Genomic DNA, 134,113 nt, shown 5'->3' with positions numbered 1-134,113 from the left:
CGCATTTTAGGATATTTGCATGGCCTGGCCTCTACTCACTAGATGCCAATAGTAATACCCCTACCCTCAGCTGAGGGTCAGAGGATAACTAAGATGTCTCCAGACACTGCAAAATGTGCCCTGAAGGTGGAGACAGAATCACCCCTTTGAGGATTATTGATTAAGGTTATAGAAGTTTATCAAAGTGAACATTCACAAAGGGCTTTCTACACTCAGTTAGGTAGAAAATGCCAGGTGTTCACTTAGCAGCTTCTCTGGCAGCTGGGGCAACAGATGGGATGAAAAGAGGCTGAGAGGAAAGGGTGAGCATGGACCCAGTGTGGCCAATGGGACATCAGGGCAAGGCCCCTGGGAGTTACCAGGCAGTCCACTCCTGCATGAGACACACCCTCTAGAGATCGCCACTGCACCCTTCTTCTGTTTCTGAGCATGCCTGTGTGAGAACACAGGGCCTGAATTGGTGACCTCCACCTTGCAGCCCAAGGCAGCAAGAACAGAAGAAACGTCCTGAGGACGGTAGGTAGAAAGACAGAAAGAGCCACCTCCTCCCCTTGTCCTTCTAACTCAGGAGTGGAAACAGCCTCCTCTTGCTGCTGAAACTCAGGGAGCCACACCACTGAGAGCAATCGTAGCGCCTGTGTGCGGCCCATTGACTACATTGCTCTCCTGTAAACACAAAAGGTATTTGGAGGCTATGATATTAGACACTGACATATGATAACCATCCAGTATCTTATTTGTTTTGTATTTAATTCTGCGGGTAGCTAATCTGGAAGTATTTTTCAAAATAGTTTGAAGAATGCTAGCAGTGGGTGTTCAGAACAGTGTTACTTCAGGGAATTAATGTGTACATTGTACTGTTCCAAATAAAAAGCGTTGTGTAAACACAGAAAGGTCATTCAACTACTGAGCTTTCTGATTCTTGATTCACAAGAAATAAGTACATATAAAATACCTGTAACCACGTATGCATGTGGATTATCTTCCTCTTTCTGAAAGAAGCAGGGAAATCAGCTAACATTTACTGACCAAGGACAACCTTCAGTAGTTATGGGATTTAGAGACAGCTAAAACAGTTGATGCAAAAGATAACGCAAAACAAGCAAAAACATCAAAACCAAACAATCTTTATCATCCTGTAACCAGTTTCTTTAAATCCTTTCGGAGCTCATTTTTAAGCTGAACCAAGAAATACATTAAAACACACCAGCAGCCGGCGTGGCCAGCTTCTTCAGACTGTAATTAAGGCCGCCAGCTATTGTAGGTCCTGACAAGACACTTTCCTAGGTCCTCATTGGCCTGATTTTGTTGGAGGAGATTCTGATAGACGCAGAGGCATAGAAGCTTTAAATGGGTGGATTGTACGGTATGTGACTTACATCTCAATAAATCTGTTTCTTTTACGGCTTAGGACTTTTCATCACATCCACATCTTCAACCTTGGGGCAAGTCAGCTTCATCTCTGACCCAGGCTGTTGCTAAATCTCCCGCAACAGTCTCCCTGCATCTACTTTTGCCCCATATCTACCCCATCATCTTCTCTCCAGGCAGCAGTCTCATGACACTGTTAAAACATAAGTCCCAGCTGGGTGCAGTGGCTCACACTTGTAATCCCAGCACTTTGGGAGCCCGAGGTGGGTGGATCAGCTGAGGTCTGGAGTTCGAGACCAGCCTGACCAACATGGAGAAACACCCTCTCTACTAAAAATACAAAAAATTAGCCGGGCTTGGTGGTGCATAGCTGTAATCCCAGCTATTCGGGAGGCTGAGGCAGGAGAATCACTTGAACCTGGGAGGCAGAGGTTGCAGTGAGCCGAGATCGCACCATTGCACTCCAGCCTGGCAACAAGAGTGAAACTCCATCTCAAAAAAAAAAAGGTCCCATAGTGTTAATCTGTATTCAAAATTCTTGATGCACTCATCTTACTCACATGAAACTGAAAGTCCTTATAGAATATGTAAAGTCTTGGCAATCTGAGTACCCTTGCCTGCATTGCCCCATTGTTCACAATCACCTGCTGACATTGCCTGGTTCACCTCTCCAGGTGCTCGGCCCCTCTTGCTGTGCCTGCAGCACCAGGCAGTATTTTGCTTCGGATCTTTGCACTGGCACAACCCCTGCCAGGACCACTCCTCCCCCACGATACTGTCTTCATCTGTTTCTGTTGCTGCAGAAGAATACCTGAGGCTAGGTCATTTCTGAAGAAGAGAGGTTGATTTGGGTCACAGTTCTGCAGGCTGTATGAGAAGCATGGTGCCAGCATCTGCCACTGTGAGGACCTCAGTCTGCTTCCACTTGTTGTAGAAGGTAAGGGGAGCCAGTGTATGCAGACCACATGGCAAGAGAGAGAAGCAAGAGAGAGAGAAGGAGGTGCCAGGGGCTTTTCAACAAGCTCCTACAGGAACTAAAAGTGCAAACCCACTCACTCCTGCAAGAATGGCACCAAGCCATTCAGGGATCTGTCCCCAGGATCTCGACACTTCCCACCAGCCTCCACTTCCAACACTGAGGATCAAATGTCAGCAAACAAACCATATCCAAACCACAGCAGATACCCACCCTTCAATGCTCCCTCCCCTCCTTCAGGTCTTCACTCACATGGCCCCTCCTAAGTGAGGTCTTGATTGGCAGCTTCTCCTGAAACCCCCTCATCCAGGCTAGCACTCCTTACTCTTTCTCCTTGCTTTGTTTTTTCCCAGAGAATTTAGCAACATCTCTCATACTAAATATCTAACTTACTTTTATTTTGCGCCTCCCCACTGTGAGAAAACTTTTTTTGACCTCAGGGATTTTGCTTGTTTGCTGCTGTTTCTCCAAGAGTAACTGGCAAATAGTAGAAACTCCACATATATAGTATGAATGAATGAATGAATGAATGAATGAATGAATGAATGAATGGATGGCTTGGCTATGAGCAACAGCATAAAGTCTCTACCACATGTGATTCGTTCATCTTCCTGGCAGCCCTAAATTCCAGTCCTTTCCTATGAACTTCTTCTGCCTACTTTTCTGCTCATGTCTTGGTCCTCTTGCCCATCAGTCACCATCCCACATTTCCCACTTGAATTTTGGATCTTGGGAGCCAAGTTCATCTCTACCAATCCCACTGCTCTTTAACAAAACAGAGATTTCCTTTGTTCAGGAGAATTGTACAACAGCAAAACCAGGCTACACTGGAATCTCAAATGGCCAAGTGTGAGGTTTGGCTGCTGCATGGAATTGCTATATGCATCTGATGCAAAAGTCTTCTCCTGGGCATTTATTAAGCACCCACAGAGTGCTGAACACCAACATATGGGAAAGATACAAAACCCAGTCATCCTTGAGTCAACTTAGCCTAGTGTGTAAAGTTTGGTCTACAGTGAGATCTGAGACTCTATTGAGACTGTTCAACTTGTTGGAAGCAAAGGCTGGATCTGATTTATTGGGGAACCCTTCACAATATTGTGAGGCAATTAATGCTCAAAAAATATTTGTTAATATCAAAACCAGAAGCAATCCATTTGAGATAACTATATTTTTAAAAAGCAACACAGCTGAGACAGAATGACTTAGAATTAATGTCTACCACAAGGCAAGCCTTAAAATGCTAATGTTTCAAAAGCAGTTCTTGTTACAACTGACTCAGTTCTGATAAAAAGAGGGAAGATGACCTTTTTCTTATGGTACCACAAGTGACAAGGGTCACCGACTTTGTCCAGGAAAACCAGAGCATATAGCACCTTAGAAGCACTAGTAATTATCAAGGATTATTTAAACGCCACTAGAGCAAAGAAATAAATTAAATGGCCATCTGAAAGAAAATGTATACACATACACACACACACACACACACACACACACACACCCTAGAAACATTCACACAAACATACATACTTATGCCTTATGTTCAGAAGAGAAAACACAAGTGAGATATTTAAAAAATGAAACCCCGTCTCTACTAGAAATACAAAAAATTGGCTGGGCATGGTGGCGCCTGCCTGTAATCCCAGTACTCAGGAGGCTGAGGCAGGAGAATTGCCTGAACCCAGGAGGCGGAGGTTACGGTGAACCGAGATCACGCCATTGCACTCCAGCCTGGGTAATGAGAGTGAAACTCCATCTCAAAAAAAAAAAAAAAAGAAACTGCAGTTCAAAGTACATGTCCTGAACATCGTCTAAGTGCAAAGACACTGGGTTACAAAGACAAATTTAAATGGTGCCTGCAGCCCCAGAAAGCTTGAGAATTTATTGAGGGAATTATGATTAGCACCAAGTGGAACGGCAGACTGAATTAAATTCAAATTCTTGTAATGCTGGGGTCCCTCTAATACTTTTCAGCTGGGTAGAAATTCAATAGAAAGGATTTTCTGGCTCTTGTAAACATGAAATGTATAAAATACATCCTTAAGTGGAAAGCTCTTCTCCGGAAGAAATGAAACACTCTGCCTCTAGCCAATGAAAATTATTTGGTTGGTTACAGCTCCTACTTGGTTCATTTCATTAATTACAAAAGCCTCAAACTCTTTCTTCTAGGACAGTGTTTCCCAATGTGGGCACTAGTCACATTTTAGACCAGATAATTATTTTTGGTAAGGGAAGCTGTCTTATGCATTGTAAGATGCTTAGTCTCTCTCCTGGCCTCTGCTCATGACATACCAGTCATGCCCCAGGGTGACAACCAAAAATGTTTTCAGACATTTCTCCCTGTTCCCTTGAGGACAAAACGTCCCCAGTTAGAGTCCACTGGTCTAGCATAATTATTCTAAAGTAATTAGATCTAACCATACAGTAGAAATAATTACGTGGATGTAACTTCCTTAACTTCTCTTTCATGCCTCATATTCATTCAAGCAATCCTGAAATATTATGTGTGCAAGTGCCCACCTGCAAGAATTTGATTAGAAACGATTAATTTGCTCGGGGTAATTATGAGTGAGGTGCATGTAGAAAGTGATGGCAAATTATGATTAAAAAGTGGTACGTTTCGTGTTTTCCCCTTAAGACCTGCTCGTAGGTCCAGTTACGAGACCATAAATAAAGAGAAAACACGCGAGATAAGGAGCAACTGAAGGTAAGGGAAGACCTCCATGCCCATTACCTGAGGAGTTCCAGGAGGGGTGGAGCGAGTTCGCACAGTGCTGGGGACACATCGGCGGGGCTGGTAAAGATGGAGAGCACTGTGTTCAATGCAGTTCCAGACGTAACCAGGATTCCAGGTAACAACAAGAGCAGGTGCCTGGAGGATGAAAACCACTCATCGGCCCCAGAACAAAAGGTGACATCCCTTCTGACGGGTGAGCTGGCCTGACTCTGCCCACATGGCACCAGTGAGGGGACGAGGGGCATCTGATGGCAACTGGGGAGTGGACTTTTGCCATCATGAAACTTCCCCCACATTCCTGCCCCTTGCTGGCACAGGGGAGGGTCAGGAGTGCCCTGGGAGCAAACACAGCCTGCTGGGCTCTCCGTCTAACATTTCAACCAAGAGTCAATTTCTACTCCAGCTCTGAACATTCAAGGTCAGAGACTTGGAGCCAGTGACTGAAAACTCCGTTGAATCCCAGAGCAAAAACATGTCCTCTCTCCGATCTAGGTTGACTGGTTCACCCTAATGAGGGTGATTAGAGTGTGGAGAACACACTGTTTGAATACAGAATCAGGATATGTGCTCTATTAGGTGTCACCTCATTAAGGAAACAAAAGCATTTGAAGTTAGGAAGGTCTCAGAATGTCCAGGCCCCACACCCATGAGGAAACAACACAATAAAGACTCACAGTGACCCATGCCAGTCCGCATATGCATGCACCTTGGGCAGTTACACACAGTGCTGAGTTCCGAGCTACTGCTGTGTACCAGTTTTCGTTTTCAGCACTGGGTGAGCAGCAGTGAGCCAGGTGACAGTGACATGGGAATATCGTGTGATGCCAAGCTTTGGAGGACGGTAGTCCGCCACTCTCTCTCCACCCTCTAGTAGTCTACAGTGTCTTTCTCATATTTATGTCCATGTGTGCTCAACATTTAGCTGTCAGCCAGGAGCAGTGGCTGTAATCCCAATACTTTGGGAGGGCGAAGGAGGCAGATTGCTTGAGGCCAGGAGTTCAAGACCCACCTAGCCAACACGTGAAACCCTGTCTCTACTGAAATTACAAAAAACTGCCGATCAGTCCATATATGTGTGTGTGTGTGTGTATTTATCTATATATACACACATATACATACACACATATATGTGTGTGTGTGAATCTATATATATATACATATATGTATATATATGTATATATATATAGAGAGAGAGAGAGAGTGAGAGAGACAATCAGCCTGGGTGCTCTGTCATCCAGGCTGGAGTGCAGTGGCACAATCTCAGCTCACTGCAACATCTGCCTCCCAGGTTCAAGCAATTCTCATGCCTCAGTCTCCCAAACAGCTGGGATCACAGGTGTGCAACACCATGCCTGGCAACTTTTTGTAATTGAAATATATATATACATATACATATATATACGTATATGTATATACATACATATATATATACATATACATACACACATATATATATACATACATATATATACATACACACATATATATACATATACATATATACATATACATATATATATACATATATATATATATACATACATATATATACATATACATATATATATACGTATATATATATATACATACATATATATATATTTCCAGCTCCCACTTATAAGTGAGAACATGGGATATCTGGTTTTCTGTTTCTTCCTTAAATTGCTTGGACTTATGGCTTTCAGCTCCATCCATGCTGCTGCAAAAGATCTGATCCCGTTCTTTTTGATGGCTGTGTAGTATTCTACGGTTTATATGTACCCCATTTTCTTTACCCAATGTACCATTGATGAGCACAAGGGTTGATTTCATGTCTCTGCTGTTATGAACGGTGCACCGATGAACACACAAGCACATGTGTCATTTTGGTAGAAGGTTTTTTTCTTTTTTTTTTTTTTTTTTGAGATGGAGTTTCGCTCTTGTTACCCAGGCTGGAGTGCAATGGCGCGATCTCGGCTCACCGCAACCTCCACCTCCTGGGTTCAGGCAATTCTCCTGCCTCAGCCTCCTGAGTAGCTGGGATTACAGGCACGCACCACCGTGCCCAGCTAATTTTTTGTATCTTTAGTAGAGACGGGGTTTCACCATGTTGACCAAGATGGTCTCGATCTCTTGACCTTGTGATCCACCCGCCTCGGCCTCCCAAAGTGCTGGGACTACAGGTGTGAGCCACCGCGCCCGGCCAGAAGGTTTATTTCTTATAGCACAAACCCCTCAAGGACCGTTGGCCTTCAAAACGGTGGCTGCTTTTGCTTACTGTCCCCCTCACTTATAGTCACTGAGGTTACAAGGCTGTTTGACACCTCAGCATAACGTAGTGTTTAGAACGTTGCAGAGATCATGCAAAGATAAAGGCCAAGAAGGATGGTGTGAAATGAGAGGATGCTGTAGATATGGGTATAAAACAGAGCTTCTCAGAAGGTGGAAAAATTGAGGTGTGACCTCAGGGTTTGAAAAAATGAAAAAAAATAGACTGGGCATGGTGGCTCATGCCTGTAATCCCAGCACTTTGCGGGGCAGAGACAGGTGGATCACTTGAGGCCAGGAGTTCAAGGCCAGCGTGGCCAACATGGTGAAACTTAATCTCTACTAAAAATGCAAAATTAGCCGGGTGTGGTGGTGCACGTCTGTAATCCCAGCTACTCAGGATGCTGAAGCACAAGAATTGCTTGAACCTGGGAGGCAGAGGTTGCCACTGCCAAGATCATGCCACTGCACTCCAGCCTGGGTGACAGAGTGAGACTCTGTCTGAAAAGAAAAATAAAGAAGGAAAGAAAACATAAAGGAAACCGCAAAAGCAAAGACCCTGAGGTAGCAATAGCTTCTCACGTCCAAGCATTCTCCACACACATGCACACATGCAATCACACACATACACATGCACATCCACACACAAAGACACAGATGGAGAGAGACAGGCAGAAGGTGGGATGAGGAAGGGCTGCCCTGTGGACCCCCGTGCACATGCATCCAGGAGATCCAGACCATCAGTGGTACAGGTCCTTTTAGGAAAACATCTCCCAATCAAAACTGTGCATTTTCCACAGAACAGTATCAGCTTTAGTTCTGTTCTGGCTGTGGAGACTTCACACCATGTAATTGACCATTAGCATATATTAAAAGCACGATACACGCAAGTATTTAAGTAGTTAGAGAACTGAGCAGTGCAGGCTTCCGCAGCCAGGTGTGGGTTACTACTCCGACCACGGTTCTAAGACTTAGTGCTTTAAATTGCATCCATCTGAGTTACCTCCCAAGTCCCTGGGCCACATACCTTTTTCATTTACATCTCAAAATTACCCTCTGAGGAAGCTCTGTGACTGTCAAATGACACATGATGAAATAGGCTTAGAAAAGGTAAGTGAGCTGTCCAAAATAATCACAATTAATAAGAAACTGAACAAGGATTCAAGGTAATTCTGACTTCCAAACTTTGTTACTTGCCTCTGTGCTAGAACCATAATCAATTTGCGGCTTGCTTTTCCGACACCGCCAAAAGACTAGAGAGTCTGCACACTTGTAGTTGATTAGCTAGTAAATTTACCTCACCCCCAAAACCACAGTGGACATAACCTCCATCTGTACACAGTCACTTACACTGCTATGTGATTCGCGTTCTTTCCCTCCGATGGAATCCTCAGGTGTTCAGGCTCCTAACAATCAACGGTAGCTGAAAACTATTGTGTCTTTGCTCTAAAATTTCAAAAGTACCATTGTCCTCTTTTGGCAGAGTGATACTCAGGTATCACCAAACTAATCTATGTTTTCTGGGTTCAAACTAAACGGGAGAAAAATAAATTAATCTCCCTAAGGCAACCCAGAAAACCCTGACCTGAAATTTCATCCTAGACCATTCTGTTCATCTGTTCAATTGGTCTGAGTCACAGAGATCATTAAAGACATTTTCCTACTCAGGAAGCTGAGGTAGGTGGATTGCTTCAGCCCAGGAGTTCAAGGCTGCAGTGAGCTAAACAAGGTCTGACTGTGCTGTTGGACTCCAGCTTGGGAGACAGAGCAAGACCCCATCTCTAAATAAAGAAAGAGAAACATTTCCCAACTGCAGGATGAGGTACGTGTGACTTCCCATCTGTTTGGGTAGCCAGTCATTCTGCTCCCGCCTCACTCTCTTGCCATTGTTGGTCCTCATGAGGGTGGACAAATAAAAATAAAACATACAGGAGCTAAACGACCTAATTCAAGCCTTGATAGATTTATTTGCTTTTGCTCACACAGACTACAAGGAATCGTAACCCAAAGTAGACAGAAAGGGAAGAGGTACTTGTGAAAGCCTCCAAATATTAACAATATATTTTGGGGAGCTTAAAGCCAACGGCAGCATTCACCTTTCCAGGACCTTGAGCAACAAGCTCATGGTGCTCTAATGTCTTCTCAGCAAGAATGGACTCCAGGCATCGGGACTGCGCCTCCAAGTCCAGTAGCTCTTCCAAGCCTTGATCTTCAGCAATGATGAGACACCCCCCAGGACTCCTCTCTGTCCTAAGGAAATTAAGTCCTAGCAACTAGAATCCATTTCAGTCCTCATCTGAACACTTACAGGTGCCCTCTGAGCTCCTCTACCCCGGGATCAGCCAGGGTGGTCTTCTAATCACAGGATAAAAAGATACTGCATGCAGATGGCCTCATCTCAGTCATTTCTCTGACCAGGACACTTTCCTATGCCATGGTGAAATGGCTATCTCCCTACCATGGGTTAACTAAAATACCCTGGTTCTTGGGAATTCAAAATGACGTGGTAGAGAACCTGGCAATAGAATTCAAAAAGTCATGCCGTCTATTTCTAATACATGCAGAGAGCCACATTCAAATGTGATTAAACACCACCAGCCAAGAATGGCCGTCATGCTTAACAGACTGATTAGCACGGGAGGAAAGTCGCAGAGTACACACAGAGTAAATGGGATGCTTTAAATTACACTGGCTGGTGTAGCTTCATTTTTTTTTTAGTGTACTGGTTTGTTACATGTATACCTAATAATGCTAAACAGTAAAATGTCAAGTCTCAGCTCTTAATAGCATCATTTAAATTAAATTTATATTTATTGTCATTCTAATTATTTTCCCAGCCATCTGACCAGGACACTTTCCTATGCCATGGTGAAATGGCTATCTCCCTATCATGGATTAACTAAAATACCCTGGTTCTTGGGAATTCAAAATGATGTGGTAGAGAACCTGGCAACAGACTTTCCATTACAGCCATTTTTTTTTTCTTTCCAAGATTGCATTTAAGAAATTGCTTAAAAATTGCAAATGAGTCATTTAGACCGTATTTTTAATTGCAAGCACAACCTTCAATGGACAGCATCATTGAGATACCCTCCTTCCAAGGCATCTGTCCAGATTCCTATAAAATATCACCCCTGTCATCATCACACAGAACTCTCAAGAGCCTCTCTGTTTAGACCCATTCATATTCCGCAAACAGTCCCTGAGCGCCCAGAGACTAATGTTTTCAGCCTGGAGCCAGGTACTAGGAATTAAACCACTCTACACTTGAAGTACATGCATTGTTAAACCATGGACCAGGCACATCAGTTACTGCAGGGTGCATGTGTCAGTTCCCACATACTTCTAAGGACAGCTTTCCTCTCAGTCCGCATGGAGTCGGTGGGGCTGACCTCCCCCTCCAGGTGCAGAAGAGAGGCTATTGCTTCCACTCAGCCAACCAGAGCATTGCATCTTCCTGGGCAGAGATGAGCATGAGACCCCATGGCAGAAGAGCTTCATGTGTAGAATGTTAAAAGAATATTTTAGGAATTGTGGAAAAGCCCCTCTCTCTTCTGAGATTTAAAGCTGTAGAGTTGAGAGCCTGGAACTTCCAGGAGTTGATCCATGAATGGGGTCTGCTTGAACATAAACCCAGCCCAGAAGGAGGCAGAGTCAAGAGATGGGGGAAGAGATGGCTTAGATGTAAACATTTAAGACCTTGGATCTGGTTATGTTTGGTTTTTGTTTGTTTATTTAATATAGACTTTATCTTTTAGGACAGTGTTAGGTTCACAGCAAAATTGAGAAGATACAGAGATTTGCCATATACATCTTACGCTCCCCAATTCACTCCACCTCCCCAACAGTCGACAACCCATGCCATAGTGGTGCACTTGTTGTAGTCAATAAACACACATGGCCACATCGTTTCCACCCAAAGCCCCCACTTTATCTTCAGGTTTTTTTCCCATTGTTCATCCTGCAGGTTTTGTCAAATGTACCAGGACATGTGTATCACACAGAATAGTTTCACTAACCCCTGGCAACCACGGATTTTCTTCCTGTCTCCATAGCTTTGTCTTTTCCAGAATATCCTAGAGTTGGAATCGTATAGTATGGCAGCCTTTTCAGACTTGCTTCTCTCCCTTAGAAATACGCGCTTAAGGATCTTCCATGCTTTTTTTTCATAACCTTATAACTCATTTATTTTTAGCACTCAGTACTATTGCACTGTCTGGGTAGATCACAGTTTAATTGTCATTCATTTATCAAAGGGCGTCTTGGTTCCATCCAAGTTTTGGCAATTGTGAGTAAAGTCATTGTAAACATCCATGTGCAGGGCGTGGGGTGGACATACATTTTCAACTCCTTTGGTTGCTTGGAGTGTTTAGTCTTTGACCTATCATTATCTTTTTTTATAAGCCACTAAGAGTCAGGTTTTCTGTTATTTGTAATCACAGGAGTACTGACATGCACAGTTACATTCCAGGTTAATGCAGTTGAGCCAGAAAGTGTCTGTGTGGCCTCAGATAAGACACCAAACCTCATTCAGCATCAGTTTTATCATCTTTAAGAAAGGATAGGGATATTCCTACTCACCATATCACAGAATTGTTACAAAGACCACGTAGGACAGCCTGCAATGCTCTTTGAAGGTGCATCGCACGGGCCTTGAGTATTGGGAGCATTAAACACACCCACACTTCTGCATAAATGAGCTCATCTCAGATTACATAGGGGCAGGGACTCCCTCCCACCTCATAGCTCCAGAAATCATGTGAAGGGTCTGGGCATTTCAAATGAGCACTTTCATGATGCTTAATGATACTTAATGACGGCAAGACATCATCAGGAAACAGAGATGACCATACCAGGACAGTTTCAAAAGAGGACTTAATTCAGAATCATCTGGCCCAGTGCCTCCACGCCATTTCAGAATTATCTGAATCACCCTCAGTAGGTGGGGGCACTGGGACAGATGACTCTGAGTTAAGTCCTCTTTTGCTAAAAGATATAAGCTGGGCTTAGAACCGTAATCCCAGCACTTTGAGAGGCTGAGGTAGGCGGATCACTTGAAGTCAGGAGTTTGAGGCCATCCTGGCCAGCATGGTGAAACCCTGTCTCTACTAAAAATACAAAAATTAGCCAGGTGTGGCAGTGCATGCCTATAATCCATCTGTTTGGGAGCCTGAGACAAGAGAGTCACTTGAACCTAGTAGGCATAGGTTCCAGTGAGCTGAGACTGCTATTGTACTCAAGCCTGGGCAACAGAGTGAGACTCCATCTCAAATAAATAAATAGATAGAAAGATGATAGATAGATAGATAGATAGATAGATAGATAGATAGATAGATAGAGACAGACAGATAGATAGATAGATGATAGTTGGTAGATAGATAGATAGATGATAGATAAATAGAAAGATGATAGATAGATGATAGATAGATAGATAGATAGATAGATAGATAGATAAAATGTATGTGCCACCATTTCCTTCAAAGAGGAAACATTTCTGGTGTTTGTACATGTATCAGCCACCATTATAGACACTGTAAATAAAGAATTGACTAAAACAGAAAAAAATTTAAAACCTACTATTTCAAAACTTATATTCTAGTCAGAAGCAGAGAGTAAATAATAAATAATAGAAATAAATAAACATTGCTTTGCTGATTTTAATAATTTTGGGGGCACAGTTGTATTTTGGTTACATAGATACATTTTTTAGTGGTGATTTCTGATATTTTAGTATGCCCAGCACCAGAGTAGGGTACATGTACCCAGTACATAGTCTTTCATCCCTCACCTCCCTCCCAACTTCCTTCGTGAGTCCCCAAAGTCCAATGTGTCATTCTTATGTCTTTGTGTCCTCATAGCTTAGCTCTAATTTATGAGTGAGAACATATGATGTTTGGTTTTCCATTCTTGAGTTACTTCACTTAGAAAAATGGCCTCCAGCTCCATCCAAGTTGCTGCAAAGGATATTATTTTATTTCTATTTTATGGCTGAGTAGTATTCTATGGTGTATACATATCACATTTTTTTATCCACTTGTTGGTTGATGAGTGCTTAGGTTGATTTCATGTCTTTGCAATTGTGAATTTGCTGCTTGCTATAAACATGCATGTGCACGTGTCTTTTTCAGATAATGACTTATTTTCCTTTGGGAAGATACTAAGTGCTGGGATTACTGGAATAAATGGAACAGAAAACAAGCAAAACTTGGAGAGGAAAATAGGAAGTGTTGGGGTGGGGTTGCAATTGTAAATAGGGCATGGTGTGGTCTCATCTAGAAGGCAACTCCCGAGTGAGTGTGAGGGAGGGAGCCATGCAGATATCAGAGGAAGGGCATCCCAGGCAAAAAGAGTGGAATTGCAAAGGCCCTGAGGTATGTGGCAGGAATACATAAGAAAGAGAAAGTAGATCCGGATGTCTGTGGTGGAGTTGGCTTCAGCATGTGGGGAGGTGGTAACTGATGTGATCAGAGAAACTGAGGAATAAAGGGCGAGGACAGATAAGCCTTTTAGGACTTTAAGAACCATTCACGAAACTTAGATATTTTAGGGAAGATGGACAAGAAGAAAATAAACATATGTTCAAACATCTAGTTTTAGATAATAGTAAATACATGGAAGCAATCAAGCAAAATAAATGGATATATTAGACCAGAGTCCAATTCAGATTCACAAATTGAATTTAGTTGCCCTGTGTCCTTAGTTTTTTAGTTTTGTAGGACTTGTTTTACAGGACTCCCTACTTTTATAGGACTTTCGATCTTTCCCTGAGTGAGAAGACAGGCACTAGAGAATTTAACAGAATCAATCTGGTTGGGATGTTGTCCACAGGCTATTGGAGGTAAGGGCAGAAATAAACCAGTGATGAGGATACAGCAGGGGTTGAGGTTAGAGATTGTGGGGTTAGAGACTGTGTTCCAGCTACTCACTTGGACCAGGAGTAGCAGTAGAGGGGAGGAGGTAATTGGATCTTGGATTAGCACTGGTGGGATTTACTGATGGAGTGAATGTGGAATGAGAAAGAGTTCTAAGATGATCCCAAGGCCTTCATCTGTGCCACCAGGTGACAAAGAGAAGATATGTCTGATGGTATTTTCAAATTTACTACTGTCAAAAAAAATCTACCAGAATTTAAGATTTAAGATTCAGTTCTGATAGACCATGTTGCAAAAAGCTTTTTTTTCCTCCATCATTAGAACCACAGTACATGGTTCATCAACTCATCATATGCTCTCTATCTTTTCGTTGGTGGGTTAAGATCATATATATTTTATGTAAGTGTTGATAAGATTGCTTTTAGGTTTACCAATTTATTATTTGTTTTGTTTGCCCCTTCTTGTGTTTGTTTTATAATAAAAGTGACCTAAGAAAATCAGCAAAAGTATTATCACTCAAGTGTCTGGAAAGGTGGAAGCTGACTGATTTTTGTTGGCTTTGACTGGACCACTCTGCTTCATTTGTCTTTTATACTCTTCCTGGGACATCAGACCATTCTTCCCTTGTTCTTCTCATAGAGAAGGCAGAAGCTCAAAAAGCAGGTGAAAACACACAAGGCTTCCTAAAGCCTAGGCTTTGAATGGGCAAAGCAACACTACCACTTCATTCTCTTGGGCAATGCAAGGAGCAAAACTGAACCCAAATTCAAGGGGCCTATATACATACTTTCCCTTTAGGGGAAGGAGATGGTACATCGAATGGCAAAGGAACTAACAAATCAGTCTACCATAGTTCTGTAACCAGAGAATCAGATACTGTTAGATAGACCAGATAGTGGGTTGATGTCCCACAACACCTGCAATAGGCATAGAGAGGAAAGTTTGATTATAAACAGTAAGTTATATTGAGCACCCAGATCAAACTCTGGGCCACAATAATCAATTAATACATGATTGTTGTTATTTTTATCATTACAATGAGTAACTAAAGTCACCAAAGACAGCATGTTCCCTCTAACAGTTTTATACTAAGAGAAAAGACAGAAGGCATGCTACTTATACCTTTCTTTGTAATGGTAAGAATTATTATTTTTTTCTTCTATATCAGGCAGTTAGATGTAAATGCCTCTAGAGCTGCGCTATTTCATGTGTTAGCTTCAACATCCATATGGCCATCTAAATTGAAATTAATTTTAAAAATTAAATAAAAATTTAGTTCCTTGGTTACACCAGTCACAATTCAGTGGCGGGTTGCTACAAGCAACTATTGGATACCACATTAGATGGCGTGGGTATGGAACATTTACATTGTGGCACAAAGTTCTGTTGGATAGCACCCCTCTGGAGCATTACAGTATCATAGGAGGTATTCATGAAGACTCTTTTGATGTTACCACTGTAGACCCTGGGGAAGGTAACCAGGCATCGTTAGATGGACCAGATAGTGGGTTGATGTCCGACGACACCTGCAATAGGCATAGAGATATGGGAATAAAGTGGTCACAGAATTCCGTCCTGGTTTTTAAGTTGACTAGTCAGCTCGCTTGCTCATGTAATATTGTCATCTACTCTACATCCTGGAGTTACACCAAAATGCATTGTGGTTAATATTTGGGGAGAAAAGAAAGATAACAAAAAGTGTAAAAAATAAGGAAATAATATGATGTGTAGTGTAAAAGAATGAGAAAATGACTTTTTCAAATAATAATGAAATAATTTAATATAGAAAGCTGAATACAAGTTGGAACATCTAATCCAGGAACCACTGTCATTTAAAACTTGACTTTCCCATGCATATAGCTCTGTAGAAAGAAATCTGAAAATTTATACTAATTCTATGTATCATGTTGAGACTCAATCAAAAGGGAAAGAAAGAATTTGTGTAGGATAACATAAAACTAACATTCCTAATCACACACGTTTTTATTTGTGGGAGGATGGGAACTTATGAAATATTGAGAGTATTTGAGAATAAGATGCCTGGGTACTTATAATCAAACCCAGGAAACTTTAATCTGATTTAGTACCACCTCTATTAGAACCAAGCTCTCCAATAGTGGGAGACTTTAACACTCCACTGTCAATATTAGACAGATCAATGAGACAGAAAATCAACAAGGAAATCCAGAACTTGAACTCAGATCTGGACCAAGAGAACTTAATAGACATTTACAGAACTCTTAACCCCAAATCCATAGAATATACATTCTTCTCAGCACTACATTGTACTTACTCTGAAATCGACCACATAATTGGAAGTAAATCACTCCTCATCAAATGCAGAAGAACGGAAATCATAACAGTTTCTCAGACCACACTGTAATCAAATTGGCACTCAGGATTAAGAAACTAACTCAAAACCACACAACTTTATGTAAAATGAACAACTGTCTCCTGAATGTAGGCTGGATAAACAATGAAATGAAGGCAGAAATAAAGATGTTCTTCAAAACCAGCAGAAACAAAGACGCAACATACCGGAATCTCTGGGACACATTTAAAGCAGTGTCTAGAGGGAAATGCATAGCAATAAATGCCCATATGAGGAGCAAGAAAAGGTCTAAAACCAACACCCTCTCATCAAAAATTGAAAGAGTTAGAGAAGCAAGATAAAAAATACTCAAAAGCTAGCAGGAGACAAGAAATAACTAAGATCAGAGCAGAACTGAAGGAGATAGAGACACAAAAAAACAAAAATCAACAAATACAGGAGCTGGTGTATTGAAAAGATAAACAAAATAGACTACTAGCCAGACTAATAAAAAAGAGAGAAGAATCAAATAGATGCAATAAAAAAGCCAAGGTCCAGACAGGTTTACAGCTGGATTCTACCAGACATACAAAGAAGAGCTGGTACCATTCCTTCTGAATCTATTCCAAACAATACAAAAAGAGGGAATTCTCCCCAACTCATTTTAGGAGACCAATATCATCCTAATACCAAAACCTGGCAGAGACACAACTAAAAAAGAAAACTTTAGGCCAATATCTATGATGAACATTGATGCAAAAATCTTCAATAAAATACTGGCAAACAGAATGCAACAGCAAATCAAAAAGCTTATTAATCATGATCAAATAGGCTTCATCCCAGGGATGCAAGGCTGGTTCAACATATGCAAGTCTATAAATGTAATCCGTTACATAAACAGAACCAAAGACAAAAATCCCATGATCATAGATGCAGAGAAGGCCTTCGACAACATTCAACAGCCCTTTATGCTAAAAACCCTCAATAAACTCGGTATAAATGGTATGTATCACAAAATAATAAAAGCTATTTATGAAAAAGTCACAGCCAATGTCGTACTGAACAAGCAAAAACCGGAAGCATTCCCTTTGAAATCTGGCACAAGACAAGGATGCCCTCTCTCACCATTCCTGTTCAATATAGTATTGGAAGCTCTAGCCAGAGCAATCAGGCAAGAAAAAGAAATACAGCATATTCAATTAGGAAAAGAGGAAGTCAAATTGTCTCTATTTGCAGATGACATGGTTACATATTTAGAAGACCCCATCATGTCAGCCCAAAATCTCCTGAAACTGATAAGCAACTTCAGCAAAGTCTCAGCATACAAAATCAAAGTACAGAAATCACGAGCATTTCTAGACACCAATAACAGACTTAAAGAGAGCCAAACCAAGAATGAACTGCCATTCACAATTGATACAAAGAGAATAAAATACCTAGGAATACAACTAACAAGGAACATAACGGACATCTTCAAGGAGAAATACAAACCACTGCTCAGTGAAATAAAAGGGAACACAAAGAGATGGAAAAACATCCCATGCTTATGGTTGGGAAGAATCAACATCGTGAAATAATTTATACATTCAATGCTATCCTCATCAAGCTACCAATGACCATCTTCACAGAACTGGGAAAAAAGACTTCAAACTTCATATGGATCCAAAAGAGAGCCCACATAGCCAAAAAAATTCTAAGCAAAAATAATAAAACTGGAGGCATCATGCTGCCTGACTTCAAACTATACTACAAGGCCACAGTAATCAAAACAGCATGGTACTGGTATTACACAGTAATCAAAACAGTCAAAATAGAGACATAGTCCAATGGAACAGAACAGAGGCCTCAGAAGCAACACCACACATCTACAATCATCTGATCTTTGAAAAAGCTGAGAAAAACAAGCAATGGGGAAAGAATTTCCTGTTTAGTAAGCAGTGTTGGGAAAACTGAATAGCAATGTGCAGAAAGCGGAAACTGGACCCCTTCCTGACACCTTAAACTAAAATTAATTCCAGATGGATTAAAGATCTAAATGTAAGACCTAATGCCATAAAAACCCTAGAAGAAAACCTAGGCAAAACCATTCAGGACATAGGCATAGGCAAGGACTTCCTGCCTAAAACACCAAAAGCAATGGCAACAAAAGCCAAAATAGACAAATGGGATCTAATTAAACTCCAGATCTTCTGTACAGCAAAGGAAACAATCATTAGAGTCAACCAGAAACCAACAGAATGGGAAAAAATTTTTACAATCTACCCATCTGACAAAGGGCTAATCTCCTGAATCTACAAAGAACTAAAGCAGATTTATAAGAAAAAACAAAGGAACAAACAAACCCATTCAAAAGTGGGTAAAGGATATGAACAGACACTTTACGAAAGAAGACATCCATGAAGCCGAAAAACATATGAAAAAATGCTCGTCACCACTGGTCATTAGAGAGATGCAAATGAAAACCACATTGAGATACCATCTCATGCCAGTTAGAATGGTGACCATTAAAAAATCTGGAGAACACAGATGCTGGACAGGATGTGGAGAAATAGGAACACTCTTACACTGTTGGTGGGAGTGTAAATTAGTTCAAACATTGTGGAAGACAGTGTGGCTATTCCTCAAGGACCTAGAAATAGAAATACCATTTGCCCCAGCAATCCCATTCTTGGGTATATATGCAAAGAATTATAAATTGTTCTTTTATAAAGACACATGCACACATATGTTCATTGTGTCACTGTTTAAAATAGCAAAGACCTGGAACCAACCCAAATGCCCATCAACGATAGACTGGATAAAGAAAATGTGGCACATATACACCATGGACTACTATGCAACCATAAAAAATGAGTTCATATCTTTCATAGGGACATAGATGAAACTGGAAACCATCATTCTCAGCAAACTGACACAAGAACAGAAAACCAAACACCACATGTTATCACTCACAGGCGGGTGTTGAACAATTAGAACATGCGGACACGGGGAGGGAAGCATCACACACTATGGTCAGTTGGGGAGGGTAAGGGAGGGACAGTGGAGGGTGAGGAGGGATAACAAGGGGAGAAACACCAAATATAGGTGATGGGGAGATGGAGGCAGCAAACCACCTTGCCATGTATGTACCCATGCAACAATCCTGCATGATCTGCACATGTACCCCGGAACCTAAAGCACAATAAAAATATATATATTTAAAAAACAAAACAAAACAAAGAACCAAGCTCTCATCTATTTCATGCAGATGATCGTTTATGTCTTAATGGCCTAAACACTTCGCCTCCCACTGTGCTTTACATCAAACTCCAATTTATATCCGTCTTTTTTAGAATACTATATGTTTCACTTTCACATTCAGATGGTTGAATGAATCATGAAAAGTTTCAAACTCAAAAGCAAGAAAAAGATTCAACTGAGGAGATAGCGGAGTGGGATCATTATTCTGATTTATGGTACATATTTTCTCTGTCTCACTTAACCACTCTCATCCCTTACAAAAGAGAATTCAGCAGAATTATGTAGCCAAGGGAGATAACACTTTCTCCAGCTTCTTTTTGTTTCTCAGTCAAATACCTTTATGTTCCGAAGGTTGGTGCCCCCCACCCCATATTTGTATATTGAAACTTAATCCAGTTAGGTTTCTAACTATAAAGTGAGATTACTTTATAATCTCAGTAAAATACTGTTAAGTTCTGAATGTTGGTGCCTGTCCCAACCCTAATTTATGCATTGAAACCTCATCGTCAATGCAATAGTATTAAAACATGGAGCTTTGAGGAGGTGATTAGGTCACGAAGGCAAGTCCTTATGAATGGAATTAGTGCCCCGGTAAAAGAGGCCCCAGAGAGCTCATTAGTCCCTTCCACCACGTAAGGACACAGCAAGAAGCCATATCTCAGCTTTTGTTTTCTTCTTTGGTCTTTTGATAAAACATATGTAAAGATAGGTCATTATCTCACTTTTTCATAGATTCTTGGTAAATAAAAATAATGTCCTTAACATTATAATTACACTGTTGGGGATTTAAGAAACTGCCAAGCTGTTTTCACAAAGCAGTTGTGCCATTTTGCAGTCCCATCAGCAGAGTCTAAGAGTTTGAGAGCCTCCACGTACCAGCTAACACTTGGGAAGGTCAGTTTTCATTCTAGGCACTCTAATAGATGTGCAGTGCTATCTCACTGTGAATGTAATTTGCATGTTCTTAATAGCTCATGATGTTAAATCATGTGGTTAATTTGCCATCTGTACATCTTCTTTTGTAAAATGCTTTCTCAAATAACTTGCTCATATTTAATTGGGTTGTTTGTTTTCCTATTAACTTTTGAGGGTTCTTTATAGTTCTGAATACAAGTCATTTATTAGATTTTTGTGATTTTTCAATTATTTTTCACAGTCTGAGATTTATCTTTTTTCCCTTTAGTTTTAGCAGTCTTCCCTATTAGAAACCACTCTTGCAGATGAAAGATGGGAAAAGGTGCATTTTCAAACTGCATCGAGGATCTTTTGTCAGTAATGGGTTTTGGAGTAAAGTTAAAATTAATAATAGCTCTTGCTTTAGATAATGTATTTTTTCTGGAATAATTGACACTGGCTATAATTTAAAATGGAAAGCCATTTACATCTAGTTTTTAATGAAGCTGCAATGGCAATTAAATTAAAAAACAATATTTTTATTTAAAAAGTAGTAAAACAATGTAAGAGCCATATGCAAAAAATAAATTTTGATCCTCATTTCATGCTATATATGAAGATTAACTCAAAATGGATCCCAAATATAAAGATAAAATCTAAAACTACTGAACTTCTTGGGGAAAAAAAATGTAAGAAAAACTTTTGCATCCTTGACTTAGGCTAAGTTTTCTTGGGTACAATACAGAGTATGATTCATTTTTTTAAAAAAGGGGATCCCTTCCTTACACCCTATATGAAAATTAACTCAAGATGTATTAAAAATTTAAACATAAGACCTAAAACCATTAAAACCTTAGAAGAAAACCTTGGCAATATCATTCAGGACCACGCATGGGAAAGGGCTTCATGACTAAAACACCAAAAGCAACAGCAACAAAAACCAAAATTGACAAAGGGGATCTAATTAAACTAAAGAGCTTCTGCACTGCAAAAGATACTATCATCAGAGTGAACAGGCAACCTACAGAATGAGAGAAAATTTTGGCAATGTACCCATCTAACAAAGAGCTCGTAACCAGAATCTACAAAGAACTTAGACAAATTTACAAGAAAAAATTTAAAAACCCATCAAAAAGTAGGCAAAGTATATGAACAGACACTTCTTAAAGGGATGCATTTATGCAGCCAATAAACATATGAAAAAAAGCTCATCAGCACTGGTCATTAGATAAATGCAAATCACTATCACAGAGAGATACCATCTCATGCCAGTTAGAATGGCGATATTAAAAAGTCAGGAAACAACAGATGCTGGAGCGAATGTGGAGAAATAGGAACGCTTTCAGACTGCTGGTGAGAGTGTATTTACACCACTAGTTCAACCGCTGTGGAAGACAGTGGATCTAGATCTAGAAATACCATTTGACCCAGCAATCCCATTACTGGAAATATACCCAAAGGATTATAAATCATTCTATTATAAAACACATGCACTTATATGTTTACTGCAACACTGTTCACAATAGCAAAGACTTGGAACCAATCCAAATGCCCATCAGTGATAGACTGGATAAAGAAAATGTGGCACATATACACCATGGAATACTATGCAGCCATAAAAAAACGATGAGTTTATGTCCTTTGCAGGGATATGGATGAAACTGGAAACCATCATTCTAAGCAAACTAACACAAGAACAGAAAACCAAACACTGCATGTTCTCATTCATAAGTGGGAGCTAAACAATGAGAACTCATGAACACAGGAAGGGGAACATCACACACTGGGGTCTGTCGGGGAGTGGGGGGCTATGGGAGGAATAACATTAGGACAAATACTTAAGGTAGATGACGAGGTGATGGATGCAGCAAACCACCATGGCACGTGTATAACTATGTAACAAACCTGCTCATTTTGCACATGTACCCCAGAACTTGGAGTACAATAATAAAACAAAACCTTGGGGAAGGTTTATTATAATAATAACCTGGATTATTATGTAAATATGCCCTCTATAGTTGTGCAGTACCCAATCTACACATCTGTTTTTGGTGGCCCTGCATCTGTGCCTTTGTTAGGATGAAAAGAAGAGAAGTAACTATTCTAAAGCCTTTATGCCGAGTTGGAGTCAAAATTCAACTTTGGGCTCACCAGCATAAAAGTAAGTACAGTTTAGGATTGCATCTGCTGTCATGGAGATGGCACTGGACTAAGAATTCCGAGACTTTTAATCTTTTTCCCTTTTTGCCACCATCTTGTGAAGACTGAGTAACTCACTTCCATTCTCTGGACCTCAGTTTTACCATATACAAAAATAAGGAGAATGGACTAGATGTACTCTAAGGGCCCTCTGAGACCATATTTTCCTCAGAGGCAGAAGAAGAGTGAAAGCTCTGACGTGAGACCTGGGCTGACCCACCAGCACTGTCATGACCTGCTGAGCGGCTGCTGCCATGCCCAGCTAGTCCTCACCAACAGACGTTGGGTACCAACACTGACTGTTACAGATGCACGAAGTGCTCAATGAGAGATGGAGGATGTTTCCTGGAGTCACTAAGCTAATAAGGCATAGGGTTGTGTTTTCAATCCAAGAATTTAAATTCCAAAGCAGATGGTCATGGGCCCTATGTTGCTTCCTGCAGCTCCATCACCTGACACTTAAATAGTTCAGCCTCCCCAGACTGGTCTCTGTCTCCCTGCCTCAGAAACCATCATGTCCGATAAACTTGGAATCCCCTCTCTGCATCGTACACTGGCCAGAACCTCAGAGAGAAAGTTGGAACAATTGCAAGACTCACCAAAGAATTTCTCTTTTTACAGGTATCACAGAATTCCACTGCTTAATGTCCTATCTCTAAAAACATTTACATATACATAATATATATAATCACATCAATATAATATTATTAATACATGAAAATAAATATTTTATGTGTATATGTATATAGTGATGCATGATTTAATGATGGGGACACATTGTGAGAAATGTGTCAATAGGAGATTTTGTCATTGTGTGAACATGGTACCGTATACTAATGAAATCTAGATGGACTAGCTTAATACACACCAGGCTATATGGAATAGTCTGCCACGCCTAGGCTACAGGTCTGTTCAGCATGTTACTGCACCAAATACTGTAGGTATTGCAGCATAATGGTAAATATTTGTGCAGCTAAACATAGAAAAAATACCGTAATAATATGTAATAAAAGAAAAAAATTGGTATATATGTGTGGGGCACTTACCATGAATGAAGCTTATGTAGGATTGGAAGCTTCTCTGGGTATCAGTGAGTGAGGAGTGAGTGAATATGAAGGCCCAGAACATTACCATATACTACTATAGACTTTGCAAACACAGTACACCTAGGCAACATCACATTTATTTATATTTTTCCTTCAACAATAAACGAACCACGACTTGCTACACAGTCATTTACTTCATAAACTTTTACTTTCTTAAAACATTTTTACTCTTTTTAATCAAACTTAGCTTAAAACACATATTGTACAGCTGTAAAAAGTATTTTTCTTTGTGTCCTTATTCTATAAGCACTTTTATTTAATTTTATCAAATTTTAAACTTTCCGTTGAAAACTAAGACACAAACATGCATATGAACCTAGGCTACATTTTCCTTATGGGAGATGTTTCATTTGAAAGAGTTTCCAGAGTTCAAAAGAACCAGAGGAGGGAAGAAATGACAAAGAACTTACTGTCACACTCAGATATTGTGAGATCATTCAACCTCACCTCCAAGGAGAGAAAATGACCAAAATATTGAACATTGGCAGAGCCACACTGAGGTTTACTAGCTACAAATGGTAGCATTTTCTTTCCAATCTGACCTGCAGGAAAAATATTCAGGTTGACACCTGACTGGAGTAAGAGGAGGGATTTCCCTTCAATTATATCTTCAATTACATCTACGTGGGACAAGAATTTGTCTTTCGCCCTTAATTTATTCTTCATGAGATGGCGCATTTAGGGAAATTAACTGTAATCATAAGGGAAGACCGACTTACAAAAGCAAAACTAAAAACAATCTCAGAGGAAAACATGTACTTAAAAGTTGCCAAAGGATACACATTATGTTGTTTATCTGTCCTTTGGACAATGACTACATTCAAAGAAGGAGCTAATCTCCCAAATAAGACCTACATTCATAGCTCGTTTTCAAAGTGACATTAACTAGAATCTCTTATTTACAACATCTCTGTGCTCTTTCTTGCTTCCAAACTTTCATAAGAAAAGAAACAACTCATAAAGAGATTTGGTGCAGTAGCTCGTGTCCAGAGCATGAAGGAGAAAAGGGCATCTGCATTGCATATCCCACTTATACAATACAATGCATAGGAGTTTAACTCTGCTGTAGGGTGTCCACAGTTCTAACCAGAAAATGGGGATTTCTAGCTTGTGCATGCCTTCTGGAAATTGTCATTGAAAGATAAAATAAATTGTATTTTAATGTGGGGACTTACAAAGCCATCCTCATCTTGGCTGCTAACTACGGTCGGAAAATGTTTCCCAGAGCAAATTTGGCTTCACCAATTGCACAGAAAATCTTAGGGGAAACATGGATAAAAACTCACAGCTGTAGTGCATCGTAAATGATACTGAATTGCTGATATCATCACACCAATACACAATTCCTAAATAGAAATATAAGAGAGTAATGTACCTTTTACTTCTGTATAAATTCCTCACCTTCCAGACAGCTATTTCATCAGCCGTTGTAGTTAGAGGACTTCTACTGAAAAATGGCATGGGCATGGAATGAAAGCAAAAACGTTCATCCTTCTGAAGGGGAAATACAGTGGAGAGAAAAACAAGGATGGATGTACTAGTAAGACTCTATACCCAACTCATGTGACGTTGTACAAGGCATCATGTGTCTCTGTGGTTTCATACGTAAAGTTCCTGCCACACTCTGGTTGGCAGAATGAAGGACTCCCGAAGTGGTCCCCACCATACTCCCTGGAACCTGTGGATATGTTAGGTTACACGGCAGAGGAGAACTAAGACTGCCAATAAAATTAATATTGTTAGTCAGCTGACATTGAGATGGGAGATTATTGTGGATGATCTTGGTGGACCCAGTGTAACACAAGCGTCCTTAAAAGTGGAAAAAGGAGGCAGAAGAGGAGGTTAAAGTGATATGATGTGAGAAGGACCTGAGCCACTGGGGCTGGCTTTGAAGATGGAAGAAGGCACTACAAGCCAAAGAATGTAGGCAGCCTCTATAAGGTGAAAAGATATGGAAAATGGACTCCCTGAAGAGCCTCCAAAGAAAAGATGACTCTGCCAACACTCAGACTTTAGTCCAGTAGAACCCATATTGAACTTCTGTCCCATAGACCATAAATAATAAATTTGCATTGTTATAAATCACTAGGTTAGTGGTAATGTCTTACAGCCAGATAGGAAATTAACACCCTCATCTACATAAATCAAACCATGTACATGAACATGCTCTGAAGAGCAGTAAGTATTGAGTAAGTGAAGTTTTCCTAATATTGCTGCAAATCAATATGCACTACCGACCGACACATTAAACAACACATACATACCTTTTGGCTTAAGGTATGATGATGGTGAGGTAGTTTATGGTAGAAAAGAGGACATCATTTGCAATTATGAACGATGACAAATGATTTGAATTTGTTAGTATTCCTACAGTTTCAAGTGACAGACCCCAAATTAGAGTTTAAATCAAAAATACCAAAAGAAAAAGCTCTGGCTCATGTGTTATTAAAATCTACCAGAACAAGTATACCTGAACCCTAAAGTGAAATAGATTTTAAAATGTCATTTCATCTCCACTTCTCTGTTAGTAGTGTCTTCATCTTTAAAAGGCTCTTTTCCCATGGTGACTCTCAGCAGCTCCAGACCCCTATCATTTTTGTTCCCAGCAATCACAAAACAAAGAAAACATCTTTGACCCCAAATTCCACTGAGCTATCCAGGCTTAATGTGATCTATGTGTCCAGGGTATTAGCAAAGCTGAGTGTGCAGGCCTGAGTCCTGGGGCCAGGCCACCTTGGGGCCATGGAGCCCATCAATCCCAACTTAATAAGCAGAGGGCTGTGATGGGAAGTAGGGATGGATAACTGGTTCCTCAGGAGGAAGTGGCGAGGTTACTCTCAGTTTCTTAAGAGAGACACAGACAGCAGGAAAAAGCATTGTTCTTGCTTTACCGTGTTCAGACCAAACACCAAGTGGCCAACTTTTCTCAAACCCGTCAGAGGGCTAGGTTCACGAAGCAAGCAACAGGACCTCAGATCTAAGGAGAGGCAGACAACGTATGAACCTGGGCTTAACTGAGGCAAACGCCCATGGACACCGGTAACGAGAGCTTAGCTGGGAAGGTTGGCAAATGGTAAAGGCCAAGAGCACATTGGCGAGACAGTGTGAAGTCACCAACCACCACAGAAATCCAGAGTCTGAACTGCCTTCAGGGTTTCTCTCCGAAAACCCTTAACAGGAACTCACAGAAAACATTAGAGAGAGTTCTAAAGTAATCTCATTTAACAGGCCTGAGGACGTGTATTGAAATCACTTGTAAAAGTAACAAATATGGAAACATAGCATAGAGAATTATAGGAAATAATTGGGAATATATGGTTATAAGGAATTTACCTTACATGTGAAAGGTGTAATAGTATTTGGAAGTACACTCTGGTTATTCTAGACGTATATTATAAGACTTAAGGAAACCATTAGAATATTTAAAGAAGTTAAATAATAAATTAATAAAAGAGACAAAATGAAATCATAAAAATTGTCTCGGTGAATCGCAAAAAAATGAATAAAAACAACCTAACGAGATGGTATATTTTAATCAAATAATGTATATACTTTTTATATATACACATTATATAAAATGTGCATGGCCTAAACATACCAGTTAAAAGGCAAAGATTGTCAACTTGGATTTAAAATCCACCTAGTTATATATTGTTTATAATAAAGCCATTAAAAAAACGAAGACATAGATAGGTTAAAAGTAACCTGTATGTGGTGGTGAAAAGATATGTAATGAAAACATTAGCCAAAAGAAAGTTGGAGTAGATGCGTTAATATTAACATCGGCCAATGTAACTATATTGCAGAGGATAAAAAGCATTACATAATGATAAAGGAGTCAATAATCCAAGAGATGACCATTCCTAATGTGCGTGATCTTAAAAATGCGTGAAACAAAAACTAGTAAGAACAAAAAAAACTGACAAAAAATAGTAACTTGATATTTTAGCACTCCTGTCTCCAGAATTAATAGGACAAATATACAGACAATCAGTAAGGACAAAGGAAATTTGAACAAAATGATAAACTAGCAATGACCGAATTGACATTTACAGAACGCCCCATCTAACAAATAATAAATACACATTCTGACCAATAACTCATGGGACATATACCAAGACGGACCATTTTTCTAGGCCACAAAAAAATCTTAGCAAGTTTAAAACAATGTAAGTAATAACACTAACTATGTACATAAATTATACAGAATTAGACCAGAAATAGATCTGAACACTCACCAAATAATTGGAAATTAAACATCTCACTTCTAAATAACTCATGGGCCAAACGTCATAGAAGTTTTTAAGTATTTTTTAACTGAATCTAAATGAGAAAAAAGTTTTCAAAATATTTTTTAACTGAATCTAAATGAAAATGCTTTTGGAAAAAAACATATAAAAACTTGTAGGATGCAACTAAATTAGAGTTTAAAGGAAATTTTGTAGTATTAAATGTTTGTATTACATTTTTAAAAATCTAAGCTTCCACCTTAGAAAATGACAAATAGAAAAGCAAATTAAGCCCAGAAGAAAGATCAAAGAGAAATGATATTCAATAATATTGAAAAAATACATTAAAAACCATTGAATCAAGTCTGATTCTTGAATAGATATTTTTCATTTCATGAGTGAATACATTTCCTCTTCTGATCAAAAACTCCTAATTTGTATTACTGTCACTTGAAACTGAATAAAGCTGAAAACTTAAAATTGTTTATAATTCTTTAAAGTTGCAAAGTATGTTCTCTTTTCTACAGCCAAGAAGAAATGGAGAAAGTCAGGGAAGGTGGGAGAGAGGAGAGAGGTAGAAATATCTATTGATGAACTCATAGCTGGATAGATGCAGAAAAAAGGAAAAAGAATACATAAGCTACCAAAATTGGCAATGAAAGAGGAGACATCATTAGCAATATTACAAACATTAAAGGGATAATAAGAAATACTAAAAACTATTTTATGCCAATAAATTCAATAATTTGAATGAAATTTATTATTATGATTATTATGATTATTATTAATATTTTGAGACGGAGTTTTGCTCTTGTTACCCAGGCTGGAGTGCAATGGCGCGATCTCGGCTCACCGCAACCTCTGCCTCCTGGGTTCAGGCAATTCTCCTGCCTCAGCCTCCTGAGTAGCCAGGATTACAGGCACGTGCCACCGTGCCCAGCTAATTTTTTGTATTCTTAGTAGAGATGGGGTTTCACCATGTTGACCAGGAAGGTGTGATCTCTTGACCTCATGATCCACCCTCCTCGGCCTCCCAAAGTGCTGAGATTACAGGTTTGAGCCACCGTGCCCAGGCCGAAATTAATTATTTTGAGAAACACAAACTATCAAAATACGTTGAAGAAGAAACAGATGACCTGAATACATACATACCTGCATACATACATACATGTGGGTGTGCATTTGTTTATAAAACTACATTTGTGGTTAAAAACCTTCCAACAAAGAAAACTTCAGGGCCAGATAATTTCATTGATATATTTTGCCAAATATTTCAGAAATAAACAAGACTGATTCTAGATAAGTATTTCAAAAAATAGAAGAAAGGGGCAGTTTTCTTTTCTTTTCTTTTCTTTTTCTTTTTCTTTTTTTTTTTTTTTTTTAGGTGGAGTTTCACCCATTGCCCAGGCTGAATTGCAAAGGCACGATCTCATCTTACTGCAAGTTCCACCTACTGGATTCAAGCAATTCTCCTGCCTCAGCCTCCCAAGTAGCTGGGATTACAGGCATGAACCACCACGCCTAATTTTTTTTATTTTGTATTTTTAATAAAGGTGGGGTTTCACCATACTGGCCAGGCTAGTCTCAAACTTCTGACCTCATGATCTGCCCTCCTTGGCCTCCCAAAGTGCTGGGATTGCAGGTGTGAACCACAGCCCCTGGCCTTCAGTTCTTCTTATGAAGCCAGAACATGAATTAAAACTCCAAGGCTATTAGTAATATTAATTTTTAGTGTCTCGTTTTTACTGTCTGTAAAATGGGAGTAATAATTACTAGCTACCTCAGTGAAGACCAAAAACCGACTTGGCAGTAGGCACTGCGTTCAGCACATGTTGAGTCCTGAATGCATACGTGCCTCTGTATCTCCCAAAAACACAGTGGGAGGAAAGAAAACAAAACAAAACAAAACAAAACAAAACGAAAAACAGAAGCCAGGCCACTAAATATTTAGTTTTGTACTTCAACTTAACAAAATGACTAAATTAGATAGTTTTTAAACCAAAAGGCTAATTTGAAATTTTAATTATTTTCAATAAAAGGCCCCTGTGGTTTACATATAATATGTGAAGGAGTGTGAGAAAAAGGTAGTAGCTTTGTAATTATATCAACTTTCCATTGAAAAAATATGGTTCTCTGCCCGGCGCTGTGGCTCAAGCCTGTAATCCCAGCACTTTGGGAGGCCGAGGCAGGTGGATCACTAGGTCAACAGATCGAGACCATCCTGGTCAACATGGTGAAACCCCGTCTCTACTAAAAATACAAGAAGTTAGCTGGGCATGGTGGCCCATGCCTATAATCCCAGCTACTCAGGAGGCTGAGGCAGGAGAATTGCCTGAACCCAGGAGGCGGAGGTTGGGGTGAGCCGAGATCCCACCATTGCACTCCAGCAAGAAAAAATATAGTTCTCATTTATCGTGTTGTCAAGGGATTATCAAGCTAGTTGCTTTGTGCCCTTAATTCACAGATCACAGATAAATGAGTGTGAATGTGTTGTAGAGCATTAACTTAAATTACCCGCTTTTACGTTGAAGCAATTAAACTAATTTACTTTTAATGAAAGTTGTTAATAAACCCATTTGTCAGAAATTTGACTTTATTAATTTTAAATAGTAGATTTTCTGAATAACCTAAGTACGATTTCACCTCATATATGCACATCAGGTTTTTCCTCTTCAGCAACATACACAATAAGAAAGAGAAACAACAACAGTGATATCCGAATTTATGGTCAGATTGTCTTTAATTTAGCAAATTCATGTTTTAAAATAGTAAGAAGGTTGACTAAGCACACGATGAGCAAATCTCATAACATCCTTCATTCCTCTTTCAGGTCACGTGTTTTTTTCTTTTTCTCTCAGGTTTCCAACCATCGACTGAAATGTTGTTATGCAATGCATGACTAATTATGTCCCACTAAATGCAAATTAAACAGCTTTTTGACCTAACTTCCCCTTGGTCAATTTCCCTAAATTATCACAGCCAGTTGAATGCCGCTCCATGTGAGGTCAAATGTGACAGAGGAGAAAGTGGAAGTGGAAAGAAACAGAGATCTCAAACAGCTGACATTAAAATATGTTACTTTTGCTACTTGTACAAAAATATGACCATGTGCACGTGTTGTTAGGGCCCTTCCCAGTGCATTTCTTCATAGAAAGTATTTGAGGACAGGTGTGAATAAGGTAAGCCAGACATATAAGGTTCTGAATATAGAGCATGGATGTAATTATGTTATCAGCGTATTATGTGTGATGAAGGTTGATCTTACGCCCACTTTTTGGTATGAGGGGAAAAGGCACAGTAGTTGACCCTCAGGCAATAGAAACTAAAAATAAAAATATGTATGGATATGTCAATGAATGAATTAATCAATCAGCCAACCAACAAAGTACCCAAGGTTAGAAGGCTGGGCACTTTGTTGATTGATAGATTAGATTCGGTTAGATCGATGCTCAACCAAGATGAGAAGGAACAGCCCTTCCTAACGTGTACACACATGTTCCACACATTTTTCTGATGTCTTCCAAAGACCAGGAGGGCACTGGCCTGCATGAATCAATGGGGGAAGCTACTTGTTGCTCCCCTGGTGCTAGTCCAGTTTTATGGAACATGGACTGGCAAGCAGAAAAAGCGCTTCAATGAGCAACAAAGTCTGAAATGATGGAGACAAGATTTGGTCTCCACATTTCATATTCATGTCTCACTAAAACTAACAAATAATTTAACTCCTTAAATTCCATCCATTTTCTTAGTCATTACTGGTCATTAGTAGGAAGACCAGTAATGACTAGAAAGAAACAAGAAACAAGAATCTACAAGAAGATTCCTTTGGTTGGAAGGATTTTTTTTAATTTTACTATTGTCAACAAACTGGTCACGCTAAGTAGCTGAGAGTGGTGGGGTATTGTCAGAGCAGGAATGATTAATCAAGAAGGAAGCATTTGGGAGGAAAGCTCAGCCTAGATTGAGACAAGAAAATAAAACCCATGAGAACTGGATAACCTAGGATATTATTCCTGGCCTTCTGGGGGAACAAGATAACTGAAATTCCTCATGTCGAAATCACTGAGTTTTATTGCTGGTCAGCACTTTACGACATCAATAGGCTCCCAACCCAGAATTCTGCCTTAGTGGTTCCTTTTACCTGGAATGGTCTTCCCAAATTTCTGAAGCTGACTCTTTCTTATTATTCAAATTTCTCCTAATAGGTCACTATCCTTGAGAAGCTTTCCCTGGCCATCCTCCTTGCAGTAGGCATTCTCAAGAATTTCTTAATTAAATTATCCAATTTGTAGTAGGCATCCTCCTTGTAGCAGGCATTCTCAAGGATTTAATTAAATTATCCAGTTTCCTTTTGCTGAACATACATATATATATACACACACACTTAGCTTGGACTATCTCAGGCACATAGTTACAAGCATCTTGTCTGTCTTTTCTGCTAGAGGATAAGCTGCTGGAAATCAGGAGCTCTGTCTAGTCCCGTTTGCAGCTCTATTCTTCCTGCCTAGGAAACAGCCTGAAACTCTTACACAAATATTTGTTGAATCCACAAATGAACCTAGATATGTTTTCCATGAGGAGACGGGGGCCCAGCAAAGCATCTTGACCAGGGTCATGTAGATGACTTGGGGCAGAGCTTGGATACAAAATGGGACACTCAACTATTTGCATATTCAGGTTTGTAGGCTCTTGGTGAAAAATCTAATGTTTGTATTCTCAATGCTTGGTAATAACTTGAATGCTGATGATGCGGAGATACAGTGAGATGTCAAAAGTGCAGTTTGTATGCACTCTCAAGTCTTGCCACCTGGGAAGAAGTTAACAGTGAGTATTTTCTGAAGCACTAACATTTCACCTCCACAAGAGAGTTTGAGAAATTTTCTCTCCCACAAATGACATTAGCAATTTAGAAAATGATTTAAAACAAAAGGGCATTTCACAATATTGCCAATAACACTTAGCAAATCTCATTAATGAGATACTCTGATGTGGAAATCACTACGATTCTATTTCACAGCAAAATACTGTAATTAAGCCATTGTGTGTCTGTGTTATTTAGCAAATGAATAATTAGACGATGCCCTGGAGACTCTGTGCTACTTTGGAGCATCAGGCTAATGCCCTTGCAGTCTTGTCTGGAGCTCACTTTAATGAGCAATATATTCTGAGCCATGCTCAGGGCAATTGACTGCTCTATATAAAGAGATATTGGAACAACAGCCAGAGTATTCAGTGTGCTGCAGGGCAGAAAGCACCAAGGATGACTGATAGGTACTGATATGTCTGCAATAGGACAGAGCCTAGACTGCATTTCATTGTGAAAAACAGAGGTCTTAATTCACCAGTGGTAACTGAGTGTCTTGTAAGGATATACCAGGCTCTGCACTAGACACTAGAAATATGAGGTTGACACAGCTCCTGATGCCCATAGACCCATTGTCTGTTTGAAGGCATTGACAAAGAAATAACACAACCTAATTAGAACAATGATAATATCACCATCTGCGCCATGTCTAGCTTCTGCACTTGTCCCAATCCCAAATGACTTTACCAAGGAGACATTTAACATTCAGGACCCAGAATTCTGTCCAAGAAAGAGGTGGGTTGTACCAGAGAAACAATGATGTATGTGATTTAATTTTAAAAATATGTTTCCAGTAGATCAGCACTTGGTCAGCGAGATACTGGAAGAACAAACATGCTGAAAAGTGGCATGTTACAGAGTACACGTGCTCCTACAACCTCTGATGCTTTGAGCGAAGATAGAGTTGATACTTTACCAAGTGGAAAAGGAGGTCTAGCTCTGTTTGAGCTGCGGTCAGCAATGCGTTACCCAAGCTTGAAACACCATCCTTCCCTGAATGCTGCTACATGACATGTTCATGTCTAAAGTAGTAATTAGATGGGGATCCCTGTGAGGTCCAGCTAGCTTCACATATGCCCTCAGCGGGCCCCCAGGGATCCCAGCCTTCTGGTAGACACACCCAAGTATAGATCCTCTTATATTAGACCGTAGTTAGTCTGTGATCAATATCATACAGCACAAGTGCTTGTCTGTCACCTCTGAGATTGTCATAAAAGACTGACTGAAAGAGTCCTGGAGCGCCTCCCCACCTCTCATATCTCCCTCAAGAAAAAATCTGCATTGTGAGCAGCCTGATGGAGAGGTCCAGTGGTGAGAAATGGAGACTTCCTCCACTTCTTCACATGAGTGAACGGGCAAATGGATCCCACAGTTGAAGTTGAAGTTGAGCCTTTGGATGCCACTCCCCTGAAAACATTGTGAATGCAACATGATGAGAGACCGTGAGCCACAGCCATCCAGCTCATCCCCTGCTAGACCGCACACCCACAAACTGTCTAAGATAATGAAGGTTTGCTGTTTAAACTTCTAAGTTTTAGGGTAAGATACTATACCAAATACAGAACTCATGCAGGCCGGGCGCGGTGGCTCACGCCTGTAATCCCAGCACTTTGGGAGGCAGAGGCAGGTGGATCACGAGGTCAAGAGATCGAGACCATCCTGGTCAACATGGTGAAACCCCGTCTCTACTAAAAATACAAAAAATTAGCTGGGCATGGTGGCGCGTGCCTGTAATCCCAGCTACTCAGGAAGCTGAGGCAGGAGAATTGCCTGAGGCAGAGGTTGTGGTGAGCCGAGATCGCGCCATTGCACTCCAGCCTGGGTAACAAGAGCAAAACTCGGTCTCAAAAAAAAAAAAGAACTCATGCAATGTCCTTCTTCAAAAGGGAGTTGTATAAAACATCCTGCGTCCAAATTTATTTAAACATGAGCCCACTGAATACAGAACATTTCATGGACTAGTATTCCGCAAAAACCACTATGCTTCAAGCATTTACTAATTCCGAAAACTCAGCTAAAATTGAGGAATGACTAGTTCTCACTTGCCTCCAATTCTAGAGAAAAAACAAAATAGGTTAGTTAAAAAGAAGAAGAAAAGAAGATGGCTTTGGCTGTCAGGTGAGAGTCCAAGTGTCAAAACTCATGTTGGTGGCTTATTCATTACTACAGGACCCTTCCATCTCAAGCGACAGGAACTATTTTACAGACAGAGGCTCTTAAATCTCAACTAAAGGAATAATGTCTGCAGTTTCCTCATTCCTCCAGTGTCTGAGAAGATACCCCACAAAAATGTAGCTGCAGGTTGAAGCACGGGTCACCCTCTAGGAAGATGGCCTTGCCTGTGACACATCAACACCTAAGGATAGGGAGGCTGAATTAAGTCATGTGCTCAGGGACTCTCTGGTTTCATAAAAGAAATTGCTTCTGCTTATGAGGATTGTTTTGTACCCTTAGCCTCAAGTTGAACTTCTCTTTCAGATTCCACAGAAAAAAATGGGCCAAAATAAAGAAAACAGAGCTTGGGCATTTCTTATTTCACTCTTCCATGTTGGAGTGGTGCTGACAGGTCACGGATGTTGCACCAGGATGATGCTTCTCGGGTGGCTATTCCTGGAACCCATGATCCAGTTCCTGGCCTGAAAGTTCTACTTTGTGCACAGCTAGACACAGAGGATTTTAAATAACATGAATGAATCTCATGAGATAGAAGTAAATGCCTTTCCAGGGACACAGCACACCGAGATGACTTTAAATTCCACCTACAAGCTGCTGACTTCCACACTGACCTTTGCCTTGAACTCTGGACTTTTACATGTCCAACTGCCTATTAACATTTCTGATTGGATCTCTGATAGATGTCTCACACAAAGATTATCCGGAAGTGAAGTCCTCACGCTGTCCCCTAAACCAGTTACTCCCCACTCCCTTTTCATTAAATGAAACCCTGCTTCTTCAAGTCACTCTGATCACACCTACAGGGTCATTGTCAAAGCCCTCTCCCTCCACATCCCACACACAGTCCGTCAGCAGCCCCTGTCAGTTCTGTGTCCGCCTGCATCTTCAATCTGACCATGCCTCCTTACCTGTGCTACCAGCACGCCCATCCCGGTGGGCAAGAGTCTCCCTGATGCTGCCTCCCCCTCCTCCTCCTGTTCTTCGCACAATAGCCAAGTGCTTCGCACAAACGGAAACAGAACGTCAAATGGCTCAAAACTTGGCAGTAGCTTCCAAGATTACTTGGAATAAAATCCAAAGTACTTTCAAAGCCTGCAAAGTCATGCAAATTGCAGGCCTCAGCTACCTCAACAACCTAGCCCCACATTGCTCCTTCACTCACTCCACGCCAACCCCAGCCCCAGTGCAAAACCCTGGCCACACCGGGGGTCTGGGGAGACTCCTCCTACATCTCTCCACGGGTCCTCCCCACTCTCCCTTTGGGGCTCTGCTCCTCAGGGAAGCCCTCCCTGACCACCGCATTTGAACGACCCCTGTTTACCATGTCCCTTTAACTGCTTTTTTTTTTCTTATAACTTTTTAGCATTTATCTCAACCTGATACGGAATTATACAATTTTCAATAGTTACATTATTGTTTCGAGGATGCCATAGAATGTATTACAAACTGGATATCTTAAAACAAAATGAAATTATTCTGTCACCATCCTGAAGGCCAGAAGTTGGAAACCAAGGTGTTGGCAGGGTTGGTCCCATCTGGCAGTTGTGAAGTGGAATTTATCTCATGCTTCTTTCCTCGCCTCTGGTCATGGCTGGTCATTCTGGGGGCTCGTTGGCTTGTAAATGCGTCACTCCACTCTGCCTCCATATTTAACAGCATTCTCTGTGCACGTCTGTGTCTCTTTGTGGTTGTCTTCTTAGAAGAACACCAGTCGGATTAGATCAGGGGCCCCTGTTACACCACCTATATTATTAATTTAACTAATTAATGACAGCTTCAATGACTGTACTTCCAAATAAGTCCCTATTTCCCAATAAGGTCATAGAGATATATTAGGACTTTATTTCTTTGGGGGAATACAATTCAACTGTTAACAGTAGATGTTGATTTCCTCCCATCCAAATATAAGCTCTGGAAGACCAACGAAGGACTCATTGGCTTTTTTCTCAGCTGACTTTCCAGACCCTAAAATAGCACCCAGGAGGTGGGTGGCACTTAATAAATACTTGCTGAACTGAAGCGCAGGGTGCCTAAATCAGGGACAACCTTACCAAAGACCCGGCTCAAGCTCAGCTGGTTTCTCTCTTTTCCAGTCCTTCAACCTACCAAACTGACACCATCTTCCCTGTGCACCTGCAACCTTGCACCTGCTCTTCCCTCTGTTTAGAAACTCTTCCCTAGGTCACTGTGTGGCTGGCTTGTCCTCATTCCTCTCACCTCAGAGTCAACACCACTTCCCCAAACAAGGCTTCTCTGCCCATCCAATCTCTTGTAGCCCTTGCCCCAGCTTCCATCATATAATCTATTTTAAACCCTCTGCATACCACATCTGAGCTATACCTTTATGCTTATCAATGGCTGGAAATTCAAAATCACCAGCATATGGTGGTTATAGCTATGATCTGACATGCAAACGGGTGTAACAGAAGAAAACAGGAAGTCAGCTGCCAACTAGATCATTCTCGATTATACATTACATACCCATTTATTAATTTCTTTAGTTAATAATTACTTAGTGAATACCGTCTACATCCAGACTTTGGTCCAGACACTGGCCTTCATGTTAAAATAAACTGGTGCTGCCTCTGTCCTCCAGATACTCATCAGGCAGAAGAGATTAGCATGAAAAGTGAAGGTGGGATGACAGATAAGACGGAAAGCCATCTTTGGTCAGGGAAGGCTGTGCAGCTCTCCTGACATAAGCTGGAAGTTGCACAAATTGCCTTTGTTCACATGCAACTTGCAAAGTCACAAACAATCTATGTGAGTGGCACTGTGTGTATATCTATGAATGTGGCACAACAGGTTAGCCATGTAATTACATAAAATAAAATGAAGCATTCTTTCCAAAAGACACAGAATATTTCTTCCTAAAGCGATGATACTTGGTTAAGGCCAGTTAACTTAAATATTTTCTTTTCAAATCATGAAGAGTTTCTTGCATGAAGTTATGGAGAAGCGAGAAAGAGGGAGAGGTAGCACTCAAAGTCTCAATCCTTTTCTTTTTCAAAGATGTACACTTTATCTGAGACACATCTATAATGTCTTTTATAAATAGTTTATCAGTGACTTGGTAGTAGATACGTAGCCATAACAAGAAAAATTTAATAGAGAGGCAGGTTGTTAGGGGACAGTTAGGAAAAACAAATAGTGACATAAAAGTCTCATGGTCATTTCCATTAGCTCCAACTGTTAATGAGGAGGCTTTTTAAAATATATATATATATTATCGCACTTTAGGTTCTGGGATACATGTGCAAAACATGCAGGATTGTTGCATAGGTACATACATGGAAATGTGGTTTGCTGCCTCCATCCCCCTGTCACCTGTATCTGGCATTTCTCCCCGTGTTATCCCTCCCCAACTCCCTTAACCCTATGTCCCTTCCCTATTGCCCCCCCAACAGACCTCAGGGTGTGATGCTCCCCTCCATCTGTCCATGTGTTCTTATTGTTCAACACCCATCTATGAGTGAGAACATGTGGTGTTTGATTTTTGTTCTTGTGTCAGTTTGCTGATAATGATGGTTTCCAGGTTCATCCATGTCCCTACAAAGGACATGAACCCATCATTTTTGATGGTTGCATAACATTCCATGGTGTATATGTGCTACATTTTCCCTGTCCAATCTATCATCGATGGGCATTTGGGTTGGTTCCTAGTGTAAATAATGCCACAATGAACATGCGTGTGTATGTGTCTTTATAATAGAATGATTTATAATCCTTTGTATATATATACCCAGTAATGGGATTGCTGGGTCAAATGGAATTTCTATTTCTAGGCCTTTGAGGAATTGCCACACTGTCTTCCACAATGGTTGAACTAACTTACACTCCCACCAACAGTGTAAAAGTGTTCCTATTTCTCCACCTCCTCTCCAGTATCTGTTGTCTCCAGATTTTTTAATGATCACCATTCTAACTGGCATGAGATGGTATCTCAATGTGGTTTTGATTTGCATCTCTCTAATGACCAGTGATGATGAGCATTTTTTCATATGTTTGCAAATTTCCTTGGGTTAGTTTGATCAACTACCTTTTAAAAATCAGGTGTAAAAATCTGAGTTTAAAATCACTATGCTGGCAAATCTTCAGGCAGAAAGCCTCTAACTTGCGCTGGCTCAAGTTCTATCACTCAGAGGAGCTAGATCCTCAATTAGAGATAAGAATCTGTACTCAACAAGAAAAGCCATATCTGTATGGAAAGTACACTCGAAGTTTGCAGAAGGAAACAGATCATCCACATTTTAATTAAACAAAAATCAGTGGCAACACGTAAAACCAAATGTGGTGTTTTGATGGTAAGGCTGGGTTCCCACAGGCCTCACCCTGCAGAGTTTAAACTGGGAAGCTTGGGGACTGCCAGAAACCTACCCAAGGCCTGGGCTTTCGCAGAGCTTCTATTTGATGCCATCCATTGGTCTGTTTGAAGAACTGAAGATGCTATGAAAAGAGTATGAGGTTTAAATAAATATTGAATGTTGAATATGTATCAAGTTCCTTCTTGATACGTATCCAAGGCTCCAAGTGCTGTTCTGGAACTATGAGATTAGGTTCAGATCCAGCTTGGCTTTTATACCTTTCATAATTCCCAGCCTCACCATCTAATAGAGCTGATACTGTTATTGTCTTCACTGTGGCTTTGGTTTTGGTTCAGTTTTTTCTCTTTCCTTCCTTCCTTCCTTCCTTCCTTCCTTCCTTCCTTCCTTCCTTCCTTCCTTCCTTTCTTTCTTTCTTTCTTTCTTTCTTTCTCTCTCTCTTTCTTTCTGTCTTTCTTTCTTCTTTCTTTCCAAGAACAAAAGGGAATCGTACATAGTAGCAGTTGGCAAACTATGGTCCATGGCCAACTCCAGCAGGCTACCTGTTTTGATAAGCAAAGTTGGAACACGGCCATGCCTATTTGTGTACCTGGTTGACTGTCTCCTTTCACACCACAGCACCCAAGCTGATTAGTCACAACAGACACTCTCACCAGCTCATTTTAAAATACCTACTTTCTGGCCCTTTCTAGAAAACCTTTACCAACCCCTGATACATTACGTAGGGCCACCAGCAATTGATGTAAAGAGCACATGTCACTCTGCTAAAAATGGTACCATTATCTCATGCCCCTGGATGGGAGAGAATGCAGCACTAAAGACTTCTGCATGTCTTCCTGACAACTTGTTCAAATTTGACTCGGCAGTCACACAGAAAACTAAGCCCAAAATGTAGCCCACCCTCAACCATCCACAACCTTCATAAGATCTGCCTTTGTGATGCTTCCCTTAATCTCTTACTGCTATAAACTGAACGCTTATTTCTGCAAAACATTTATATGTTCAAACCTAATCACCAATACACTAGGTGGTACTAGGAAGTGGGGCCTTTGCAATACCATTCAGGATATAGGCATGGGCAAAGATTCCATAACTAAGGCACCAAAAGGAATCGCCACAAAAGCAAAAATTGACAAAGAGGATTAAATTAAACTAAAGAGCTTCTGAACAGCAAAATAAACTATCAACAGACTAAATAGACAACCACAGAATGGGAGAAAAATTTTGCAAACCATACAATCTGACAAAAATCTAACATCCAGCATCTATAAGGAACTTAAACATATTTAGAAGAGAAAGAAATGAAACAGCCCCATAAAAGAGTGGGCAAAGGACATGAAGAGATACTTTTCTAAAGAAGACATACATGCAACCAACAATCATATGAATAAAAAGCTCAACATCACTGATCATTAGAGAAATGCAAATCAAAACCACAATAAGACACCATTTCACATGAGTCAGAAGGGCTACTATTAAAAGTCAAAAAATAACAATTACTGGCAATGTCATAAAGAAAAAGGAACACTTACAAACTGTTGATGGGAGTATAAATTAGTTCAGCCATTGTAGAAGACAAGGTGACAATTCCTCAAAGACCTAAAGAGAGAAATACCATTCAACCCAGCAGTACATATGGAATAAACCTAAATGTACATCAATGATAGACTGGATGAAAAAAAATGTGGTACACATACACCATAGAATACTATGCAGCCATAAAAAAGAACAAGATCATGTCCTTTGCAGGGAAATCGATGGAGCTAGAGACCCTTATCCTTAGCAAACTAACACAGAAACATAAAACCAAATACTGCATGTTCTCACTTACAAGTGGGAGCTAAATGATGAGAACACATGGACACAGAGAGGGGAACAACATACACAGGGCCTTTCAGAGGGCAGAGGGTGAAAGGAGGGATAGGATCAGGAAAAACAATGAATGGGCACAAGGCTTAATACCTGGGTGATGAAATAATCTATACAACAACTCCCCATGACACAAGTATACATATGTAACAAACCTGCACTTGTACCTCTGAACATAAAAGTTAAAAAAAAAATAAAAGACAGAAAGTGGGAATTGATTGGGTTGTATGGGCAAAGCCCTCATGAATATCCTTTCTGCCCTTGTATAAGAGACCACAGAAAGTTCCCTCATTCCTTCCAACGTGGAAGGACACACACACTGGGGTCTTCACTTCATCTTTTTTCAGAAAGATGGCCATCTAAGGACAAGGGAGTAAACACTCAACAGATGCTGAATTAGCCCACACCTTGACCTTGGACTTCCCAACCTCCAGAACCATGAGAAATGTATTTCTGTTGCTTATAAGCCACCCAGTTTATGAGATTCTGTTATAGGATCCCAAATAGACTAAGACACACACCACTACCATTAAAAATGGAAATGAGAGAGGCTCACCATTCACTAAGGATGGGTCAAATTGGCACCAAAGATAGGATCCGGGATAATGACATAGAAGATAATACTCACTGGGATACTCAAAAATCAACATCTAAAAAGTTTACATTGATAAAATTTTTCTGTGAAGATAAGAGAGAGAAAAAGTCATAAATCAGTGCTTTATTTTCTTTGGGCTCAACTCTACTACAGGTATGCAATTAACAATGACTTGGCAGAAATTGCCAAAGGGAGTTGGGGGCAAGAGTGGGGCAAGCAGAGCAGAGTTCTCAGTAGCAAATCAGAAAGTTCACTGGAAGGGGAACAAAAGCAAACATGGAATAAACCAACCAAGAAAGTTCATACTGTCCCATTCCATTGCCTCTTTCTCCATAGTTAAAAAGGGATTCCTAACTTACAGAAAACTGTAGCTAGTTTGATCACAAAAAAAAAAAAAAAAAAAAAAAAAAGGCACCAGCACTTTGGGAGGCCAAGGTGGGTGGATCACAAGGTCAAGAGATTGAGACCATCCTGGTCAACATGGTGAAACCCCGTCTCTACTAAAAATACAAAAAATTAGCTGGGCATGGTGGCGCGTGCCTGTAATCCCAGCTACTCGGGAGGCTGAGGCAGGAGAATTGCCTGAACCCAGGAGGCGGAGGTTGCGGTGAGCCGAGATTGTGCCATTGCACTCCAGCCTGGGTAACAAGAGCAAAACTCCGTCTCAAAAACAAAACAAAAAAAAAAGGCAGTAATCTTCTAAGGCAATAATAATAATAAAACTAAAGATAAGAACATATTTTTAAAAACCTTAGCAATTTTAATAAAATAAGATAAAGGTTAAAATCCAATGCTGTTAAAATCTCATCAGAAAGTAAACAAATGAAAACAATAAAAGATTCTATTTGCTTGAGTTTTATTTGCTTAGGTTATGTAATTATGCTTGTCTCTGTATCTTAGTTTTAGTAACACTGCTTTTTTTTGGTATATTGTTAAATGTTTAATTGCACAAAAAGCAATGGATCTCAAACTAACCAACAACATGAGTCTATCCGCCTTGAAATTGCTTAGAATATTTTCTTAATCAATTAATGTATGCAAATTAATGTGTGCAAATAGGCACTTTGGAAAGATTTGTTTCAGACATCCAAACATGGAAACACCCCTCGTGAGAATTCGACTCTGTTCTTAAATTTATCTTGAGTTGGGATTATAACAGAAAGAAATGTGCTGTCTTTTTAAGAAATCTGGGCCAAGTGTGGTGGCTCATGCCTGTAATCCCAGTGCTTTGCGAGGCCAGTACAGGAGGACCCCTTGAGGCCAGGAGTTCGAGACCTGCCTAGGCAAGAGAGTGAGACCTCATCTCTAAAAAAATTAAATAATTTGCAACACAGGGTGGCAAACACCTATAATCCCAGATACTCAGGAGGCTGAAGCAACAGAATTCCTTGCACCCAGGAGTTCAAGGCTGCAGTGAGCTATGAGCATGCCATTGTACTCCAGCCAAGCAAGACACATCTCTCAAAAGTTAAAAAAACAAATTGGGAGGCCGAGGCGGGTGGACCACAAGGTCAAGAGATCGAGATCATACTGGTCAACATGGTGGAACCCCGTCTCTACTAAAAATACAAAAAATTACCTGGGCACGGTGGCACGTGCCTGTAATCCTAGCTACTCAGGAGGCTGAGGAGAATTGCCTGAACCCAGGAGGCGGAGGTTGCGGTGAGCCGAGATCACGCCATTGCACTCCAGCCTGGGTAACAAGAGCAAAACACTGTCTCAAAAAAATAATAATAATAAAATAAAAAATTAAATTAAATTAAAATCTGCACTAGGGTTTTGCTACTCCTCCATACTCTAAAGAAGCATAAACTTTTCTTTCTATGGTGGGCCACTGAGCCTTTCATTCAGTTTCTATTTCAATTTTTAGTTGAAGGCATGCTCTACAGAATAGTTTCTAGCCACATAAGAAGATATAGTTTATTTTCTCTGGAAATTGGGTCACAAGGACACAGATAGAAATCATTCAAGGAACAAGGCCCTGTCCATGTTATCTGGTGACATGAGATTGCCAGATGACAAATCCATTACACGTCTTGCATTTCCTTTGGTCTGGTATTATCTGTCAAAACACTGTCAACCTTGCTCGATTTTTCCTAATCTTCTCCTTTGGCAGCATCATTAGTCTTTATTGAATGGCTTCTAACTTCGTCATTCACAATTCTTCACGGTGAGAGTTCATCAGAATATGTTTTTTCTATATTTTTAACGAAATTCAAGTTTTTACTTACAAAATTTTTTTAATTGGTGAGCTTTTCCCTTAGAACTATTTTAGATTTCCAGAAAAAGAAAGGGGGGGCGAAGTGCAGAGCGTTCCCATATACTATAGCCCTTACAATACTTTTAAACAGACCAGGCACACCTCGGAAATATTGTGGGTTCAGTTCCAGCCCACCACTGTAAAGTGAAAAGCCCAATAACGTGAGTCACACAAACATTCTAGCTTCCCAGTTCATATGAAAGTCATATTTACACTATATTGCAGCCTACCAGTGCAATAGCATTATGTCTGATTAAACAATGTACATATCTTAGTTTTAAAATACCTTACCGCTTTAAAACTGCTCACAATTATCTAAGTCTTCAGTGAGTTGTAGTGTTTTTGCTGGTGGTGAGTCTTGCCTCCATGATGCTGCCTTCTGACTGATCATGATGCTAATTACTGAAGGTTGGGTGGTTAAGTCATTTCTTAAAAATAAGACAATGAAGTTTGCTTCGGAGATTGACTTTTTTTCAATTTATTATGAGTTTGCAGCAATGCAGCCACATATTTGGACACCACTTTTAATTCTAATTGTCTTGCTGTTTCCACCATATCTAGAGTTATTTCCTCCACTTAAACCCCTCGAAGTCATCTATGAGGGTTGGAATCAGCTTCTCCCAAAGTCCTGTAGATGTTGATGTTTTGTCTTCTTTCCATGAGTCATGAATCTCCTTAATGACATCTAGAATGGTGAATCTTTTCTAGAGGGCTTTTAATTTACTTTGCCCAGATACATCAGTAGCAATAGCCTTATGAAATGCATTCTTTAAAGTCTTACTATTGGTCTGTGGGCTTCAGAACGGGTGTTGTGTTAGCAAGAGTGAAAACCACATTATGTTGTTTATATTTAAAACATAAATAACATATTTAACATATATATTACAATTATGTTCAAATATGTATTTTAAGTGTCATTTTGAATATATGAACATATTAACAATGCTACCACTCACTCAAGAGCTCTGATGAAGATATACAAGAAGACTAATGTTGTTTTCAACATTATAAACATAAACAACATAAAGTTTTAAATATATATAGTTATATATAAATCTATATAAATTATTTTTTGTGATCAAAGCTAATCATGATTTTCCATAAGTTAGGAACCCCTTTCGAACTATGGCAAGAGAAACAATGTAATGAAACATTATAAATCTTCCTTGTGGGTATACATATATATATATATAAAATTTTTATATATTTATATAATTTATATATATAAATTATATATAATTTTGTGATACTTTTTGTGATATATAATATTGTGATAATTATATATATGATCATATATATAATGACATATAATTATATATAAATACATAATATAAATATATTATCACAAAAATAATTTCAATATATTTATATATAATTATATATATTTAAAACATTATGTTGTTTATATTTATAATGTTGAAAACAACTTTAGTCTTCTTGTACATCTCCATCAGAGCTCTTACGTGAGCAGTAGCATTGTCAATATATTCATATATTCAATAATTAATATATAAAAATTATATATTAATTAAATACACAAATATATACTATATATTAATATAACATGTAATTTATACTAATTATAATATTAATTATATTAATTATAACATATATTAATTATAATTTATATAAATCATATAAATATATTTAAAGTATATATACTTAATAATTTATATAATAATTATATAAATATATAAAAAGTATATAAATTATATATATTCTCCACATGTTCTGACTCATAAGTGGATATTGAGCAATGAGAGCACATGGACACAGGAGGGGGAACATCACACACCGGGGCCTGGGGGCTAGGGGGCTAGGGGAGGAATAGCAGGGGGTGGAGGGACTGGGGAGGGATAGCATTAGGAGAAATACCTAAGGTAGATTACAGGGCAATGGATGCAGCAAACCACCACCATGGCATGTTCACACCTATGCAACAACCCTGCGTGATCTGCACGTGTACCCCAGAATTTAAAGTATAATAAAGAACATTTTCTCAGCTTTTGTAGAATTAAAGTTAATATTATATATCTGTTTAACACTATATTATCTATGTTTTATATATGATATACATATTAAATATGTTTAAAACATATTCAGATACATATTATGTTTATGATATAATACATATTTTAAATATGGCATTTTGAATATTTTAATATGTATATTTAAAATATATTTAAAATATATTTGTTTACGTTATAAGGTATATTTTAAATATATTTAATATGTATATTATATATTAAAAATATAATATATGTTAAACATATATAATATTAACTATTTAAGTCTATGAAGGCTGAGAGAATATATATAATTTACATATATAAGTTATATATATTAATTATATAAATACATAAACGTTTATATAAATATTTATATATATTCATATAATTATATATAGTTTGCATTTATAATGTTGAAAACATTAGTCTTCTTATGCATCTCCATCAGAGCTCTTGGGTGAGCAGTGGCATTGTCAATGAGCAGTAATATTTTGAAAAGAACCTTTACTTCCCGAGCAATGGGTATCCACAGTGGGCCTGAAATATTCAGTAAGCCATGCCATGAGCAGATGAGCTATCATCCAGGCTTTGTTGTTCCATTTATAAAGGACAGACTAGGTTTAGCAAAATTCCTAAGGGCTCGAGAATTTTCAGAGCAGTAAATGAGCATTGGCTTCAATTTAAACAATAGCCCCTAACAAGAGAGTCAGACTAACCTTTGAAGTTTTAAAAGCAGCCATTAACTTCTTTCTCGCCATGAAAGTCCTAGATGGCATCCTTTTCCAGTGGAAGGATGTCTCATCTAAACAGAAAATCTGTTGTGTGGTGTAGTCACCTTCATCAGTTATCTTAGCGAGATCTTCTGAATAATTTGTTGTAGCTTTTCTAGCAGCACTGGCTGCTTCACCTGGCACTTTGTTACCAAGACGGCTTCTTTCCTTAAACGTCATGAACCAACCTCTACTAGCTTCCGGCTTTTCTTTTGCAACTTCCTCAATTCTCTGAGCCTTCATCGAATTAAAGGGAGTTGGGGCCTTGCTCTGGATTAGGCTTTGGCTTAAGGGGATGTTCTGATGGCTGGCTGGGTCTTCTATCCAGGCCACTCCAACTTCTCCGTATAAGCAATAAGGTTGTTTTGCTTTCTTATGGTTCATGTGTTCAGTGGAGACACTTTTAATTTCCTTCGATGAGTTTTTCTTTGCATTCACTACTTGGCTCCTCAGTGCAAGAGATGTAGCTTTCAGCCTGTCTCGGCTCCTGACACGCCTTCCTTAGTAAACTAATCATTTACAGCTTTTGATTTAAAGTGAGAGACATGTGACTCTTTCTTTTACTTGAACCCTTAGAGGCCGCTGTAAGCTTATTATTGGGACTAATTTTATTATTGTTTGGTCTCAGGGAATAGAGAGATCTTAGAAGAGGGAGACAGATGAGGAAATGGCCAGTAAGGAGAATAGTCAGAACACATAAAATATTTATTGATTAAGTCCATTGTTTTATATGAGTGCAGTTTGTGATGGCCTGAAACATTTCATACTAGTAACACCGACAATCACTGGTCATGGATTATCATAACAGATATAATAAAAATAACAAGGTTTGAAATATTATGAGAACTACCAAACTGTGACACAGAGACAGGAAGTGAGCACATGCTGTTGGAAAAATGGCACCAGTGACTATATCAATGTAGACTTGCCACAAACCTTCAATTTGTTTAAAAAAGAAACCAGAAAAACAAAACACAACACGGTATCTGAGAAGTGCAATAAAGCAAAGTACACCAAAATGAGTTACGCCTGTACTTTAACACACTTACCACGGTATAATGTATTAAAACTCTACCCAAGGTTGACAGACTGCAGAGACTACCACTTTTGGTATAATGTTTTCTTAGGGTTACATTCATTTTCACATGGTTTGCAGGCAAACACACTCATCCTGTGAGCCTGCAATTCACATCTCACTTGGTAACACAATCTTATGACAGCCAATGAAAATAAGCATTCATTAATATTTTAGAATGGATTTTACGGGAATATTAGCAAGGAATAAAATGCAATTCAAAAGAAAAAATGTACTTCTTATAGAACAAGTGGTTCCAAATTAGAAATACGAAAAAGGATAAGAAAAGATAAAGGATATTGAAATTTAAGGGTTTTTTATATTTATGTAACTCTAGTTACAGACCTTTTTCCTCGTGTAAACTTTTATCCCTTCTAAAGAGAATGAAGGGCTTATCCTTACAAATCTAAGTGATGACTGTGATATAAATTCTTCCTTCATTTAAAAAACATTACAACTTGATTAGTCCAACAAAATACATTTCTTATACAGAGACCAGAAATATCAACACTATGGACCCAACTGTGACTCCTGAGTTTGCAGAGCTAGAGAATCCCACTTGGGCTCCTGTAGCACCATTCCAGGACCCGTGAGACTATGGTAACTGGAGTAGCACCCACTCCAGCTCCTGTCCTCATCAGTGTCCACAGCCCACCTAGAACCCCTCCCCTACTCTTTGCCCAAGTCCTTCGACTGGGGGCTGATCCCTACTTCTGGTTCAGGGCTGGCTACAGTGATTGGCTCAGGATGGGTACATGACGATCCCTGCTTCTGGTTCAGGGCTGGCTGCAGTGATTGGCTCAGAATGGGTACATGACGATCCCTGCTTCTGGTTCAGGGCTGGCTGCAGTGATTGGCTCAGGATGGGTACATGACGATCCCTGCTTCTGGTTCAGGGCTGGCTGCAGTGATTGGCTCAGGATGGGTACATGACGATCCCTGCTTCTGGTTCAGGGCTGGCTGCAGTGATTGGCTCAGGATGGGTACATGATCCCAGTTATGCCAAACAGCGTGTGATGAGCAACCCAGGATTGTGCTGAACCTGTCTGGGGACAGCAACTTTCTCCCAGGAGTGACCAAGTCAGCAGATGTTTGCTGGGAGCCATTGGCAATCTTCCTGCCTCCAGAAGAAAAGAGGCTTCCTGGGAAAAATCAAGACAGGGAGACAAGTTGCTAAGGATTCTGCTTGAGGACATGGACCCCACATTCCTGGTATCAGTCCACCTTGGAGCTTTTCCTTTCGCATGAGGAATGTAAGCCATCTTTTATGTTGGATTTTATTAGTATAATATCAGATAAGCACCCCAGCAAACAAGAGGAAGTATTCCACCTTAAAACACAAATTCCCCTTTACAAAGTTAGGAAGAAAACCAGTCAAACTCCACTCCTCTTAGAATCAACTGTGCAGAGTGTGACAGGTGACGCTGGCTGCCCATTCTCTCACCTGTGTGCCTGGGAAGCAAAGCTGGCCACCAACGCAGAGCCAGATGAGGCCAGGTACCATTCTCCAGAGAGAGGTATGAGATTTGTTGCTCACCAGTGGGATCTGAGGGAAGCCTGCTGGGAGTACTGTGGGAAAGATTTTATTTCATGGCTAAAGTGAATGTATGAGAACAATGTCCTCTGTTGCTGATAGACCTGGGCAAAACTGGCGATGCCTGGAGGAACTGCACCCATCTTGAAAACGTGATACGGTATGCCTCTGAATGTGGTTGAGTGGAAAAAGAGAGCCTCTGGGTGACATTGTTGTGCTGCTGAATTTACCAACCATGGAATTACCTGCCTCTGCACTTCGTATGAAAGGTAACAATTCCCTATTGTTTCAGCCACTGTTAAAGAGGTGTTCTATCAACAGGAGAGCTGTCCCTGAGTAGTTGTGACTCCAGCTCTGAAAGTTTTCAGCAGCAGATAGAGATTTCCAGAAGTACCACAGGCTAAATTAGGTTTCAGACTTAAAGGCATAGGGGTAACGGTCACAGACCTGGATACGGAATTCGGGATAGGAGGCATGGGAGTGCTTCATCACTTTCCCCTCTGAAATGAAACTTCAAAGGGATACAAAATTACAGACAGATAGGAGGAAAGCGTTCTAGTGCTCTATGCCACAGTAGGTTGACTACAGATAAGAAAACCCTACATCGTTTCAAATAGCTAGAAGGAGCACAAAAGATAAGTGTTTGAGAGGATGATATGCTGATTACCCCCATTTGATTACCGTACATTATGTCTATTAAAACATCACTATGGGGCCGGGCACGGTGGCTCAAGCCTGTAATCCCAGCACTTTGGGAGGCCGAGGCGGGTGGATCACGAGGTCAAGAGATCAAGACCATCCTGGTCAACATGGTGAAACCCCGTCTCTACTAAAAATACAAAAAATTAGCTGGGCATGGTGGCGCGTGTCTGTAATCCCAGCTACTCAGTGAGCCGAGATCGTGCCATTGCACTCCAGCCTGGGTAACAAGAGCAAAACTCCGTCTCAAAAAAATAAATAAATAAATAAATAAAAATAAAACATCACTATGTAACCATAAGTACAATTATTGTTTGTCAGTTAAAATACATAGCTTTTTTTTAACTTCAAACAGTGGCAGAAGTTCTAAATGAGGTTTTCTCCAACCTTCCAAAAATGTAGCAACCCTATAGAACACCACTGAAAAAGGAGAGCTCTGGCCATTGTGCAACTCTTTATCCTTCCTCTCAATCACTCATTCCGTCATTCATTCACACAATGCACATTTATTAAGCATCTATGTTATTTTTGACACTGTGAACTTAAAAAAGAATTTATGGTTTAGAGAAGAAGAAAAGACGACAGATTGTAATAAAATATATGGTCATAGGTACCAGACCCCACACGGCATGCACTGTGAGTTGACAGCGATTTTAAAGGGGGCCAGGACCATGTCCAGAGCAGCACCTTGGCCAAACCACCTGGCCAATCCCCAGAAGAGGTGTGCTTAATGAAAGGTATGAAGTGTGAAGACAAAACAACTCTAAAGATGGCTTTTGCGGTAAGAGTGACCAGTTGTTCTCCCCGTTAAATGACTTGATGCAAAGTTCCTGTCAATTTGATTTTTTTTTCTATTTCCCAATGGGATCAACCCCATAAATTCCAAGAATAGCTTTCAAGACAGCCAAGAAAATATGCCAGCCAGCAATGCGAACCTTGCCTCACTAAATATTCTGAAGTCCTAAGATACATTTCGTCTCAGTAAAGAGCTGGTACCCAGGTGTTATATCTGCAAAATGATTTAAGCACAAAGGTCCAATTACCAGCCAGTGCTACCCCAGCTTTGCGCATAAAAACGTACATCTTATGCTTGCCTCTTAAACCATTTCTGTTTTATTCCTTTTCAATCCTAAACTGCAAAACAAAGTATAATAAAAACCGTAATAATTTTTGTAAAAGACCATATTGTTATCCAAACTCTCTTGGTGATGAATGTGAACTGGGCTAACTTTTGCCACCTCAACTCTAATTAGGTCATTTGTATACAAAAACACAAAGAACAAAAGCCTCAAAGAGTGGCAGATCCCTGTGATGCAGCCGCTGGGAAACTGTATGGCTGGAGCTATACCCATAAGTTGAAAGAAACACCTCACCCAAAAAACTCAGCAGCATCATTTCACAAAAGCACACTGACTCATTATTTTGCTATCAGGCCTTGCAGGCATCCTCTGTGGCCTTGAGGATTTGGGCGCTTTCCTGATGTGTGTGCCTAGGTGACAGCCCACGCAGGCGAGGCTGGCAATTGTCTGAACATTGCTACCTCATTCCCTCCAGCACGTCCCTCTGGTCTTTGTTGCTGATTTTCACTGCCATTGTCTGTATACCTGTGACTGTCTTCATTAGGCTGACTGGAAAATGTATCCCTGGAATCGTGTTGGTTCTAAACAGGTGGTGGGATTTGATATGTGTTATAAGAGTGGTCCCTTGTGAAAGGCAGACTTAATGTGGCCCCTAGTGAAAGGCCGTCTCCTCTGGGGGATGTGGGACAGTGGCTCTGCTTGTGAAAAGTAAACAGCCCTTTATTTTGCAAGCACCCTGATGTAGGAGCCGCAGAAGTTTCCCACATGCGTTAATTTTGTGTTTAATCAGTGTTTTGGGAATCAGATCCCTTCCTGCTTCAGGGTCCCTACCGTGATGTTAATGAGACACACGCCTCTGGGGGAAGTGAAGGAATCTGCAGGGCATGTGCTTCACCTGGAGAGGTGGAAGCGTCATCAAGCTAAGGGGGGCATGACAGATCTGGGGGCTGTGGAAGCTCAGCACATTGAACAATTGAGGATACAGAGTAGGAAGCTGCTGTGCTGAGCATACTGTGCGCAGGAAAGGACAGGCACACCTCATCCTTGGAGCACTGGAAAAAGGCACCAGAAGAGCTCGGAGCCCTGATTTTTTCCTGTGCTCCTAAAATATACCTCATTTTGCTTGTTGCTAAAACCCAGAGTACATCTCCACAATGGCAGACACTTCAGAGGTAGCATCCAGAAAGCCCCAGAGCAGCCTCAGGACCTGCTGCGATGCTGTGGACAGGCTGGAGAACAACCAGGGTGATGGCAGGGCTGTGGAGCACCCACCCACTGCTTGCTGTGCCTCAGTGAAATGGAATCAATGCCCTACAGATGTGCGTGGACTTTTCAGGACATGAATGCTCAAGAGGTCAGTGGTGCTGGCTGTGAAGATGACCTCTCCCCTTTGCTTCCCAGAGGCCTATGGACCAGTGAGAAATGCCCAGAGAGGCCCTGGGAACCATTTTCCATAGTATATATCCAAAGGAATTCCACGCTGCAGGAATATAGTGCATCCGTGAAGAAACTAACGTGGCTGCCAGAACAGAAAGAATACCACACAGCAGACACCTCCACCCTGCACCCCAGCGTGGAAAGTAAACACCACAGCAGACACCTGCACCCTGCACCCCAGCGTGGAAAGTAAACACCACAGCAGACACCTGCACCCCAGCACCCCAGCGTGGAAAGTAAACACCACAGCAGACACCTGCACCCTGCACCCCAGCGTGGAAAGTAAACACCACAGCACACACCTGCACCCTGCACCCCAGCGTGGAAAGTAAACACCACACCACACACCTGCACCCTGCACCCCAGCGTGGAAAGTAAACACCACACCACACACCTGCACCCTGCACCCCAGCGTGGAAAGTAAACACCACAGCAGACACCTCCCCCCTGCACCCCAGCGTGGAAAGTAAACACCACACCACACACCTGCACCCCAGCGTGGAAAGTAAACACCACAGCAGACACCTGCACCCTGCACCTCAGCGTGGAAAGTAAACACCACACCACACACCTGCACCCCAGCGTGGAAAGTAAACACCACAGCAGACACCTGCACCCTGCACCCCAGCGTGGAAAGTAAACACCACAGCAGACACCTGCACCCTGCACCCCAGCGTGGAAAGTAAACACCACACCACACACCTGCACCCTGCACCCCAGCGTGGAAAGTAAACACCACACCACACACCTGCACCCTGCACCCCAGCGTGGAAAGTAAACACCACACCACACACCTGCACCCTGCACCCCAGCGTGGAAAGTAAACACCACAGCAGACACCTCCCCCCTGCACCCCAGCGTGGAAAGTAAACACCACACCACACACCTGCACCCTGCACCCCAGCGTGGAAAGTAAACACCACACCACACACCTGCACCCTGCACCCCAGCGTGGAAAGTAAACACCACACCACACACCTGCACCCTGCAACCCAGCGTGGAAAGTAAACACCACAGCAGACACCTCCCCCCTGCACCCCAGCGTGGAAAGTAAACACCACACCACACACCTGCACCCCAGCGTGGAAAGTAAACACCACACCACACACCTGCACCCCAGCGTGGAAAGTAAACACCACAGCACACACCTGCACCCCAGCGTGGAAAGTAAACACCACACCACACACCTGCACCCCAGCGTGGAAAGTAAACACCACAGCAGACACCTGCACCCTGCACCCCAGCGTGGAAAGTAAACACCACACCACACACCTGCACCCTGCACCCCAGCGTGGAAAGTAAACACCACACCACACACCTGCACCCCAGCGTGGAAAGTAAACACCACACCACACACCTGCACCCCAGCGTGGAAAGTAAACACCACAGCAGACACCTGCACCCCAGCGTGGAAAGTAAACACCACACCACACACCTGCACCCCAGCGTGGAAAGTAAACACCACACCACACACCTGCACCCTGCACCCCAGCGTGGAAAGTAAACACCACACCACACACCTGCACCCTGCACCCCAGCGTGGAAAGTAAACACCACACCACACACCTGCACCCCAGCGTGGAAAGTAAACACCACACCACACACCTGCACCCCAGCGTGGAAAGTAAACACCACACCACACACCTGCACCCTGCACCCCAGCGTGGAAAGTAAACACAACAGCAGACACCTGCACCCTGCACCCCAGCGTGGAAAGTAAACACCACACCACACACCTGCACCCCAGCGTGGAAAGTAAACACCACAGCAGACACCTGCACCCCAGCGTGGAAAGTAAACACCACACCACACACCTGCACCCCAGCGTGGAAAGTAAACACCACAGCACACACCTGCACCCCAGCGTGGAAAGTAAACACCACACCACACACCTGCACCCCAGCGTGGAAAGTAAACACCACAGCAGACACCTCCCCCCTGCACCCCAGCGTGGAAAGTAAACACCACACCACACACCTGCACCCCAGCGTGGAAAGTAAACACCACACCACACACCTGCACCCTGCACCCCAGCGTGGAAAGTAAACACCACAGCAGACACCTCCCCCCTGCACCCCAGCGTGGAAAGTAAACACCACACCACACACCTGCACCCCAGCGTGGAAAGTAAACACCACACCACACACCTGCACCCCAGCGTGGAAAGTAAACACCACAGCAGACACCTGCACCCTGCACCCCAGCGTGGAAAGTAAACACCACACCACACACCTGCACCCTGCACCCCAGCGTGGAAAGTAAACACCACACCACACACCTGCACCCTGCACCCCAGCGTGGAAAGTAAACACCACAGCAGACACCTCCCCCCTGCACCCCAGCGTGGAAAGTAAACACCACACCACACACCTGCACCCTGCACCCCAGCGTGGAAAGTAAACACCACACCACACACCTGCACCCCAGCGTGGAAAGTAAACACCACAGCACACACCTGCACCCCAGCGTGGAAAGTAAACACCACAGCAGACACCTGCACCCTGCACCCCAGCGTGGAAAGTAAACACCACACCACACACCTGCACCCTGCACCCCAGCGTGGAAAGTAAACACCACACCACACACCTGCACCCCAGCGTGGAAAGTAAACACCACACCACACACCTGCACCCCAGCGTGGAAAGTAAACACCACAGCACACACCTGCACCCCAGCGTGGAAAGTAAACACCACACCACACACCTGCACCCCAGCGTGGAAAGTAAACACCACAGCAGACACCTGCACCCTGCACCCCAGCGTGGAAAGTAAACACCACACCACACACCTGCACCCTGCACCCCAGCGTGGAAAGTAAACACCACAGCACACACCTGCACCCTGCACCCCAGCGTGGAAAGTAAACACCACAGCAGACACCTCCCCCCTGCACCCCAGCGTGGAAAGTAAACACCACACCACACACCTGCACCCTGCACCCCAGCGTGGAAAGTAAACACCACACCACACACCTGCACCCCAGCGTGGAAAGTAAACACCACAGCACACACCTGCACCACAGCGTGGAAAGTAAACACCACAGCAGACACCTGCACCCTGCACCCCAGCGTGGAAAGTAAACACCACACCACACACCTGCACCCTGCACCCCAGCGTGGAAAGTAAACACCACACCACACACCTGCACCCTGCACCCCAGCGTGGAAAGTAAACACCACACCACACACCTGCACCCCAGCGTGGAAAGTAAACACCACAGCAGACACCTGCACCCTGCACCCCAGCGTGGAAAGTAAACACCACACCACACACCTGCACCCCAGCGTGGAAAGTAAACACCACAGCAGACACCTGCACCCTGCACCCCAGCGTAGAAAGTAAACACCACACCACACACCTGCACCCCAGCGTGGAAAGTAAACACCACAGCAGACACCTGCACCCTGCACCCCAGCGTGGAAAGTAAACACCACACCACACACCTGCACCCCAGCGTGGAAAGTAAACACCACAGCAGACACCTGCACCCTGCACCCCAGCGTGGAAAGTAAACACCACACCACACACCTGCACCCCAGCGTGGAAAGTAAACACCACACCACACACCTGCACCCTGCACCCCAGCGTGGAAAGTAAACACCACAGCACACACCTGCACCCCAGCGTGAAAAGTAAACACCACAGCAGACACTTGCACCCCAGCGTGGAAAGTAAACACCACACCACACACCTGCACCCCAGCGTGGAAAGTAAACACCACAGCAGACACCTGCACCCCAGCGTGGAAAGTAAACACCACACCACACACCTGCACCCCAGCGTGGAAAGTAAACACCACAGCAGACACCTGCACCCCAGCGTGGAAAGTAAACACCACAGCACACACCTGCACCCCAGCGTGGAAAGTAAACACCACAGCAGACACCTGCACCCTGCACCCCAGCGTGGAAAGTAAACACAACAGCACACACCTGCACCCTGCACCCCAGCGTGGAAAGTAAACACCACAGCACACACCTGCACCCTGCACCCCAGCGTGGAAAGTAAACACCACACCACACACCTGCACCCTGCACCCCAGCGTGGAAAGTAAACACCACAGCAGACACCTCCCCCCTGCACCCCAGCGTGGAAAGTAAACACCACACCACACACCTGCACCCCAGCGTGGAAAGTAAACACCACACCACACACCTGCACCCTGCACCCCAGCGTGGAAAGTAAACACCACAGCAGACACCTCCCCCCTGCACCCCAGCGTGGAAAGTAAACACCACACCACACACCTGCACCCCAGCGTGGAAAGTAAACACCACACCACACACCTGCACCCTGCACCCCAGCGTGGAAAGTAAACACCACAGCAGACACCTCCCCCCTGCACCCCAGCGTGGAAAGTAAACACCACACCACACACCTGCACCCCAGCGTGGAAAGTAAACACCACAGCACACACCTGCACCCTGCACCCCAGCGTGGAAAGTAAACACCACACCACACACCTGCACCCCAGCGTGGAAAGTAAACACCACAGCAGACACCTGCACCCTGCACCCCAGCGTGGAAAGTAAACACCACACCACACACCTGCACCCTGCACCCCAGCGTGGAAAGTAAACACCACAGCACACACCTGCACCCTGCACCCCAGCGTGGAAAGTAAACACCACAGCACACACCTGCACCCTGCACCCCAGCGTGGAAAGTAAACACCACACCACACACCTGCACCCCAGCGTGGAAAGTAAACACCACAGCACACACCTGCACCCTGCACCCCAGCGTGGAAAGTAAACACCACACCACACACCTGCACCCCAGCGTGGAAAGTAAACACCACAGCAGACACCTGCACCCTGCACCCCAGCGTGGAAAGTAAACACCACACCACACACCTGCACCCTGCACCCCAGCGTGGAAAGTAAACACCACAGCACACACCTGCACCCCAGCGTGGAAAGTAAACACCACAGCACACACCTGCACCCTGCACCCCAGCGTGGAAAGTAAACACCACACCACACACCTGCACCCCAGCGTGGAAAGTAAACACCACAGCACACACCTGCACCCTGCACCCCAGCGTGGAAAGTAAACACCACAGCAGACACCTCCCCCCTGCACCCCAGCGTGGAAAGTAAACACCACACCACACACCTGCACCCCAGCGTGGAAAGTAAACACCACACCACACACCTGCACCCTGCACCCCAGCGTGGAAAGTAAACACCACAGCACACACCTGCACCCTGCACCCCAGCGTGGAAAGTAAACACCACAGCACACACCTGCACCCTGCACCCCAGCGTGGAAAGTAAACACCACAGCACACACCTGCACCCTGCACCCCAGCGTGGAAAGTAAACACCACAGCACACACCTCCCCCCTGCACCCCAGCGTGGAAAGTAAACACCACAGCACACACCTGCACCCTGCACCCCAGCGTGGAAAGTAAACACCACAGCACACACCTGCACCCCAGCGTCAAAGTAAACACCACAGCACACACCTGCACCCTGCACCCCAGCGTGGAAAGTAAACACCACACCACACACCTGCACCCCAGCGTGGAAAGTAAACACCACAGCAGACACCTGCACCCTGCACCCCAGCGTGGAAAGTAAACACCACACCACACACCTGCACCCTGCACCCCAGCGTGGAAAGTAAACACCACAGCAGACACCTCCCCCCTGCACCCCAGCGTGGAAAGTAAACACCACAGCACACACCTGCACCCCAGCGTGGAAAGTAAACACCACACCACACACCTGCACCCTGCACCCCAGCGTGGAAAGTAAACACCACAGCACACACCTGCACCCCAGCGTGGAAAGTAAACACCACACCACACACCTGCACCCTGCACCCCAGCGTGGAAAGTAAACACCACAGCACACACCTGCACCCTGCACCCCAGCGTGGAAAGTAAACACCACACCACACACCTGCACCCTGCACCCCAGCGTGGAAAGTAAACACCACAGCAGACACCTCCCCCCTGCACCCCAGCGTGGAAAGTAAACACCACACCACACACCTGCACCCCAGCGTGGAAAGTAAACACCACACCACACACCTGCACCCTGCACCCCAGCGTGGAAATTAAACACCACAGCACACACCTGCACCCTGCACCCCAGCGTGGAAAGTAAACACCACACCACACACCTGCACCCTGCACCCCAGCGTGGAAAGTAAACACCACAGCACACACCTGCACCCTGCACCCCAGCGTGGAAAGTAAACACCACACCACACACCTGCACCCTGCACCCCAGCGTGGAAAGTAAACACCACAGCAGACACCTCCCCCCTGCACCCCAGCGTGGAAAGTAAACACCACAGCAGACACCTGCACCCCAGCGTGGAAAGTAAACACCACACCACACACCTGCACCCTGCACCCCAGCGTGGAAAGTAAACACCACAGCAGACACCTGCACCCTGCACCCCAGCGTGGAAAGTAAACACCACAGCAGACACCTGCACCCCAGCATGGAAAGTAAACACCACACCACACACCTGCACCCTGCACCCCAGCGTGGAAAGTAAACACCACAGCAGACACCTGTACCCCAGCGTGGAAAGTAAACACCACAGCAGACACCTGCACCCTGCACCCCAGCGTGGAAAGTAAACACCACACCACACACCTGCACCCTGCACCCCAGCGTGGAAAGTAAACACCACACCACACACCTGCACCCTGCACCCCAGCGTGGAAAGTAAACACCACACCACACACCTGCACCCCAGCGTGGAAAGTAAACACCACAGCAGACACCTCCCCCCTGCACCCCAGCGTGGAAAGTAAACACCACAGCAGACACCTGCACCCTGCACCCCAGCGTGGAAAGTAAACACCACACCACACACCTGCACCCTGCACCCCAGCGTGGAAAGTAAACACCACACCACACACCTGCACCCTGCACCCCAGCGTGGAAAGTAAACACCACACCACACACCTGCACCCCAGCGTGGAAAGTAAACACCACAGCAGACACCTCCCCCCTGCACCCCAGCGTGGAAAGTAAACACCACAGCAGACACCTGCACCCCAGCGTGGAAAGTAAACACCACAGCAGACACCTGCACCCCAGCGTGGAAAGTAAACACCACAGCAGACACCTGTACCCCAGCGTGGAAAGTAAACACCACAGCAGACACCTGCACCCTGCACCCCAGCGTGGAAAGTAAACACCACACCACACACCTGCACCCTGCACCCCAGCGTGGAAAGTAAACACCACAGCACACACCTGCACCCTGCACCCCAGCGTGGAAAGTAAACACCACAGCAGACACCTCCCCCCTGCACCCCAGCGTGGAAAGTAAACACCACACCACACACCTGCACCCCAGCGTGGAAAGTAAACACCACAGCAGACACCTGCACCCCAGCGTGGAAAGTAAACACCACAGCAGACACCTGCACCCCAGCGTGGAAAGTAAACACCACAGCAGACACCTCCCCCCTGCACCCCAGCGTGGAAAGTAAACACCACAGCAGACACCTGCACCCCAGCACCCCAGCGTGGAAAGTAAACACCACACCACACACCTGCACCCTGCACCCCAGCGTGGAAAGTAAACACCACAGCAGACACCTGCACCCTGCACCCCAGCGTGGAAAGTAAACACCACAGCAGACACCTGCACCCCAGCACCCCAGCGTGGAAACTAAACACCACAGCAGACACCTGCACCCCAGCACCCCAGCGTGGAAAGTAAACACCACACCACACACCTGCACCCCAGCGTGGAAAGTAAACACCACACCACACACCTGCACCCCAGCGTGGAAAGTAAACACCACAGCAGACACCTGCACCCCAGCGTGGAAAGTAAACACCACAGCAGACACCTCCCCCCTGCACCCCAGCGTGGAAAGTAAACACCACAGCAGACACCTGCACCCTGCACCCCAGCGTGGAAAGTAAACACCACAGCAGACACCTCCCCCCTGCACCCCAGCGTGGAAAGTAAACACCACAGCAGACACCTGCACCCCAGCGTGGAAAGTAAACACCACAGCAGACACCTGCACCCCAGCGTGGAAAGTAAACACCACAGCAGACACCTGCACCCTGCACCCCAGCGTGGAAAGTAAACACCACAGCACACACCTGCACCCCAGCACCCCAGCGTGGAAAGTAAACACCACACCACATACCTGCACCCTGCACCCCAGCACCCCAGCGTGGAAAGTAAACACCACACCACACACCTGCACCCCAGCGTGGAAAGTAAACACCACAGCAGACACCTGCACCCTGCACCCCAGCGTGGAAAGTAAACACCACAGCAGACACCTCCCCCCTGCACCCCAGCGTGGAAAGTAAACACCACACCACACACCTGCACCCCAGCGTGGAAAGTAAACACCACACCACACACCTGCACCCCAGCGTGGAAAGTAAACACCACAGCAGACACCTGCTCCCTGCACCCCAGCGTGGAAAGTAAACACCACAGCAGACACCTCCCCCCTGCACCCCAGCGTGGAAAGTAAACACCACAGCAGACACCTGCACCCCAGCACCCCAGCGTGGAAAGTAAACACCACACCACACACCTGCACCCCAGCGTGGAAAGTAAACACCACAGCAGACACCTGCACCCTGCACCCCAGCGTGGAAAGTAAACACCACAGCAGACACCTCCCCCCTGCACCCCAGCGTGGAAAGTAAACACCACAGCAGACACCTGCACCCCAGCACCACAGCGTGGAAAGTAAACACCACACCACACACCTGCACCCCAGCGTGGAAAGTAAACACCACAGCAGACACCTGCACCCTGCACCCCAGCGTGGAAAGTAAACACCACAGCAGACACCTCCCCCCTGCACCCCAGCGTGGAAAGTAAACACCACACCACACACCTGCACCCCAGCGTGGAAAGTAAACACCACAGCAGACACCTGCACCCTGCACCCCAGCGTGGAAAGTAAACACCACAGCAGACACCTCCCTCCTGCACCCCAGCGTGGAAAGTAAACACCACAGCAGACACCTGCACCCCAGCACCCCAGCGTGGAAAGTAAACACCACACCACACACCTGCACCCTGCACCCCAGCGTGGAAAGTAAACACCACAGCAGACACCTGCACCCCAGCACCCCAGCGTGGAAACTAAACACCACACCACACACCTGCACCCCAGCGTGGAAAGTAAACACCACAGCAGACACCTGCACCCCAGCGTGGAAAGTAAACACCACAGCAGACACCTGCACCCTGCACCCCAGCGTGGAAAGTAAACACCACACCACACACCTGCACCCCAGCGTGGAAAGTAAACACCACAGCAGACACCTGCACCCCAGCACCCCAGCGTGGAAAGTAAACACCACACCACACACCTGCACCCCAGCGTGGAAAGTAAACACCACAGCAGACACCTGCACCCCAGCGTGGAAAGTAAACACCACAGCAGACACCTGCACCCTGCACCCCAGCGTGGAAAGTAAACACCACACCACACACCTGCACCCCAGCGTGGAAAGTAAACACCACAGCAGACACCTGCACCCCAGCACCCCAGCGTGGAAAGTAAACACCACAGCACACACCTGCACCCCAGCGTGGAAAGTAAACACCACAGCAGACACCTGCACCCCAGCGTGGAAAGTAAACACCACAGCAGACACCTGCACCCTGCACCCCAGCGTGGAAAGTAAACACCACACCACACACCTGCACCCCAGCGTGGAAAGTAAACACCACACCACACACCTGCACCCCAGCGTGGAAAGTAAACACCACAGCAGACACCTGCACCCCAGCGTGGAAAGTAAACACCACACCACACACCTGCACCCCAGCGTGGAAAGTAAACACCACAGCAGACACCTGCACCCCAGCGTGGAAAGTAAACACCACAGCAGACACCTCCCCCCTGCACCCCAGCGTGGAAAGTAAACACCACACCACACACCTGCACCCCAGCGTGGAAAGTAAACACCACACCACACACCTGCACCCCAGCGTGGAAAGTAAACACCACAGCAGACACCTGCACCCCAGCACCCCAGCGTGGAAAGTAAACACCACAGCACACACCTGCACCCTGCACCCCAGCGTGGAAAGTAAACACCACAGCAGACACCTGCACCCCAGCGTGGAAAGTAAACACCACAGCAGACACCTGCACCCTGCACCCCAGCGTGGAAAGTAAACACCACAGCACACACCTGCACCCTGCACCCCAGCGTGGAAAGTAAACACCACACCACACACCTGCACCCTGCACCCCAGCGTGGAAAGTAAACACCACACCACACACCTGCACCCTGCACCCCAGCGTGGAAAGTAAACACCACACCACACACCTGCACCCTGCACCCCAGCGTGGAAAGTAAACACCACAGCACACACCTGCACCCTGCACCCCAGCGTGGAAAGTAAACACCACACCACACACCTGCACCCTGCACCCCAGCGTGGAAAGTAAACACCACACCACACACCTGCACCCTGCACCCCAGCGTGGAAAGTAAACACCACACCACACACCTGCACCCTGCACCCCAGCGTGGAAAGTAAACACCACAGCAGACACCTCCACCCTGCACCCCAGCAAATTGGAAGCAAAGTGTCCTTGTAAAAAATGAACTAATCAAATCCACACACCAATAGCTAGGCCCGTCTTCCATTATGAAAATTTCATGGCTGGGCGTGGTGAGTCAAGCCTATAATCCTAGCACTTTGGGAGGCCAAGGCAGGCAGATCACCTGAGCTCAGGAGTTCAAGACCAGCCTGAGCAACATGGTGAAATCCTGTCTCTACTAAAATACAAAAACTTAGCTGGGCGTGGTGGTATGTACCTGTAGTCCCAGCTACTCGGGAGGCTGAGGCAGGAGAATTGCTTGAACCCAGGAGGTAGAGGTTGCGGTGAATCAAGATCACACCACTCTACTCCAGCCTGGGACTCAGATAAACAAAGCTCTAATGAAATTGAAGAACTCTGAACAGCAGTCGGAAAGAGATTCCTGAACTAAAGGGTTTTCCTGGCAACTCTACAATTTTCTCCTGCTGTCAATCGATGTTTTGTGGAAGATACGGAACATATGAAGGCTCACCCATCTAATTACTCTTTGTAAAAGAATGCTTTACCTTTTTAAGCTACTTTCCATATTATGCTGAAAGGTTTTTCCTCTGTAGGTTTTCAAACAGACTCTAAACATTCACCTCCAGTTCTTGCTTCCCATATGTCCTGATAAATCACTGGCCACTTCTACTGAAGCAGTTTCCCTCTGGGGATTTGGATGCCCTGACTTGAATAATTATCTTTTACTGACTGAACTTGCTACCTCCTCAAGCCTTTCTTTCTTGTTATCCTCATGTTTTAAGAATCTATGTCTGTGAACTGTGGATAGAGTCATCCTGTTCTGCCCCAACCTACAGCCATTCTGTCTGCTGTCTGAAGGGCAATTGAGAATGTCTCGGAGCCTGTGTCTGGATAGGCAGAGTCCCGCCCAATGTAGCCATGGAAGCCTCATTTCTTTTTTCTACTGTCACCTCAACCTCCTGGGCTCGAGCAATCAATCCTCCCACCTCAACCTCCAGAGTAGCTGGACTCCAGACACAACAGCATGTCTGGCTAATGCTTTTTTTTTTTTTTTTTTTGAGATGGAGTCTCATTGTGTGGCCCAGGCTGGAGTGCAGTGGTGCAATCTGGGTTCACTGCAACCTCTGCCTCCTGGATCCAAGCGATTCTCTTGTCTCAGCCTCCTGAGTAGCTTGGATTGATTACAGGTGCCTGCCACCAAGCCCAGCTAATTTTTGTAGTTTTAGTAGAGACAGGGTTTCACTATGTTGGCCAGGTTGGTCTTGAACGTCTCATGATCTACCTGCCTTGGCCTCCCAAAGTGTTGGATTACAGGCTTGAGCCACCATACCCTGACAATTCTTTTTTTTTTTTTTTTTTTTTTGAGAGAGGGTCTCACTCACTTTGTTGCTTAAGATGGTCTTGAACTCCTGGCATCAAGCAATCCTCCCACCTCAGCCTCCCAAAATGCTGGAATTAGAGATATGAGCCTCTTCACCCGGCCAAAGTTCTATTCAGCAGGCTTATTCTAGATCAGTAAGTGTCTGTTTTGACTACCGTTCTTTTGCTGTGGTTCACTTTTCCAAGAGCAAGTAGATAAAGAACTCAGCAATAAAAGCTAAATGTTATTGAACACTTGCTACATGCTAAGGCATTGTTCTAAATGCTTTGCTTTTAATTTTTCATTTAATCCACCTTATATTCCCATAGTGTAGGTACTATTATTATTCCTATTTGCCATATGGAGAAACTAGCTTGAAATGTCAGCATATAAGCAAATCGGATGGTGGTGGTATAACCGAAAGGCAGGTCAGTTGCTCACTGCATACAGAGTGTGATTAACCAGCGCCTGGCCTCGTATCAAGAATGAGTAAATTTATTCCGAATCTAGTTTGCGGAAAAGAGCAGAAAGCGGCCTGCCCTTAAATGCACCACTTTCCTTTGGGAGCAGAAAGTGGGCACTTTTACAAGGTAAGGGGGGAAGTGAGCGAAGAAGAGGGTCCCCTTGCTAGCTTGGTGCCTTATCTACTGAGCTGGTCCTGAGTTGGCGCCTTCCTGGGCAGAAGTAAGTTGTGAAAGAGGCCAAGGGGATGTGACTTCCAACAAGCCCTCTGGAGGAAACCCTCAAGAGGTGAGCATTCCATAGAAACTTGCTTTCCTCTGCAAATTGACTGTGAGCTCTCCAGAAGGACAGATCCCTCTTAGAGCATGTACATCCACTTGCCCTGTAGAAAATGTCTGATGAGGAGGAGGTGAAAGGCGGTATTTGCATTTTCAAAAAGGCTAAGTAGGAAGCCAGGAAAGGAGAAAGAAGAAAAGAAGAGAAAATAATTAAAAACTAATAATTAAACTATCTCTTAGAAACATGGGAGTATTCCATTGCAGTGGTGATAAGGAGAGAAAAATATTGTATTCTGTTTTGCATTTCTTTAGATTCATTATTTATATTTGTTTTTTGAATAGCAGCAATTTTCTGAAAGTTTAGTTATTAAAAATATATTGACTGAAATATGCAGATTTGTTGACCAAAATATACCATTTAATCTCAGACATTCTGTGCCTTACAGATCCAATAAACTTCTTCATCCTTATGAGTTCATTTTAGGAGAAACGTTCATAGAGGTTGGTGGTACTCGCAGCATCCACTACAAAAATGAAGATATCAATAACTACATGAAACAGTCGATTATCTCACTGCTCTTAGACATGCATATATTATGCATCTGACATTCTATTCATATTTCTGTAAGATCTCCATGATCCCTGCATTTGTTGTCTGATCCTCTCAAGTTATGAGATTCTGTAAAGATGGAAAAGTTGTCAGCATTAGGAAATGTCCATTGCTGAAGAAAACCCTAATAAACTCGTCCTGGGTGAAAGAACAGTATCCGTCTTCCCCGATCCCATCCGCATCTCTGATCTCTTCCTTGGTCAGACTGTAGCTGATCATCAGGTATATACAGGAGCAGATCAGTTGCAGTATGACTTGTATACCTTTCGAGATTACATAAGTTCAGTAAAAAAGATATGAGAGAAGCTCTGGAATTAAGCAAAGCTATTGACAGTGAAGATCCAGGCAAGATCCAATATGCCGCACAATAGACAGACGCTGACAGTTACTGACAGACAGAGAAGAGAGTCAGCAAAGGCGATCAGTGCGCACAACACTTTCATTTGAATATCTGAGTGTAACAGACTCTCCCTATGGCTCCTTATAATTTGCATATGCAAACGTATACCAACAGATATTTCATGTGTACCTGAAACTGCACTAACATTTCTTATCACGGGGAAGCAGTATCCCTCGCTGATCCTTGGCCACACAGTTGTTTTTGTCCATGCTGTTTTGCTTTGGAAAAGGATTCCTTCATTCTCTAGGCTCACTTTACTCTTGTCCATGCTTTAACATTCAGTTCGGTGGTGACTCTCTCAGAGAAGCCATCTACGTCTCTATCCGGGTCCGGTCTGCCCTTTCGTGTCACTACACATTTAATAGCAAACCGTAATTAGATACTTCATCATGTAATTGGCTATTTAATACTGCTTCCCTCGAAAACCTCTAATTTTTATAGCATCAAGGACCGTGGTTGCCTTGCTTACTGTTCGCCCAGCACTTAGCATGGGTGCACAGCAGGCGCCGTATCCCCAGCACTCAGCATGGGTGCACAGCAGGCGCCGTATCCCCAGCACTCAGCATGGGTGCACAGCAGGCGCCGTATCCCCAGCACTCAGCATGGGTGCACAGCAGGCGCCGTATCCCCAGCACTCAGCATGGGTGCACAGCAGGCGCCGTATCCCCAGCACTTAGCATGGGTGCACAGCAGGCGCCGTATCCCCAGCACTTAGCATGGGTGCACAGCAGGCGCCGTATCCCCAGCACTTAGCATGGGTGCACAGCAGGCGCCGTATCCCCAGCACTTAGCATGGGTGCACAGCAGGCGCCGTATCCCCAGCACTTAGCATGGGTGCACAGCAGGCGCCGTATCCCCAGCACTTAGCATGGGTGCACAGCAGGCGCCGTATCCCCAGCACTTAGCATGAGAGCACAGCAGGTGCCATATTCCCAGCGTCTGTTTAATTATGCAGCAAGTGAGCCCCAGAGGCAGTGTAAACATGTTAGTCTGAGATGTGTTAGAGTAGCGATTGGAAACTAGCAACGTGGCAGTCACTGAAGGCTTGTAACTAACACCCATTCTCAATTTTTTTCCGCCTTGTCTACCTCCACTACATTGGTTGAAAAAGTAAATACTTATTTTTCCAGGTGCTGACAGATGAGACAGAAATAGGTGCCTGCCAGGGGGCTTCTGGGACTGCCTTGCTTTCTTGATGAATGAGACAAGCGTCACTCTTCCATTTTATATGGGCTGCTTGAATACGGCTGTGATGCTTGGAACTACAGCAACAATTCTGTGGTCCTGAGGAAAAGCCTGAGCCAAACCTAGAAACCCCAGGCCTAATATTTAAAAACAAACAAACAAAAACACGAACTGATACCAGTGGCTGCTCACCTCCAGCCATCTTGCTATGTAAAAATCAAATAAAACACTATCATAAGCTACTTGAGTTGTCTGTTACTTTCAGTCAAAGCATTTGTAACAGACATAAACAATGTGTGTTGGATTAAGAGCTCTCGACATTGAATCTCCATTTCTTCATTTGTGAAATTAAGAAAGAATCGAATACTGCTTACACCCAACAGTACTAAAATGAATTCACAGGCAATTCACAGTTTAGAATCTGGTGGCTTGTGGAGGAAAGATTAAAGCACACGGTTATACAGAAGACATTTTAATTTATATGCTGGTCTAACCAAAAGTGAGTCTATCATTTCCTCTCACTCCATCAACATTACTATGAATAGTATTATTGCAATAGCAAGTAAAACTTTCTAATGATGTGATACAAAGTGTAACATATACTTCTTCAAAACAGTAGGAAGCCACTAGCTGTTCCTTCATCCCTGACATTAATTATGTAACTAACTGACATCCCAATACTTGAATTCTGATTTTTTTTATTTCCTCATGTCAGTTCATTTTTTGAATAAAAAGGCAAATAATAGTGTTTCTCTATTCTATGAATAGGTATAATTAACTCCAGAAATATCTGTCATTTAGCAGTACACAGAATTTCTCACAGTTATTCTGGGTGTCACTGTTGAAATACACATTGGCACTGCACTCTAAGAGCTATTAATAAGGCAGGCTTGGGTGTTGCTTCTCCACTGAAAGTTTATTTCCCACCTTTGAGTGGCTGCTATATGTTCAGCAAAACTCAACCACTGTGATCACTGAGATTTGGTTACTTACAGAAATCAAGAATGAGCTGGATCTTTCATATGCACACACACCCACGGTCCGCCTTTTGTTATATCTTTGTTCAAATATTATAATATATTGTGTGCTAACTGCATTTAAATTTCTAACACAATATATGGGAAATGTACCTACAAAGAGCAAATGAACAAATCTTGGTTCTGTTCCTGTGGTCTGTAGTTCTTATTGTCAGCAAATTTTATTCAGGTCGTTATTAACCTACTCAGTGATGAAAACATTGTGTATGATCACGGGTTTTAGCTGTGCGATCCAGCCCTAACTCTTTATTGTTTTTTTCTATAGCATGAAGCTGATAAAATTGAGTTATTGAATTTATGCTACAAGAAACTTTGCAAATATCCACCTAGTTTCATTTCTAATCAAGTCACAAATATTGTCCTTTCCCCCTTCATTCCAGCACATAATCATAAGTGGCTAACAAACATCAAGGGGGAGAAGTTGACCAACTAAAACTTCAAAATATTGCCAAGCAGCAGTAAGACCAGACCAGAAAAAAAAAAGAAATATGGATATTTGCATTGACAATTGCATTAAGAAGCCTTGGATAAGTACCCCAGAAAACCTCTTTAGTGAGACGATATTCCACCTCTCTTCCAGTTTCAGGTTGAACATCTAAGACCCGCAGACCTGAAAAATTACAAGGCTGTCAAATCACTATTACCTTTAAGACTAACTGCCTTCTATTTCTAGACAGTGAAAACAAATGAAATAAAATAAAACTATAGTTCTTGAAGATGAGTGGAGCTGAGATGTGCAGCATACAAATCCTCAAGAAAACTCAGATGCTAAAGAATTTCTTTGTGCCTTAGTAGAACTTACGTTTAAACATTTATTTCATATTTAAGGAGGAAGATATTCCAGAGGGATGGATTTCAGGAAGTTGGAGGATCGCAATGCCTTTCTTTTTTGCTACCAATTTCTTCCACACAAATCCTAAAGGAGAATCGCTGATAAGGAAATCCAAGTCTAGAGCAGGATGCTGAGTATCTGCCAAGCAGCAGCACCAACAAATTCACTGATTTCACGACTGAAATCTGTCATCTTGCAGTCTCTGAACTGGTGATGATCATGAAAAGCATGAGCCATGCAGGCAAGATAAGGACTGAGGTTCTGACTTAGAGATCCTGGGAGTTGGTTGTGTTTGTCAAATCTTACTTTATTACTTCCTGTCACAAGGTACCACAGCACAAGAGTTAATTACTGGATTCAAAAGCTAAAGTTGTGTCCATTTCACAAATCTTTCTAAAATGCATTACCGCTAGGAGTGCACAAATGTCACCTTTCCTTCACATCCTTGCCAACACTTGATATCTTTCGTCTTTTTGGTAATGGAAATAAGTATGTGAGGGGATGAATATATTAGTTATCCTGATTTAGTTACCCTACAATGTATACATGTATCATAACATTGTACTGGAATTCATAAATGTATACTATTATCAGTCAATGAAAAATCTGTTAAAAGTTGAAAAGTTCAGATCCTGAGCAATGTGAAATCACTCAGTAGTATTTCTTTCTTCTAGGGAAGTAACACCTCATATTGATCCTGAAGTCTCAATGCCAAGAGCAGGCAGCAACGTCCTTACGTGAAACTCAGCAGAGCATAACACTGTATAAAAGTTTGGAGTTCCATTTAGAGGGAGGAAAGCATCAAGATACTTAATAAGTGTGCAATGCACCTACATTGCCATAGTAAGAACAAAAATCACTGCTAAGGCCCCTGGAGGTTGGTGCAAGATTTTTAATACAATATTTCAAATTTAATTCAAATTGACAAATATTTAATGAGCTCTAACAAGCTGCCAGTCCTCTGCTGGGGATGCAGAAACAGCCAGTCAGCAACTGTTTGCAGAAGGTACACAATCAGAGTGGCAGACACAAATCCAGATAGTGCTCTGAATAAAACATAAAGAGAACAAAGAAGAAAGTGTGCATAATGATTTACAAAGAGCTTTTTGGATTTAGACTATGTGGCTCAGAAAACATGCAATCTTACATAATTAAAATATCTAATTCCATAATTCTTGTTTATAAATTATAATACGATGAAATGCATTATCTTCTTCCTTTCTCTAAGTGATCTTTGAAGTCTTCTAAGTGACAATAAGCTGTAATCAACGTAAAATATGACAGGAGTAGCTTCTTTTTAATGGAATTATAGAACTAAAATGCCTACTCCATTTATAGAAGAAATCCGATGAAACCGTCACCAAACAATCTGCCTCTAGGTAGAATAAAAAAGACCACAGAATGCAATTTGTAAGCCTTTTTAGCACAGTCCTCTTCAATTTCTGTGACTTCCTTACTGCACACTCATTGCTAAACAACGATGCAACTTTAAAATGTGGAAGCGGCAAATTAAAACGGCTGCCTATAAATGAATTAAATGCAAAATTGCAAAAATGTAACAGATCCAGTCGACTACTTTTTATAAAGTACAAATCTCTAAAGTGAGTGAAAAGGGCAGGTAGCTATTCAATGGTTTCCTGGAAATGCACATGGAAAACTGACAAATGATTTTAGGCCCTCAGTAAATAAGCCTGTCTTTACCTCAAAATTCTGGAACTCACAATTTCATTTCTACCTTTGCACAGGGTCAGGTTAATTTCAGCATTTGCAAAACAAGAAAACAAAATCCGAGTTGGACATTGGGTCCCTCGCCAGGTTTAGGGTATGTTTTCTCATCTCCTTCCCAGCCAAATGTCTTGAGAGAAGTTCATTTTGTCTTCAATCTTTTTATCCCATTTCATGTGCCAGAAATTGCTCTCTCTCTATTCAATAGAATTCCACTTCTCTTTCTAAGGAACAGAACCCTGATTTTGTTGGGACTGGAAATACATCAAGTCCTTAAAAATTACATCATCCAGATCTCCTTGGAATAAGATCAGCTAAATGTCACAGTTCAGGCCAGGGAGACATGGAGACTGCTGCTGGGTGAGGGATATAGGAAATTACCTCAAAGGGATGTAGACTCAGTTGCGATGTGTCTGTTTGGCCCCTTCTTTTCCTACTACTATCTCTTGCTTAAATGATGTGATGATTGCCACTGGAACTACCTCCTTCTAGGTCTCTCAGACCTCGGCTCAAACATCACCCCCACAGGGAGATCTTCCCTGACTCCATTAAATTGTGATACATGATAGAAGCTTCAAATCAGCCATTCTGAAGTACTTACACCACAAAGATTGGCAGGTGCTATAAACTGTGGGCTCTTCCCCAGAGAGCTACTTGTTAATCTCTTACCAAAACACCCCTGTCTCCCATGCAAGATCAGATGATCTGCTCAGTGGGTTTAAATTTTCTTGTTCAATATCTTAGTGCTCAAAAATGAATTAAATATGCATAAGGGAAGATATTATACCTGACATGCTCTATTCCTACCACTCAGAAATGTTAGCAAGTAAAATAAGCGCTTTATAACATTCAGGGAAAGGAGGTTGGGAGAGGAAAAAAAGAGATTCTATAAAGCTGAAAACTGAAAAGCAGGATAAGTAGGTAACAAATTCTTGAAAAACAGATTTTGAAGTGCATATCACAAGTATAAAGTACTTACGACTGCAAAGAATTAAAATCTAGAATATAGAAATAAGTTTTGCTAATCAGTGTGAAAAGGAAAGCAACCCCCAAGGAAAACTGGACAGAGGAGTGTTACAGAAAAGGAAATCCAAGTCTAACATGAATATGAAGAGCACTTCCAACCCATAGCTGTTAAACAAATGCTCCTGAATATCCACTATGGAGTTTCACACTGGTATCCATACCATAATTCTCATAAGAAGATAAACATCACAGAATTATTTGGGCACCAGGAAGTTGGAGACAATCTGTAAGTCCATGTGGTGGGTGACTCCTGTAGAGACCAGTCTTCAGAAGCAATGGTTGTACCACAGCAAGATGGGTGGGTATAAAAAACCCAATGTGAAATATGGACTCATATGCATAGATAATTTTATAAATCAGTAACATTTATGCAAATTGTAAACACATTGCACAAAAATCAACAATATACATTCCTAAGATAACACCTACACCTACACACAGACACACACACACACACCGAAGACATGCATTGCCTATGGGGAAACAGAAATGAAGAATGGAAATAAGATGAATAAATGAATGAATCAACCAATCAATCAAGGGGTGAGCGTTGTTGGGGGCTGACTAATTGTAATAACGTGACATCGACTGAGTTGTGTGATTAACTGAGCTTTTGCATCCTTATATTGCATGACAGAAGGAAATTTGCAGATGGAATTAAGATTGGGGAACTTAAAATGGATTACTCAGCATTATCTTGATGAACTCATTATAGTCACGGGAACCCTTAAAAGTGGAAGAGGAAGGCAAAAGAGTCACAGGAGGCCAGAGGAAGAGGCAAAAGAGACCTGAAGCTTGAGAGGGACTGTAACCACTGTCTTCGGTTGATGAGAAGGAGAAAGGAACTATAAGACAAGGAGTAAGGACGTCTTCTATTAATAGAAGCTGGGGTGGCCCTCAGTGAACAGCCAACAGGGAAACAGGAGCCTCAGTGCACAAGCACAAGGAAGAACGTGAATGGGAAGGAAACTGATTCTCCCCTACAGCAGCCAGGAAGAAACACAGCCCTGCAGACACCTTGATTTGAGCCTGGTGAAATCCGCAGTGAATTTCCAACGTATCTTTTAAAAATGTGAGGTAACAAATTTGCACTGTTTTAAGGCACTATGTGGTCATTTGTTCTGGCAAGAATTGAAAGCTAATGCAGATTGAAGCAGAAAATAACGTTTTCCCTGGATCACGGAGCTCGTGAATTTTTCCGGAGACTCATGAATTGATAAGCTTGAATTTTTAAAGAGACCAGCAGGGGTTGCAGCAGGCACCCTCATCAATCAGATACAACTTGATTGGCAGGCCAGGAGCATTAAAAACAGTGCGTTGCCTTCAGCCTCATCTTAGTGCATTGCAGGTGTGTCTGTCTGCCTCATAGATGTACCTGGGCACAGGTGTACTTCTGATTAACCATTATATTAAAAGAAGCCACTCGACATCCCAGTGGAGGGAGACTTATTTCTCCTGTGAGTACAGGCTGCATGACACTCCCTCCCTGGAAACCATCCAGCTGTCAGCCAAACGTGGCAAGCACACTTAAGGCGAGGAGCTCTGGCGTACAATGTGTGGTCAGAAGAACTGAGGCCGGAGGAAAGGCTGCGGTGGACTTCAGGAAATAAAGACGTGTTTGGAGGTAACGTCAGTAGTCTCGTCACCTAATACCCAGTTCTCTCCTGTTGGTGGAAATGTGTCCTATTTTCTTCTGGGAGGCCACCCTGACTTGAGTCAGCCCTTGTGGCCTGGTTGGAGCCCAGTTGCTCTAGGAATGGACACTGGACCAGAATATTCTATTCTCTGTGTTACAGGAATCTCTCCAGGGATAAGCTTCTATTTCAACTTTAGCCAGCGAGAGGCATTCTTGGTTTCTGAACTTCAACCTCAGTATTTAGGACAGCAGCTAGCACATAGTAGGTATACATAAATATCGATAAATAAATGAACCACAGTAATTTATGCTGTTATTTAATTGAAAGCAAATCAGATTTTCCAAATACATGTATTTATTTGTCAGTGGTTTAATTAACGTTTCCAAGAGTTGTAAACGTTAATTAAACCACTGACAATAAATTGTCATGGTTTTGTATAATTTGATAATAATTTGACAGCGGTTTAATATAATTCACATATAATTTGTCAATGGTTTAAAATAATATGATTTTGGCAATAATTTGTCAGTGGTTTAATTAATGTTTCCGACTCTGGTCTGCAGAGGTCTGCTTTGCTCTTTCGGCATCTTTCCCTTGGTAGAGTCTATGTCCCACCAGGGGAGGGACCACATATCTACTGTTTCCTGTTATGTCCCCAGGGCCTAGTAGAATGCCTGGCACACTCTAGGCACTCAGGAAATATTCGTTGAGTGAGTGAGTGAGTGAGTGAATGGGTAAATGAATGGCACTCTTATTCTCAGCCTTAATACTGTTGTTCTTCCTGGATTTTTGTTTTAAGCTCTCTGGATTTTTAGCTTGGCTTCTGGCTCTTTGAGAATCTGGAGCCCACTGAGATACAACCTTTTCAGTCTAATTCAATAAGAAACAAGCACCAACAGCGGACTCACACTCTCTGGCCTCTAGGAAAGCCCTGGCCAGCTCATGAGGTCCATTGATGCATAATTTAGTCCAAAGAACTGAATATTTAATATGCATTATATGCTAAGCTGAGCCCAGGCACATGTTAATTTACCTGTCACCAACCACTAAAAAAAGTCCCTTGTTTTAGAATTTATAGAGAATATCCCAGCATGACCATTTTACTGCCATTTCTTGAAATTTATACTAATGCAGTATATAGAAAATAACATGCCACCAATGTCCCTACCACAGAGATTAAGATTTCTCCATGTTGGTGAGCATTTATTAAACATGACACTGCAGCATGGTTCACAGAAGAGGAAAAGATACATTGGACTCTGTCAAATAAAAATGCTTGCTCTATATAAGGGCCCGTTAAGAAGATGAGAAGACAGGCCAGGCGCTGTGGCTCATGCCTGTAATCCCAGCACTTTGGGAAGCCGAGACACGCAGATCATGAGGTCAGGAGATCAAGACCATCCTGGCTAACACAGTGAAACCTTGTAGCTACTAAAAATACAAAAAATTAGCCAGGTGTGGTGGTGCGAGCTGGTAGTCCCAGCTACTCGGGTGGCTGAGGTAGGAGAATCACTTGAACCTGAGAGGCGGAAGTTGCAGTGAGCCGAGATTACACTACTGCCCTGTAGCCTGGTGACAGATTGAGACTCCATCTCAAAAAAACAAAAAAAAAACAATAACAAAAAAAAAAAAAACTGTGCCTGTTGAAACACACAGCATGAATTAATTTTCCCTGCAGATTAACATTTCCTTATATGAATATAGGAATATGTGTGTATCCACTCACCTGCTGTTGGGCATTTGAGATTAACTGCCTTGTGATGGGTGCCTCTATGAGCACAGCACAGCATGAGAATTCAGATGCTGAAAATAAAAAGACCTGGGTTCAAATTTAGCTTCCTCACGTTTATTCCTTTGTAGAAAACACTGAGCCTCAGTTATCTCATCTGGAAAATAGGGATCACAATCATTAATACTTCTGAAAACTGCTGTGAGGAACTGAATAGGATGGATGAGTGAAAAACAGCCGTTTTCACACCTCTGTCATACGCGCAGAGTTGAAAATTCTAGGGGTGTAGAACTTCCAACCACATTTTACTCATGTCCTATGAATACCATTAGACTTTCACCAGGTTGCATTTATCAAACCAACCCTGACTCCTCCCTTCAAGCCTCCTCCTTCAGGAAGGTTCCTGTGGGTCCCCCTGGGCTGCACTGACCCCTTCCTTTTTTGAGGTCACACCCTGTCTGCATCACTTCCTCAAAACCTTAAACAGAAGACTGCATGGCCACACAATCCCCAGCTCAGTGGTTTCTAGCTCTCACTGTCCTGCGAGGTCTGAGGCTCCTTCTGTGACAGGAGGAAGGGCTGTTACTAGAAATCAGGAGTGAATTTTCACAGGATCTCATATTTTCCACATGCCAAGCTCAGTTTCATTCCAATTAACACTGCCCTACCCCTAGTATGACACCCACTCCAAACCACTTATTTTCCCCCATGGGTAAAAGCTTCTCGAGGTATTGTCAGATTTAGATACCAAGATTTAATGTATCTAAATATATCTCACTGAAAAATAAATTCAGTTTTGGCTAAAGCTATTGTTACTTCTCAAATTCAGACTGAACTAGCAATGTAAAACAAAAGCAGAACATTCACAAGAAAAGATACAAACATGGTTCTCAGACATAAACACGAGTTCAAGGTACTCATAATTAGATTACCATAAAAACAGCACTGAGATATGCATATTGGGATAATCCTTCTGCGAGGAAATTTGGCAATACTTTCGGGCCAACATTCATTCCTTTGGAAATCCACCCTGAAAATACACCTCCAAAAGCGTATTTTTTAAAAGGTGCAGTTTATTCACTGCAGCATTTCTTCTAATTGCAAAATACTGGAAACAATAAAAAGTGTCCATCAGAGAAGAGTGGTTGTCTAGATTACGGTACACCTACACATGAGGTCTGACACAGCTATTCAAGAAAATACTGAAGAATGCTCTGAATTAAATTCAAATAATTTCCAGGATATACTGTTCGACGTACAAAGAGAGAAAAAATACTGTGGTATCCTTCACGTAAGACAGAACGAGATTGAGAAAATGCACAGCTATTTGTTTATTGTTGCAAAAGAAGTACAGGAACAATGAAACAGAAACCGAAGAGAATGAAGGTGATATGGAAAGCAGCGGGAAGAAGAGGAAACAGTGGGGTCAGGACGGGGAGGAAGGCACACCTCCCTGAGGAGAGTTTTCATATCATTTTAACTCAGAACCACAGCTATGTTTCTACACACTAAAAATGAATAAATGGTATTTAAAACCAGGTTGCGGGGGAAAGCAAGATGGAGTATAAACAGTAACTAGCAGCCTAACCGTATTACAAATGAGCAACATCACCACACGAAAGGAGCGAGAAGGAAAAGAGTGAGCCTAAGTAACTTCAGAAACTACATTTCAGCTCAGTCTAGTAAAGCAAAATACAGTTAGCAATTGTGAAACAACAGACACTAGGATTAAGCCAATAAGTAAATATATAAGGAACATCAGAGCCAGTTTTCTCACTGTCAGAGGAAGAAATTACAAATAAGGGAAGGGAGAAACCTGGAACGAACCTTGGTGCTGTATCCAAATCAGGGGTGCCAATGCAAACCATGTTTTTAATAGGTAGATGATTGATAGACAGATAGATAGAAAGAGAGAGAGAGAGAGATACATGCATACATACATACATACGTAGATTGTAGAAAGATAGATGTGCATGTGTGTACAATAATTAGCATAACATGTATATTTCCTAGCTTTCTGTACTGAGGGGGCTTAAGAACAATGATATCCCAGTGGCAATAAGCATAATGTGAGACATAAGTGCAAAAGGACATTCACCAAAACTCCCCAAGAATATTCTCAGCAGGCGCGGTGGCTCACGCCTGGAATCCCAACACTCTGAGAGGCCAAGGCAGGCAGATCACCTGAGGTCAGGAGTTCAAGACCAGACTGGCCAACACGGTGAAACCTCATCTCTACTAAAAATACCAAAATTAACTGGGCTTGCTGGTTCATGCCTGTAATCTCAGCTACTCGGGAGGCTGAGGAGGAGAACGGCTGGGAGGTAGGGGTTGCAGTGAGCTTAGATAGTGCCACTGCAGTCTAGCCTGGGCAACAGAGTAAGGCCCTGTCTCAAAAAAATAAAGAAAATATTCTCTATTATGCAGCATAAAAACATTCTCTATTCGAAGCAGACATACTGATGACCAGATTTGGGACTAAAACATTCAAACTGTATCTTCTAAGTAAATATTTAAATTATCCATGAGTTTCACATACAGAAAAGGAAATTAAGGAAATGCCAATCTTAAATATGTTTCCTTTAATTATCCATGGGTTTATTAACTTAAACATATACCTCCCAAATATTGATTTACACAAGAAATTTCAGGTGGCATCCTCCCTCCTCATGATTACAGCAAATTCCTCTGGGAGTTCTGGGAGGTTTATACTCCTGTCCCCACCATGCCACAAGCAAAATGCAAGACAAATTTTGTCTGAAAGCTTTTATGGAAAGTCATAAACATCAGCTGGCAGGTCCTCGTTTTTGTCCTAGAACCAGCTTGCCACAAAATGTGATATCAGAATTTAGGAACATTTTATGAAGCCACGGGGCTGTGTATGGATAAATGCTGTATGCACTGACAAGCCATCATTCCTCCTTTTAATCTCCGAAGCCAGTATACTAACATCAGTCTTCTTCCCATCAGTAGGTGACACAACTGTTGTCTATGTTCTGAATGAGAAGTGAAGCTGTATTTGGCTCGATATTTTCTGAGATCGCTTTCACCACCCTGCTGCATGAGGCATAACCTTGGCTGGGAGCATGAGAAAGCCTTTGGGGGGTATAGAGCTATAAAAGTCCTCTTGGCATTGCCCTCATTATGAGCCATAGGAAGAATTAAGTTCAGAGATTCCAAAAGAAAGCGAGAGCCCATAATATGCACCAGACAGAAAGAAGCTCCCAGAGAGGATATCCTGCCCTGGCAATGCCAAGAAAGCTGGCTCCAAGAAAGCCCCAGAGAGCTTCCAGGAAAATATCATGGCCTTCTGCTATGCAGGACACAGGGAATCCTGCCAGAAACACCATGACACAAAGGGCTTGAGTGCACAAAACCGCTGTGTGCAAATCTTTACCTGGAACACACGAATTGTCCTGGAAAGGTGTCATAGTCAGGATGGGCAAAACCTCTCCCTCCAAGTACGCAGGCAGTGCCGTGTGAATGCTGCTACAATGTTCAGTCTTCAAATGGACCCCTTTCATTAAAATTCCACATGTCCCTGCAGAGCTAACTACCCATTGTGTGGCCACTGGTTACCAACCTGAGAGTGAGGACCTGGGGTGTTTCTGGAGTTGAGAGCATTTATCTTACTCATGAAGGACAGCTTAGGACAATCCAGCTCATTTTTAATGGCCTTCCTAGTGGTAAGGTTGTGAATGAGTGTATGCCCTCCAAATTAGTTTTCTATGCTGCTGCATAGGAACAAAACTACTACAAATGTACTGGCATAAAACAACGCAATTTATTATTGTACAGGGCTGGAGGTCAAAAGCCTTCACACCAAGATGTCAGCAGGGCTGTATCACTCTGGCAACCCTTGGAGAGAATCCACTCCCTTGCCTTTCTCAGCGTCTAGGGCCACCTGTGCTTCCTGGCTCATGGTCTCCTTCCATCTCCAAAACTAGCACACATCACGTCAGCCTCTGCACCAGTAATTCCATCTCCTTCTTTGAGGCTGACTGCACAGCCTCTTTTCACTTCTAAGTACCATTCCAAGATAATCTCCCTGTCTCAAGAGCTTCAATTTAATCATAATGCAAGTCCCTAATACTAGGTCCGCAAACGTGTCCACAGGTTCCAGTTTAGAACATGGATGTTTTGTGGGGACTACAAAACATCTGCCTGCCATAGGCCTCAAGTGCCTTATACATCCACCCTTAAATCTTACTTATTTTATTGGTTCAGCAAACCCTCTTTTTAAACCTCTAGTACAAATAAAAACTTAAGCCTAATGTCTACATTAATTTTCCAAGAAATGGTGTAAATCTTCCAACAGAGAGTATTCCATAATCATATGAAAAAATGCTCATCGTCACTGGTCATCAGAGAGATGCAAATCAAAACCACATTGAGATACCATCTCACGCCAGTTAGAATGGCGATCATTAAAAAATCTGGAGACAACAGATGCTGGAGAGGATGTGGAGAAAAAGGAACACTTTTACACTGTTGGTGGGAGTGTAAATTAGTCCAACCATTGTGGAAGACGGTATGGCGATTCCTCAAGGCCTTAGAAATAGAAATCCCATTTGACCCAGCAATCCCATTACTGGGTATATATCCAAAGGACTATAAATCGTTCTACTACAAGGACACATGCACACGAATGTTCATTGCAGCACTGTTTACAATAGCAAAGACCTGGAATCAACCCAAATGCCCATCGATGATAGACTGGATTGGGAAAATGTGGCACATATACACCATGGAATATTATGCAGCAATCAGAAATGATGAGTTCGTGTCATTTATAGGGACATAGATGAATCTGGAGAACATCATTCTCAGCAAACTGACACAAGAACAGAAAATGAAACACCGCATATTCTCACTCATAGGCGGGTGATGAAAAATGAGAACACATGGACACAGAGAGGGGAGTACTAAACACTGGGGTCTATAGGGGGAAAAGGGGAGGGCCAGTGGGAGGGGGAGGTGGGGAGGGATTGCCAGGGGAGAAATACCAAATGTGGGTGAAGGGGAGAAAGCAAACAAAACACACTGCCCTGTGTGTACCTATGCAACTGTATTGCATGCTCTGCACATGTACCCCAAAACCTAAAATGCAATTAAAAAAAAAAAGAATATCAAAAAAAAAAAAAACAAGCAACAACAACAATAAATGGAAGAAACAGTCCCGCTCTCAAAGAACTGTAAAGGCACCGTGAATTTAAGTAGCAGGTCCCACATCACCGAGCAAGTGGCAGAGCTGGGATTTGCATCCAGCAGGTAGCTCTGGGGTTCACACTTCAACCGCTATTCTCTGCTACCTCCAACATTTTAGAAACAGTTACTCCCTTTTGGCCAAGTAGCTGCTGGAATCCTAACCTCCACCTGCCACTTTCTTTTCACCCCCACAACAGCCATTTATGGATTTTAGTTTAGTCAGGGTCTTTGTCATTGCTTCTGACCTCTGATGAGAAAACTCTGTGAAATAAATTCAATGAAGAGACACTCAATACACACACACACACACGCAAAATCATCCCATTAACCTTAAGTATCCATGCTATGAGCTCCCCAGACACGGGATCAATTTTCAACAAGATTTACTGGGGTTATTGATGGCTAAAAAACCTAGTCCTTCATTCCCAATATGTAGCAGAGTCCTTGCTGTACCAGGCCAGGACGAAACACTAAAAATGTGAAAATGAAGAGGACATAGCCCCTGGCCACAAAAAGCCCTTGGGCTGGTGGAGACAACTGATTCAATCAGAAATTTAGTAAACACCTTGGGAGAAGCCACCAATGACAGAAGAGCAGACCAAGAGCAGGGATCAGCCAGGGAGTAAGAACCTCTCTGAGAAGACACAGCCTGAGCAGTCATGCAGGACAGCAGTCCATTCGGTGTGGGTGGCAAGGTGCTTATCCTTTTAAGTTTTTGTTTTGACATAACTATAGATTTGCAGGAAGTTGAAAAAATAATAAGATGTCTGTGTGCCTTTACTGAGGCCCCCATGATGTTACATCTTACAAAGCTATAGAATAGTATCAACGGCAGGAAACTGGGATTGATACAGTGTCTGTACACAGTGCTATGCCATTTTATCACGTGTAGATTCTGTTCCCCAGCTCCACAAATTTGTCATTTTAAAAATTGTATATACATGGAATCATGTATGGCATTTTGGGAGTGGCTTTTTTTCCACTCAGCATGATGCCCTTGAGATATATTTGAGTTGCCGTGTCTGTCCATAGTCCATTTCTTTTCATTGCTGAGTAGTATCACATGAGATTTAGCCATTGGCCTATTGAAGGACTTGCTTTTAGATTTTGGCTGTGATAAATAAAGCTGCTATGAACATTCATGGTAGTTTTTTTTTTTTTTTGGTGTAGATATAAATTATCTCTGTGACAAATATCCAGGGGTTCAACTGCTGGTTTGCGTGGTGAGCACATTAAAATTTTTGTGAAATCATCAAACTATTTTCCAGAGTGGCCATAGCATTTTACATTTCCACCAACAAGGTGCAAGAGATCCAGTTTTCCAACATTCTCACCAAGCATTTGGTATTTTATTTTTTCATTATTATAATAGATGTTTTATTTTTCATCTCATATTGGTCTTAATTTGGATTGTACTAATGGCGTGCGATGTTGAACATAGTTTTATATACTTATTTTTCATCCATATTGTTCAATAAAATGTCTTTTCTTATACTCTGCCCATTTTCTACTTACACTGGCTTTTTACCATCAACTTTCAGACATGTGGTTTGCTAATATTTTATCCCAGTGTATTGGTTATTTTTCCTTTTTTTTTGGTGAGACAGAGTCTCACTCTGTCCCCAGGCTGGAGTGGAGTGGCGCGATCTCGGCTCATCGCAACCTCCGCCTCCTGGGTTAAAGCAATTCTCCTACCTCCCTCCTCCTCAGCTGGGACTATAGGTGTGCACCACCATGCCCAGATAATTTCTCTATTTTTGTAGAGATGGAGTTTCACCATGTTGGGCAGGATGGTCTTGATCTCTTGACCTCGTGACCTACCAGCCTCGGCCTCCCAAAGGGCTGAGATTACAGGCATGAGCCACCGTGCCCAGCCTGTTTTTTCATCTTCTTAATGGTTCCTTACATAGAGCAAACATTTTTATATTTGATGGAGTCCAATGTATTTCTTCTTCTTCTGTGAATCCTGCTTCAATGTCATGTTTAATAAATGTTCACCAAGTCTTAGGTCCCAAAGATTTTCTGCATTTCCTTTTAAAATTATATTGCTTTATACAATGATACATTCTGAGTTAATTTTTGTACACAGTGTGACATTTAGGTCAGCATTCTTCTTTGTTTGTTTGTTTTTGCTGCCTTTGAATGTCCAGTGGCTCAATACATTGAAAAATCCTACTTGATTTTTTTAATTAGGACACAATATACCTCTGGTGAATAGCTCTCTCCCTGACAGTTTTCTGTGAGGATGCCACTGCTGCCCTGCTCTATTAAGTGAGATTTTCCCAGGTCTTAAGTTGCTAACACTGCATCTCAACAAATAAAATGGGTTATTGCCAGCTTTTTAAAAAAAATAATAAATGGGATATAAAAATACCTTTTCCACTCTCTGCAGACATTTTACCATTCCGCTAGTATTTGCGTTTCTATAAAGGAAAATGACATTTTTTTTCTCCTGCACTGATAACACACAGTCAATAAAAGTCTTCTCTTTTTATTGGTATAATTGCTGCCCTCTCTTCCTTTCAGTCCACAAGGTAGAGTGAGTATATGGACATGCACATAAGTTGGTCTTCAGTATTAAGACAAAGCCTCCCTGAATTCAGAAACTTAATTTTCTTTCTGATTTTGAATATACATCTCTCCAACACTGAGCACTCTTGCCCTCTTCATGCCTCCCACCACTGGCTGACACAGGAAAATTTCCTCAGGATGGATGAATTAATGATGAAACGCTGGCAATTGTTATGTGGGCACTGACTACCACATCTTCATGTCTGGCTGCGTTGGATAGTTGTTCTTATAACAACATTATCTCCAAACACAGTTCACCAAGCTGAGAACTTTCTTGGTCTTCATGAAGCCCAATGGCACCTCTTCCCTGCAAGGTTCACACATCGTTTTATCCAGGCTCTCTTTTCCTAGCTGGATGGCATTGTCCATCCTAACATTACTGACACCAAAGTGACAATGTGGTTGTCTAGAATAAAGCCTTCAAGACTCCATTCTGACTGGTCCACCGACATCTCCAAGCAACCCTTATGGGTACAATGAATCATCTGCACAGGAGCTCTAGTTCCTCAACACACAGTTCCAGGCAGTTCTTCATACCTTTCTGGTATCTCTGAAAAACAGAAATTTTTCCATGGTGCCACGATTGTCCCACTTTCTTTGCACAATGCAGAGCAGAATCTGCATTTTAGCTCAGCTCAAAAGAAGACTGTGTCTCTTATGATGTGGACTCAGGAAGACTATGTCTTTTATCTTGTGATGTGGACTTTTGGCTTCCTATTGAAAAATAAGCTTGCTTGTTTGCCCTAAAAAGCTTAAAATTGACATGCATCTCAGATATACAACTTTTATTTTTCAAAAGAGAAAAAAAAGCCCAAGAACATAGCTAGCATTTATTATCTGCAGCCATTTAATATAAATAACAACTCTATATTCTGAACTTTAGTTTCTCATAAAATCCTGGTTTCTTTCAGAGAAAAAGTGATTTCTTCCCTGATGTTTTGACAGGTAACAGGTAGATAGGTTCATAGTGACAAAACTCTTTGTGTACTCTGACTTCGTGTTTTGTCATTAAATATGACAGGAAAGGAAGGAAGGAAAACCATGAAGAAAGTATTATGAGTGTGTTCCTTGGAAGCTGAGTTAGGCCAACCTGCAGCTTACAAATCAGGTAGAGAGATTCCAACTATATTTCATTAGAAATATCATATTTTTCTGTGATCAGCCAGGAAATAAGTCTCCGTGGTTGGTTAGCCTCGTCGAAGGCCAGCATGTTATACAGGAGCAACATTTGCATGAATCACGATTTGCATGTGTTAGAACGTATTTGAGTGGCTTTCTCCCTCCTCTTCTCTATCACAGTTTCCTTTTTGTGAGCATCCGGGACTCCAGGCCCACACATTTCTGCTTTAAACTCTTACGCTCCCTCCCCATTCTTGAGTAAATCTGTCCAGCAATCCAGTCTCTGTCCACTGAGGCCTCTTACCCCTGGGGCCACAGAGCTGGGATCCATTAAAGTCTGAGCAGACTAAGGCTCTGGGCAAAGTCCATCCCAGCTTGGTCACAAAAATTAATTCCAAGATCCCCATCGATCCACAGGGAATCGAGGGAACATGCTCTGAAAAGGAAACGTTTTATAAATTGTTTTTCTTTTCTTTATTTCTGGCGCCCAGGCTGGAGTGCTGTGGCATGATCTCAGCTCACTGCAGCCTCAAACTTCAGGACTCCAGCCATCTTCCCACCTCAGCCTCTCAAGTAGCTGGGGCAACAGGCATGTGCCACCACACCCAACTAAGGAAACTTTTTGTTAATGAAGGAAGCTGAAAGACCAAGAACACAGAAGTTGCCTCAGCTGTTCACACAAGTTTGCACTATAACTAGTGAGAACCCAGCTGGAAGTCGAGGCCTTCTCACAAGCTGTGACACTGAGAGGTGGCCATTCCAGCAGTGCAGACATTTGCTGTCCCACCATCTTGGATTCCATCCGGGACACTAGGCTTCTGCAGAAGCCCCGTCCTTTAACTTTCACTTGTATCTTATTGGACAAATGGCTATCACATGACCATACAAAGGTCACTGGGAAATGTAGTTTTTTTTAAAAAAAAAAAAAGCTAGGTACACTACACAACAAACAAAAGCTGGATTCTACAGATGAGAAGAAGGGAGGATGGTCATAGGCCAGTCAAGTATTGGCCACATGAATAAAGAGCCCTATAAGGAGATAAGGATAAAAATGCTTTTTAAAAATGAAGAGCTTAAAATAGTCCCCCTTTAAGAGCAAGGCTAGAAACAGGGAGCAATGAAAAAAAACAATTGCATTTTTTATTGCATACCTTTCTGGATCACTGATGTTTGATCATAAGTTACATATAGTCCCATGAGCTAAGTCAGCAATACTTTCACTCAAGATCATTTCCTTACTCTGTTCCTGTGTGAAAATTGAGCTTCGCATATTTGTTTTGATCCTTCAGTGACTTCCTCTCATCAGGACCCCTGACTGACTTGAAATCTCTGAAATGTGTACAGTTTTTTTTCTGTACAGTCTTTTTGAATAAGGATATATATTTGCATTGGGAGTAGGAGGTGGATTTAGGGTAGGTATGAAGAAAATATTTTACCAAGAGAAGAATGGCTTTAAACACTTAATTTCAAAAAAAAGAAAACCAACTGAGATCAAAGGCATGTGTTCACTCTAGGCACACACATATATTCAAATGAAACCAGAGAAAGATTCCCCCTACCACCATGATCACAGCCCTGCTTACCAGAAGCATTTGTGAAGACAGGACACTGTATTTCCTGAAGTGTTTTGGGGGAAACCGTAGAGAGCAATATTTGTGAGGAACTGAGTCTGTTGAACTATCACAGGAGCTGCAGTCTCCAGAAAGGTAGATTTTCCTGGGATTCCGGCTGTGTCGAACGATTTCTGAAATGCAAATGCAACTGTTTAACATCAATTGGCAGCAAGTTTCTACCAATGAGTTTCCAGCCATGCTTAAAGAGTCTCAGGAAGGAGGGTGGAAGGAAAGAGCAGATGATTTCCATTGAGGAAGATTTGGCTTTTACTGACTAGCAGGCCCAAGGGACTGGAGTCTCACCTGAATGAAGCCCAGCAGCAAGAAGCAGTAGGTGAGGGGAGGCTGTGCATCTAACCAACCCTGTGAGTATAACCCACTGGGCAGCAAGAAAAAGACAAGCTCTTTCCTCCTAGGACCTCAGCAGTTGCTGTAGGCTCTGCCACCTTCCTGGTCAAGCTGAGGTCTCTTTCCTTGCCTGCCCTGTGGCCACCACCCCTGTCCCAGGTGTGAAAGGGCCCTGGTGCCAGCTGTTCCCAAATAACTGCCTGTCCCACGCTCCCTGCCTAGTCTTCACTGCCACCAGACCCCACGTGCACATCATAAAAATGGCAATAGTCATCATGCCAGCTGGTCTCGTAGTAAACTCTCCGGGGACTATACATGGTGCCTACCTTGCCCATTAAATTCCCTCCTCTCCAAGAGGCCGTGCACTCCCTTGTGGAGACGACAGGACTCCTGGGAAGTCCAGGTAGGTTCCGGACACTCACCCAACGCCCCCAGACACCAGGGTCTCAGCTCCTGTCTCTGCCGGCAACCTCCAAATCACACTGGACTGAATTTGGTGCGTAGGAGGAGTTGCAGATTTCTGCCAAGCTGGGGTTTGCAGTGGGCTGCGTTGTGGACGTGCGTTCCTCCTTAGTTGGAGGGAAGACGCACAGAAAGCCAGACCCTTTGCCTGGGCACCCCAGTCCCGGTTTGACAAACTGAGAGTAGAGTCGAGATGTGACCCTATGCTTTGGGCAAAGGAGATGCACATAACTGGACCCCACTTCTGGATCCTCGGTGCCACGATGTGTCTGTTTGGAGTCGGGGGCAATAAACATTATGCCTCAGCCGTTCTGCCTCTCACCTCCCTACAGCATCTGGCCTAATTCCAATGCTACAGGTGGTTACAGGTTGGGGATCCGAAGATCTCAGGATGGCCGCATTTGCCCCCCATTTCCTACCTGGCTACCAGCAGGGTCCCCCATTGAGGGAGGAGCGGCTCCACGCCCCAAGGCAGGCGCTCCCGGTGGCACTGGCGTCCTTTCTGGATTCCCCAGCAACCTCAAGTTCAAGCTCCCTCCGACCCAGCGTCCCGCGAGAAAGACGCCCATTCCTGCCTTACCTTTGCCAGGCCCCGCGCCCAGCACCCGGCTCTGAGCCCCGCACAGCCGGGAGGCCGCACCCTCGGAGGGCACCCAGCATCCCCGCTGCTCCTGCGCCCGGCCCAGGCCCACGCCCCGGCAGCCGAGTCGGCCGCGCCAGGCGGCTTCTCCGCAGGTCGCTACCTGCCCTGCAGGGTCCCGGCCGCGGCGGGTCGGGCTCTGGTGGCGCCACCAAGACAACTCTTCCCCAGACCCCGCGGTCACTCTGCAATCCTCGAACCCCAAACCTCGCCCAGCCCACTTGTGCTTCGCTCCCAGCCGCGCCTCGCCCCAGATGCAGGTGGAGAAAGTGCGCCTGTGGGGAGGGAGGGGCGCGCCTGGGGGAGACCCGCTAGGCCCAGAGAGAAAGGCTGGACGCGGCGCGGGGCGGCTCCTGCAGGCCTCCGGGAATTCGCTCCTGCGGTCCCTAAACCCGACTGTATCCGCCTCTGGCCGTCGCTGTCTGCAGCGCAGCCCTGGAGGGTTTGGCCCCGGATCCGCGCCTCACTGAGCGGGAGGCTGGAAGGCGCGCTCTCCCTGGCATGTGAGGATGCCTGGAATTAGAGCTGCGTATTTAGGAGTTCTTGAACAAAGGTTTCTTCAAGAAAGGGACTGAATAGTGGGGATGGAATGAAGAGTCATTCATCCTGACTGCAAAAGGTAGAATGCAGCAGAAAAACTTCTTCAGCCAAAAAGATGGACTGAAAATATTGATTCTTCCAGTTCTAGATGACAGCAGAGAATTATTTTTTTAAATGAATTAGGCAAATCCCCCAGTTCTCCACTACATATGGCCACTACCACTACAATTTAGTGTCAGGGACGATTATTTTTGCAGCCCAAGGGACTGGACAATTTTTCTTTTTAAGTCAAGATGAATGTATTTCTAGCCTCTCAAGATGAGTGAGAATTATGATATATTCCATTGTTACTGGCTGAGGGATTGGGACCTGCTGGGCCCTCTCCTACTCCTGACATATATACACATACACATAGTCCTGGCCTTCTTCATGTGTGTATATATACACATATACGTGAAGAAGCCAGGACAATCTCCAGCCTGTGATCTACTTTCTCTTAGCGGTTTCACGATTTGCAGCTGCCCTCCCACCTCCCCGCCACACACACCCCACACACACACCTTTCCACACAGAAGAGCCAAACACAAGTCCTGGACCAAAAATACAGTGTGGAAATCGTCAGGGAAGTCCCAGCCTGGCTGATGTCACAGAGCCGGGGAGTCCTGGCTAAGACAGGCTTCCTTTTTTTTCTGTCCCTACCCAACCCTACCCCCTCCTGCGTGGCTAAAGAGAATGTAACTACTATTTACTTAGCATTTATTTGGGGCAATGCGCTTTCTATTATTTTTGTTTAGTTAGTTGTTTGTTTCAAATCTGTCCTGAATGCCTCTGTGTGCCCCTACTACCCATCCAAAATCTAACCTCCATGTGTTTTTCTTCTTAAGTGCTCAGTTCTGAATTCTCAGCACCTTAAACAGTGCCCAGCACAGTGTATCCACTCAAACAATTGTCAGAGGAACGGATCTCATGCATTTGCATCATCACGACCCATTTTGCCAATGAGGAAATCTAGACTGAGAAATGGTAAGGGAAGATCAGCTAGTGGTAATAATGGGGATGAGAATATTTACTGAATATTTTATTCAGTAATTAATTATTTATGGAAAGTAGAAAATTTCCTTTTTAAAGTTTCCTTTCTTTTTTAAAAATAAGTGTGCTAAGAACTCTGTTAAGCCCTATCCTATGTAGCTGTTAGACATGCCATGCTTGCAGGCATGTAGTACATTCTGTGTCCTTGTACTTTCACCAAGATATCTGTGCTGGATGTGCTCACAGGCACGTCCCAGCTCTCCATTGCTTTTACCTCTTTAGAAAAGTTTTAAGTTGCTAGCCAATTGGGTTTTAGTTTAGATTGTGAGGTCTGGCTCCAGTCAACGGAGATCAGACACAGCAGTAAGGATAACCCCAAATGTGTAAGGGATAAATCTGTGTGTTTTTGTTTGTACATTATACTCTTGTGGCAAGATGGCTACTGAGGGCACCCTTCCTGCAGTCCAGGAAGTAAAAATTGCGTTGCTGAAAGATCCTTTGTCTCGGTGCTAATTTTTCTTGGCAGCACCAAGCATCTATTTCCAATGACACTTGTTCTGAGTCGGGCATTATCCTAAAGGTAACACTTGGGTTAAGTCATCATGTTATAGGAAAGTGGTCCGGATCCAGATGCCAAGAGATGGTTCTTGGATCTCGCATAAGAATTCAGGGTGAGTCCGCGGTGCAAAGCAAAAGCAAGTTTATTAAGAAAGCAAAGTGGTGAAAGAATAGCTACTCCACGGACAGAGCAGGACATTCTGAGAAGAGGAAGAATGCGCCCCCCCAGGAACAACGCTTGTTTACACACAGGATTAAAAAGATCATAGGGAGATGTGCTTTGCTACAAGGGGTTATGATAAAGGATTAATTTTCTCAATTACTATATTTTGCAAGAATCGATATTATTATTTTTAAAGCAAACTTAGGAATGTTTCTGTTCTCAAGATATCGGGATATCAGGACTCTCAAGTCTGAGTCTGTTTAGTAAATGTTATCAATCTGTTCCCTTAACCATATACATATAGAGGGTAGGAATACCTAAATACCTAACTTCCTAGGAATGCAGCCCAGCAAGTCCAAGACTTGTTTTCTTAGCCTTCACTCAGGATGGAGTTGCTCTGGTTCAAACTCTTCTGACAAAAAATCTTTACAAACAGTTATGGGTATGCATTCTTAGTATACCTATTTCACAGACAAGAAAGCAGGTTCTGTAATGTGCAGTGCCACAAACACTGCTGGTTTGTGGTGGATGTGGAATTCAAATGCAGGCATTCTACCTTCAGAGCCCACATCTCTAACTCCTTCACTAGACTCATTGATGCTAGGAAGTGTCTAGAACCCATGACCCTCCCTCATACCAGGTACCAGCATCTCGATAATCTGTGTTGCCTCTCCCTGCTAGGACATTCTTCTGTGTGAGGTCTTGCCTGCCAGACTTTTCTACTTTGTGCAAAAGGAGGAGAAGCATTGATTGATCACTTCTACAGCACAGTGCACAAGAGCGCCCAGAACAGGCTGAGATCTACACTGAAGTTGTCCTCTGTCAAGCTACCCACAGGGAATTCTTTTTCTTATTTGAGACTGAGTTTCACTCGTGTTGCCCAGGCTGGAGAGTAATGGCACAATCACAGCTCACTGCATCCTCCACCTCCTGGGTTCAAGTGATTCTCCTGCGTCAGCCTTTAGCCCAGCTTCCCTGGCAGCTTTTGCGCTGTGTTAGTTTTTCTGTGTAACTTTTCTGATTGATATCCAAATGCCTATTCTTGTCATTTAGCCTAGTCCCCTCCTGACCACTAACTACATGAAGGTCTGGTTTTGGCAGAAAATCTGCAGCCTGGAGGGTTTACCCACCACACTCCACTCTGGGCTCAAGATCGTCAAGCCAACCATTTAGTGCCGACATTAGCATGCTAATGCTCAGCTTCTATTACAAATGGAATTAATTCATCACATAGTCATTTCCTTTATTCAGTTTTCACACATTACAGAAAGAGCTAACACTCAGGCGGCCCATCTTCTGATCTGTCTTTGAATGTATTAAGTCCACTTAATCCTCACAGCATCCCTAGGAGGTTATGATTTTTATTATTCCCTTTTAAAGGTGAGAGAATACGGACATGAAGGAGTTAAGATTTATGAAAATAGTAATTGGAAGACATGAAATTCAAACTCAGGCAATTTGGCTACAGAAGCCACATTTCAAACCACATCACTAGTCCGCCTCCCTGTGTGCTCTTCTAAAAAATATGGGACTCAAACTCAGTTTATCCAAAAACAGCACTCTTTGGCAAACTCTTTTCTTTTTCATTTTTTGAGATGGAGTCTTGCTCTGTCGCCAGGCTGGAGTGCAGTGGCGCAATCTTGGCTCACTGCAACCTCTGCCTCCTGGGTTCAAGCGATTCTTCCGCCTCAGCCTCCCAAGTATAGTAGAGACAGGGTTTCACCATGTCGGCCAGGATGGTCTGGATCTCTTGACCTCGTGACCCACCCGTCTCAGCCTCCCAAAGTGCTGGGATTACAGGCATGAGCCATGAGTTTACGTGCCCGGCCGGTAAACTCTTGTTTTTCTTTCACAAAACCACATTTAATGCACTCCGTTCCAACAGGATCATAGTACTTTGTTGAGATTGGTTTGTTTTGCACTTAATTTATGATATTTATTAAATATCATAATTTAATATAAACAGAGAATGCAAAATTTGGGGTGGAAACACAAAAAGGATTATGAAATAACTGATTAACCCCACATGACTCAAGGCCAGAGTGGTCACTCAGCGGTCATTTTTCATTGCAGCAGAGGTAGTGACAACAGAATTGGTTCACACGGTCTCTGTAATGATAAACTGGACAAAATAGTCCCCGTTTTCTGCTTGCTTTGTCTTTATCTCTGGAGCTTGGTTGGTCCCTACCATCCCCAGCCCTGCTATCCCACCATGTCACCACACGCTGGTGCCTACACATCTTCCTGAACACACTCCTATTGTCAGAGGCCAGAGCCACTTTCTGTTGCTTACAATCCACAAAGCAATTTGCACTAGGCAAAATTAAGCAGACTCGTTTAATGTTTGACTCGTGCAATAGGAGAGAAGGGCCACACCTTAGCCTGGGCTCAACTCAGCTGAAACAAACGCTGTAAGGATTTTTAAATGTGAGAGTAAGGGGGGAAACACAGGTTACTTGTGCTTGCTCTTTGATTATACCAAAAAAATAAAAATTAAAAAAAAAAAAGAGCAAACTTTCTCGTGTCTTTGTAACAGGAAGGAGTTTTTTCTTTTTTTGCTTCAAATAGCTTTATTTCTATTTGGTCCAAGGCTTGTAAGGGTAGTTAGAAAGCTGCCTAGTGGCTGGAGGGAGAGGATTAGGCAGAAGCGCTGTTACTTTGCAAAGGCCCTTCCTAAGTGGCCGGGCTCAGTAGTCGTGCTTGAGAGTGGGACTTTCAAAGAGATACTTGCCCAGCCCAGCCTGTGGGTCGGCCAGCCTGCAGAAGGTGGTCACCCATCTTCTTGATGATTTTCACTTCCTCATTTAGGAAGTGACTCTCCAGGAAGTCACAGAGATGGGGGTCCGTGCGGGCAGAACCTAGGGCATGAAGATCCAAAAGGGCCTGGTTCGGATTTTTCTCCAGGGTCATGGCGGCTTCCATGGCGTCCAGGGTTTTATCCCACTCATCTTGAGCCGGCTTCTTGATGTCCTGAAAGAGAGCATGACTGTCACACTGGTTTTGCATCTTTAGGAGACGCTCGTAGCCCTCGCGCTTCCCCTCGGCCAATTCGCGGAAGAAGTGGTTCACGCTTTCCAGAGCTACATCATCGCGGTCGAAATAGTAGCCCAGAGAGAGGTAGGTCTAGGAGGCCTACAGGTACACATTGACCACGTGATTGACGGCTGCCTTACAGCTTAAAGCAAGACTCCTACCCAAGCCAGAATCCTTTCCTCCCACAGATACTGGGAGCTGGGACTTTATCTTCCTGGAGGATCATATTTCAAATCAATCATTCCCAGGTCCTTGAGAAAGATATTTATGGGTTATAAAACTGGCAGGAGAATTGATAAAACATTTACATCTCAAAGGAACAGAAACAGAATGATCAATTGCATGTTTTCTAAAGTAAATGTTCTCTAAAAAGGGAGGGAAGGGGCCTCTGTGGTTGGGCCACCTGGGTTAAGCAAGGTCCAGGTGAGAGGAAAACACCTTAGAGTCAGGTGGGCCTGGATAAGGTACAATCAAGCTGAGGAGGACACTAACCTTCTCTAGATGACAGCTGACAACATGGAGCACAGCTGTCACAACCAGATGAGGTTCTAGGACCTGAGCCAGGTTTAAGTCTTAAAGTAGGAATCTGTGTATTTTTAGGAATATTTCCTTTTTGTTCTGTCTCTGACGTGTATCCCAGTAGGCGTCTTTCCCACCCCACACCACACAGACAAGAGGAAATGAATACTCAAAAAATTCATCTATTTGAGACAGAAAATTCCAGATGCCTGTTGATGGAGTGGCTTTTTTGATCCCAAAGACTAGGAAATAGGAGAACTTGAGGAACAGGGAGTTACAAGGATGAGGGAAGACTAAGAATAGGAAGGAAAGCGATGAAGAGGCCGGGAGGGCTCCATGGGTAGAAGTTGCCCCTAACTCAGTGGCAGCATATAAGCTACTCAATGCTGAGCTATCCTTGAGAGGGTCCCCTGCCCCACAGTCCTGTTACCTGTGGATGTTTTCTCACCAGCAGCCTCAGACAGAGGCAAGTGCAGTCAACAGAGGACTGAAGAGTTTAGACACCTTTGGAGGTTTGGGGATGTGCAGAGAAAACTTTTTCAGGCAAGATGGCTCATGGTTATAATCCCAGCATTTTGGGAGGCTGAGGTGTATCAGTGAAACCCAGGAGTTTGAGACCCACCTAGGCAACATAGCGAGACCCTGAATCTACAAAAATAAAAATAAATAGCTGAGTGTGGTGACATGTGCCTATATTCCCAGCACTTTGGAAGGCCAAGGCAGGAGAATCACTTGGGGCCAAGAGTTCAAGACCACCCCGGTCAATACAGTGAGCCCTTGTCTCTACCAAAAGAGAATTTAAAACTTAGCCAGTCATAGTGTGTTGTGTGCCTGTAGTCCCAGCTACTTGAGAGACTGAGGCAGGATCTTTTGAGCCAAGGCAGTTAAGTTTGCCGTGAGCTCACTCAAACCACTGCACTTCAGCCTGAGAAACAAAGAAAAAGACTGTCAAAAAAAAAAACCTGGACATGGTGACTCACACCTGTAATCCCAGCACCTTGGGAGGCTGAAGCGGGCAGATCACCTGAGGTCAGGAGTTTGAGAAAACCCTGAAAAATATAGTAAAACCCTGTTTCTACTAAAATTATAAAAATTAGCTGGGCGTGGTGGCATGCACCTGTAGTCCCAGCTACTCAGGAGGCTGAGGCAGGAGAATCACTTGAACCTGGAAGGCAGAGGCTGCGGTGAGTAAGCCGAGATTGCACCATTGGACTCCACCTTGGGCTACAGAGCAAGACTCCGTTAAAAAAAAAAAAAAAACACAACGTTGCTTTCTTACCAAAGTGGAAATTCTGTAGGAAACTGGGTAGAAATTGTCACACCTACATTGTTACTTCCGCATTCTTGGGCTAGACTTCACTCACTCACAAGCAATAATGATGTCACTTGCTGTGGTTGTTTTAAAGTTCAGTGTCAAAAGGATACATGCAAGTTTGTATAAAAGTTGATAGTGCTGTTCAAATATCCTCTGTTCTAAGACAATGCTTTAAAAAAAAGCTTGGTACCTAGACATAACAGACGTTCTGAGAAGATCATGCTGACTTTGGTGAATATAGAGATGCTTTCCTAATTAAAAGCAATCACTAATTGATATTAAAGTCTGTTTACTCAAGTAGGTCAAACGCTTTTTATAAAATCTTACTCAATTTTTAGCAAACCCTCTGGTTATACAGTAAATCAACATCCTAGTTTGTAATTATTGCAAACTGGGTTAAGTAATTTTTATTGAATGAGAATTCTAACTAATGAAAACAATTCAAAATGTGTGTCAGTATCTTAGGATAGTGATAATCCTGGGTTATCAAGTGTGGGATTTCTGGGAGGTCAGGTGGCCTAAACAGATGGTGGGAAATGAAGCAGGTGGATTAGCATCGTTATTGAAACCGGTAATAATGTTAACCACAACCAAAATTGGCATAACAACTTTCAAGCATGATTATAGTTTTGCTCCTCACGTCCCTAAAATGGAAATGCAACACACAAAAATCACACTTACAAACTCTTACATTTTTCAGTTGGCATGACAGATGTTAAATCTCCTCCTCTCATGTGATGCTTAGACCTTGGCTACTTCATTACTTATACCTTGTTTCACAATGTAGAACCCCAAAGATCTCATCTCATTATGTCATTACCACATCACCTCAAAGCCCAGAATCTCATCACCTCTCTTAGATGATGATGCATGGCTCCCTACAGGTGATTCCTTAAATAAAGCTATTTGGGTGTAGTTTCTCTCAACTTTTAAGGCTTTTTTAACTAAAAAAGCACCTAATGTACAAAGCTTAAACAAGTATAGAATAATCATTGCTAACACTCTTGCTTAAAAGGAAGGAAATTGAGATCCACAGGAGAGGAACTCTTCCATAACAACTCTGAAATACAAGCAGAGGTATATTGGGAGTTTCTCTACTGGGGCCCAAGACCTGAGAACAATTCTCTGCGGCTCCCAGCTCCAACCCCAGAATGGATAAATCATGAAAGAAAGCATGGGTTTGTGAATTTTGGGGATAAAAATGCTGTACTTTATTCAATGTTCGAAATGGCAGTATTTCTGCTAATATGATTTTCTCAAACTCTTGTGGAACCCCTGTGAACCATACTGGTGTTCACTCCATTGAATAAAAGCTACCATCATGAAAGTCTTTTATATAGAATATAATCTCATAAATTTTACAGAAGCTCACTTGTGAAATAGGCAGACTCCAGATCTTTCCAAAGGGCCTTTTGTGCGATGAAGTAATGCTCTAATGGACCACCTATGAACTTGGGTCTTCTCAGATGTTCTTATAGTGAAACCCTCAGTTTCATCTCAAGAAAATATTTTCCTGAAAGTGCTTTCAATTCCTTCTTTGCTTGAGAATGATTGCTTAATTTTAACAATTAGAATTAATGTTTGCAATCAGAAGAGATTAAGAATTCTCAAAATCACTGAGTTCTGGCTATTATTCTTTGAAGTTCTTCCCTCATTTTGTCTCTTTCTTCACACATTTTACAGGAAGCAGCACCTTCAACATTTTGCTTTGGAATCCCCTTAGCTAGATCACCAAGTTGACTAGGCACATTTTCTACTTTCCACGTTTGTGGGAGTTTTCAGGGTGGTGGGAGAAATTATAAGAGAAAAATCATAGAGAAAAGGATGCAAACCCTCATGGAAGGCCGGGAGGTTTTTGCAAAAGCCTTGGGAAGGAATGAGCCAAAGGCAGTGGTTCTTACCCAGAGGCAATTAGGCAGAAAGGAATGTAAGGGAGATTATCTAAAGAGCTTGTTTAGATAGCATGTGATCCTAAGACTGACCTTTGAACATCCACAGGCGCATGACTGCTGTCTACTCCGGGTGTCAACAGTGTTGTTACCCACAAATGGTGTTTGCTTTAGGCCTTGGAACCTGGCCTTTAATCATTCATAGGACTGCTTCTCTCTCGGTGACCATGTTCATTATCCACAAGTGTGTTGACTCAAAGCCTCTGTCATTAAATCTATATTGAATAAATCCCCACAATGCCAGCTGGTAAGGGCCATGGATGCTGACTCTTTAGATCACCTTCTTCAGTGTCTGTGAGTGGGACTGACCCCTAGCTCACTCTTTCACTGGATATGTGTGTTTGAGTGCATTTGATCATCTGTCACTGGGTCAGGGTCTATGGGCTGAACCTGACACACATTGTTGCTGGTGTCAGTTTTGCTAAGTTTCTGCCACAACCTAACAAAAATTCTCCTGTTCCTCTTTCTAATAACATGTTTTACACTTACTTCTAAACTCCCAGAGCCCAGAACCACAGGACTGCAATGGTCGATTCACGGCAACCTAAGCCTTCGCTTACACACTCCTCAAAATTGTCTCGGCCTCTGCCAGCTGCTCCATTCCAAGCAACACTCAGATTCTTCTACTCTTTGTGGTTGGAATCTCACTTCCAGGGACTAACGTATTAATTTTTTTATTGATTTATGAAAAATTACCTAACATCATCGTGGTTTAAGAAAACAACCATTTGTTATTGTATCAATTAACTGGTTGCCTTGGTTCAAGATCTTCAACAAGGCTGCAATCAAGTTGTTGCTCAGGGCTGCAGTCATCCCAAGACTTGATCATTGGAGATCTGCTCTCTCACTCACTTGCTCTGAGAAAAACAAGCTGCCACGTGCTAACCTGCTCAGTAAAGAATCCCACGTTGCAAGAAAATGATGTGTCGGACTTGCCAACAACCATGTATAATGGCAAGTTGGCTGGAAATAGAGTTTGAAATCATACTTGGAGGAAGGTAGGTTAGTTTGGGCACTGGGAAGAAGCTTAGGCTGCTTGAGATTTTGTAACTAATGAAAAGCAAACAAAAGGGCACTTCAAAATGAGATAAAAAGGGTAAGTAGGGGCATAACTGGGGTCTTCATGTAGACACCCCAGAGCTACCATCAGCCAGGCCTATTCCATGCCAGGGCTGGGGCTTGTGCTGGCTGGAGGCTTGGACTACTCCCATATTACAGAAACACACGAGGGGTATAAAATAACCTTCCTCTAAGGTCTTACCAGGGAGGTTCCCAGGAGGAAACAAATGCATGATCGAATTGGGTAACTTGAAGACAAAGAGATCATTTTAAAGGCAGAATAAGTATTTAATATAGTGCAATAAGTATAGCAGATCAGGGGCTAGTGAGAATGGAAAGGAAATATCTCCTGTTCCTCAAGAGAAAAGGAAGGGAATGGTTTATAGAACCAGGAAAGGGGGTTGTAGAAAACTTTCTACAACCAGGAAAGGAGGGCTGTTTGAAAGAAGTCATGACATTTGGTAAGAAGACACAGAATATCTCCAGAGACCTAAAGGGAGAGAACTAGGGAAAGTGACATCCAACCTTGATCTTCTTAATCACCAATCTCCTCGAGATGTCTCTCTTGGGCCAAACCCATCGGGAAGCCAGAGGATAAGGAAGTCCATGATACCATCCACACAGGGCACCTTCTCTGTACAAGCAGGTTGAAGAGGGTAGAAAATTGATCTTGAAGGCAAATAGAAGATAACTAGCAATCCTTATGGGTGGTAGACACCACCTACCATAGGGAGATCGACGCAGGAACCAAGGAGATAAAGACAAGTCTATCTGACTTATTAATGGTAGGATTCTAACAGAGGCTGTGCCTGACCTATGCATCCAGTCAGGTATCCTAAGTGGACCTCCCATCAGAACTCTGGCCTCTCCTGTCAGGCACAGGCCATGACCATACTCTTCCCCATAGAGCCGGGGAGAAGACCATGACTCTGAAAAGAAGGTGATGCATGTCTGCACTAAACATGCTTGGTTCCTGATCCCAAGCTTTCCTGTCATGTCAGTCACTCTTTCCAAGGGCAGGGATGAGGGATGCAAGGAGAAAAAGATGCGAAGTGGCCCTTACTATCCTCAGCATAAATGGGGAAGAAGTTCTCTCCAGGAAAGTGAAACAGAACTAAGCAAAATGTGATGGAAGTTGAATATCCTCCCTTCAAAAGTTTACAAGGTGAAAAATGGAAGTTGCATATGGTCAAGTGTTTTCATTTCCTTCAGCACACGGGAAAGTGCTTAATGTCACGGACAGCTCACACTCTGAGAGGCTTTCAGGAATTCATGCCACGTGAAGGAACATGAGATTCACACCTCAACCCTCATCACACTCTGAGGCACTCATTGAGTGGAAGAAAGAATAGAATCACTTCTCATAGGAAATGTTTCTCTCTCCCCCCTTTCTCAACGGGGAACATAAGAGTTAAATTTATATCAGCCCAAATTGTGTTTCATGTTGTTCACCATATAATATAAATCCACTTCGGAAATAGACATGCACAGAAAAAGTCACCAAAAAAAATGATCACAAAGTGTTAACAGTGCTAGGATGGGCAGAGTATATTTGCTTTCTTGGACACCCTATTAAACATTTTTGACAATGAATATTTCTTGCTTTTACAACTTAAAAATAAATCAATAAATAGTTCTTACTTTATTGCAGCTGACTTTCCATCTAGTAAGCTTAATGGAGTCTGCTGGCACCACATTTTCTGAGATTCAGCTCTCGAAAGAGCAGTTGAAGTCTATGTTTATAAATAGACTAAAATGCAAAGGATTGTAAAATCCAAAACCCCTGAAATCCCAAGGAGGATTTTGAATAGGCTGATGTTCTTGACTCTACAAGGAAGATGGTTAATGATTTGCAACTTTTCTTTCCTTTAGCCAGTTGAGACCTCAAATTTGATTGTTTTGTGAGAGGTTCGAAATATACTGACTATGGTTTTAAAAGATATATCTATCTCAAATAATGATATTTGAGCAATCGAATTTATAACCACAGGATGACAGCTCCAGGCAGGTAGAATCTTAACTGCAAAGCGTGTACTATCCCAATCTTGATCATTCTTTTTCTCAATCAATAAAGGACTCAGACTGTGAGGTAGAGACCTCTGTGCAGGAGGCAAAAGCAGGGAAGTTTCTTGAGACTTTTTCTACTTTTATGTTGTGGGTCAAGACCTATTAGTGGGTCACGAAACTGAGTTAGTATATTGCTATCAGCATTCAAAACAATATATAAACTTCTAGTTTCAGCTGTGACATGTAAAGAACCTCGAAGTCTTTACTCCATTCTTACAAAAAGTAAAAGGTGAATGAAGTTAGTACCAGTAACTTTTCTCTAACCCATGAGATCTGAGGTTTCAAGGTGACCTCCACCCTAAAGTCTGGAGAGGGAGGTGAATGAAGAGAGCCACAGCTGAGATCTGCTTACCTTGAGCAGAAGACTCTAGGTGCCATTAACCAGGATGAAGAATTAAGCGGCAATTCTGGTGGTTGAGCGTGGATTGTGTGAGTCAGAGACTGGGGTGCACTATGTGGGGCTGGATGCATCCTTTCATAAATTTTACTTCCAGGAATCCCTCTAGATTCTTATGGTGAAAGTCAGAGAAAAAATCTTCTAATGGCCCTGGCAGCAGGTAAGGAAGAATAATCATTGCGACATATTTCCAGGGAGTTCTCCACAACAAATAAATTATCTTCAAGGAAAAATAATTTGCCAGGGATCATTCCTGATGTGGGAAAGACATTACTTCCATGCCAGCCCCCTAAGATCAGGAATAAGACAAAGATGCCCCTTCTCACACATCCACTCCACATTGTACTTGAAGGACTAAGGTAATAAGATAATGAAAGGTTTTTAAAGGTGTAAAGATTTGGAGGAAAAAATAAGATTTTAAAACTGTATATTCTCCCAAAGGTGACATTGTTGTCTATAAAGAAAAATCCCAAAGAATCCACAACAAAACACTCTTGGAATTTACAGCGATTATAATGAAGCTGCAGGATACAAAGCTCATAGGTTATTTCCGCTGCAGTTCTAGGTACCAGTGATGAAAACTTGGATTTTGAAGTGAAAAACCTATTATTGACACTAGCACCAAGAAATGAAATATTTAGGTGTAAATCTAATGTAATAAGTAAAGGATTAATATGAGAAAACTATAAAGCTCAGATGAAAGAAACTAAAGAATTAACTAAATGAAGATATTATCTGTGTTCATGGATAGAAAGAAAATATGGTTAAAATGTAGTTCTGAATTTGATCTACAGATTCCTTTCAATTTCAGTCAAAATAATATTAAGCTTTTTTGTGGATATTGACAAATTTTTTCTTTCTTTCTTTTTCTTTCTTTCTTCTTTCTTTCCTTTTTTCTTTCTTTCTCCTTTCTTTCTTTTTTTCTTTCTTTCTCTCCTTTTTTGAGATGGAGTCTTGCTCTGTCACCCAGACTGGAGTTCAGTGGCACAATCTCAGCTCACTGGAACCTCTGCCCCCTGGGTTCAAAGGATTTTGATGCCTCAGTCTCCTGAGTAGCTGGGACTACAGGCATGTGCCAACATATTTGGCTATTTTTTTTTTTTTTTTTGTATTTGTAGTAGAGACAGGGTTTCACCATGTTAGCCAGGATGGTCTCCATCTCCTGACCTCGTGATCCACCTGCCTTGCCTCCCAAAGTGCTGGGATTACAGGCATGAGCCAACACACCCAGCCCAATTCTTTCTAAAGTTAATATGAAAAGAAAAAAAAAAAAAACCTCAATACAATAGTCAATACAATATTGAAAAAGAACAGTCAGAGAACTAACACAACCTGACTTCAAGATTTATATAGCTGAAGTAATCAAGTAGTATTAGCAAAAAATAATAATAATAATAGAGAAATAGATAATGGAACAGAAAGGAAAGCCCAGAAATAGACCCACATAAACGTAGTGCATTGATCTGTGACTAAAATAAAGATGCAGTTCTATTGAGAAGGATAGTGTTTCCAACACATGATGCTGGAATAACTGGACATAAATACGCAAAAGATAAATCCAGACACAGACCTTACACTTTTAATAAATATCAGCTCAAAATTATTGTAAACCTTAATATTAAATACACATTTTTAATTTTTTGTAGAGACTGGTAACATAGAAGAAAATCTAGGTTGCTTTGAGTTCATAGTTACAACACCAAAATCACAAGCTATGAAAGACAAAAAATAATTAGTTAGACATCACTAAGACTAGAAACTTCTGCACACGACACTGTTTAGAAAATAAAAAGACAAGTCACAGACTGGGATGCAAAATATTAGAAAATCCTCATTGAATATATATATGTGGGGCATTTAAATATTTTTAAAATGTTTTATTTCCATAGGTTTTTGGGGAACAAGTGGTATTTGGTTACATGAGTAAGTTCTTTAGTGGTGATCTGTGAGATTTTGATACACTCATCACCTGAGCAGTATGTACTGAACCCGTTTGTCATCTTTTATCCCTCACCCCCTTCCCATCCTTTCCCCTGAGTCCCCAAAATCCATTGAATCATTCTTATGCCTTTGCATCCTCATAGCTTAGCTCCCACTTATGAGTGAGAACATAAGAGTCTGGCTTTCCATTCCTGAGTTACTTCATTTAGAATAATAGTCTCTCATTCCATGCAGGTTGCTGTGAATGCCATTAATTCATTCCTTTCCCCACCCCCCACCCCCCAAAAAGGCAAAAACTAGTGAAAACATGGTCAAGCAATCTAAACGGATGCTTCATTAAGGAAGACATGCCAATGACCAGGAAGCGTATGATGGAGCCAGAACTGGAGTCACGCATCTGCAAGCAAAGGGATGCCCGAAGCTACCTGCAACTGGGAGAGAAGCATGGCGTAGGTTCTCTCTAATGCCTTCAGAAGGAGCATGGTTCTGCTGACATCTCCAGGTCAAACACCTGGCCCCCAGAACTCTCAGCAGGTAAATCGCTGCTGTTCTAAGCCATGCAGTCTGTAGTACTGCATTATAGTAGTTCTGAGGAACCAATACACAGAGCAATTCCTGAAAAAGATACAAAGCGGCAGGAAGCTCTTGTTAATTACCAGTGGAAATGCAAAACAGTACAGCCATTTGGAAGAAAATTCGACAGTTTCTTACAAAGCAAGATGTATCATGAACATACAAAAACCAGCAAATTCCTAGGTATTGACACATAAAAACAAGCAAATATCAACTCGTTTGAAGTTTTATGTCTATGGAAAAGTGAGTGTTTTTAGATGATTATTCATAATTGCTGATAACTAGTAGGAACATGTAAGTGTTTTTAGATGATTATTCCTAATTGCTAAAAAACTAGGAGGAACCATACAGTAGGTGAATGGAAATAAGCTGCTGTACACCCATACTGTGCAGCAGAATATTATCCGCAGAGAGAACACATGAGATATCAGACATATGGAACATCTTGAAACACGGGGGTGGATCTAAAATGTATATTGCTAAGTGAAAGAATCCAGTCTAAAATAGACTACAAACTCTATTATTCCATTTATATGACATTCTGGAAAAGACAAAACTATAATGACAGTTAAAAATGTCAGTGGTGGGCCGGGCGCAGTGGCTCACGGCTGTAATCCCAGCACTTTGGGGGGCCGAGGCGGGTGGATCACGAGGTCAAGAGATCGAGACCATCCTGGTCAACAAGGTGAAACCCCGTCTCTACTAAAAACACAAAAAAATTAGCTGGGCACGGTAGCGCATGCCTGTAATCCCAGCTACTCAGGAGGCTGAGGTAGGAGAATTGCCTGAACCCAGGAGGCGGAGGTTGCGGTGAGCCGAGATCGTGCCATTGCACTCCAGCCTGGGTAACAAGAGCGAAACTCCATCTCAAAAAAAAAAAAATGTCAGTGGTTGCTAGAGTTTGAAAAAGAAGGAGATGGTTGAAGCACAGACAATATTTTATGGCCACAAAGTTATTCTGCATGATATTGTAATCATGTCTATGTAACACCATGCATTTGTCAAAATCTGCAGAACTCAACAGCACAAAGAATTAATGTTCATGTATAAAAATGCTAAAAATCATGTAAAGATTTGGAGAAACCGAAGAAGAAATGCAGAACGTGGGGAAAGAACTGTATTAAAAATGCATGAAACCACCTCATTGAATGGGGTGGAAGTTGAAAATTAGTGGAATCTGTGAGTCTATAGGCAAAAGAAACTATCCATACATAGTATACCTTAGTTAATAAATGTATCTTCTGTATGAGGTGCTGGTTTAAAATTATAATCACACTGTATAGGGTGTAAATTGAAGAAATAAGCAAATGGAAGATGCCGAGATGCAGGTTTCTCAATGTTGGCATGAGCGGTGACAGAAAATGAAGGGAAAGAGAATAGAGTGATTTGCGTAGTAATGGATTAGAGTTGGAGACATCAGCATATATTCATGCTTATCTTAATACAAATACAAATAAATCTAAAATATTTATGTATATGCATATATGCACAGGTTAGTATACACATATAGATTTACATGCTCTGTCAGTCCAGAGGCCTAGAAACAATGATATTAACAACAAGGAACACACCTAGTGCCCAATGTTCGCTTTCTAATGTCATTCTCCCATAAAATGAACAATGATTTCTTGGGGAAATGTCTGATTACAGGACCAGGTAAGGAGATACATAAAATGAGCTTGGGGCCTCAAGCAGGGCATGAAAGAAAGTGTTCAAAAATTTAGAGAACAATGTAAAGTGTGGTGATATTGAAGCAACACAGGAACTAACTAAAAGAAATGTCAATGGCTAGAGTTGGGACAATTTGAGCAACAAAATAAAGTGCCTTTTATTGTAGCCCACAATGTAAATATCCACGTGCCCATACCAATATAAAACATGATGCAATGAGTAAATGGTGAGAATAAAAACCATTTCCCAGTCAGAAGGATTCCAAATAGTTTATGGGTGAATTCTGCCCTCAAAGACTGGGAGCATAACCATCAGCACTCTTGTCAAGGCTGGGCTGTATAGAGCAGCTTCATTCCCAAGAGTAGAGTACGGAAAGACAGGGAAAAGACAGCTTTACAGTGGAGAAGCTTGCAAGACACTGCCTCAGCAGAAGACCACGGTTAGTCTCAACAGGGATAACTCATGGTTATTTGCACCCTCGGCATGACGTCAATGATGCAATTTTAAGAATAGCACTTTACTTCTGTGGTCTTTCTTCCCAACACATAACCCTCATTTAATTATTTAAAAAATTGGACAAAACCCAATTGAGGGAAATTCCACAAAATATATAGCCAGTGCTCTTCAAAACTGTAAAGGTTATCATGGAAAAGGGAAGTCTGAGAAAGTGTCACAGCCAAGAGAAGTATGTGGAAACTCTCCCTATGATTTTTTGAAATTTTTCTGTAAATCTATTTTCTTCTAAAACAAAACTATATATATATATATATATATATATATATATATATATATATATATATATACATATTCCAAAGTGCTGGAATTACAGGCATGAGCTACCATGCCCTGCCAAGAAAGCTATATATATATAGTTTTGTTTTAGAAAAATATAAATATATTATATATATATAGTTTTGTTTTAGAAAAAATATAAAAATATTATATGTATATGTATATATACATATACATGTAACTCAACTACTTTCCACAAAATAGTAGTGTTGGCAATTTTGGGTAATGGTGCTTAATTAAAATCCAGGTGTTCTTTCACAGCAATTCCCCAGCTGCATCCCTCTCTTTGCTTAGATATTGGATTTCTTTTTCTCAGACTCTCACTATATCTCAGAATTGTTTTCTTCTATTTCTGAAAAAAAAAAATCAAGACTTTGTCTTCATCACCTGACACAAGTGAAAAGCTTGTTCTTCAATTCCAGCAATGCAAAAGTTTCTGATAGTCGGTGCATAACTAATGGACTCATCCCTCCAGGGGAAGGAGTTGTGTCAGGAGGAATACGACATGATAAACCAATGTTGACATCTGAGGACAGATTGAAAAGCCAATTAGTAGAACAACAAAACCAAGTGCTTCATGATTAGCCTCTAAGTTGTTGTCAATTCTCTTCTTGCTATATTCACCTGTCAAAGTAAAGAAGTTTCTTTGAATCCTTTTGCATGTTCTGAATTTCTAACTCTGAATCCTTGACCTGAGGTAAAGGGAAGCAAACTTTCTTGCTTGCACCAAGAGTGAACTATCTATTTTTCATTATTCTGCTATGTTTTAGAAGAGATCACACCCTTCTCGGTGTCACTGAGGCTGAGATAACTCTATCTAGAACACCATTAGTCTGTCTTGGATTTCTGAAGGCCTCATGTGCTTCATCTTGGGTGTGGCATGAAGATGGGGCCCCTGACTGGACGGCAGAACTTCTATGTGCTTCAGGGCCCTGGACATCCTACACCCAGAGTCACCTCCACCCCACCCTGATTTTCCTGATACAAACAAATGCTAAAAGTAACAATCAAAGGATTCCCCAAATGGTCAATTTTTTGTTTCCTCTCAAATTCTTACAGATTATTTGACAAATTTTGGTTTTGTTTTTTAAAATGTATTTTTAAAATGTCAGCTTCTAAAAACTACACAGAAATCTTACTCCCATTTTGGCCACTGCCTTATTTTAAGTGGAAATTTGGTTACATTCTCACAAGCCAAGCATTTTCATCATCTTCTAACAAAGACTTAAGAAAACTTTTATTTATTTATTTATTTGTTTGTTTTTGATGCCAAGTTTCGCCCTTTTGCCCAGGCTGGAGTGGAGTGGTGTAATCTCAGCTCACCGCAATATCTGCGTCCTGGGTTCAAGCGATTCTCCTGCCTCAGCCTCCCAAGTAGCTGTGATTAAAGGTGCTCACTGCTGCGTCCAGCTAATTTTTCTATTTTTAGTAGAGATGGGGTTTCACTACATTGGCCAGGCTGGTCTCACACTCCCGACTTTACATGATCTGCCCTCCTCGGCCTTCCAAAGTGCTGGAATTACAGGCATGAGCTACCATGTCCCAAGAGAACATTTGAGAGAAGCATATGAATGGTGCTCTCCTTAGAAGCGTGATGTCTGCTCCTAAAACCAGGTAGTAGTGACAAGAATTGTACATTTTTTTATTTCTAAAAGTTTTTTTACTTTTTATTGATATATGATAATTGTACATCTGTATATGTTTTGCTACACGCATAAAAGTATAATTTATTCTAAATTTCAAAATAGCTAGAAAAGAAAATTTGAAATGCTTTCAATAGAATAAAATTTCTCTGCATTTCTACTCTGGAAAGACAATCCAATAACACCTCTTCTACTTTATGATACATATTGTTTCTTTAGAGCATGTCTTGGATTTTGACTTTTAATTCAATAGACTAAAACCAATGCCTAGTCAGAAAGCATTTTTTATATCTACAGCTCTTTTATTTTATTTTTTTAAGGGTAGAGTTTTGTAACAGAAACACTGATAATCAGGCCTAAGTATCCCTGGATACTGTAGCCCTCTCTTAAGATTCAGGAGAAGAGATACTTCTAATAACAATAGCAGCTGATGTGCTGGGAAATAAGTTTGAGATCTCCAATTATTTTCACAAATGCATGACTCAGACTCTAGGTCACCAATCTCCATCTTAGTTTTAATTTATTTTTTAAAATTCCATCAATTCAGAAAGCCCTCAGTGCTTTGGGTGTGCTTTTTCTATATTCCATTCTGCACTGCTAAAGAGACACTTTGTGCCCAGTGTGCGACCATAATCACCCTTGCATTACAGATATTATTTCAGCCTGGAGTGAGCTGATGTGCAATATGAGGAATTATTCTTTAGTGGGATCTAACACCAAGACGATTTACAAAAGCTTGTATTCAGAGAATTAATAAATGCAGTAATAGTGATTCACATTTTTTTTTCAAAAAAAAAAAAAAACATTCTTTCTGTTCTTTAAATGTTAGCTTTCTTAGTCCACAGCATTATATTTGCTTACAGATCTTGGGCTATAAATGTCTAGCACAATGCCTACTCTTAAATTGGAATTGAGCAGAATTTAAAAGCTGGATTGTGCAAGCATGAGAAACGTAGGGCTAAAATGTTAGGTTTGCATTGGAGATTAGGAAGGAAGAAGTGACATTTTCTGTTAATGTGAAATAGAGGAAGATTTATCAAAATGATGTCCCAAAGGCTGACGGGGGCAGATACAACATTGGTTTATCTTTAGAAGGAAAGCAGTTATTAAAGAGAGGCATGTCCTCAGGGATCTCCCCTTTTATTGGCCTTAGGAAATACAGGAGAATGAATGAAGAGCATGTAAATTTTCCAGCAGGATCTAGAAGCCAGAAAAAAGTGCATAAATTGATCATCAATGAGCCTCTCCCATCCCATCCTGCCTTCCTCCCCTTGGCTCAAAACCCTGCATAGCCTCAGCTCATGTCGCTTTCTCTTATTCGTGTGTCAACTACAAATATCTTGCACACTTTACATAAATCATATTTTTAAATACACCAGAGTGGTTCAAATAACCTTTACTGGAGATAGCTAAGAGGTCTCACTAGCAGTCTAAGCTCTGCTGTTAACTAGATCTTGGATATGTTCTTTTCATCTATAAAACAAAGTTGTTGGGTAGGATGACTACCCAGACTGCTTCTAACATGGACACGCTATGGTTCTAATTTATCAGTAAATAATGTGATATAATATAAAGATAGCCTTCCTTTTGCTATATTTTCAGACATAATAGGAAAAATCATCAATAACCTAATTTTAAATTTTAAGTTTCTCCATCTCTATTTCAGAAGCTATTTCAAGTTTTCCACACTCTCCCCCAAATTTTTCTTCTTTAGATACTGGAGTCGAAGAAAGTCATTCAGGCTGGAATCTTACAGAGTTGTTCAAAGATAGTTTTGCTCAAGGTAGCAAATACAAATACTGGACATTTGCTTTATTCTGAATTTCAGAAAAACAACAAAAATATTTAATACAGGTATATACCATGAAATATTTGTGATATACTAAAAAGATTATCCCTTGCTTACATGAAATTCAATTTTAATAAGCATTTTATATTTTATCTGGCAGTTCTATTTGAGGATCAACTAAAAGAGCTTAAGAAAGTGCTGTGCTTAGAAAATGCTCGTTTCCTTTCATTCATTTAGTATCCCCTACAGAAGAACCAAGAAGTAGTATATTTTCTAATCTGTAAGAGCATGACCGAGCATAAAACACACCCTTGTTTCTTTAAGAAAATATTTATGGCAGAGAATCTAACTACTATCTATCATATATGCATGGGAAATGAATTTTAAAATGGTTTTATAGGGAAAATACATAATTCTGCTCATGTTAATACAATGTGCTGTAGATTATATATAAGAAAACAATTCTGGATTGGAAATAATAACCACCTAGTGCTGAGAAATTATAAAATAACATAGCTAAAAGATATATACCACCATCAGTGAATGCAAAATGCAATAGAAGAAATACCTCAAGTATGTTAGTAAGTTGGTTCTATCTCTTCTGCACATTATTATAAAAACAAATGCCAGCACAGTCATTCATGGAATATTGGTAACTAAAAATCAAGGTGTAATATTAAAAAAATGACATTAGCATGAATTTCTACTCTGTACTTGCAGGCTGTGCAAATCAAGAAATAAGGACAGCAACAAAAAACATGAATTTTGAATGAATTCCCATCCAGGGAATGTAGACAAATTACATGTAGGTTATATGCAGACAAAACAATATTTCAGTAAAAACACTGAAGGAAAAAAATCTGTAATGAGATTCCAATGCTATGCTCATGCATGCAGAAAAAATATTTTCCTGACAATTACTGTAGAACAAATAATGGAGGAGAAAATGGATGAAATCTTGGGAAAAAACGAGCTGAATCAAGAACTCACTAGGGCTTCTATTACTGTTTGGGGCCATTAAGCATTGTGGCAGAAATAATTATAAATCAAGCCTGTACAAGAAATGACTCAAACCCTAACTACAGTTTTCTAGGTATCCCAGGTCTTGATATTTTTAAGCAAACCTCCCTGAAATGTGAGGTTTCTGTGTTTACTGTGATGGTCTTGGTTTGCTCTTTTGGCCATTATGACGTAGAAATCTTGGTAGTGACTTGAAATCCACTATCTACAGCTTCTTTTGGAGGTGGGAACAACTAATGGCTTTCAATGTGCAATATGGGTTTCGTAAATCTATACTAATGGTAAAATAAGTTGCTTTCAGAAAAAAAACTAGCAAATATGACAGCACGTTATAAGTTAATGAAGAAAAGAACATAAAATAATAATAATAATTACTAAGTATGGGAAACAAAGTTTTAAAAATTCAGCCCTGATTAAAATTAAGGGGCCCAGATCCATTTTCAAAGACCAAGCAAAAAGGGTGACTTTAGAGCTGAGAGGCAATAAACTTATAATTGGCACAGAGATCAAGGAACATCGGCCATGTTCCATGTCAGCATCATGGATCAGAAAACAGTGGTAGAAGTTAGAAGTAAAAGAACCCAAGAGTCCACTAGGATACAGAATTGGACTGAGAAATAATCTCCACTGCAATGAAAGACTCAGAGACATCACTACCTGCTCTCCTTCTACCCCAGGTCCTGGAAAGGACTTGGCTCACACTAGACACCCAAGGAGCATTAGTGAAATAAATGAACAAACAAAATGAAATTTAATTCCCTAGTGTCCATGGAAATACAGAGTGAAGACGCAGAATTTCCCTATGGATGTGGAAGAGGAATATTAGCCAATTATCTATTTTTAGCAAAATTTCAAAAGGTTAAATTGACTTCAGTTAGTGTGTGTGTAAAAAAAAAATGGGGATGTAATTAACGAAAACAAAAGTCTACTACCTTTAAACGATATATTTTCAGGTGACTTTTAGAGTCTTTTTCATAATGCGTAGATATATAATTTTATGACAATTATGTTCATTATAATTAATTTTAAGGCAGCACAAACTAAATGACAAGCAATGAGCAGATGGGATATTGATTCTCAGGTTACCAACTGTTGCCCTAAAATGACTTTCACTCAGATCCTAAGCCTGGGATCGATGCCATAATCCCCAAGAACAGGAAAGGGCAAGGAGAAAAACCAGAACACATTGCATCGCTAGTTTGTACATGCTGAAATACAGGGGCTGTTTCTCTAAGAGAAATCTGCAGAATCTGCTGTCAGGCATCCATCCCACCTCATTCCGTCCCTTCTCTGAGTCCACACATCACAATTATGACCCCAACCAGCCTCCCACCTTAGTGGTCCTGCCAGCTGCTACCTGGGGCAGAGCTCAGAGGTCAGATTTATTTTTCTGGAAGAGGCCCCAGTGAGCTTAGAGAATATTCACCAAAATGATGGTTCCCGTTTCCGTAATTCTGTCTGAAAAGCAGCATCTGAGCTGTACCTTATGTATCATCCCAGGGCTGGTGTGTCAGGACAGCAGCTATCAGGGAGGACAAATGATGTGGCATCTGGGAAAGGGCAATGATCCAAACCACAGGGCCCCAGAAGAGGGATGGGGGAGCCCAGAGCAGGGCATCCAGCCTTACTTATGCTTTCCCATCACCAATTTTCCACCTCTTTTCAAGAAATGCTCCCAACCACAAATGCAAGTAAATGAAAGAGGCTTTTGCTTTGATATCGAGGGCTGGCTTTGCCAATCAATATCCAATCCTGCAGGGAGGGTGTGGATAGGGCTCAGGCCTCTGTTGCAGTCACCAGAGAGGGTGTGCTGCTTCCTTCCTACATGCCAGAGTTGTAGGCTTGAGATTAAGGAGGGCCGAGAGAGGGGGATGGGACCCCTGAGAGAAGAGAGACATTTTTTGCTAAGGTAGTCCATCAGGTAAAGATGTCAGCACCTAAACAAAACAAGGAGGGTTGGGTGCAGTGGTTCATGCCTGTGATCCCAGCACTTTGGGAGGCCAAGGTGGGTCATCACTTGAGCCCAGGAGTTTGAGACCAGCCCGAACAGCATGGTGAAACCCCATCTCTACACAAAAATACATAAATTAGCCAGAAAGTGGCATGTGCCTGCAGCCTCAGCTACTTGGGAGGCTGACATGGGAGAACTACCTGAGCCCAAGGAGGTCAAGGCTGCAGTGAGTCATGATTCTGCCACTGCACTGCAGCCCGGATAACAGCATGAAACCCTGCTATAAGAAAAAAAAAAAGGAAAGAATAGAAAAAGAAAAAAATAAAGAAAACAGGGGGGTATCCAAGAAGAGACTTTGCAGGCAAGGGTGGGTCACAGGACTTGGGTTTGAGGTCTATCTCTGTCATCTGTTGACACCAGGATCTCAGGCAAGCAGCTTTCCCTCTAGGTTGTGTGCTTCTCCCTATGGGGGAAATAATAGTTCCTAACCCACTAAGTTCGGCAACACCGATAATACAGATAACACACTCAGCAAAGTATTGGCAATTGCAAATACCTAAATAAATGTTACTGCTTAAAAAACAAAACAAGAAAAGCAGAAGGAAAGCCCAGAGCCCCAGAGAAAAGATAAAAGTTTCAGAGATGTCATGAGTGCAGTGCTTTATGCTCATATACTTGCAGGTCCATGGACCCAAATGTGGGTAAACTGAGTCAGTGTGCATCATCTCTATACCACCTCAACAATCTGAACAACTGGGCATCAGCAGCCATTGGTGGACAGTTTATTTTCCTTTAATAACTTCCTTAATGATCTCTGCCTACAGATGGACTCGTCTATTAAAATGAAAGCAGGTGTGAGTTGCAAACCTCATGCTCTTTCTACAGCTGAAAGTACAACCAAGGTTGTAGCCGGCTGCCTTCTCAGGGTGGTACTGAAGCCTTCTCCAAGTAGCATTTGGGAGGTAATTTTTCTGAGAGTCCAAGTGGCACAGACATCTTAAAATCTGAAAATGATTCACTGTGGTTAAACATTTATTGGCAACTCATAAAATGATAAGTTCCTCCCATCCCTAGCAGGTATCCAGTAGGAATCTTTGGAAACAATTGTTGATTTGAAAGTCCAGTGTCTTGTATCCTACACTGAGAACATTATAATGAGATGCAAGGGAACTAGAAACAAAGGAAGGCATGTATGCATCGCTGTCAGCTGATCTTTCAGAAGTATGCTGAAATCTGCAAAGCTTTTTCATGTTGCTCATTTGCCATGATTTGTTACCTTCACCAAGATAAATACAATTATCTTTTACCCTAGTTCTTCTACCACTGGCTGGTCTAAAGTGAGATAAAACAACCTCAGGTCTGTTTTGCCTTTGGAGATTATGCAGGGCATTTATGAGGAGGTGACTGGGTGACTTTATCCAGGATCAACTCATGTGACATATGCCCTTTCTCCATTGTTCACTAATAAACACCAATGGCCCATACCATCTACTCCACTGGCACAAGAACAGTTATTCAGAGCTATTAAATAGATACACACGTTACAGTCACAGTGAATGAATTTATCACTGAAATTCCTTTGTCCTTTGGTCAAGAACTGATACTGGACATCACATTTCTCCTTATTTCAATGGAACTCGTCAAAATCTCCAAAAATTACGTTCAGAGATGTCTTCCTTAGCCTTGTGTTCACTGATGCACTCATGAAGGTGATGTTCTGTGGACATCCAAGAATCATCACCCCCTCCAAAGTCTGACCCACCATTGGCTGGCCAGTGGCCAATCAGATAATCTCAACGGCATGAACCAACAGTAGGCTGTGGGAACTGCACTGTGATGTCACAGAACCTGGGACGTGCAGCCCTGCTGGGCTAGGACAAGAGGTAGAGGCAGGGAAAGAGAGGAGCCATTCTGAGAAGGAAGAGACAGGTGGCTTTTCTATGTTGGTGCCTTGCGGTTGAGCTCTTTTTTAACTGTACACTCCTGGATCAACCCCAGATGAACCACTATGGCCTTCAGATATCCTTTGATTCTTGGATCTCCCGAAGTAATTATCTCTCCTTCTCGATATAATAAGACTCTCCCTGGAAGACCACGCCAAGATCTTCTGGTAACTTTTTGAACTTAGGCAAGTTACTTAACTTCTCTGGGCCTCAGTTTCCCCATCTGTAAAACAGCAATGATAACCCTCCCCCTATTCCCCAGAGTTGTCCTGAGAACCAAAATAACAAATTCATGCGAGAGATTTGTGTATATTGCCTGAGACACAAAGCGCACTTAGTAACAATGACTGCTTATACTGGGTACTTCATTTTTCTGAATGACTAATGGGAGATTGGAATTAAGATGGGGTTAACCTGCATCCAACCTGCTTCTCCCTCTGCTTTGTGAATGGCACAGTGGTGTGGTAGTTAATAGGAGAAGCTCTGTGGCTGGTCTGAGGTTAATGAGGTTGCCTCATCGCCAGACAGGTATTTTCCTCGCCTAACGAGGCAAGTGGCTCCAGGGTGGGTTTGCGTGAGGTATGTGGATGTGCTTTGGTCAAGAATTAGGCCAAGGCAGACATCAGGCCTGCAGGACTGCGGGATTCGTGAGCAGGTGCACACCTCCACTTATTCAACAACCTGACTGTGTAAGCTCAGACTTGGCTCTATGCCACTATTGTCTATAAAGGTATAATCGTCCTGCTGATGCTGCACAGGTGTTGTTGGTCTTGGCTTCGCTTGGCAAGGCATGGCACAGCTTGGTGCTGGTGCCCAGAGAGAGAATATGAAAGTACTGATGCTTATAAGGGAGAGCTACTCGCCTTGAAGGTGGGCAGTGGGAAGCCAGGAATGGGCTTGTAAAAAAACAGAAAGAGTTAGGGAGCGAGTGCAGCTGCAGACCTGGGGGTGGCAGGAGCCACAGAGCCAGAGCAGACAGCCCAGAGGAAGGTGGAGAGTGTGAGAGAGCTGCTGAGGAGAGAGCTTCTGAATGGAACCATATTCGCCTGCCTGCAGCCCCCGAGGGTTCTTTCACCTGTCCATCCACTTCCCTCAGACATTGACATAGACATGACAGCTTGTGACTCAGCAAGTCAAGAACTTAGTAGGCTCAAAAATTCTTTTGGCTTTTTCCTCACAGGCATGAGATGGCTGCCAAAGCTACAGCAATCTAGCCTTCACTTAAATCACCTGAAAATAGAGCCGCAGGAAGAGTTCTCCTCCTCTCTCTTTCCTCCTCCTCCTCATTCTTCAGCCCCTCTCCCTTTTTCTTCTTTCCCCCTCTCTCTCTCCATCCCTCCCTATTTTCAGGAATGTAAAAAATCCCCAGAAGTCCCAAGCAAACTTTCTAGCTGCAGGCCACATCGCCATGCACTAGCACCAAGAGATGCTGAGAGATGGATATCTGGGAAAGAAGGAATCCGTGAGCGGGGAGAGAGGGCTGGGAGGGATGCTGGGTGGCCAACGCAGGGTGCCGTCCCAGGGATTCCTGAATTCTCCAAGGACAGGACAATATAAACCCTGGCCTCGATATAAACCCAGGTGTTGAGCAACTAAAGTCCTAGGGAAAGATGCATAGAGCTTGTTCTACTTGAAAATCATGGGCATCACAGAACAGCCAATAATACAGGCTCACAGCAAGGCAGAGGAATCTGGATGCCTGCTAGCTACCTGTGAGTCTCTTCTGCAATGCAGGTTCATCACAAACTGTTCAAGGGCTTCACTTTGCAGCCCCTGAGCGTGGGGGCAGGGCCATGTGGTTAGTTCCCACTAAAAGATGTGAGCAGATTGGTGTTTCACTTCGGGGATCAGGACTTTCTATGCTGAAGAGACGGGCATCTGGGAGAGAGGAAATCCATCAGCAGGGAGAGATTCCTTCTCACACTCTTCTTTTCTTCAGTGACTTTAGAAACCCTGTGTTCAGTATGATGAAGCTACAAGAGGGAATGCATCATATCCCTCGAGTGACCATGTGAGAGACAGGGCTGTGAATGAAAGCCAGAGAAAAAACAAGCACATTGGGCTGTATAAAAAAAAAAAAAATCCCATGGTTTTATTGCTGGACTGCTGACAGGTGTGGGGTGGTTGCTATAGGACATTAGCCTATCTGGCCAATACACATATCCGGTCTCCAGGACATGAACCAATTTAAAGAAGAAAGAAGCTGAACATCCAGTTAACATCTGGTTGTTGACTAGTTTCAATGCAACAGTTTTATCTGCAAACAAATTTGTGTGTAGACGTGGCCAGATACACACAATTACACCTTTCTGCTCACTGCAAAAATATAGAAAAACAGTACCAAGAATGATGCTTGAATGGTGAATCTTTCAGAGTATTGGCAGGAAAGACATGACAGACTAAAAAGGGGAAAGTGATGAGGGTCTAGGGAATGGACTATTTGCACAGATCAGAGGAGACCTGAAGGTAAAAACAAGGGACAGAGAAGCGCGTCGGGGTGATAGTAGGAAGCCCACTCTCTCTGGGCCAGAAGGGAATGGAAAGGAGTATGTGTGTGGGGCCCAGAGGGAGCTGCAACTATAGGATATGGACACACAACAGGAGCTGTGGTCTCCAGCAGAACAACTCAGGCTCTGCCACCTGCAGCCAAGCAGTGTGGTAGGCACCTTGATATGCTGCTACCCAGACCCTTTTTGGATGAAGGGTATGTTACTGTAGCTTCAAAGAGTGCTGTCACAGTATGTAGACTCCAGCTGCAGCCCCTTCAGGGAGTGTCTGAGCTGCTGAGAGTCATCATCCCCAAGGACAAGCCCAATCCCAGAGGGCCCAGACAGTGAATGGATGCCATCGGAGTATAATGGCCTGACCATCTCAGCCCACCTTAGAGAAATTGCTAGGATCATCCTACATCCCAAGCTCAACCTAGAGTTGGCCATGCTTTTCTGGGCCTGCCTCAGAGCTCAACCTTTCCCTGTGCCCACTCCTGCTTTCTTTCCTTCCTTTCCGAGGAGTGGCTCCCAGAGTCACTCCCCAGTAAACATCCTGCACACTAACTTTTATTCCAGAGTCTTTTTTCCTCAGTGAACCGCACAGGGATTGGGAGAGAAAGCCAGGTTGCAAACACCCTCACGTCTCCCTCTCTTCCTACTCTTTTACCTGCCGGCACCACCCATTGGCCAAATCCAACTGAAAACAAGAGGGTGAGGAAACTGAGATGATTTGTTTAAAATAGGGCTTGTTTAAAATAGGGCTCGACAAGGGTGGGGAATACATGTTTGTTCTTTTAACCGTAAAAGGAGCTCGTGTATCCAGGGAGGAAGGAGAGTGGGAAGCCGTTGGCTGATGGTGTAGCAAAAGCAGTGCCCCTAATGAAAACAAATATCTGGATAATAATTTGGTCCATATGAACAGCCAGATGCTGATGAGAGTTTATACAGTCCCTTGTTAACACGAATCTGTTTTTCTTTTGTGGTTTCCTTTAAGAATCAAAACTTCAGAGCACAACGTGGGTGATGCATGTTATCCACAGACTCGTGTTCCTCTAGCAGGATATCTCATTCCAGACAAAAACCTGGAGGTCACCTGCAACCCAGGTTGTCCCTCGTATACTCCAATCTGGTCAGTGAGCATCTGTCATGCATGTGCCCAGCAGTGGGTCGGTTTCCATGGGGCACACCTGAGACCCTAGTGCCTACAGATGTATTTGTTTATCCTGCACAGTATTTAGAAAATGAAGTGTTTGACAACATTTGCAAATTGGAAGATTTTTAATAAAAATGTGGAATTGTGGTTTTCCTTGGAGAGGTCAATGCTGTGGTGCCACAGGGACCTCAAGCCTACTGAGTGGCAGCTGTCTTGCAGGCCCCACCTCTCCCTATCGCCCCTGTCACAGGAGTGGAGTATTAGATGCTGTTTTTCACTGCACATGAGCAGAGCTAAGGGAAGAGTCAAGTGTTTCTTCTGCCAAATCCCTATCCAAGTGGGAAAATTAAAAGTAGGATGGACCAGATGTTTCAAGAAAAGTGAGAGGGAGCATATTTCTTCGAGGTAATGATAAATATTCCTTCATGCCCCATATGTAATTGTGTCTGTGGTATAAGGGTATATTATGCTCCACCTGTTTCCTCCCCAGCTTGGCCTGTGGTTGTTTCTGCTTGGAATCCTGCTATGAGCTCCATATTACGCCAGAGCCACAGGAAGGAGTAACAGTCGTAAGGAGAGGAAAAACTCAGGAAATGCTTGTTGACTGAACAACTGATGGCAATTTTATGCAGAGTAATAAAAATCAGTGCAGGTAAATACAAATAAAAACCTAGGCTTTCAATATATTCAGAGACTGGAGCAAATAATATGAGTTGGAACAGAAAGAAGCCACCTGGAAATGGTGAAAGACTGGATTAGAAACAGCTGTTTAGGCTTGTGTTTTTTAACTTCTTCATCATAATCCATAATAAGAAATAATGCTGGACGTGGTAGCTCCCACCTGTAATCCTAGCACTTTGCGAGGCTGAGGCAGGAGGATCCCTGGAGGCCAAGAGTTCCAGACTACCTGGGCAATACAACAAGACTCCATGTCTACAAAAATAAGAAATAAAAAATTTAGCTAAGCATGGTGGTGCATACCTGTAGTCCCAGCTACTTGGGAGGCTGATACAGGAGGATCACGTGAGCCCAGGAGTTCAAGGCTGCAGTGAGCCATGATGGAGCCACTGCACTCCAGTTCAAGGCCGCAGTGAGCCACGATGGAGCCACTGCACTCCAGTTCAAGGCTGCAGTGAGCCACGATGGAGCCACTGCACTCCAGTTCAAGGCCGCAGTGAGCCACGATGGAGCCACTGCACTCCGGTTCAAGGCCGCAGTGAGCCACGGTGGAGCCACTGCACTCCAGTTCAAGGCCGCAGTGAGCCACGATGGAGCCGCTGCACTCCGGTTCAAGGCCGCAGTGAGCCACGATGGAGCCACTGCACTCCGGTTCAAGGCCGCAGTGAGCCACGATGGAGCCACTGCACTCCAGTTCAAGGCCGCAGTGAGCCACGATGGAGCCGCTGCACTCCGGTTCAAGGCCGCAGTGAGCCACGATGGAGCCACTGCGCTCTGGTTCAAGGCCACAGTGAGCCACGATGGAGCCACTGCGCTCCGGTTCAAGGCCGCAGTGAGCCACGATGGAGCCACTGCGCTCCGGTTCAAGGCCGCAGTGAGCCACGATGGAGCCACTGCGCTCCGGTTCAAGGCCGCAGTGAGCCACGATGGAGCCACTGCGCTCCAGTTCAAGGCCGCAGTGAGCCACGATGGAGCCACTGCGCTCCAGTTCAAGGCTGCAGTGAGCCACGACGGAGCCACTGCGCTCCAGTTTGGACAACAGAGCAAGACCCTCTCTTTAAAATAAATTTAAAAAAAACAAATACATATTACATTAAAATTTATCCAGCCCCCCCAGCACACAAACACAAATACAAACACCTATAAAATTTAAATCAAAATTTCACTAAGAATATACACATTTGTTCCAAGAACCCTGATATATTTTATTCTATTCCATGCATTTAAAAAATGATGGCAGTCCATAAATTGATGTAATTGATTATTAACAGTTTGCCAATGGTCTACACCTAGGAAATAGTAATAAGCGCTGAATTTGGCACCGGCAACTGGAATATTCCACATCCTAGAAACATTTCAGGTCCAGCTCTTTTTTCCTCTCTTTCCTGGATTTTCCCTGTCTCAGGCTCTGTAATACTACCCGTCGGGGAGGATGCCACAATGGCACAGATCTGGGTTTTTAAGCGTTTAACTGGGACTCATTTGATGAATCTTTATTTTTTCTGGTAAGCATGAGACCTCTCAAAGATGCTGACCTCTCATGATAAGAAGTTGTTTCCTGTCTCAGGGTGTCCCAGGAACATTAGATGCAAGAAATCATTGCCAAAACCAATGTCATGAAGCTTTTCTCCCGTGCCTGCTTTTACGAGATTTACGGTTTCAAATCTTATGTTTAAATTTTGAATTCATTTTGAGTTGATTTTTGTATACTATGTAAGATTAGGGTCCCATTTAATTATCTTGCATGTGCCTATCCAGTTTCCCAAAACCATGTGTTGAAGAGATCCTCTCATAGTTGGGTCTTCCTGGTACCCTTGCAGATGATCAGCTGATGATCTGTGCATGGATGTGGCACTAAAAGCAGAGGTGACACAAGCAAAAATGGACACATGGGACTATCTCATACTGATGGGCTTCTGAGTAGCAAAAGAAATACACAACAAAGGGAAAAGGTGACCCTACAATATGGGAGAAAATACGTGCAAACCATATACCTGAAAGAGACTGAAAATCCGAAAATATAAGAAATTTCCAAAACTCAACAGCAAAACAAACAACCAACTCAATTTAAAAATTGGCCAAGGGCTGGGCACGGTGGCTCACACCTGTAATTCTGGCACATTGGGAGACTGAGGCTGGTGGATCACTTTAGGACAGGAGTTCGAGACCAGCTTGGCCAACATGGTGAAACCCTGTCTCTACTAAAAATAAAAAAGATTAGCCAGGCGTGGTGTCACGTGCCTGAAATCCCAGCTACCAGGGAGGCTGAGGCACGAGAATCATCTGAACCTGGGAGGCAGAGGCTTGCAGTGAGCTGAGATCATGCCACTGCACTCCAGCCTAGGTAGCAGAGTGAGACTCTGTCTTTAAAGAAACAAAAAACAGTAGGCCAAGTATTTGATTATATGTTTTTCCAAAGAAGACACACAACCGGCCAGTAGGTATGTGAAAAGATGTTCAACATTACTAATTATCAGAGGAATGCAAATTGAAACCACAATGAAATATCACCTCACACTTGCTGGGATGACTATTATAAAATAAAATAAAAGGTAAGTGTTGGTAAGGATATGGAGCAATTGGAACTCTTGTGCACTGTTGGAAGACATGTAAAATAGTACAACCACTATAGAAAACTATGGAGCTTCCTCAAAAAAATTAAAAATAGAACTACTGTATATTCCAGCAATCCTATTTCTGTGTATATGAAAAAAAAAAGAATTGAAATCAAGATCTCAAAGTGGTATCTGCGCATTCACATTCATTTTAGCATTATTCATAATAGCCAAGATTTGGGAGGAAAAAAACAAAAACTAAATATCCATACATGGATGAATGGATCAAAAAATATGGCACATACCTGCAATGAAATGTTATTCAGCCTCATAAAAGAAGGAAATTCTGCAGTGTGCAATAACAGGAATGAACCTGGGGGACAATATGCTAAGTGAAATAACTGCTGCTTACATGAGGTATCTAAAATGAACTCACAGAAGCAGAGAGTAGAGCAGTGATTTCCAGGGGCTGGGAGACGGGGGACTGGAGTGTTCCCGTACGTGTATCAGGTTTTGGTTATGCAATACGAATAGGTTCTAGAGCTCTTCTGTACAACATAGTGCCACGTGGTACACTTAGAATCTGCTGAAAGGATTTGAGAAAAGGAACACCAGCTGGCTCTCATCTGAGTAAAGCAAGGCCCTTTGCATTGCACAAAGGGAGAAAGAGCCTCAGACTCTCCTAGTTTGACAAGTCACATTCAAGATCAGTGGCAGGGACATCAGCTCCCTTGGGCCAGTAAGCAGTCACCGGTTTTGGAGAGAACCGAGCTGAGACTTCTTTCACAAAGAGAAGGCACTCTCTCTCTCTTCCAGATTCAATGAAAGTGCATCCAGCAGAAGCACCTCTGGGCTGCCACCTTCAGACCAGAAGAGACTGGCAAATTCACCGATTCCCATATGTGACTGCCCCAGACACTTGGCAACATGTTGCTTGGGAAGGAGCTGCTAACTCACATGCCGGAGCTACACAGAAAAAAATCAGTGCCCAAAATGCTGGTGCAATTAATTAAGTCTTCTTAAGAAAACTGAACTGTACGTTATCAGTAGTCGAGACGTCCAGGCCTGTTTCATAAGGAACTGGCTTCTGTGACCCAAGTCTGATCAGCCTGAAACAAGCTCGGTTCTACAGCATTGAGCCACAAAAGGTAGGTCGAAGTCCCTCTGTGGAAACCCTGGGCTCCTGCAGACCTATGGTTGTGCTATTTCCCAATGCCTTAGCTGCTTGGCAGGGCTAAGAAAGCAGGAGCTAACTGGGTCACATGGCAACGCCTGAGCCAATCACCCTTGCACTAGGATGGCACATACTGTTGGGCCAGCCCTGGGCAGTGCTCACACCCTGCAGGTGTCTGGAGTCTGTGTATGAGGAATGTGGTCTGGCTATGGGAAAGCAGGGAGCTGTTTCAAAACCCATGGGAGGCCGGGCGTGGTGGCTCATGCCTGTAATCCCAGCACTTTGGGAGGCCAAGGTGGGTGGATCACGAGGTCAAGAGATCGAGATCATCCTGGTCAACATGGCGAAACCCCGTCTCTACTAAAAATACAAAATAAAAAATGAGCTGGGCATGATGATGCATGCCTGTAATCCCATCTACTCAGGAGGCTGAGGTAGGAGAATTGCCTGAACCCAGGAGGTGGAAGTTGTGGTGAGTCGAGATTGCGCCATTGCACTGCAGCCTGGGTAATAAGAGCGAAACTCCATCTCAAAAAAAAAAAAAACCCAGGGTATAGGACTTCAAGGAAGAAAAATAAACCATTTCGATTACATAGAGTGTGGAGGATTCGCAAACATTTCTGAATTCTCAGGAGCACTTCCCAATGCTTGGAACACAGTTTCTGGCCACTTTCAGTGCACAATAGACTGGCCCCCACTTATCCACAAGGATGTGCTCCCAGACCCACAGTAGACGCCTGATGACGGGAGAGTACCAAGCTCTATATATGCCATGTATTTTCCCATACATACAGGCCTATGATAAAGTGTAATTTAGGAATTAGGCACTGGAAGAGGTTAACAAATAAGCACTCGTAATAAACTAGAACAATGCAGACAACATACTGTAATAAAAGTTATTTGAATGTTTCTCTCTATCTCCCTCTCGAAAGTCTTTATTGTGAGCAATATTTCCAGGCCGTGGCCGACCATGAGTAACTGAAACAGAGGGTAAGAGAGGACTTTATGTAGACTACAATATAATACTCATCATTAGATGCAAAAGTGTTTTTACACAATGGTAAAGCACAACACAATGTTCTTTTAGTAAGGAAGCAGGATATGCACAGAATGACACACTTTCACACACACAAAAATGGTGGCACTCTCTCACGCACGCATGCACACGCTCACGAGCACCCTGAGCAAAGCCTACATTTTGCAAAAACAGACACTCTCCCAAGCTCTGACCCTGGTCTCTCAGGACAGACTTCACTCAGGAGGTGTGATTTCACCATCAGCCAACATGCCAATTCTTCTAATCCTGTTTCTGAAATACCTAATAAGACTGGAATTTTATAAGAAAAGATTTTTCTAAGCCTTCTGCCCTAATGGACCTTTCAGAATACTAATTCTTCCATTTCTGACATGTGTCCTTGAACTAAGTCCATTTTGTTCTTGCTTTTAGGCCCTGTAATTGATAGGCAGACAGTAATTAGCTCAAAAAGGTACACTCTGGAAAGCACACTTAGAACTAAATCATCCTTTTGACGGTCAGCATGCCCCTCCTATCCCGCTCTTTTCTGGAAGGCAGGTTTCCCTCAACATTTTCAAAATGAGCTAACTCCTGGCCCATGTTAAGAAAAAATCTCTCTCTCTTCTCATTTTCCTTTCCTGGATACCTGGACAGGGCTGAGGACCCAAGCACCAGTGACTGCAAGGTTAGGGTGTCAAGAAAGACACTTTCCCTTCTCTCCTGGAGGGACAGCCTGTGAGCCTGAGCCCACTGACGTCCCTTTCTAAAGGACACAGTGTTATCCAATGTGTCTCCGTGGCAGACTGTAGATAAGGAGACAGAGTTCTGCATCTGGCACCAAACTGGGAGTCTCTGTTCAGAGACCCTCAGCCCTCTCCCTCCCTCGCTGTCTGGGTTGGACCTGTGGAGGGTGAGTGAGCTTCCTACAAAGGCCACACTCTTGTTCTTCCCATCAATGCTGGATTCTGGCAGGACCACAGGTCCTTTGTGAAGATGAAACGGTCAGCTGTAATTATTTTTACCATATTTGCACAGCTACCCTTTTCTCATCCTTTGAGTTCAACAGATATCTCTTTTGGTTGCAAGTTACAGAAACCCAAACGGAAAAGACTCAGACCTAAGAGAAATGTATGGGCTCCTGAAACCGTATGTCACAAAGAGACGCGGCCAGAGCTGGGGTGTGACCCCGGCTCTTTCTTGGTTTCTCCTCATCGCTTCTCTCTGTCCTGCAGCCACACACTCTCAGACGGGATTCTTTCAAGAACTGCAAATGTGCCTGCAGATGCTTTTGGTCCCTTTTCTTTTCTTACAGGATGGGGTGACGGTCCCACATCTCCTACTGTCACCCAGGAGTTAGGAACTCCTTAAGGTAAGGAGTCATTTCTGATTCGGCCTGGTACACATGGTGTCAAGCAGAAAGCCTGGTAGTTATACTTACCGAACACCTGCTGGCTGAGTGAAGGGGGAATGTCAAAATGGAAATTTGATCAGAAAACATTAGCCAAATGGGGGGAAAATGTGATTTTTGTTTGTGTTATATGGTGACATTGGGTTGATTACCCCCACAGGTTTGTTTTTTAAGGAATTAATCGCGAACTCCCATTTTGTCATGTTTAGTCCTTTACAATGAGCTTTCACCTAGGCCGACGCAATTTTCACACCACCCACCTGAGCAGGTGGATCATTTCATGTGTTTCTGGGTTTGATGACAAACTTCCAGAGGCTGGAGCCCAGCAGCCTCTCATGGGGTGTCTCATGGGGGTGTCTCATGGAAGTTTCTAACCCTTGGGGTCCTTAATCTCCTCATCTGTGATATGGGGGAGAAAGCAGCAGTAATAGTTTCCACCCCTACCCCCAAGCACGTTGTAAGAATGGATGAGATGCTATAATGAATTGCCACCACCAGCAGCTTAAAACAGCATTAATTTTTTCTCTCGCACTTTCACAGGTCAGAATTCCATTGTGGGTCTCACTGGGCTTCAGTCAAGGCCTCTGAAGGGTGGTGCTTCTCTCTGGAGGCTCCAGGGGAAGATGCTTCCTTGCTCGTTTGGGTTTCTGGCAGAATTCAGCTTCCTTCATTGTAGAACTGAGGTCCCCGCTTCCACGTTTTCTGTTGGCTGAGGGTCATTTGCAGCTTCTGGAGGCCGTCAGTGCTCCTTGCTCATGGCTCTTTCCTCCATCTTCAAATCCAGCAATGCCAGGTCAGGTCCCTCTCACCCTCCAAACCATCTCTGCCTCCACTGCTGCATCCCTAGGTCTTTTCTGATTCACTCTCCTGGATCATCCAAGATAATCTCCTTATTTTCAGGTCAGGTCAGTTCAGTGCCATGTGACATATCCACAGGCATAAAGGCAGTGGGGGGAAGATCACAGGGTCCCAAATCCCACCTGCCACAAGGACTTGGGCTTCCTACTGGCGAATCTCAGCACTGGACTTCTAAAAACTGGGTTTGTCGTGGCTGAGAAATACAGTGATTGCAAGAGCAGATTCTGATGCCAGACTTGGCCAGGGTTACTCCCGTCTCCCACACTTCCTAGTTCTGTGATCTGGGGAAAGTCACTTACTGCCAAATACCTCAGTCTCCCCACCTGAAATATGGAATATAATCACGTGTCTTCCTCATAGGCCCTTTGTGAAGATGAAATCCAACTGTCAGCTATCATGATTATTACCATATTTGCACAAATATTTGCATTTTACTGGTATCTTTTCTACCTATTATTGAAAAGCTATCTCTAGAACAGTTTACAATCATCCCAAGCACAAAGCAAGGATGATGATAATGAGCTTTTACTTTGAGTAGCAAGTATTTTGTCTACATTACATAAAAGTACCCTAAAAAAACCTCTGTGAAATGGATACACCCATTTAACACATGAGGAAACGGAGATGAGAAGAGGTAAGGGGCTTGAGGCATATCGTTGGATATCCTAGACCAGTAGGGGTGGGGAATATCTGCCCCAATGAGCAAGGGGGACAATGGAACCCTATGAGGCATCATTACAATCTAGTATATTTTTGTAGATAAAATAATTTCTACTCAGAGTAAAAGCTTGTTATCATTCCTGCCTTGTACTTGAGATGATTGTAAACTTTGTTCTAGAGATAGATATCTAGTAATAGGTAGAAAAGACACCAGTGAAATAAATAAGTACAAACCTTTGTGTAACTATGGTGATAATGATTGTAGCTGACATTTATTTTTCATCTTCACAAGAGACCTATGAGGCAGACACAAACACAGCAGCCACACTGATATATAGAGCTGCAGTTTCGTATGGGAATGAGTTTTACATCTCAGGTGTTGGGGAAAAGGGGTAGAGAAACTTTGCACCAGACCAGTGATTTCCAGCTCTGTCTATACATTAGAATCAAGTGGACAGCTGAAAAAACAGACCAAGGTCCAGCCCCTACCCCAGTGAGAGTCTAACTTAATCTGGCACCGACTGACAATATTCTTTAAAGCTCCCCAGTGAGATTCTAGTTTATGCTAAGTATTGACAACCATTGGACCAGACCAGGAGTTCCCGGAGGATTAAAATAATGTGTATTTCATCACCGTATCTCCTAAAATGCCTCAACTGCATATCATGAAGTAAATATTTTATTTAATAAAGCAGGGAGCCCCACTCCAGGCAACCTGAATTCTGCCCTGCGCCTCACCTGTGACCTGCAGTCTCTGTGCTCAGGGTCTGGTTCCGCTCCAGGCAACCTGAATTCTGCCCTGCGCCTCACCTGTGACCTGCAGTCTCAATGCTCAGGGTCTGGTTCTACCATCTCTCCTTTACTTAGGTTCACTGCATCCCATTCTGAAATTCCACTTTTGTGAAGGCCTCAAGGGAAGTTGTGCCCACAATCCCATTCCTGAGCTTCCCAGGCAGAGGCCGCTCTTCACCTCAAGCTCTTCTTCTCTGCTTATTCTCCAAATCCACCCACATTCCACTTGCCACTGAGGTTTCTGGACAGCGGGTCTCAGCTCCCCTAATGGACTAGAGATCCTTAAAGGCAGGTCCAAGCCAGATCAATCTCAGCACCCATAACCTGTGGAGTTTATTGAGCACCCTGCACACAGGAGGTGCTCAACGAATGTGCTGAATAATGTAGGAAAGGAAGGACTGAAATCCAGGTAGAAGCTCACGTCGTGTTACACCCACTACAGTCCTGCCGACTGGAAGGACGTGGGCAAGGACTGAAGGGAGGTCTAAATAAATAGATTCCAGAGAGCAGGGCCCTGGGAGAGCCTCCGACATCCTGAGGAGCGGAAAACCACTGTCAATCCAGCCAAGGATTGGAGGACAAGGATTGTTGTTCTCAAGGAGAACAGCTCCACGTGTTTCCCCTTGCAGCTCTTTCTCCTCATTCCCAGCAAAAAGAAGAGAGTCTGATTGGCCAGACCTGAGTCTGACGACTATGGCTGCAAGCTGGGGCACTTTGACCAACAGCCACACCTAGAGGGTATTCATGATGGGAGGTGTGGTTCCTGAAGGGAAAATGGAGGCACTGCCCCAGAAGGAGGGATAGGTGCTGGTCAGGCAAAAAATATAAGTATTTTTTGTGAAATCCTCCTCCATACTTTCAGTCCCTTTCTGTGGGATGGAGGAAAGAAGATTCAGGTTGGAAGTAAATGTGGCTGGGTGGGGGTTCCATGACAATTCTTTTCTATGGGTTATTCATGAAATGCTTCACACCTGGGTATTATTCCTGTAAACCTTCCCTCTTCCCCACCTGACACCCAGTCAATCACACACCTGCAAATGAACCTTTGTTTCTTCACCCACATGCTGGGGTGTGGTCACACTGGTATCATCTTCCCCCCCCAGTTCTGGCTGCTATCCCTGCACTGGCCCACATTAGAGCCTACCTTCTCTCTGATGGGTCCTCCACGAAGCCTTAGCACATGAATGACAGCTATCATGTGCTTTCTAGGCTCTCTACTCATTATTTTATTCAAAATATTAAGGAAGGACAGTGGCTGTACCCATAGTCCCAGCTACTTGGGAGGCCAAGGAGCTCGAGTCCAACCTGGACAACATAGCAAGACCCTCACATTTAAAAAAAAAAGGAAGGAAGGACTTTTTGGGTCTCTCTTTCTCTTGTTGAGATACGGTTTCATTCTGTTGCCCAAGCTGGAGTGCAGTGGTGCTAGGTCACTGTAACCTCGACCTCCTCAGATCAGTCAATCCTTCCACCTACCACACCTGGTTGATTAATTTCTTGACTCTCTCTTGACCCTGCTAGGTATCTTTTCCTCCAGGTTCTTTCTGTTTTGTTGTATTTTTTTTCTTCCCACCTTTGCCTTTCCTGTTAGAGGTTTTCCTCCAGTGTTTGGGGGTTCTTCGCTGACTGTTCATATTTAAAGGTGAGAAACAGGCCGGGCATGATGGCTCAAGCCTGTAATCCCAGCACTTTGGGAGGCCGAGGCAGGTGGATCACGAGGTCAAGAGATCGAGACCATGCTGGTCAACATGGTGAAACCCCGTCTCTACTAAAAATAAAAAAAAAAAATTAGCTGGGCATGGTGGCGCGTGCCTGTAATCCCAGCTACTCAGGAGGCTGAGGCAGGAGAATTGCCTGAACCCAGGAGGCGGAGGTTGCGGTGAGCCGAGATTGTGCCATTGCACTCCAGCCTGGGTAACAAGAGCGAAACTCCGTCTCAAAAAAAATTAAAAAATAAAGGTGAGAAACTGAAAAGTCTCCCTGAAATTCTGGGTCCAATAGCAGGACTTGACCAGTGGGGGCATTCCTGGAGGATAATGTGGCTCGGTTGGCTCAGGGGTCACTGTCAGTATTCACAGCTTCCTGTTTGCCATTTCCACCCAGGCTCCTCTGTCTCCGCAGAGACTCCAGCCTGGAGGGAGGGCGTGGAGGGAGCTGGTGAACCTGGCTGCCTGCATTCTGCAGCTGACCTCCAGTGGCGACCAGGGCTGCATCCAGGCTGGTAGTGGGATTAGGGGGATGGTATCCAGGGGTTCTAGAATTTCTTAGGGAACCTGCTGCACTCATGCCTCCATTTTCAGTTGGTCATGGTGCCCTGAACACCTGAGACTTTTCACTTCTCTGCACAATGAGCTTAACTTCGTTTTGGTGGTCCCCAGTTCCGGGTTAACCTGTCTGTGGTTGGCTATGTCAGTTACGGCTTAATCCATTTTGCAACTCTCAAATTCTGTCACTGCCATTTTCTCTACCTCTGCTTTGTTCTTGTGGGTTTATGTCATCTCCCACTTTTAAAATAAAATGACTTTCCTGTATTGTAATGATATTTCTGAGGAAAGTAAAATAGCGCAATGGAAATAATTATGTTTACCTAGAACCTACATGAACTTTTTATTTGAATGTACAGATTAGAGACATGGAGAGGAAATTACGTTGACAATTCAGTACTGCCCCTGAAGACACAGGTCTCTCTCTCTCGCTCTCTCTCTCTCTCTCTCTCTCTTGGAAAACCACTGGTCTCAGGGGTTAGTAGTGAGGTGGGACTGGGCACCTACTGGTTGGGTAATGTCCAGCAAGTGACTTAGCCTCTCTGGATTGCACTTTCTCTATCTGGAAAATGAGGATGGTCATAGTGTTTTTTCTTGCCTGGGGCCATTGTGAGGATAAAATGAGTTAACAAATGGAAACACCTATAACAATATCAGGCACCTAATAAATGCCATGTTTGCTATTTTACTTTTTGGTTTCAGGTAGAGGAAAGGTTCTCATTCATATAGACTGAAGTGCACTAGCTCAGTCTGTCACCAACTGCAAAACAGTTTCATCAAGTTAAGAAAGACAAAGCTTGGCTCCATATGATTCCAACTGTCCCTTCTTCTTTCTCATCTATTTATTCCTGACCCCCATGATATGAGTCAGGGAGGCAGAATCTCTTTTTATTTTATAACCTTGTTTTCCTTGGTTGGTGTCACACCATTAAACCAAATGCACATCCCTGCCTTTAGAAATTCAGCATAGCTGGGACTTTAATATCTCTGCAGATGGATGAGGGCAGCAGCAGTCAAGAATGTGGCTTAAAGTGAAATCCCCTTTTCATGAGCCCATGAAGACAAATGACAGGGGTCAACTGCCAGCAGTCAAAAGGGCCATTAGCATTTTCTTTATTTTAGAAATATTTCAGGCACTTCTTCAACTGCTCTCCAGTCAGCTAGCTGGGTATTTTGTACGTGACATCCTTCCAAGTTTTGCCCAGCTGTCTGAAACCACGCCAGGGAGTGACCACAGAAAAAGTACTATTGAATTCAACAGACAGCGACTGGATTGGATTAAATAGTTCATTTGACATTTAAGAATCCCTCTGATGCCACTTTTCAGGTTGTACTCCTGCTGAAATGTTGTCATGAACTTATTCTGGCTCCTGTCTTTTGCTAAAAGTCACCTTACTTAAAAGTCAAATTTAAATTCAGAAGCATTTCCAGCACAAATATTTGACTTATACTGAAAAACCAGAAACTCTGATCCTACCGGCCGCACCTGCCCCCATGGCAGGAACCAGCTGGAGCTGAGGAGCCAGCACGCTTTCAGATGGGGCTGTCCACTCACAGTCCTCACCACTACCTGTTCTCTAAATATATTACATGACTGGTCCCTGAAAGCCTTTGGATGTGTGACCCCTGCTCACATTTACTCCTCAAAAACATTAATCCCTTGTTATGTTACAAGAACTGTACTAAACCCTGGAAATAGAAAGACGGACACAGAACAGCATCCTTTTCCCCAAAGAACTCAGAGTCAATCACAGGAAACGTGTAGAAAAGAGCAGGACCTAATCAAGTGATAGGTGGGGCATAGGGAAGACCAGAAGCTATGAGGACCTGGAGAACAGGCTTATTGCAATTGCATCGGTCAGAGGGAAATTCCCAGGGCACATGATGCCTGTAACAGGTAGAAGTGATGAAAGCAGAGAAGCAAGGACCTTTCTTCCAGGCACAAGGAGAAGCATGAACTAAAAGAGCACCGTAACATCATGAAACTGTAAGCATTTCCTAACCCTCTAATGACTCTAAATTCAGGAGCACTTAATGGCTCAAGTGTAATTTAAAGTCTTTTAACACTTTTCTGTAAACCCCAGGTAATTTAATGCTATGTCATTGACTTAACTCTCTATTTTACAGCACTAATGACCAGCTGACTGCAGTTCCACATGAGCAAAGGCTGTCTTAGTCGCTTTTCATCCACAGAAGTGCTGGGTTCATGAGGGGACCCAGCCAAGGGTCCTACCTGCTGGTGTGGCTGCCTATCTGAGTGTGTGAGCTAAGAGGAGAATTTCAACAGAAATGAAATAGCAAAGGCTATACCATTGGTTACCCGTTCTTCTGACTCCGGACTATAATGCTCTCCCTGTCAGAGCGGAGTGTTGGCCGCTCTGGTGCCACAGTACCGAGCGCAATGTCCCCAGAAAACAAAACAAACAGGTGTACTTTACTTTTAGTTTAATGAACCTGCTAAAGTTTACATCTGTCCCCCAAAGTTTACGTGCTGGAAAGTTAATCCCCAACGTAATAATATTGAGAGAAAGGGTCTTTAATAGGTTACCATGGCTCTGCTGTCATGAGTGGATTAACGTGATAGCTCAGGAGTGGGTTTCTATTAAAGCGTGTTTGCCCCTCCCTTGCCCTCTCTCACTCTGCCCTCACTTGCCCTCTGCCTTCTGCCATGGGACGATGCAGTAATTCGGCCCTCAGCAGATGCCACTGCCATGCTCCTGTGCCTTCCAGCCTCCAGAAGTATGGGCCAATCAGTTTCTACTCGTTATAAATGAACTGTGTCGGGTACTCCGTTATAGCATCACAAACACACTAAGGAAGACAGTCGATCAATAAATGAAGGCGATGCGGAAATTATTCCTCAAAATAAAAGAAAATGAGGTTGCAAAAGCTGTTTCTCTAATCCAGAAGCTGGCGAACATTTTCTTAAAGAGTTATATAGTAAATATTTTATGTCTCTGCTGCACCTAAATATAACATCATGCTCAATGTTTCTGTTACAAGGTTATTAGATTATCTTACAGGGCGAAAGCAGCCACAGATACTATGCAAATAAATGAAGGTGGCTTCGTTCTAATACAACTTAATAAACACTGACATTTCCATTCTAAGTTTATTTGTGCACATTGCAAAATAATATCTTATTTCAATTTAATTTCAACATTTAATAATTTAAAAGTAATTCTTAATTCATAGCTCATACAAAACCAGGTGGTGTGTTATATTTGGACCTCAGAAGGCTATTTACTGAGCACTGCTGAGTCACTGTAAGCAGATTCTCAGCTCCTGGAGCTCAGCTGGGGAAAGCTAATCACCTGTTGAGTGTAGACCTTCTGTCTTTCATTAACAGAAACTAATATATATGGAAAAATCAATCTGTTTTAACTTAATCTAATGTGGTTGTTAAGGGCTCCTCTGCCTTTATTATCTAATGCAGAAGGACAGGCAATAAAATTCCACGCGGACTCCACTGGGAAGCCAAACAATTAAACAACTAGGCAATTAATGGTATCATTAAAAACTTTCACATTATATTATTTAGTACTCATCAAGAAAGGTTGGACTTCCATAATTCAAATGCCCTCACTAAATGTCATTACTTGGAGCCAAATACTCACACAGAGGCACAAGGCAGGATGGGGCAAGGGGTGTGGAGTCTTGGAGTCATTCTCGCTGGACTAGGGGCCTGATGAGCAGGTGGCAGCCCCAAGAAGCCATAACGTAACATAAGGCTCTAGTGGACCCTTTCATTTTCATCATCTCTGAAGACCACTCTGAAACTCCTTCCCAAACTGTCCCTAAAAAGCAGCTTACAGACCACATGGCTACCATGACAGCTGATCACTGATACTTCTTAATAGCTGGCTGACCCAGCCACACTCAAGGGATTCCAGCCTAGATAGGTATCATTCACCCTCTTTCTTTCACAAGCTAGACATACTACTCAAGCCAGTGCATGCCTTCTGCCTTCCAGACTCCCCAGAGGTACAGCTTCTGCCTTTAGCATGCACTTCTCTGGTCCCCACTGGAGGTTGATTCAGTAGGTTTGGGGTGGGGCCTGGGAATTTTCATTTCTAACTTCTTCCTCAGCATAACATTATCACCCGAGAATTGGGACATGTCTGTTACCAAAGCAACTAGAGTGATGCTTCACGTGTGGTCTCAGCCCAGCCTCTGCTCTGTTTACCCAACTCCATCTGGGCCCTGCTTCTCACTCCTGTGGTCAGATGACCACTTTCCTTTTTTACTTCATCTTTATAAGATCAACCCAGCAGCCTTTGTGTAGGATGGCTTAAAAATGATGTCATTCACCGTCTATTTCTTCACTCCCATCTAGTCTCCTAAACTTCCTCCTTCCAGCATACCCTGTCTTCTTACCTTGCACTCTGTGGACAGACCTCTTCATCAATGCCCACGCATCACTCAACTCCAGACCCTGGAATTATCTCACCGTGACCTCTACCTTTTCCACTCAGAGAAAGCTGCATTGTCTGTCAGTCTCTCATCAAGGTGTACAAAGCTGATCAAACGACCTCAGTCAAGGTATAAATGACTGATATGCCTCTGTATTCCAAAGGGATATTTGTTCTTTATCAGCAATGCCATCTAAGCAACCAGATTTGAGGATATTCCAAGAAAGCGTTGGAAAGGGGACTGCAGGGAAGGGTGTTTTCAGGTCTCTTGATTAAGGAGGAGGCCTGGGTTGCACCATCTGATGCTCCCATTTGGGCATTAATTTTCTGAACTAAAGGTCAAACCAAGCACAGAGGGTATGAGCTCAGAAAGTGGACAGTGTAGAAAAAGAATCACTGTGATCTGAGAATGCTGGCCTTGGTCCACCAAGTGCAAAACTTAGAGTGAAACACGTTCCCACCGTGAGCCCTGTTGTCCTCATGCACTAAACAGGGATAATAACACCTCCTGCCCAGCCAGGGAGAACTTCTGGCACATGGATTGGAAGGAAATACATGCACCCCTCCACTGATCTTCTTTAAATGTTTGCTCAAAATTAATTCGAAGACTAATTTGGAAAGGCTAAGAACACCCAGGGGTGGAACATTCATTTCTCCATCAATGCTATAAGCAATTCTGCTCCTGCCCCTAGTGTACAACCCACCTAGATAAAGCAAAACCTGTGAAGTTTGCTGGACCCTTCCCAGATAGGACAGAATTTTGTCTTTCTAGCTAGAATCAGGTTTTCACTCTATCAGGTCCCATAGAACATTAGTACATTTATCAAAACTAAGAAGCTAACTTGGGGGCATGGTACTGTCCAATAAACCCCACACTTCATTTCTATTTAATCAGGTTTTTTTTTTTTTTTTTTTTTTTGAGATGGAGTCTCACTCTGTCACCCAGGCTGGAGTGCAATGGTGCAGTTTCTGCTCACTGCAACCTCCCTCTCCCAGGTTCAAGCTATTCTTCCGCCTCAGCCTCCCGAATAGCTGGGATTACAGGTGTGT

At 42.8% G+C, this 134,113-nt stretch overlaps 1 protein-coding gene, 1 long non-coding RNA gene and 1 pseudogene across 5 annotated transcripts; 1 reads left to right on the top strand and 2 right to left on the bottom strand.

The window, feature by feature from the left end:
• Positions 1–30,757: 30,757 nt before the first annotated feature.
• Positions 30,758–90,593, bottom strand: LOC128928723 (uncharacterized). The gene is made up of 6 exons (XM_078338169.1): positions 90,581–90,593; positions 87,594–88,115; positions 86,174–86,334; positions 41,969–42,090; positions 41,076–41,142; positions 30,758–36,964 (listed from the first exon to the last, which is right to left on the bottom strand). The coding sequence occupies exons 1-4, from the start codon at positions 90,591–90,593 to the stop codon at positions 42,049–42,051; spliced, it is 738 nt and encodes a 245-aa protein (XP_078194295.1). The 3' UTR covers positions 30,758–36,964; positions 41,076–41,142; positions 41,969–42,048.
• A 1,893-nt stretch (positions 90,594–92,486) lies between these two features.
• LOC100393553 (ferritin light chain pseudogene) lies at positions 92,487–100,356 on the bottom strand (annotated as a pseudogene).
• A 13,179-nt stretch (positions 100,357–113,535) lies between these two features.
• Positions 113,536–131,761, top strand: LOC118144387 (uncharacterized). 4 transcript variants are annotated; one of them, XR_008474062.2, is made up of 7 exons: positions 113,536–113,790; positions 114,786–116,805; positions 117,089–121,628; positions 123,982–124,038; positions 124,618–124,870; positions 129,354–130,638; positions 130,779–131,761. It is a non-coding gene; the product is annotated as an uncharacterized LOC118144387 (long non-coding RNA). The 4 variants fall into 4 exon arrangements; XR_008474061.2 differs by having other exon boundaries at positions 114,786–117,652; positions 117,738–121,628; XR_004729180.3 differs by having other exon boundaries at positions 114,786–117,899; positions 121,297–121,628; positions 130,779–131,758.
• The last annotated feature ends 2,352 nt before the right edge of the window (positions 131,762–134,113 follow it).

Source organism: Callithrix jacchus, chromosome 9, assembly GCF_049354715.1.
Source record: "Callithrix jacchus isolate 240 chromosome 9, calJac240_pri, whole genome shotgun sequence".
Classification (NCBI taxonomy): Eukaryota; Metazoa; Chordata; class Mammalia; order Primates; family Cebidae; genus Callithrix; species Callithrix jacchus.
This window is presented reverse-complemented; position numbering and strand designations above follow the sequence as displayed.

Excerpts from the sequence above, each read along its gene's own strand:
- LOC128928723 (XM_078338169.1), bottom strand. Across the intron at positions 86,335-87,593 it reads GGGCGCGGGGCCTGGCAAAG|AAATCGTTCGACACAGCCGG; the intron begins GTAAGGCAGGAA and ends TTTGCATTTCAG. Across the intron at positions 42,091-86,173 it reads TGTCTTCACAAATGCTTCTG|AAAAATTTTATCAATGTAAA; the intron begins GTAAGCAGGGCT and ends TTATCTTCACAG.